At 40.0% G+C, this 144179-nt stretch overlaps 8 protein-coding genes and 2 long non-coding RNA genes across 13 annotated transcripts in view; 4 read left to right on the top strand and 6 right to left on the bottom strand.

The window, feature by feature from the left end:
- The window catches only part of LOC145940226 (uncharacterized), a 10903-nt gene extending 7413 nt beyond the window's left edge, over positions 1 to 3490 (bottom strand). The window contains exons 1-3 of the mRNA XM_083045140.1: positions 3010 to 3490; positions 1328 to 1800; positions 1 to 1161 (exon numbers count right to left, since the gene is read on the bottom strand). The exon at positions 1 to 1161 is cut by the window's left edge and continues 421 nt beyond it. Coding sequence (XP_082901266.1) covers positions 1 to 1161; positions 1328 to 1800; positions 3010 to 3490 — 2115 coding nt within the window. The remainder of the gene's footprint in view (positions 1162 to 1327; positions 1801 to 3009) is intronic.
- A 26340-nt stretch (positions 3491 to 29830) lies between these two features.
- On the top strand, positions 29831 to 30274 carry LOC145941151 (uncharacterized). The gene is made up of 3 exons (XR_014426137.1): positions 29831 to 29915; positions 29969 to 29984; positions 30075 to 30274. It is a non-coding gene; the product is annotated as an uncharacterized LOC145941151 (long non-coding RNA).
- Positions 30275 to 63514: 33240 nt separating this feature from the next.
- On the bottom strand, positions 63515 to 64345 carry LOC145940225 (uncharacterized). Its single transcript, XM_083045139.1, has one exon. The coding sequence runs from the start codon at positions 64343 to 64345 to the stop codon at positions 63515 to 63517; it is 831 nt and encodes a 276-aa protein (XP_082901265.1).
- A 129-nt stretch (positions 64346 to 64474) lies between these two features.
- On the bottom strand, positions 64475 to 66709 carry LOC145940224 (uncharacterized). Its single transcript, XM_083045138.1, has one exon. The coding sequence runs from the start codon at positions 66707 to 66709 to the stop codon at positions 64475 to 64477; it is 2235 nt and encodes a 744-aa protein (XP_082901264.1).
- Positions 66710 to 66752: 43 nt separating this feature from the next.
- LOC145940223 (uncharacterized) lies at positions 66753 to 68380 on the bottom strand. Its single transcript, XM_083045137.1, has 2 exons — positions 67863 to 68380; positions 66753 to 67728 (listed from the first exon to the last, which is right to left on the bottom strand). Exons 1-2 carry the CDS (start codon positions 68378 to 68380, stop codon positions 66753 to 66755), a joined length of 1494 nt encoding a protein of 497 aa, XP_082901263.1.
- A 3556-nt stretch (positions 68381 to 71936) lies between these two features.
- Positions 71937 to 76273, top strand: LOC145940971 (uncharacterized). Of its 4 annotated transcripts, XR_014426101.1 has the most exons (5): positions 71937 to 72046; positions 75020 to 75251; positions 75476 to 75703; positions 75773 to 76009; positions 76098 to 76136. XR_014426101.1 is itself a non-coding variant. In XM_083046677.1 (4 exons), exons 2-4 carry the CDS (start codon positions 75136 to 75138, stop codon positions 75862 to 75864), a joined length of 348 nt encoding a protein of 115 aa, XP_082902803.1. In that variant the 5' UTR covers positions 71937 to 72046; positions 75020 to 75135; the 3' UTR covers positions 75865 to 76273. The 4 variants fall into 4 exon arrangements, 3 of the variants coding, with proteins under 3 accessions (XP_082902803.1, XP_082902802.1, XP_082902800.1); XM_083046677.1 differs by having other exon boundaries at positions 75020 to 75163; positions 75773 to 76273; XM_083046676.1 differs by having other exon boundaries at positions 75020 to 75242; positions 75773 to 76272.
- Positions 76274 to 93310: 17037 nt separating this feature from the next.
- On the top strand, positions 93311 to 93835 carry LOC145940222 (uncharacterized). The gene has a single exon (XM_083045136.1). The coding sequence runs from the start codon at positions 93311 to 93313 to the stop codon at positions 93833 to 93835; it is 525 nt and encodes a 174-aa protein (XP_082901262.1).
- A 350-nt stretch (positions 93836 to 94185) lies between these two features.
- On the top strand, positions 94186 to 95451 carry LOC145940221 (uncharacterized). Its single transcript, XM_083045134.1, has one exon. It carries the CDS (start codon positions 94186 to 94188, stop codon positions 95449 to 95451), a length of 1266 nt encoding a protein of 421 aa, XP_082901260.1.
- Positions 95452 to 101594: 6143 nt separating this feature from the next.
- On the bottom strand, positions 101595 to 104492 carry LOC145940220 (uncharacterized). Its single transcript, XM_083045133.1, has one exon. The coding sequence runs from the start codon at positions 104490 to 104492 to the stop codon at positions 101595 to 101597; it is 2898 nt and encodes a 965-aa protein (XP_082901259.1).
- A 12870-nt stretch (positions 104493 to 117362) lies between these two features.
- LOC145941120 (uncharacterized) lies at positions 117363 to 117876 on the bottom strand. Its single transcript, XR_014426133.1, has 3 exons — positions 117767 to 117876; positions 117513 to 117656; positions 117363 to 117439 (listed from the first exon to the last, which is right to left on the bottom strand). It is a non-coding gene; the product is annotated as an uncharacterized LOC145941120 (long non-coding RNA).
- Between the last annotated feature and the right edge of the window lie 26303 nt (positions 117877 to 144179).

The following is a 144179-nucleotide window of genomic DNA, read 5'->3' as shown; positions in this document are numbered from 1 at the left end:
GTGATAGATGGGCCTATTTTGTTCGCATATATAGTGATTGTCTACGTTAATACATTTTTCTAAATTACTTTGCGTTATTGTTAGATAGTTTTGATTTTCGTTATCAATGGCTACTATCGGTTGGTTTATTTCTGCGAAGGTAAATAAATTCCCGTGGCTATAACTCGGTAGGGGGATAGCCTTCACTATGTTATATCTAGGATGCGAAATTAGTGGGAAGCGCAAAATAGTGTGTACGTAAGGGTTATTAAAATATGCGCTAACTGTTACGAATTTTTCAATCGTGAGCCAATTGTCTTCGGAGATTCCGAAGGGGAAGAATAGTCCTTGGGGCACTTGTGACGTGGCTTCCTTGAGACTTTCTATGATTTGATCTAACGGAATTAACCTCGGATGTATCCTTCCTGTTTTTACTGCCATTAAGTGTTCGATGACGTCTTCCGCGTCTCTCATCAAATCCGTTATTATGGCATTAACTATGGAGAAGTATTCGTGTATTTCTTCTCGTTGTATTTGATTTGCCATCTGTTTTTGGATTTTGGTGGTAAAATTGAGTAGTAGTTGTTCGTTGTATTGTGTTGTTTTTTCCAGATTATCGATGTGGGCAATTGTTGTGTTTAAAATTTTTACTTGATTTTTCATCGTGTGATGCAGTGTTTGCTCTTGATTTTGTAAGAGGAGTAGTTGTTCCTTGATGACTTTGTCGTCATTGGCATCCATGGTTCCGAAGAGTGTTTTTGCTAGTGTCCCGATCCCGTCGAGTAGTCCTCTTCGTTTGTTTGTCGGTGTCCCGTATATGGTGTTTACTCGTTTTAAGAGGTGTCTTAATTTATCATTCTCCGTTTCGATAATCGTTTTTTGGATTTGGCAACTTTCTTTATTTTGTATCTTGTGTAGGAGGTGTCCGTGATCAATATAATTTTGTAAATCGTGGAATCTTTTATTTAAGGTTCCTAGGTCTATATTAATTATTAACTTCCAGGTGGATTCTACTTGATGTAGATAACCGATTTTTTCGAAGTATATCCCTGGCTCTCGATTAAATTGTTCTACCTCGTATTCCTCTTCTAGGTCTTTTCTTGCGGTAGTAGGCTGCATCTTCCATGTCATTAGCGCTCTGGAATGGAAATAGATGTGCCGAAATTTTTCTTTCTTAATGTTCTATGAACGCTTTTAAACGGTTCGCATGTGTATTTATTATCTTTCGTCCTACTTTAATATTATAATTGACATCGGAGATTTTGTCGATGATTGTGTACGGTCCGGTCCATAATGCATCGAGTTTTTTGGATCGGCCCCTGCGGACGGTTTCGTTGTGTAATAGTACCTTTTCTCCTACCCTGAACGTGGTATTCTTCGATTTTTTGTCGTAGTTATCCTTTGCTTTCACCTTTTCATTTTTTAGGTGTTCCTTTGCGATTTGCTGGGCGGCGCGTAATTTTTCCTTCAATTCTTGCGCGTAGTCATCGTATGTATATGTCGGCTTCGGGGGTTGCGATAATGCCGTAGGCAGGGTCGCTTGATGCCCGTAAAGTAGTTCGAACGGCGTGAACCCCGTGGCTGTATGCGGTGTGGTGTTATATGCAAACATCGCGTATGATGTCCATTCATCCCAGTCTGTTTGTTCAGCATTAATGTAGTGGCGAAGGTATTCTGCTAAGGTACGGTGTGATCTTTCCAAGGCTCCGTTGCTTTCTGGATGGTATGCAGTTGTCTGAATTTTCTCAATTTTTAGTAATTTACAGACGTCCTTGAACATTTCGCTAAGGAAGTTTGTACCCTGGTCGGTTAAGACCTTTTCTGGGATACCATGTTCGAAGATAATTTTTGTTACGAATTCCCTTGCAATTGTTGCGGCTTCTTGGTTAGTTATCGGAATCGCTTTACTAAATTTCGTTAGATTATCTTGGAAGGTGAGTACATATTTATTTCCATTACCAAAGATCGTTAGGGGTCCTACGATGTCTAAAGCGCATTTTTCGAATGGTTTGCTTGTGGTATCTGTTATTACCAGCGGTGCTTTGTTTATTCGCGAAAGTTTATTTTTTTGGCAGAGTTCACATTTTGCTACATAGTTTTCTACGTCCTTAGTCAGTCCTTTCCAGTTGTGTAGTAACCGGATTCTGTTAATGGTGCGTTCGATCCCTTGATGTCCTCCTAGGGGTGCGTCGTGATACTCATATAGTATGTGGCGTTTCTCCTCTTCCGTGTATTTCCGCTCTGCTTTTGTGTCATTAATTTCTTCTTTATCGATTTTATTAATTTCTTCTTCATCGATTTTATTAATTTCACCTACGTGTCGGCTGAGTGCGTCGGCGTTTTTATTAGCTTTGCCTGCCTTGTGTACAATCTCGTAATCGTATTCTTCAAGTTTTAATCGCCAACGCATCAATCGCGATCCAGGATCCGTTACATTAAATAACCATACTAATGGTTTGTGATCGGTGATAATTTTGAATTTCGTACCATACAGATAAGGCCTGAAATGTTTTACTGCCCATACTATGGTTAGTAGTTCCTTTTCAGTAGTATTATAGTTATGTTCCGCCCGCGACAAAATTCTGCTTGCGTAAGCAATCGGGCGGTCTTGTCCTACCGGGCCTTGCGACAGTATGGCTCCGATGGCGTAATCTGAGGCATCCGTTGTTACGAGGAATTCCTGGTCGAATTCCGGATATTTTAGTATGGGTGCGGTAGTTAATTTATTTTTTAACGTGTCAAATGCGTTTTGCTGTTCGCTGTTCCACTCAAATTTTTCTTCCTTTTTTGTTAATTTTGTCAATGATTTAGCAATTTTTGAGAAATTTTCTATAAATTTTCTATAGTAACCTGCTAAACCTATGAACGCTTGTATTTCCTTAGCTTTGGTGGGAGTGGGGAATTTTTGTACGGCGTTTATTTTGGAAGGATCAGGCATGATCCCCTTTTCTGTAACGATGTGCCCTAAATATATTACTTCCTTTCTAAGGAACTCGCATTTGTCTGGTTGGAGTTTTAAGTTGTGTTTACGTAATCTGTACAGAACCTCGGCGAGTCGCATGTGGTGGTCCTCTAGGCTGTTACCGTATATAACTATATCGTCCAAGTATACGAGACATTTGATCCCTTGTAGTCCCGTCAGCACGGAGTTCATTAACCGTTGGAATGTAGCTGGCGCGTTCGTTAACCCGAATGGCATTCGATTGAACTCGTAATGTCCATACGGTGTGGAAAATGCAGTCTTGCATTTATCGGGCTCGGCCATGGGTATCTGATGGTAGCCCGACGCTAGATCCAAGGTGGTGAAGTACTTTGCATTTCCCAGTTGGTCTTGTATATCCGTTATGTTCGGTATTGGAAAAGAATCGCCTATGGTTAAATTATTAAGTTTCCGGAAATCTACAACTATGCGTAATTTTCGGTTTCCTTCCGCATCCGCTTTTTTGGGGACCACAAGTAAAGGCGCATTCCATTGGCTGTTACTAGGTCGGATTAGCTTGTCCTTCAACATGCCCTCTATTTGTTTATTTATTTCTTTTTTGTGTTTCTCCGGCAATCGGTATGGGCGTACATTTACGGGTGCACTGTCAGCTCGGAGCGCGATTTCGTGTGACGTAGTCGGAGTGCAAGTCAGCGCGTCTCCTTTAAGGTAAAACACGTCACCGAATTCCTCACAGATTTGAAGCAATGTTTTTTCTTCTTCTTGATTGAGATGTTGTAGTCGGAGTAAATTTTTTATTTGCTCTCTGCGGGAGAGTGTAGGCGCTTCCTGCGGCGGCGGGACATCCTCTCTTCGAGCCACCGTGTTCGTAATTTCCTCGACGTTTACCCATGGAGTTGACATTTTAATGTATTCTTCGGTTGTATTTATAACGCTAACCGGGCATGAAAATTCTTCTGGTTCTACGAGACAGTGTTCGATAAATACTCCGGGCAGCATTTCCTCGGCGCGCACCACGCCTACCTTATTCGAGTCGGTAGTGGCTCGGATGATTGTTTCGCTTCGCGGCTTCAGCATTAGCGCGGTACGGGCGTAATTTTAATATTGTCTCTGCTAGTTGTAGCTGTTTTTTGTCGTAATCACACGTTATCTTGTGCTTTTGCAAGAAATCTACTCCCAAGATTCCTTCGTAGTCGATGGGGAAATCGTCCTTCACGATGTAGATAGGATGCCGTATTTTTCGGTCCTTCAAGGTTATTGTGGCCTTGATTTTTCCTATGGTCTGGATCTGGTGTCCCGTCACTCCGGTCAATGCCATTTTCTCTTCGTAGATCATGGCTTCCCCTTTTAGATTTCTTAATTTAATTAAGGTCACGGTTGCGCCGGAGTCGAAGAGTAAATTTAACCTTCCCTTCTTTGCCTCTTGTATGGGCAGAGTCACTAGATCTAGACCTGTCGTAGTGGGTAGTTGTGTGATTACTTGCGCTATTTGATACTTGGCCGCGGGTCTCGGCCGTTTCGTGTTTTCCTCGTCTTCTTCATCCTCCGGTGTTGTATGTTTCTTTCGCTGTCCACTAGTGTTAGAATGGCCTTGGGCGCTCTTATTTCCGTTTGTCCTTGTCTGCGTATTTCCCGGGCGTCCGTGCAGACTCCAACATTACGACCGTGACCTGATTTTTTGCAGTAGGTGCAATGTTTCTCAACCGCGTTGATTTTCCCTTGTGGTTTTGGCAAGGAGAATCTGTTGGCGTATCTGCTCGTGCGGCAGTCTCGTCCGATGTGTCCGGTCTTCCCGGATTTGTGACACTGTATAGTTTTATTGATGTGTCCTGCGTGTGAAGCGGTCTGGTCGGTCCGGGGTCGTAGTGTCTGCTCTGTCGGGCCCTTCACTTTCTCTTCCGCGCTGGCTTGTGCGATGGCGTCTTGTAGCGTCGTGTGATGCTGTGCTCGTACCATCAGCTGGATGTTTTCCTGGAGACCTATCTGGAAGTTCTGCAGGGCTTGTTGTTGCAGAGTATCGAATATAATGCGCTTGCGCTCGCTGCCGAAAGCCTGCCCTTCGATCATGGATTCGTACAGTTCCATGGCTAAATTATCGACGCGTAGTCCGTATTCCCGGGCGCTTTCGCCGGGTTTTTGCTTCAGGGTGTTGAATTCCACCTGAAGATGGGTAGTGCTCCTCTTGCTTAGATAGCAGATTTCTAGTTCCCGTTTAAGTTGGGCGAAGTTGTTTATGTCGCGTGTTTCAAAGTCGAGCATAGCCTTCCCCTTTAACTTGGTGCAGAGTATCGCTTCTAATAGCGTCTTTTCGTCTACTGGGTTAATATTTTTTATAGCGTAGGAGCTGGCGCTTAGAAATTCTTTAAGTCTGGCTTGGGAGGTTCCGTCGAACTCAGGTATCATGTCTCGCGCTTCTTTCAGTCGTAAGAAACCATGCAGATGTGCGGTTTGCCTGCGCACATCGCTCACGGTTCGTCCATAGGAGAGGTCGGCATAGGGGTTTTCGTGTATTATTCGCGTTCTATTTAAGTCTTCCCGGTACGTAGGTCCCGCATCTGGTCGCGGAGGTGTCTCATTTCCTCTTGCATTTCTCGGAAGCTCTGCAAAACCTCGACTAATACCGCGTTGCTCGGATCTTCGCTAGGACGTCCCGCATCCTCGTAATGGGCGGCGGCGCCATGCCTAGTCTGCGTTCGCATACGCTCGATTTCTCTATCTATGTCGTCGGACGGGACCGAGGGGTGTGACATAGTGTTTCCGTCAGGTATCTCAAAAATACTACTATCGTACGACACGGGGGAGTAGTTTCGTCTTACCGAAACGCGATCAACCGTTGTTCGATCGATATTGCTCGGTCCTGCTTCGTTATTATTATGCGGCGAGGACTGGTTGTCCGTTCCGCCTTGGGTTTCGGGTTCGCGAGCTTCCGGTTCGCGCGGATTTACGCCTGGGTATTCGGATTCGAGATTCTTTCGGACGCTATCGCGAATATCGCGGGCCGCTTCTTCTACTTGCACGGGCGTTACGAAGCCAAATCTATTTGCTAATTTCGCTGGTGCGCTTAAAAAACGTGGTCGTTGAAACGTGACCTTCTTTTTTGCCGGTGCCGACATTCAGGCAATATTATTATACAATATGCTGACTTACAGTATAACGATGATACGCATTTTCCTTCGCTCGCTCGTCGTTTTCGCACGGTCGGCTGTTGGTCGGTTCCTTGTGCTGTCTCGTGGTTGGGTGGTCCTGTTCTGGTCCGCTACAGCTTCTCTCGGTACTCCTTTTTTGAGGTCCTCGAGCACTGACGATGTTGGCAGATCCTTACTTGGTAGATCTCTCTTGTTGTCAGGAATCTTGTATTGTCAGATATCCTTTATTGCTCAGTATCAGTATCCCACCGCTGCCACCATTTTGTTGTGCCTCTCAGGGTACAACGGGATTTGTAGGATACTTTGAGGGGTCCGTTCGTCTTAGGAGTTAGGACTCCGAGTGTCGAGGGTGGTGAAAAGAACACTTTGGTCACAAGAGAAGAGTTTATTCCAACTCACGTGTACAATTCTTTGGTATGTCGAATCGCAGCGCGTCCTCACAGTAGATTAGATGTAATTACTTGTCGTCCTCGGTTCGGAATACGGCCCCGAGGAGTTAATCAGGCGCGCTTATATTACCCGAAAGTAGGTTTTGTTTTTCGGTTAATGTGTCGCATGTATGCAATCGGTTTTGCATCGTCTGCGTTTTGCGATCTCGAATGTGTCGCGATGTCTTAACGCGTGTATGCAATCGGTTGCGTTTTTGATTTCGAGGCGCGCGCCATATCTTTTGAAATGCTGATTCTGCGTTCTCTTTTATGGGTTTTTAGGTCGTGGTTGGGTCATAGTGTTTACGGTTACAACACAGAGTTCAACTTAATATTGTTCGTATGTTCTTTTAATCTAGTGCGCAACTGTCTTTTTGTCTGTCCTATATAGGAAGCATCGCAATCTTTACAATTTATCTTATAAATAACGTTGGAGTTATTCGGACGCTCGTTTTTGTCTTTTTGTACTTTGACAAAACTATCCAATTTTTTTAAACTGAGATATCCTACTTTTACATCAGATTTTTTAATTGCTGACGCGACTAATTCGGAGATTGTCTCAATGTACGGAATAACAAAATATTTATTATTGTTTCCATCCTCCCCAGTATTAAGACAATCAGAATTGTTAGTTTCTGTTACATTCAACTTTTTCGCTATGAGTTTCTTTATTCTACGGTTGATTTCAGCAAAAATGAGATCGAGTGGATAACCGTTGGTTAGAAACGTGTTTATAACAAATTCTAAATTCTTTTTATGGAAAAGAGGATGTGACAACAGCATAGCTCTATCAACGAGATTATATATTGTTCCTATTTTGTGACAGTTTGGGATTAGAATGAAATGATAGAATTCTGCCGGAAAACGTTTTTTTATGGAACCAATCAATATACAATACCCAGCAAACACGAGTATATAACTGTTATATTGTCATAATAAAACGAAATGTAACACGCAATATAACACGAATGTACAAGGTTATATACACGTTAGTAGTAATTTCCTACTCATATGTATTACAGCTATATAACATTAATGTAACACGTAAATAACATGTTATATAATTTTCTTAAAAATTATATAATACTTACATAACATGTATAAAATTAGTTGTAATTTCCCATTAGTAGTGATAGTAGGCCGGTTCTAACACATGGGGCAATGAGGGGGGGTGAGGGGCGAGGGGAACCCAGGGCGCGGGGAATGACGTCACGCGGGGAGGGGGAGGCGTCCGCGAGGTTATGGTCCGCGAGGGGTCCGCGGGGAGGGGAGCGTCCGCGATTTTATTGTCCGGGAGGGGTCCGCGGGGAGGGGAGCGTCCGCGATTTTAGGTGACGGGTCCGCGAGGGGTCCGCGGGGAGGGGAAGGCGTCCGCGAAAGACCGCATGAAGCTTTGTTGGTGAGGGGTCTGCGGGGAGAGAGGAACGCGAAGGAGAGCGCGAGGCGCACGCGAGAGAGATGACGCAAGCGAGGCGTATATGCAAGAGCGAGAGAGATAGTGCGAGATGGTTAGGTAGCGAGATGATGCGGCGATTGAGAGCGCGAGGTGTTGCAGCGAGGCGTATATGCAAGATCGAGAGAGATAGCGCGAGATGACGAGAGGTAGCGAGATGACGCGAAGGAGAGCGCAAGAGCTGATGCAGCGAAGGAGAGCGCGAGGTGCACGCGAAAGAGATATCACAAGAGCGAGAGAGAGATGTTGCGAGACGATGCGGCGATGGAGAGCGCGAGAGCTGATGCAGCGAAGGAGAGCGCGAGAGGCGGACGCGAGAGAGAATTTTTTAAATATTTTTTTTTATATTTTTTTTAATTAATATTTTTAGGATGAGGAAGGGGAGAGGACCTATTCTAAAATAAATACATTTTTTTTAAATATTTAAAATAATTTTTATTATATAACTATGTGTGTGTGTGTGTGTGTGTATATATTTTACAAAATGTTTGTGTGTATGTGTGTGTGTGTGTGTGTGTGTGTGTGTGAATTTAAAATTTAAAATTTAAAATATAATAATATATAAAATATAAAATATAATATAAAATATAATATAAAATATAAAATATAATAATAAATAAATAAATGTGATCTGATGTTCTAGATGTCGGCCAATGGAGCCAAGCGCGAAAATTAATTTCTAATTTTTCGGAACAGTATCTCTTGGTTTGAGATCACTGAGTTCCATTTGATTAATTATCAATTAACCTCGTACTTACAATGGAAAAATAGGCGAGAAAAATATAGGTCCGAAAAGTCGCTGAAGCGGGAATTGAACCCGCGTCTTTCGCTTTCCGGGCGACTGCTCTTACCACTAAGCTATTCAGACCCTTTCGATCCTATATTTTTCATTTGCCTTCTAAATTAGATGTTTTTGTAAATAACGCCATGATTAGGCCCAGGCAAAATATAATATAAAATATAATATAAAATATAATATAATCATAAAATTTACTGCAGCGCGATGGTGGCTGCGAGAAGCGGCGGGGACTGCTGGGCGGGGACTCCTGCATAACAGAAAATGTTATTAAGAATTTATAATTAATAGATAATTTGATTTATATTTAATTTAATTTAATTTAATTTAATTTAATTTATAACTTACATGATAATCTCAGCTTTTTGGCGTCAGATTTATTGGACGCGTAAATATTAGTCCACCCAATGGAACCTCTTCCAAAAAACGCCAAGATGAAGATTGCGCTTTTTTGGAGAACAATATAGGGGATATGTCATAAAACACGAATGCTTGCAAGAACAGGCATTCAATGTTTTCTTTTCATGATCTCGTAAAAACTGATGCAACGATTTTGCATTAGGACTTCGTTGACCAATTTCACGATTTTTTAGCAACTTCACTACCGAAGTTACTGGCTCAACTTTATATCTTAATGCCTTTTCACGCTCCATTTCAACGTCTGATATATCATCAACGTTTGATATATCATCAATCACTATCATCTCACCATCATTTACCACATCATCATCATCCACCACATCTTCTCTATCCATCACAACTTCTCTAACCATTTTACATTCAAGACTATCAGAAACTTTATGATGGGACACATATTATAATGTTGCTCCCCTCTTGATTTTAATTCTACATCTCTCTTGTTCTAACTGGAGTATCATGTCTCAGCTAGCTCATCACTTTTTAAATCTCCAGAGAACGAAGAAATAGTTTTGTTAGCTATATCTTATTGGGAAAGAAATAATTAAACACACAGTTTAACAGTAAAATATTTTATTTGTTACAAACATCGTGAAGAATTTCATTTATAGCACAAGTTATCAATTCACAATCTATAAGTGATTCGCTATTAAACATATTACTATCACGTATCGCCTTTGCGGCATTGCTCACATCGCGGATATTATCACATTGTAAAATATTTACAAATTGTTTAAATTTTTCATTAACACTATGAGTATTCTCACACAGCCAGGAATACATATGATCAATACATTTGTCGAAATCGAATAAATGTAGTAACGTTGATGGTTTCATGTACAAAGAATTATCAGATGAAGTAATTTTTATAATTTTTGAATTATACATGTTAACCGCTTCGAGTGTCAGATCACTAATCCATAGCGGAGTTTCAGTTAGCTGCTCAACGTCTGCTCGTTTCCGCATTAGAGATTTCCATGTTTCAATGGGTAATATTATTTGATTGCTTCGATTATCACCGAGAGCCAATTCCACATAGGATATTATTCCGACGCTGATTCCTATTTCCAAATATTTGTATGATGTTGGGGTTAAGACGTATCTTCTTCCAAGTATACGAGCCGCACGATGAATGCTATAAAAATTTTATTGAAAATAATTATTTAACAACAAAAAAAAAGTTGTTTATTGAAAAATTCATTTAACAGATAATATTGAAACTTACTTGTCACATTTCTTCTTGTACAAAACATTGCTCTCTTGTACTGGAACGTAATAATTCATGCTGGCAGAGTACATTTTTAAAAGAACCTTTCACATAAGCGATTGATACAATACTAAATCATTATTACAAGTTTTTATTGATACAAAGCAATGGGGTGGGGATTATTGCTGACGCAAAATTATTTTCAACCAATCAAAGCGCCGATGCACGGCTGCTATGACATCATCCTCAATGAAATATTAAATGTAAAATAATACAACATATCCAAAATTTCAAGCGTCAATGTACGACTGCTATGACATCATCCTCAATGAAATATTAAATGTAAAATAATGCAACATATTCAAAATTTCAAACGTCAATGTACGACTGCTATGACATCATCCTCAACGAAATATTAAATGTAAAATAATGCAACATATCCAAAATTTCAAGCGCCGATGCATGGCTGCTATGACATCATCCTCAATGAAATATTAAATGTAAAATAATGCAACATATTCAAAATTTCAAGCGTCAATGTACGACTGCTATGACATCATCCTCAACGAAATATTAAATGTAAAATAATGCAACATGTTCAAAATTTCAAGCGTCAATGTACGACTGCTATGACATCATCCTCAACGAAATATTAAATGTAAAATAATGCAACATATCCAAAATTTCAAGCGTTAATGTACGACTGCTATGACATCATCCTCAATGAATTATTAAATGTAAAATAATGCAACATATCCAAAATTTCAAGCGCCGATGCATGGCTGCTATGACATCATCCTCAATGAAATATTAAATGTAAAATAATGCAACATATTCAAAATTTCAAGCGTCAATGTACGACTGCTATGACATCATCCTCAACGAAATATTAAATGTAAAATAATGCAACATGTTCAAAATTTCAAGCGTCAATGTACGACTGCTATGACATCATCCTCAACGAAATATTAAATGTAAAATAATGCAACATATCCAAAATTTCAAGCGTCAATGTACGAATGCTATGACATCATCCTCAATGAAATATTAAATGTAAAATAATGCAACATATTCAAAATTTCAAGCGCCGATGCGCGGCTGCTATGACATCATCCACAAATGAAATGTTAGAATTATTGTCAAGGTCAAAATGTGCAAAATGCAACATATTCAAAATTTTCAAGCGCCGATGCGCGGCTGCTATGACATCATCCTCAAATGAAATGTTAGAATTATTGTCAAGGTCAAAATGTGCAAAATGCAACATATTCAAAATTTTCAAGCGCCGATGCGCGGCTGCTATGACATCATCCTCAAATGAAATGTTAGAATTATTGTCAAGGTCAAAATGTGCAAAATGTAACATATTCAAATGCCAATGCACCGGCTGCTGTCATCCCCCAGGTGTTCAAAATGTGTAAAATTGCAATTTTCAAGCGCCGATGCACGGCTGCTACGACATCATCCTTAATGAAATATTAGAATTATTGTCAAGGTTAAATGTGCAACATACTCGAGTGCCAATGATCTCTACGATTAAATAAAAAGGATGGTAAAGAGGCATACCATGTTAGTATCATTGTCAGAGGTTCAGCAAGAGCATCTCAAAAATGGCACAATTGGAAGCAAGTTTGTTGGAGCAAGCCGCAAGGGTGAATTCGGTGGAAGAATATATTGTGTGGGAGCAGCAATGTGACGAATACATCGAATCACTGGAAGAACAAAGTAGAATAAAACGACCACGATTACCGATCGGAGTTCGACAATCGCTTGTCTCCCAAATCGCTCGTCTCGAAGGGTTGAAGAATTCGGTACGCAGACGTTTTGTACATGCAGGTGCCGGAAGCAGTTCGCGAGATATCGGACTCATATGGCGAGAGATTGATACGGCGTTCGAGAGTCGCATCTTGACTGGTGCGGTAATAAACTATAATCACATTGAACCTCGTCAATTTCTAGAGGAGGCCAAAGACATTGTGATCAGACACGTGCAAAAAGTGTTGCAAAAACACACTAGTGTGAAAGTGAACACTATATTTAATGGCGAGTTCGTGTCGGGTGATAAGCGTGCTAATAAAAGTATCAATATGAAAAACTTTGAAATCTTTCGCACCTCCGATTTACATGATTGGTACAAACGCCGCGTTATCGACCCCACACTAGCATCGCTAGAAGAGTTTCAAGAACGCGATAGTGGTTGGGCATTATCGCGAATAAACAATTTAACTGTAAATATAAACAAGTATAATCCAATGCGTGCGGGATGCCACATTAAATTACCGCGAAAAATAATGATGAAAAGAGCGGTGGTGAACGTGCAATCAAAAGACAATGCATGTTTCGCGTGGGCGGTGGTCGCTGCTCTGCATCCAGTTGCAAAATATAGTGAGAGAACGTCGTCATATCCGCATTATACGACAGTGCTGAATCTCCAAGACATTGAGTTTCCAGTGACTATGAATCAAATTAAAAAGTTTGAACTATCAAACAACATTTCGATAAATGTGTACAGCATCGAAGAAAAGAACATTGTATCGATACGTCTCAGTGAGCAGAAGAAAGACAGACACGTCAACTTGCTGTACGTGGAAGACAGCAACAGCGTTGGACATTTCACATGGATCAAGAATCTCTCCCGGCTCGTGAGCTCGCAATTGAGCAAAAAAGATCACAAGAAATATATCTGCGATCGGTACGTATATTTAATTAAAAACGCAATATATAAAATATATAAAAATGTAATATATATATATAAATTATATATGTATAAAAAAAAACTAATTATTTGTTTTACAGATGCTTACACTACTTCCATTCGGAAGACAAGTTGCAATCACATATGGTAGACTGCGGAAAGATGAATGACTGCGCTATCCGGTTACCGAGCGATAAGGACAAGTGGCTCGCGTTCAACAACTTTAATCGCAAAGAGCGACTTCCTTTTATCATATACGCAGATCTCGAATGTGTGCTAGCAAAGACGGAAGAAGAAAAAAACTTTCAACATCACCAAGTATTTAGTATAGCATATTATGTACATTGCTCATATGACGATTCATTATCCGAGTATTATTTTCGTCGTAGTGTAGATTGCGTTTCGTGGTTTTCCAAACAACTACAAAATTTAGCGATACGCGTAAAGAATATTTTAGCAACTAACGTCCCCATGGTAAATTTAACATCAGACGAGTGGGAAAAATTTCATAGCGCGACGCATTGTCATATATGTGAGAAACCATTCACGCAAGATGAGGATACACGCGTACGCGATCATTGCCATCTGACCGGGCGGTACCGAGGTCCAGCACACTCAAATTGCAACTTAAATTATAAAAACTCTTTTTGCATTCCAATAGTATTTCATAATTTATCCGGTTACGACTCACATTTCATAATTAAGGAAATAGCTACAGCGTTCGAAGGAGGAATCGAATTACTTCCAATAACTAAAGAAAAATATATATCATTTACAAAAAATGTTCAAATTGCAGAAGACAAATCCAGAAATATTAAATTACGTTTTATCGATTCATATAAATTTCTCAATACTAGTCTCGATAAATTGGCATCATTTCTAAGTAAAGATAAACTCAAAAATTTACAATTGAAATTTCAAAATTTATCCACCGAAAATTTCGAATTATTAACACGGAAAGGTGTCTTTCCATATGAATACATTGACTGTGTCGACAAGTTGCAAGATACGTGTTTACCGCCGCGCGAATCATTTTACAGTTCCTTGACCGGCGACACTGTATCCGAGAACGATTACGCGCACGCTGAAAACGTATGGGAGCGGTTCTCCATTCGAACGCTGGGCGAATATAGCGACTTATATTTAAAAACTGATGTCTTGTTATTAGCCGACATTTTTGAAAATTTCCGGGATAAATGTATCGAGAGTTATGGGCTCGACCCCGCATATTATTATACTCTCCCCGGGTATACGTGGGATGCCATGTTAAAGCATACACGTGTAAATTTCGAACTGCTCACAGACATTGACATGGTAATGTTTATCGAACGGGGTATACGCGGTGGTCTGAGTCAATGTTCAAACAGATATGCACACGCTAATAACAAGTATATGCAGTCGTACGATCCATGGAAACCATCTTCATATCTAATGTATTTCGATGTAAATAATTTGTATGGATGGGCAATGTGTCAACCGTTGCCATATGCTGATTTTCAATGGGTCGATGACATGTCTAGTTTCAATTTATCATCTATCGCGCTCGATTCGCCTACAGGCTACATCCTTGAAGTAGATTTAGAATATCCACAATGTCTTCACGATGCGCACACTGACCTACCGTTTTGCCCGACACGCGACAAGCCACCAGGCAAGCGGGAAGATAAGCTTCTCGCAACGCTATACAACAAGAAGCGATATGTGATACACTACCGCAACCTGCAGCAATGTACGCGTCACGGCCTTCGCGTTGCAAAAATACATCGCATATTACAATTCGCGCAATCTCCATGGCTTCGAAATTATATCGAACTTAATACGCAATTTAGAACACACGCGAAAAATGATTTTGAAAAAAATTTATATAAATTGATGAATAACGCAGTATTCGGCAAAACGATGGAAAATGTGCGTAATCGGGTTGATGTAAAACTTATCACACATTGGGAAGGAAGATACGGTGCAGAGGCAATGATTGCGAAACCAAATTTCCACAGTAGAAGCATCTTTTCAGAAAATCTAATCGCTGTAGAATTACGTAAACTCGAAGTAAAATTTTACAAACCAATCTATGTTGGCATGTGCATACTCGACATCTCCAAAACATGTTTATATGAATTTCATCACGAGTACATGTCACCGCTATATCGCGACAGATGCAGGGTAATGTATACAGACACAGACAGCCTAATATACCACATCGAATGTGAAGATGTGTATAAGAATATAAAGCGCGACGTAAGCAAATTTGATACGAGCGATTACGCTGCGGACAATGTGTATGGTATACCGCTCGTGAATAAAAAAGTGCCAGGTCTAATGAAAGATGAAAATAACGGTACGATAATGACCGAATTTGTAGGGCTTAGAGCAAAAATGTATGCATTACGAGTGGATGGTAAGAAAGATACCAAAAAAGTAAAAGGTGTCAAGAGTAACGTTGTCGCGAGAACGATAACGTTTGATGATTACACGCGGTGTTTGAATGAAGAGATTGAAATGGCACGTAGTCAGTCATGTATGAGATCGAAATTGCATGAAGTATACACCATTCGCGAGACGAAAATTGCTCTAAGTCCTCACGATGACAAGCGGTATATCATACCTGAAACCACTGATACATTACCATGGGGACATTATAAAATACCTTTGTAAATAATATTTGTTGTAAAATATGTATATTTTGTATATTTTGTATATGTATATTTTATATAAATATGTATATTATATGTATATTTGTATTTATAAAATTATTAGATAAATATATTGTAAAACAGCAATATTGTAAAATAGTGCAAATATTTTAAATAAATGTTTATAATAAATTATTTTTATGAATCCATGAGTTGTGAGATTTATCCAGTCCCAACCATTTCACATAAACATCATCGCCTTTTTTCCGCAAAACCTTTTCCACGAGATATACATCGGGATTTGCAACATGATGTAGCTCATACTCGTAGAATCCTCCGGCGACGGAATTTCCGCGCAAATCTTCAAGTATATATGTCGCAGGATTAGTTTTCTGCACTTTGATAATTTTAAATATTTCAGTAGTCCAATTTGGTGTAAAACCTTTTTCGAAGACGGTCTTGAATTTACTCACGCGTACCTGACAGCCTACTTTGAATCTTGCTGGAGCAGCAATTTTTATGTTACTGTATACCGTATTTAAAAGTTTTTCGGCAATCTCCGGAGTAACATCGATAGGTTTCATACCGATAGTGCGATGTTTTCGCGCATTGTACTCTGCAACGAGTCGGGACAGCGCGTCGATCCACTTGTAATTACCATTAAGTGTAAACATTTTCCACATATTGTTCTTTAAAGTACGATTAAATCGTTCCACTACTGAGGCTTTCATAACAGAATACGTCGAGTAATGATTGATGTTGTGTTTTTTTACGAGTTTTTGCACATTTTCATTGTAAAATTCTTTTCCTCTATCGGTTTGCATGTTTCTCGGACATCTCTTGCTATCTCGAATTATCTCAGCGATAGCGTCAGCTGTTTCGCGTCCGCTCTTATTCTTGAGCGGCAGGGCCCATGCATACTTGCTCAACACATCGATGACGGTGAGTATGTAATTGTATCCTTTGTTGACTCTTGCATAAGGACGCATCTCGACCACGTCAGCTTGCCACAGGTCGTCGTATCCATGTACTATGACACGTCTACGCGGAAAATTTCTTCTCGCTGGAGCGTGCAATTCCTCGACGAGTAGCTGCTTTTCAGAGGTGTTTGATCGAGGCATATTTGTAATAATGTGATATAATTTTCACGTACAGTTCTTTATGTATCTTTTGATGTAGTCTGCGTTACAGCCATTTTATCCAGCGTTAATAATAGCGCCTGCATATTCCTTTCAAGCCTGATTATTTTTTTCTCAATTTCTTTCTGTTGATCTCTCAAAAGCTTGACACTCGCTTCGACATATCGTTTGTTGGCTGCATCATTATCATCTTCTGGTTGCGCTACACGTCGTATCTTGCGCGACCTTGCGTCATAGCCGGAGGCTGTTAGACACAGAGTATTATCGCGCACGTAATTTCTTAGTAATCCATCCCATTGATAATATGAATTATTATTCGACGTTCCAAGTGATAATCCAAATTTATTAATCGACATTTCGATACCACTAATATTGACAGACTGACTCGTATCGTGGATGTATAACTTATTTTATAATAATACGAGCTTCGTAAAGTTCCTCGATAATCGATAATATTTCATTGCTGTGGGCGTTGTTGCCGGCTTGACGTGAAGCTTCGAGCAATCGCAGACGATCTACCAACTCGTTGGGATCATTCCAATGCACGTAATCAATCTTATTATTGTTTAAGATCATAGCATGCGGTATACCTTTTCCAGATTTTTTATCAGAGAATAATGGTGCGATTATATATTTATATTTGTATCCCTTGTTACCTAATACAGGCTGATTCACATTACCATTTCGTCTGTGAGCATTTGTTCTTATTAATATACTTTTATAGTTTTGCAAGTCATTCGCAGTATATATTTCATCGTCGGGAATTCTCTTGAAAACCAACTCGTAAAGACCTGCTGTTCCAACGTATTTTGACCCATCGATAATTATATTATCATTTTTATCCACATCGAAATTTTTATTACCGAGCGTCATTCCTTTGTCGATAAATTTAACACCGTATACGTAATCCATCTTGGAATTTTTATCTTGACTCAATATAGCTGCCACATATTTTTGAGCAAGTGGACCCAGGTGATTTCGCAATGAATTTTGACCATCTGATGTTTGTAATGAATGTTGAATTGATGTCACAAGCGATTGAGGTGAAGTCTCGAAAATTTCCTCGATAGATGTCTTATCATGCAATAATTGCCTTGGCTGTACATCTAGTATCGGAGTAGAAGTAGTTGCATCCAATAATTGTTGCATTCGCCTGCTTTTGATTCGCTTTGGAGTAGAAGTTATACCGCTCAATGATATATTTGATCGCTTTGTTTTAAGCTCTTTTTTCTCTCCGAGCATACTCAATGGTTCAATCTTTTCTTCACCAGACTCAACACCAACTGTATTTTCAACAAGCTGTTTCAGAGGTTCAGAGATTGGTTTAAAATGCCTCTCCAATGCATCGTCCTCCTCCATTTTACCAGTTTTCAAGAAACGATATTTTTTACGGATTGAATCGCTCGTTTTCGCAATCTCTAACACAATCTTTTCACGATCGTTATTCATAATGTTACAATTTAGACGTTGCTCAATCAATGCATCGAAAGCGACTAAGTGCTTTGTGGTATTGCAAATTCATTAAATCCTTTTGTGTATCGTCCATTAGTCAGCGGACTGTCTTTGTCAATCGCTGCAAATCCATATTTATGTTGCCAACATTTCTGACAAAATGCGCGAAAATTATTGTATGACATATCTGTATTTACGTGATCGTTGTACACATGTTTCAAGTTTGTCCCATCTTGTTTAAATAAAATTAATAAGTTTGCATTGTCACGTACAAGATGCTTGGGTATCTTGGCATACGTTTGACAAAGATAGAAACAGTCGACGCTCGAGTGTCGCCCCATTGCAAAGTACTCTCTTATCGTATCTTGCTTGTCACATGCCACGTCATCAAAGATAAAAATGGAATTCGGAAGCGCATCACTCGGTGGAATGACATCATTATTATTAGAGAATGTAAAATAACCAATTTCTTCTATCGGTGATAGCAAATTTTCCAAATATCGATATTTCGGTTGTTGAAGCGATTTCGAGTATACGTACACGTTCTCGAAGCAAACGCCGTGCGGGCTTTCAATCAAACTAATCAACGCGTTAGTTTTACCACAATTCGAAGGACCGCAAATGATTCCGCGTATAGTATTCGATAGTATGTTTCCATGTCTGCGTATTTCTTTATCCGACATCAACCGTGTTTTATCGTCGAAATTTGTAACTTTGATTATCGTCGATTGCTGAACGAACCGCATGTTTTCTCTCGAATGAATGAATGAGTCATGGAGAGCCTATTTATAGCTGTGCGGAACCATGAATCACTCAGTATTGAAAAAATGTTTGTTCTGCTAACAAATGCTTCCGATATTCACGGTTTTAGCGCCGAACAGCTGCAATTTGTACCAAAAGCATTTTTATTGCGATATGAAAATCACATCCACTACGTGTGGGACAAGCTTCCGGAACACATAAAGGCGGATCCAGAGATTCAGACCTGTCGTCGATGTTTCAAACATTACAATCGACCGTGGCAGCAAACGCACATCGACGGTCCAGCGCCGATGATAAAGGATTGCAGCGAATGTCAACGAAAATAGGTAGTGGTCTCTTTAATCGCGCGATAAACGCACTTCCGATCGAATTACATATCCCCGGCTATCAGTTTTGCGGTCCGGGGACTCATTTGGAAAAGCGATTGGCTAGAGGTGATCGAGGCATTAATCCATTGGATGCTGCGTGTCGCGAGCACGACATTGCATATTCGCAAAGCAACGCCCTCAGAGACCGACACGTTGCTGACAATATACTCGCTGCGAAAGCGCGAAAACGTATTACTGCAAGAGATTCGACTCTTGGTGAAAGAGCAGCCGCTACGACTGTTTGGGCAGCTATGAAAGCAAAGACAAAATTCGGTATGGGGATGAAGACGAAAAAATCTTTGAAAAAGAAGAAGAAACGAATACTGTCTGTGGCGAAGCGTGGTGGTATCTTGCCAATTTTACCATTGTTGGGAGTTCTCAGTTCGTTGGCCGGTGGAGCAGCGGGAGTCGCAAAGGCTGTGAATGATAGCAAGACTGCGCAACGTCAGCTTGAAGAAATGCAACGTCATAATCGCGCTATGGAAGGTCGTGGAGTTTATCTCGCTCCATACAAGCGTGGACAGGGATTCTCAACTAAGAAAAAAAAAAACGTCAAAAAAAAAACGCTAAAAATGCCTGTGGGTGTAACAACTAATGTACAATTAGAACAACTGGCAAGACGTATGCGTATACCATTCTTTAGAGGTGTTTTCATGCGCAATAATTTACCGATAAACGGTGTGCGACAAAATGAGAGCGGTATTGTAAATTTAATTGACGTTGATGGTTCCGGTACCCATTGGGTAGCATATGTAAAGAGGGGAAATCGATCAATATATTTCGATAGTTTTGGTAATCTACGACCACCCAAAGAATTGGTGCAATATTTAAATGTTACGAAAATAGAATACAATCACACATCCTATCAAAATTATAATCAGAATAATTGTGGACAATTGTGTTTACGATTTCTTCAAACGGTTGATATAAAACCTGTCAATCCATCATCACGATTCAGTTTGACAACATGTCGCTAACACTAACGTTGACTGGCAAAAGTAGCGTTCTCGCTGTAAGCTACTTTCCAGCTATAGATTTATCGAATGGTGATTATGAGCTCGGTTTAACAGATTTTGAAACTTATCATACGATTCCGAATGTAAATTCTAAGAATAATAAATTTTACTTTGATAACGATGACAAGGAAATTACAATACCCGAAGGATCATACGAAATACATGCTATAGATGAGTATCTGAGACGTGCAATTTCACAATATCCTTCCAATAAAGAGCAGAATGAAGATGCAATAGCGCTTCGCGCCAATCATAATACTCTAAAGAGCGAAATCAAATGCATCTATAGAATAAACTTTAATAAACCACACAATATAGGATCGTTGTTGGGATTCTCATCGAATCGTATATTGCAACCTCACAAATGGCATGATTCGGATTTACCTATAAATATTATTAGCGTGAATATTATCCGTATAGAATGTAGCGTCACCACTGGTGCGTACAGTAATGACAAGCGCGTACACACGATACATGAATTTTCACCGAGCGTGCCGCCAGGATATAAGATATCGGAAACGCCTGCACAGATCATTTATCTCCCGATCGTCGTACGGAGCATTACTGATCTAACGATACGCATTGTTGATCAAGAAGGACGATTGTTGGATTTTCGAGGAGAGGAAGTTACTGTAAGATTGCACGTACGGCGTCGACAAAATTAGCGTGTGATGCTCGTGCTAAATGATACGGAGCACGTGAGAGATAATAATTTTACGAGGGACATTACGAGGGACAATACTTTTGCGAGAGCAGCTGCGGCAGTGAGCGACAATAATCAGAGATCTCGTTACACTAAAAAGAAACTCAGCGCATTGAATCGCGAATTTTTAAAATCATTGGGATTCATCGTACGAAAAGATGATTGATATTTTGAATATTGGTGGTGAACCAGTCTTTGATGATCGTATCGTCAAGGTTGAGACACATACATACAATCCATATGCTAACACATCGCTTGGACATAGCGACGAGATACGGATACCTATACACCATCAGGATTTGTACACGTTGCCGTGCGAAAGCTTTTTGTATGTCGAGGGAAAGTTGATAACATCTAAAATAGATGCAAATGAAACGATGATATTAACAAATAATTGTGTTGCGTTCATGTTTGATGAAATTCGATATGAACTCAATGGTGTGGAGATTGATCGCAACAGAAACGTTGGAATAACTTCAACGATGAAAAATTATGTTTCTTTAACAACCGAGAGAAGTAAAATCTTGAAGAATGCTGGATGGGATATGACACATAATGTGTCATGTAATGAAATTTGTATGTTCAACTTTTGCGTGCCGCTCAACATGCTATTGGGATTTTGCGAAGATTACAAACGTGTTGTGATTAATGCTCGCCATGAATTAATTTTGATACGTTCGCGCAACGACAACAATTGTCTGTATGGACCTGCTGAAGCTGCTATTGAATTACTCAAGATACAATGGCGTATACCTCATGTACTATTGAATGAGGTTAATAAACTGTCCTTGCTACGAGCATTGGAAAGCGGGCAATTCTTAAACATGAGTTTTCGCGCTTGGGATCTATACGAATTTCCTCTGCTACATAGTACAACCAAGCATTCATGGACTGTGAAAACTGCTTCTCAGCTGGAAAAGCCGCGATATGTGATCTTTGCACTGCAGACTGGTAGAAAAAATATTATGACAAAAGATGTTACTGTATTCGATCATTGTAAATTAGCCAACGTAAAGCTGTATCTAAACTCTGAATCTTATCCCTATGATGATTTAAATTTAGATTTTGAAAAAAATAGATTCGCACTCTTGTTTGATATGTACTCTCGTTTTCGCAAATCTTATTACGGGTGTGATATTGAGAATGTACTAACTATCGCGAAATTTCTACATTGCGGTCCTCTCGCAGTTATTGATTGTTCGCGACAAAATGATTCTGTCAAAAATTCTACCGTGGACGTGAGAATAGAGTTTGAATGTAAGGAAGATGTACCGGCAAATACTACAGCATATTGTCTCATCTTGCATGATCGTGTTGTTGAATATTGTCCTTTGTCCAACGTAGTTCGTAAAATTACATAATCAGCAATTATCCCCTCCTCCGATGTAATATAAATGATTGAGATTTTTAACAATCTGCATCAGTCGTCCAACATTCTTGCAACAAAATGGTTGTACCGACGTTTGTGGATCTGCAAGGATTTATTCTCAATAAACGATTTATCGTGAAGGAAGCGGCGATTCTGAGAAGAGGATTCGTTGTTTCACATTATTTTTTCGCATGCCCCGTACCATGGGGTGTGCTCATAAAATCGGAGAGACGTCAAGCTTCATGGTTGACTCGAAATCATCATGGATTGCAATGGGAAGATGGAAGCGTTCCATACTGCATGGCTCAGCGTTTGATTACAACAGCTATCGCTGGTATGATACAAGAAGAAGAAGAGACATCCTCTCTTGTGTATGTAAAAAGCCATGAAAAGCGAGAATGGTTGACCAATATAATGGACGATGCGAGAAACGGTTTCATTATTGAGACCTTGGATGCAAACTATGAAGATATTCCTGCATTAAACAACTTAGATACTACCTATAGCTTACGTTGCGATAAACATGTAAAAAATTGTGCTTTAGAAAATGTATTTAAAATATTTAATTGGTGGTCAAATCATCACAATGATTCGCCACACCCTTTTTTTGAATAAATTAATATTGAAATAATATTATCTTTGTTCACTCATTTTCCTCATACGCATACAAGTATTATATGTCCACACGTGCTCGTATTAATTTCAGCATGTGACAGCATTCTTATGTTATAATTTTTTAAATATAGTCGATTGAGGTTTGAATGTGGTTGATTGATGTTCGATCGAGGTACGAACATGGTTCGAAAGTGGTTCGAAGGTGGTTGATCGATGTATGTACGTGGTTCGATTGATGTTCGATCGAGGTTGATTGATGTTTGATCGAGGTTCGAAGGTGGTTCGATCGAGGTTGATTGATGTTTGATCGAGGTTCGAAGGTGGTTCGATCGATGTTCGAACGTGGTTGATTGACGTTCAATCGATGTTCGAACGTGGTTGATCGAGGTACGAACGTGGTTCGAAAGTGGTTGATTGAGGTACGAAAGTGGTTCGAAAGTGGTTGATTGACGTTCGATCGATGTTCGAACGTGGTTGATCGAGGTACGAACGTGGTTGATTGACGTTCGATCGATGTTTGAACGTGGTTGATCGAGGTACGAACGTGGTTGATTGACGTTCGATCGATGTTTGAACATGGTTCGAAAGTGGTTCGAAGGTGGTTCGAACGTGGTTCTATTGACGTTCGAAGGTGGTTTCAATTTTAAATATTATTCATATGCTTATTCTCATCATGGAATCTTTGTCTCGGACCATCTGTTTTCTTATCTCATGTGCCGAGTAAGCGTTCAAGCTATTATGTCATACATCCCCTACTTTTCCTACCGAGAGCGGGTCTGTCTCCGCGATGTTCGTCATAAAGTTTTTAGCGTTTGACGCGTTAATATCGTAAAAGTTTTAAAATGAATTTTGAAGAAATAGTGCGCCATGACGATCGACCCAGGTGGGTCGATATGATATTTCGTGACGATCGACCCATGTATCATGACTTATGGTACGAGTCGGTGCGTGAGGTTGTGGCTGCGAGGTGGGTGCGGATAAGTCGGGAATATGATCGATACTATAACGATCTGCTGTGGGGTGACATAGAGGAAGAGGTCCCTGATGGCGAATGGGATGATGTGTGGTGCCTTCGCCAGTTGTTCGGGGAGGAACCTTATCCTCCCGAACATGTTCTGGAGCCATTATGGGCCTAGTAAGTATTTCTTTTCATTTAAAAATTATTAAAATAATAAATTGTTTAATAAAATAAATATATTTAATAAAAATTTCTGTTATGCAGGAGTTCTGCCCTGCCACCTCGCAACCACCGTCACCTCGCAGCCACCACCACCTCGCAGCCACCACCTCACGCACCGCCTCGTACCACAAGTGGTGATACATGGGTCGATCGTCATGGATCATATCGACCCATGTGGTTCGATCATCATGGCGCTGCTTTATATATTTTATGTATAAGTATATGTATAAGTATATGTATATAATATTTTAAATTTTTAAATTCACACACACACACACACATACACACACACAAACATTTTGTAAAATATACACACACACAGTTATAAATAAAAATTACTTTAAATATTTAAAAAAAAATGTATTTATTTTAGAATAAGTCCTCTCCCCTTCCTCCTATTAAAATCTTATTAATTAAAATTACTGTAAATATTATTAAAAAAAGTCTCTCTCGCGTCCGCCTCTCGCGCTCTCCTTCGCTGCATCAGCTCTCGCGCTCTCCATCGCCGCATCATTTCGCAACATCTCTCTCTCGCTCTTGTGATATCTCTCTCGCGTGCACCTCGCGCTCTCCTTCGCTGCATCAGCTCTCGCGCTCTCCTTCGCGTCATCTCGCTACCTCTCGTCATCTCGCGCTATCTCTCTCGCTCTTGCATATACGCCTCGCTGCAACACCTCGCGCTCTCAATCGCCGCATCATCTCGCTACCTAACCATTTCGCACTATCTCTCTCGCTCTTGCATATACGCCTCGCTTGCGTCATCTCTCTCGCGTGCGCCTCGCGCTCTCCTTCGCGTTCCTCTCTCCCCGCAGACCCCTCACCAACAAAGCTTCATGCGGTTTTTCGCGGACGCTCCCCTCCCCGCGGACCCCTCCCGGACCATAAAATCGCGGACGCTCCCCTCCCCGCGGACCCCTCGCGGACCCTAACCTCGCGGACGCCTCCCCCTCCCCGCGGACCCCTCGCGGACCCGGTACCAAAATCGCGGACGCTTCCCCCTCCCCGCGTGACGTCATTCCCCCTCCCAGCGTGACGTCATTCCCCCTCCCCGCGTGACGTCATTCCCCGCGCCCTGGGTTCCCCTCGCCCCTCACCCCCCCTCATTGCCCCATGGGTTAGAACCGGCCTACTATCACTACTCCCATTTATACAAAATTGCAGTGATATAACATAAATATAGCGCGGTATAAGTTATAAAATTGTTATATATATGTTATAATATGCAAATATGAAGGTTAGGCGCATGTATGTATATGCGTATATGACAAAAGTACTTACAATTAGTTCAATGTAATTAAATATAAAAATAATAAAATTTAAATAATTTATTTTATAAAATTCTTTTGATACTTTAAAAAAAATTGTTTTATAAAATTTTTATTTAAAATTAAAAATTTTATTTATATAAAAATAGTAAACTTTACAGCTTAAAAATTATAATATTATGATCGATTTTCTCTCATTCGGACATTTATTTGTTCAAAGTTTTCGATCAGTTCAATATCTGAATTCTCTATTAGGATATATCAGAAAAATTAAACTAACAAAAATTAATTATGACATCTTTTTAATCTTAATAGTAATTTTTTGTAAGCTTTATATAATTCTCAGGACTGAAATTTAAATACGAGATAGCTAGATCATCGCGCGTCGCATAGCGGTAAATGAAAGAACTAATGATTACTGAATATTGTTATTTTTGGAATATTGCTGTAACATTTCTCATAAAATATTACATATGTTATGTAATATTAAAGTAATGTTAATGTAGCATTTGTTATATAACGTGTAATATTTCAGTTATATTGCTGTTATACTGTTATAACCAGTAAATAACAAAGAAATATAACCGTTTTAAAACACAATTATATTGCAGTTACAAAAAAAATTTATATAACATAAATATTAATAATGTATAACTCATGTTATATTGCGTGTTACTTTTAGATTATATAATAGTTATATTCTGTGTTTGCTGGGTACAGTATTATCTATTATTTTGATGGATATATCTAAGAAACTTATGCAACGGTCAACCTCACGCTCTACAGTAAACTTCAATCTCTCGTGATATTCGTTTTGAATTTGTCGACTATTAGTGTAACATTATCCGCAGAAGTACAAAGTATAATATCGTCTACATAGCGACAATAAATTGGCAAATTAATATTAAGTGTGCCTAGGATTGATGACTCTAGATTCTAGATCTTTGACATTCTATAGAGAAATTATCTGTATCATATCTAAACATAGCGATATATAATATTATAACTGTTGATTGTTTGTTAGCATCACCTTTGACTTATTAACAAGCTATCGTCGTTAAGATTGACACCTGATTTACTCAAGATGCTAAGAACAAAATATCGGACTGATATTTCATCTAATTAATTGTTACGTCCGGCGGACTCCACGATTCTTTTCTTTCCCACGACCAAGGCGAAGTTTGTTGTTAGGTAAATAAAAAAGGAAGAAAAGAGATAATAATAATCTAAGCGGCACGTATATAATAAAACGAAAACGTGCCCAGCGAAACGGACAGCTGCAGATATCGTGAGCGACCGATAAATATTACAAAATCGGTAAATAAAAAAGACCAGGCGGAAAGGTGCCGAAAGCGGATTCTTGCCGACACCCTCGCGAATAATAAGTTAAAATCACATATCGGCAAAACACAAAGATGGCGAGAGCGGGCCGAAAGCGAGCCCACCTTTGAGGGGAAAACTAGAACAACGAATTGATAAAATTAAACGTGCCGAGCGAAGCGGCACCGCAGCGGAAACTCTCGCGAGAAACCGACAAACATTGTAAATCGGGAAAACACAACGACGGCGAGAACGCGCCGAAAGCAAATCCTTCCCTAGTAAGATTAGGGGAAAACAAATAATGAAAACGAAAGTGTGCAAAATAAGATAGCACACCTGCGGGTGTTCTCGCGAGAAAGCGGCGAAAAATATGAAGATTAAAAAGATGCCACACGCATCGCCTCTCAGCAAACAAGCTCTAAGTTGCACGTGAGGGCAATAAAGCGAGAACCCGCCGATAAAAGCGGCACTAACAATCGCCAAATATCGCGATATAGGAAAAACTAACAACAAACACCGCCGCCGATATCGAAATCTCGAGACATCCCCGTTTTTGGGAAAGCGAGCTCCGATTCGCAGACGCCTGCACTAAACTTTTGATTCGTCGATCCTTGCAACGCTCCCCATAGAAAGGGAAAGTAAAAATATTAAAAACGCGATTATGAATTTCTATTCGCAGGATTTTGTTAAAAGGCGGAACGGAGGGCGTGAATCAAAAACCGGGATATAAACGCGAACTTCTCTGCGGAGCGTCACTTATCGTTCTTCGTCGAACATCCACAGTTTTCCTTGCGTTTTCATCGCAACACTTAGTGCGCGAAAGAATTCTCAGTGCGAATTCTTAGTGTGAGATCAGCGTGAACACTCAGTGAGAAACTCTGTGAAATTCCGGCATAACATCAATCGGATATACCAGCCAGACCTAGAGGCCCACTGATCCTGAAGCAGGCCGATCTTGAACCGAACATTTTATCGATGCACGCCATAAGTAGTAAGTCCCCTTATATGCATATACAATCTCACTCTACTAAAAAGAGTTCTTGAATAAATTAATTTCTTTTATTCAAAGCTGTTACCTAATATTCGAAGAAGTTCGTATTAATTATTCCTGAACCCTTCCTTCCCCCGCTGAAGGCTTCCTGCATAATTGCAGCGCGAGCCCTGGTTTCACGGTTTCCTGCATAATTGCAGTGCAAGCCCTGGTTTCACGGTTTCCTGCGTAATTGCAGTGCGAGCCCTGGTTTCACGGTTTCCTGCATAATTGCAGTGCGAGCCCTGGTTCCACGGTTTCCTGTATAACTGCAGCGCAAGCCGCGACCTTCTCTTGTATCCGTCGGGTTTCCTGCATAACTGCAGTGAGAGCCCTCGCAAAGTTCCCTCACCCTGAACAAAATTGCAAAGGTGTAAATTTCTTCGGAATAAATATTAAAATTTTACTTCTTAAATAAATATTGAATTCAAGGACTCTTTCTCGAAGAACAGCTCTCATATATCGCTGTTGTTAGTGGAGACTACGCGCCATTCCCAACGGGTCATAAAGCGGTCCCGAAATCGTCGCAATCGTCGTCTAAGGCGAGAATTGGCTCGGGCTACGGCGGACTTATTTTCTACAACCGATGACCATAAATAACTCCGCGAAAAACTCGAAATATTAGCTAGAGAACACATTAACACTATTAATAGTTACACCAAAAAAAAATTTGTAATACACCTAACCGCGACCCACCTCATTACTCTCCGATTTCATCCCCCGAATACGCAGGAACCCCGCGAATTCCCTCTTCCTCTCCCTTCGAACCCACCGAACAGGAGCGAACTCCTCCCTTCCCTCTCGCTGATTCACCTGAATCACCTGCCGAATCTCAGCGGAACCTTTCTCCTCCACCTCCCCTCTCTCCCGCACGCCCCGATCCACCACGAGCTCCGTCCCCGGCTCCCTCCATTATTACCCTTGGGGATTCACCTCCCTCTTCCCCAACGCCCTCCGAAAACCGGGAACTACCGGAAGATTTTGAGACGATAGATCTCAGCGACGACGGTTCGGAAGAACTAGAATCGCACGCCGAGCTCACCTACGACCAATTCAGAGCTTGGTTAATTAATCAATTCCCGGGGATAAGGGAAGTCCCGGAAGGAACCTTTACAATCGGTCCGGGCCCAGTAGATCATGAGGCCCTGCGTCAACATTTAATCGACGCAAATCCTGAAGAGATTATCCCCTGGTATGTTCCTGAGCGTAGGTGTCCCTTGGCCGTCCCAGCGCAAGTCTTATTAAGATCCTATCTTCCCTCCACCATCCAGATTCGGGAACTCCCATGACACACACGCACACACGCGCACACATGTATACATTATTATTATTGGTTATTTAATTATTAAGGTGATGTTAGTATTGTAATAACCAATCGGACCATAATATATTTAGACAATAAACTCTCCCCCCTTCATGTCCCGATTGATGACCGCCGTACTCATGTAACACCCGCGAACCAGACACACCCACACACACCTATTTATAGATTAAATCCCGCGCCTGAGTTAAATATTACTTATGTATCCGTCTTTTTACCGTTTTTAATTATATGAATAAAACTTAGTTTTATTATGAACTCGCGTTTAATTAATTGATTAACCCGCTTTCATTTCCTCCGTCCAGAGATCGCACTAAGGTCCCATCCCGCGCAAAAGAGATTAAATTCTCTTGCCGAAAAGGGACCACCGAGCGAACGCCCTTTAAATAGCGTAAGAGCGACCCTCGCGGTCGTTGACCTATATGGGGCCTAAACACGTTCGTTCGGCTCGAACAAACGCACTACCTGGCGTTGTTCGACTTAAGTAGTTACGTCCTTCCTTTCGACTCTTCCTTCCTTGAGTCTGGACCACTGATCTCTATACTAACTGGATAGACTATATGATCTTCAGCGCCTCGGAATGTTCAATTAGGTACTAAACACTGCGTTCTGCTGGTAATAATGGTGAATAGTGAGAGTGATTTGACAGTTGGATATTTATCCTGTCTTATAACCAATAAGTAATAAATGTCTCGTTGTGAATATTGTAAAAAAACAAAAATTGAATGGAAAGAATTATCTTTTCATAGGTAAGTATTACAACATTTTTGAGATTAGCTTTATTTTTATTATTATAAATATTTATTTACATTTCTGAATTTTTTTTATATATATACTAGATTTCCTACAGATGAAAGAACAAAACTACAATGGGTAAGGAATATGGGTCGAACAAATTGGATGCCAAAGTATTATAGTTCATTATGTTCAGAACATTTCTCGAAAGAATGCATTGACTTTCGTGATAAATTACCAAGATTAAGGAAAGGTAGTATCCCGACCATTTTTGATCATGAAAAGGAGAATGTATCACCACCGTTACAAGAATTTACAGAGATAGAACATATCAACCATTTAAATAAACGTATGATTTTACACATATAGTATATATATTACTACTATTAATATATAAGCGATTAGAATTAGAACGCGCGCGTAAACTTAAATGGGAACCCTTATATAAATGCATATGAGACATTCTTTTACAAATCGAACGGATTTTGTAAAAAAAAAATTTAATTTTTGTAATTTAATTTTGTTATTTTGTTCGATTTGTAAAAGAATGTCATATAACAGAATATAAAAGAAAACTCTTAAATATAAACGAAGACTCGTATAACAATATCATTGAATTTCAGGGAGAAAATTTGTTGAAAATGAGGATATCTCACAAGAAACGAATGTCAGACCGTCATTAACAGATCACCTAACTAATACGCAGAAAGAAAATAAAGGTAGAATTTATTCAACAATTATTTAATTTGCTATTCTGTCCTGCATCTCATTGCTGTAGCAATAAATAAGGAGTTTGCGATTTGTAATCTATTCTCATTCCTAAATAAAGAACTAAATAAACTAAATAAATAAATTTCCTAATTAATTATATGAAAATTATGCTGCTATTTAATATTTATATTATTGTAATCCTAACAAACTCTACATTGACTAAACGTGAATAAATTTTTTTTCAGAAAACGAAACATCTATAAATATAGTGAATCACGATCATATGTATGTGGAATCTTTGAATACTATGAAAGAGAAACTCAATGCTGCTCTCCTAACAATCAAAAAATTGCGCACCAAAAACAAACTATTGAATGAAAAGGAAGAACGGGCTAAAAGAAAAATCAGTAATTTGAAGAATATCGTGCAAGAACTTCGGAAAACTCAGTATCTTCTTGATGATGGTTTGTATATTTTGAAAGAGTTTGAAGATATTCCTGCAGAACTTTTTAAACGCATGCATAAAAACGTAGCACAGAAAGCACTGACAAAAGCGAAATATCCACCACATTTAAGATGTTTTGCTCTTACTCTTCATTTTTATTCACCTGCGGCCTATAACTATGTCCGTAAAACGTTTCAACTGGCACTTCCTCATCCTAGTACTATTCGATCATGGTATAACACTATTGATGCTGAACCTGGTTTTTCTGAGGAGTGTTTTAACACCTTAAAATTAAAAAATGAAGAGTATATAAAACAGAACAAATGTCTTATTTGTGCATTGGTTATGGACGAAATGGGCATTAAAAAAGGATTTCAAAGAAGTCGAGATGGAAAAATGCGTGGATATGTTGACATTGGTGTTGGTACTGAGGGTACAAATGACTTGCCTGAGGCAAAAAACGCTTTGGTGATGTTGGTTGTGGCTTTGAATGACACTTGGAAGTTACCTATAGCTTTTTTTTAATTAATGGTTTGTCTGCGGAAACTAAAGCTAATTTGATAAATGATGCTCTTATACGACTGCATGAAGTTGGTGTGAAAATTACTTCATTAAGAAGTTAGACGGCCCTGCTGAACATTTTGCAACAGTTAAACGTTTAGGAGCAAGTATGGAGATGAAGGAGAACGCGAAACCACGTTTTCCTCATCCTGTTAAAAACCAACCTGAAATACACGTTATTATAGATCCATGTCACAATCTTAAAAATATACGAAATGCTTTAGCTGATTTATCAGTGATTCTTGATGGTGATAATAACAGGATTGAATGGAAATATATAAAAGCATTGGCATTACTTCAGCAAGAAGAAGGATTGCATTTAGGCAATAAATTGCGTACAATACATATTGATTATAAGAAAATGATAATGAAAGTATTTTTAGCTGCACAAACATTAAGTACTAGTGTTGCAGATACGATTGAGTTTTGCTGGAAGGTTTTGCATTTACCTGAATTCAAAGGCTGTAAAACAACAGTGCAATTTATTCGTTGTGTTGATTATGTTTTTGACTTTTTAAATGTACGCAATCCTTGGGGTAAGGGTTTTAAGAGTCCATTAAAATCAGAAAACGAATATATTTGGCGTCCAAAAGTTTTAAACGCAATCAATTACCTTAGTAGCTTGAAATTGTTAAATCATAAGCCAATTTATTCATGCCCAAGAAAAACGGGATTTATAGGATTCTATACAGCTGTTTTATCTTCAATTGCTATATTTGATCATTATATAAAACCGGTAAATGGATCATTGAAAATGTTATTAACATACAAATTAAGTCAAGATCATATCGAATTACTATTTGCTGCTATAAGAGCCAGAAGTGGCTGGTGCCCAAATCCAACTGTAGCACAGTTCATCTCCGCATATAAGAGACTATTAATTCGTCATGATGTAGAAGTTAGTACAGGTAATACAGGACTAATGGATAAAACAAAAATTTTGAATGTTTCTGTTTCTACAAAAAAAAAGGTAGCGACAATTGATAGATATGATCCAACTATATATAATGCCGTGGAAAATCTTAGAGTTAAGCAAAAATATGGTTTGGACAGTAATGAATGTAACTCTTCTCAAAACACCGTTGATGATTTAAAACAATTTTTACTTGGGCTGTTCCAAATTATCTTTCTGAGTTTGCCACACATACCATCGGATATATAGCAGGATACGTAGTGCGAAAATTGCCAAATACAGTCAAATGTGCTGAATGTATAGCAGGTTGTAAAGTATTGTCATCTGTTACGTGCAAAAATAACACCGTTAATTCTGAAAATGCTATAGCTCTTATTATTGCCAAAAATCGTGGTGGCTTAATAATGCCTTCAGAAAGCGTCATTATTATTTGTAAAGTTGCTGAGTTGATGTTCAGAAAAGCGTGTAATTGTAACATGGGCAAACCACCAATTGAAACAAATTTTCCAGCTGTACTGGCTAATACAGTTTACAAAAAACTGCTATTGTCAAAAAAAAAATATTTTCCAGAGCTCGAAGAACATTTTCATGATACGTTTATGTCAGATACTTGTATCAATCACATGTACATACTTATAAAACATATTCTGATGCATTATATTGAAATTCGTATGTAAGCTGCTACTAAAAATTTAGCACTTTCTATAACTGGTACAAATATTCGACATTTCTTAACGCGACAGATTGTATGGGCTCATCAATGATCGTTATTTATTTATTTATTTTTTTTTTACTATAAACTTTCACTGGAAATGTAACATTTTTTCTACTTAACACAAATATTTAAATGACCTATGACTATTATGTTTTTTTGCATGTACAAAATATGTTTTATTTATTCATAGTTTTTAAATGTGTTTAACTATGTGTATTTTTTGCATCTCATAAAATATATGTTTTGTTTATTTATAGTATTTAAGTATGTCTAACTGTGTTTTTTTGCATGTCATAAAATATGTTTTGATTTTGTTATTGCTTGTAAATATGTTGCTTCTATCATATGTCTATTACTACACATATGTTGTTATATAAAATACTAATACTAACAATAAAATACTAATATATCATCTAATAAAGTTGTTTATGTAATTCATATATGATTTATTTACACAGCATTCAACACATTATTTGCAAAGTTGTCGTCATGCAATACATATATAACTGGAGTTAGATAGACGACAAGTGCAGTATACGAAAAAGGAACAATGTTCAATTTTGCATCCGCGGACAAATAGCACAATGAATATTTCTCACTTCGTGAGAATTACCACTAATCTACTAAATTGTATTAATAAATAACTAAAATAAATATAACTCTTTTGTAGTTAATCTATATATACACATGAGGTAATTTCATACTTCGGAGACTATTTAATAATTAATTTTATTAATTTTATTCTAATTTAATTAGTATTATTCATTAATTTAATTAACTAATTAATTTAATTTAATATAAATTTGAGTTAATAAATTATTTGCTTGCTGCAAAATAATTGTTTATATGATTTTTATTTGAACTTGACTACAAATTAAAAATTCTCTGTTTTATTTCATTTTTTTTGTTTATGGATATTGAGAAAAGAGAGAGAGAGAGAGAGAGAGAGAGAGAGAGAGAGAGAGAGAGAGAGAGAGAGAGAGAGAGAGAGAGAGAGTGAGAGAGGAAGAGAAAGGGAATGCGTGTGCAATGAACTCCGGTTTACGGGTACCGAAAATAAGGGGGCAATAATTGCGCTTTTCTCGCTTTCGTATTTTGCGCGGCTCCGCGCGGCGCCGCCGGTGCGCCAATCGCCACCGCGCGCCGTAGCGCGCTTTCCCGCGCTCGAAATACCGTCGCTGTTAAAATCGTCGTTAAACACAAACAAACGATGATAACAAACGGTTTTGTCCTCCGACTCTCGAGAGGATTCCATATCGCCACGTAACGAAATCAAAAGTTCGTTGATTTCGTATCGGAACCTTCTCGAAGGTCGGCGGGATAAAGCCGTTTGCCCGTCGAACAATCACTCTCTTGTCTTGAGGCCTTCTGTGGATCGATAACGAGCGTTCTCTCAAAAAGTACTTTGTACCGCGCTTTTTCACGGGCAATACTCTTTTCTCGTTGTTGCACTTCTTGCAACTGCGCTCCGCGTCGGCGCGACCTTAGTTCGTCGCGCAAAACCTCTGTAAATTACATTCTGTAAATATAGTGCTGTTTATTTTGTGTAAAATCAAGTCTTCGATTTTTTTGTGTCGTCAGTCTGTGTGCATACCTGACTTTATCGTGTGCGCGCGTTACCGCTGTGACTACTCTTTAAAGATTCCGAACAATGGAATTGAAAATAATAATTTAATTTTCAGACCACTCGGTTAAATAACCCCTCTAATTTATCTTTATCGACAGCGCAGTGTCATGCCAGTATTTAGTACCTTATTGAACATTCCGAGGCGTTGAGTGAGCTTTCAATTCAGCGTGCTTTTATAGGATATAGTCTATCCAGATAGTATAGAGATCAGTGGTCTGGACGTAACATAATTAATTGACAAATATGTGAGTGATTATACACCTAATCTTGAATTTGTTTTTACAACTAAATATTTAATATCCACAGAAGATTTTTAACACACTACTAGGTTGCCAAACACATAACCTCGTGAATCTCTTATAAAATGATTGACATGCAAAGAAAATTTGACCATCACTTTCTCGCTTACCAACGAAGAAATTTGGTTTATCAGCTTTATTTAATTATCTTCAACATCACATATTTTGAATATATATGACATCATTTTATAAATTGAACGAATAACTGGCTTAATATATACATTTTGTCATAGCATCTCTTATTCCATCGGTTTAAAAAATACATTAATTTTCTAATTACCTTTACCCGTTTATTTGTATGCTCCGGTATTTTGATTTTCTATTTTCGTTATGTATTGAAAAAGACTGAGTACAGTCTGTTGTGCCGCCGTACGGCACTGGGGTTGCGCCGAGTGAAAAGGATGAAATCCTCGGGTCGCACAGGATGTCGTAGGAGCCAAGGATGTTTATACTTAGAAATATATACTTTTTATTTCAATTAAATAGAGTTTTCCATTTATTCTCGCTCTTCTCTCGATTTAGAGGTATTCTTACAGTAGTCGGTTGTTAGGCATTAACCGTTTCGTATTAACTCTGTTTAATGATTCGATCTTTTATTAGCGATTTCATTACTTCTGATTTAGATCTTAATTTGCGACTATCTTCGCGGGCTGACTCTCGATCTTTTATATTCTTTGTTTCTTGGATTTCTTTCGGGAGAGGCCCTTGGAAACAGGTCTCTGATTAGTTAGTAATATTCACGCGTTTTTGTTCTAACTGCAAGCGAAGCAGGTTGAAGTCGCAGGTCTTCGCTTGCATCTCGCGGTTTCCGGTGCTTCGCGCGTGTCTCGCTGCGTTAGCGTTTTCACGCGACGAGCGTTTGTCGAGAGCGCTCTTTTATAAGCAAAAATGTTTTACAGTATTCTATAAAGATATTCAGTAAATTCTAATTTCTAATAACTACTGGTTATAGTTCGGGCTATAACATTCCTCCCCCGAAAAAAAAAGAAAAACGGAGGTACGAAGTTTCTCGCTTACTTTCTTACATTATGTTAAGATTATTTCTAATGTGTGTTACGTACAATTATAATTCCCGGTTACAATGTAGTTTTATAATCGTTTCTTATTTCTAAAATCTAGTACTTTGGCTTCTTTTTAATATTGATCTTGGTATGTCAAAGTTATCGACTATCCTAACTGATGGTCTTCTTTTGTTTTTATTTCTTCGTCGTATTATTGTCCAAAATACTATAATGGTTATTATAATTAATATTATTATTATTCCGCTAGATGTCATTGGATAGATAAATTGTTTCGTTGCGTAGAAGTTTTGTTCGTTGTTTTGTAAGTCGTTATCTATATCTGTCAATTTGGCTTTGAGGTTTGTTAATTCTAAGCGATGTTGTGAGATTTTTTCTAGCGTGTCTTCGTTATGTCTTGTTATATTTCCGTCTCTTGGAATTGTTATATTGATGTTAGGTAGAAAGGTTTCTAGAACGGTTTCGTATGTTTTTTCTTCTGTTTCTATTGTTGTGTCCGTTGTTGTCAGTTTACAATTTCCGTTTAGCGTAATTTCGCCGGTATTTCTTATTATTTTATTTTCGAACTGACCGTCACATTGTATGGTTATCGTTTGTTCGGCGTCCGTCGAGTATAACCAAGTGTGCTCTTGGTGTAATGCTATCCATAACATGTAGGTTGAGACATAGTGTCTTACATTACATTTGCTCTGATAATGCTGTCGCTGCGTATACATTTGAATTTCACATGGTGCGTCTAAATCTACGCGGTGTACAGGTGAATTGCGTTTACATACATATTGTGTATTAATTTTATTACAATTTCGCAATTCGCTTTCCGTCATTGTCGCATATGTTAATTTTTCTTTATCTATAACAATTATTTGATTATCTATTTTGATATAATTGTATACATTATTATAGGATGGTGTGGGGAATTTTATTACTTTTACAATATCATAGGTCGGTTGCGCAATTAAAGGGAAACGCAAAATAGTATATATTGTTGTCGGATCACAGTACGCTGTTATCGCGGTGTTTTCTTCTATCGCTGACCAGTCGTCTGTGCGGACTTTAAAAGGAAAATATAATCCTTCAGGCAGTTGCGCTGCCGCTTCTTTTAAATGGATTACAATGTCATTAATTTAGGGTGTATTTCGCCTTTTCGTATATATGTTAAATATTCCATTATATTTTCTGCGTCCTTTACTAATTCGCTTATAATTGTATCTATGGCCCTGAAATGGTCACGTATTTCCTCTAAAGAAATAGATTCGGTTATGGTTTTTTGCAATATTTTTTCGTTATGTTCAATTATATTTTCTAATTTATCTAAATGCGCTACAGTAGCATTTATTAATTTTAATTGGTTTCTAATCGCGTGTTCTGTTACTTGTCGATTATTTTCTAATAATTCTAGCTGTTCGTTTATACGTTTTTCATCATTTGCGTCCATGGTCCCGAATAATGTTTTCGCTATAGAGCCTATTCCGTCTATTAGTCCTCGACGTTTGTTTATAGGTCTTTTGTATATAGTGTTGATTTGATTCATTATGTTATTAAAATATTTTAATTTTCGTTTCGCGATATTATTCGAATTGATACATATGGTCTTATAATAAGGGAGTCGCAAAATAGTTGAATCGCACATTGTTTCTGTTTGTTTTCGATAACTTTCTATTTGTTCCTGTCTGTAGTTTAGGGGTGCTAGGTCTAATTTTACTACTAATTTCCATGTTTTCTTGGAATAGTGTAGTTGACCAATTTGCTCAAAGTATATCCCTGGGCTATGCTTGAATTCCGTTATTTCATACGGTCGATTCTTCTCGCGTTGATTCGCGGATGCTGCAGCGTTGCAGATTAAGAGTGTGAGTGTCCTGTAATAATATATTAAGTGTTTATTTTATCTTTAATGGTATTGCTTTGGTTCGCAACTTTTATCAGGTGAGAAAGATGTTAGTTTCTGTCCACGTGCCTTCGATATTTCGCGCGGACACCGCAATTATTTATTTATGAGCTGGATGCGGGAGTGTCGGTCAGAGAGAGTAACGGCAGTCGTAATAAGTTTAACAAGCGAATTTATTGTAATGAAAACGACAAACCAGTCACTGGACGCGATTATCTGAATCGATATCGTTCGATACGCGACTTATAATAATTTTGCTTCATACACTCTTTATTCTTTCTCGAAAGAATTCTCGTCTCACACTGAGGGTAAAACTTTTGCTCTCGCCGCTATCACGCAAAATTGGGGGCGAGACAAAAGTCCCCTGATTGGTAGCAGCGATCGCGGGATCGATGCTTGCCAATCAGAAACGGCCACGAGGGATGCCAAAAACCTCGAAAAACGCTTGGCTGTTTGTGTCGAAGGTGACAAAAAACGCGAAATACCGGAGCTCGCGACGCAAACACCTTTCGTTCGGTTAAGCAAATATTTTATAATTTAACATTTAGGAACAAATAAGCCAGTCGTTCGAATCTTGGCGTTAAATGTTTTTTGACCTTTCTTTTCGCGATATTTCGGTAACGATCTTGACGGTAGATTTCTAAACAGTTTCATATGTGACTCTTGAGTCCTGGGGTGCTTCTGCATCTCATCGTTTAGTCTTATGACAGCTTTTGTGCCACAAGGTTTAAAAGAAAATTATAATGAGGTCCTCCGATCTGTATTTTAATTGCGTGGTTTGTGCCGACTTCACACCGTGGTGGGAGCCTCTATGCTCCGGGTGTCGGCGTGCGGTGCGTCGTGCACCTGTGGTGGGACCGGAGTTGCCGTCTACCCGCCTAGGACGGGCCCGTGCGGCTATCCGCCGGACCGCGGGCACCCCGTATTCTTTACGGGTGTCTTTTAATTTTTCCACGGGAGTTCGCACCGTGCAGGAGGTGGTACCTGTGCCTCCTGAGGAAGCATTTATGATTCCGGCCATCCGGACCCTTGAGACCCTTCAGCTGGGGCGGCCCCTCCCTTATGGTTTCGCTGGCCGTGACACCGACGAGGAAGATGATTAAGTAAGTATTAATTTTCTATAAATAACTTTAATTTATTCGTATGCATGCGCACTGCTTTTCTTCCCTTTTTAATTGTGTAGTTTACGTCAGATTTCTTTTCGGTTATTACGTACGGTCCTGCCCATAGTGCATCTAATTTTTTCGATCGTCCCCGTCGGAGCGTCTCGTCGTATACTAGTACTTTGTCGCCTATCTTAAATTTTGTTTCTTTCGCGGATTTATCGTAGTACCCTTTGGCTTTTATTTTTTCTTCTTTAATATTTTCATTCGCGAGTTGGTTTGACGCCCGTATTCTTTCTTTTAATTCTTGCGAGTAGTCGTCGTAACTATACGTTAGTTTAGGCGGTCTCGCTAGGGCTGTCGGTAGGTCCGCTTGATGTCCGTATACTAATTTGAAAGGTGTATACCCCGTAGCCGCGTGTGGGGTCGTGTTATACGTAAACATTGCGTAGGGAATCCACTCGTCCCAGTCTGTTTGGTCGGCATTTATATAGTGTCTTAAATATTCGGCTAACGTGCGATGTGAACGCTCTAATGCTCCGTTGCTTTCAGGGTGATAAGTTGTTGTCTGAATTTTATCGATTTTAAGTAATTTGCACGTATTCTTAAATATTTCACTTACAAAATTTGTTCCTTGGTCGGTTAGAATTTTTTCGGAAATTCCGTATTCGAAAATTATTTTCGTGGCGAATTCTTTCGCGATCGTGTTAGCTTCTTGGTTTGCGATCGGTATCGCTTTGCTAAATTTGGTTAAATTATCTTGGAAAGTTAGTAAATATTTATTTCCGTTATTAGTAATTGTTAACGGTCCGACTATATCTAACGCGCATTTCTCGAATGGTTTACTCGGCGTGTTCGTAATAATGAAGTGTGCTTTTACTTGTCGCGACAATTTATTTTTCTGGCAAGATTCGCATTTTGAGATATATTTTTCGACATCTGTTGTCAACCCTGGCCAGTTATGATTTAATCGAATTCTTTTTATTGTACGTTCGATTCCCTGATGTCCTCCTGTGGGCGCATCGTGATATTCGTAGAGTATTTGTTGCTTCTCCTCTTCGGTATATACTCTTGCGTTATCGGCGAGTTTTTCTTCTCCCTCGTCTTCCTCTTCTTCTACTTTGAAGATTTCTCTTTTTCTTCCTTCGGTGACATCTCGAGTTACGTATCGGCTTAGCGCGTCGGCGTTCGCGTTTGCTCGTCCGGCCTTGTGAATTATCTCGTAATCGTACTCTTCTAATTTTAATCTCCAGCGGATGAGTCTTGATCCGGGGTCCGTGACGTTGAATAACCAAATTAGAGGTTTATGGTCGGTTATTATTTTAAATTTTCCGTTTTAAATGTTCCATAGACATATGGTCGAAAATGTTTAACTGCCCATACGATTGCTAACAATTCTTTTTCGGTCGTATTGTAATTTTGCTCTGCGCGAGATAACATTCGGCTGGCGTAAGCGATAGGTCGGTCCTTGCCTACCGGTCCCTGTGACAGCACGGCTCCGATTGCGTAGTCGGAGGCATCGGTGGTCACGTTGAATTCTTCGATGAAATCCGGATATTTTAACACTGGCGCGGACATTAATTTTTCTTTTAGGTCGAACGCGATTTGTTGTTCGTTTCCCCATACAAAAACTTCCGTCTTTTTTGTTAGTTTTGTTAACGGTTTCGCGATTCGCGAGAAATCTTGAATGAATTTGCGATAGTAGCCCGCTAGTCCGATAAACGATTGTATGTCTTTTACTTTTTGTGGCGTCGGAAAATTTTTTACCGCGTCTAGTTTCGACGGATCGGGTAAAATGCCGTTCTCGGAAATAATATGCCCTAAGTATATTACTTCTTTACGTAAAAATTCGCACTTTTCCGGTTGCAATTTTAAATTATGTTTTCGTAATCTCTGTAGTACTTCCGCGAGTCTTCTGTTATGATCCTCCGTATATTACTGGATCCGTATATTACGATGTCGTCGAGATAAACGAGACATCTGAGCCCTTGTATCCCTGTTAGTACCGAATTTATTAATCGTTGGAAGATCGCAGGCGCGTTTTTTAATCCAAACGGCATTCGATTGAAAACACTCGTAGTGTCCATAGGGGGTTGAAAAGGCGGTGTTATTTTTATCGCGCTCGGCCATCGGCATCTGGTGATATCCTGATGCTAGATCAAGTGTCGTAAAATATTTGGCGTTCCCTAACTGGTCCAATATATCGGTAATATTAGGCAGGGGAAATGAGTCGCCTATAGTTAAATCGTTAACTTTCCGGAAGTCTACTACTACCCTGAGTCTTTGTTTTCCTGACGCATCGGCTTTTTTCGGCACTACTAATAATGGAGCATTCCATTGACTCGTACTTGTTCTAATAATTTGGTCTTTTAGCATTCCTTGCACTTGCTTATTTACTTCTGCTTTATGCTTCTCGGGAAGGCGGTATGGTCTTACGTTGACGGGCGAGGTGTCGGCGCGCGTGTTTATCTCGTGCTTTATCGTCGCGGTGCATGTCAGTGGTTCTTCATTTAAATGAAATATATCGCTATACTCTTCGCATATCCGTTGTACTGAGCGTTTTTCTTCGACGTTTAGATGATCCGTGCGTAATAATTGTCAGATTCGTTCGTCGCGCGTTGACGAGTTATGAGTGTCGCCCGTGTGTATCGTGTATACTTTGTGTGCATTATCTTCACATATGTCTTCTATGGTTACGAGCGGCGTACTAATCTCTACGGTCTCATCGGTCGTATTAATTATACTGACGGGGCACAGAAAATTTTTTGGTTCTACCAGGCATCGTCCAATATATATTCCCGGTGCTGTTTCTTCGGCCTTTATCACGCCTATCTTATTACGATTCGTTGCCGCTTGTATTATTGTTTCGCTACGCGGTTTTAGTTGAATTTTATTGTACGGTCGTAATTTTAATATGGCGTTTCCTATTTGAATCTCCTGTTTTTTGTAATCGCACGCGACTTGTTGCTTTTGTAGAAAATCGATTCCTATGATCCCTTCGTATTCCATTGAGAAGTCGTCCTTTACGACATAAATCGCGTGTTTGATTTTTCGGCTGCCTAAAACGATAGTCGCGTAGAATTTTCCTATTGTTCGCGCTTTATGCCCGGTTATGCCGGTCAAAGTAATTTTGTCGTTGTATATCTCGGTTTCACTTTTCAGATGTTTAACTTTTATTAGAGAGACAAGTAGTAATACTATGAGAGTTCTAACTCAGGGGCAATGAGGGGGAGTGAGGGGCGAGGGGAACCCATGGCGCGGGGGAATGACGTCACACGGGGAGGGGGAATGACGTCACGCGGGGAGGGGGAATGACGTCACGCGGGGAGGGGGAGGCGTCCGCGGGGAGGGGGAAGCGTCCGCGATTTTGGTACCGGGTCCGCGAGGGGTCCGCGGGGAGGGGGGAGCGTCCGCGATTTTGGAGCCGGGTCCGCGAGGGGTCCGCGGGGAGGGGGAAGCGTCCGCGATTTTGGTGCCTGGTCCGCGAGGGGTCCGCGGGGAGGGGGAGGCGTCCGCGAGGTTAGGGTCCGCGAGGGGTCCGCGGGAGGGGAGCGTCCGCGATTTAGGTGACGGGTCTGCGAGGGGTCCGCGGGGAGGGGGAGGCGTCCGCGAAAGAACGCATGAAGCTTTGTTGGTGAGGGGTCTGCGGGGAGAGGGGAATCCGCAAAAGACCGCATGAAACTTTTTGGGTAAGGGGTCCGCGGGGAGAGAGGAACGCGAAGGAGAGCGCGAGGCGAACGTGAGAGAGAGATGTCGCGAGAGAGACGTTCGCGAAAGAGAGATAGCGGTAGCGAGATGATGCGGCGATGGAGAGCGCGAGGTGGTGCAGCGAGGCGTATATGCAAGAGCGAGAGAGATAGCGCGAGATGACGAGCGGTAGCGAGATGACGCGAAGGAGAGCGCGAAAGCTGATGCAGCGAAGGAGAGCGCGAGGTGCACGCGAGAGAGATATCACAAGAGCGAGAGAGAGATGTTGTGAGACGATGCGGCGATGGAGAGCGCGAGAGCTGATGCAGCGAACGAGAGCGCGAGAGAGACTTTTTTTAAATAATATTTACAGTAATTTTAATTAATAAGATTTTAATAGGAGGAAGGGGAGAGGACTTATTCTAAAATAAGTACATTTTTTTTTATATTTAAAGTAATTTTTATTTATAACTGTGTGTGTGTGTGTGTGTTTTACAAAATGTTTGTGTGTATGTGTATGTGTGTGTGTGTGTGTGAATTTAAAAATTTAAAATATTATATACATATACTTATACATATACTTATACATAAAATATATAAAGCAGCGCCATGACGATCGACCCATGTATCAACACTTGTGGTACGAGGCGGTGCGTGAGGTGGTGGCTGCGAGGTGGTGGTGGCTGCGAGGTGACGGTGGTTGCGAGGCGGCAGGGCAGAACTCCTGCATAATAGAAATTTTTATTAAATATATTTATTTATTAAACAATTTATTATTTTAATAATTTTTAAATGAAAAGAAATACTTACATGTATTGCACACTGGACACATATTCCGTGTGAACATTTGGTCCAGCGGGCTATTGCATTCGCTGCACCATCTCCCCAAAAGTTGTTCAAATCTCCCTGTCCTGTGAATGCGGACGACGCCAATCTCCACATACAGATCTCGCAATCTTATGAAACACCTTGTACACAACATGATTCCATCCCATGGACAATAATAAATATGTATCGCACACATTCTAGTACTATCATCCATGGCGATGATGTCAGCTGTGCACAAGCTGTTCACTCTTGTATCGCGAGTAACGTCGTCGCACTCACTATCATAATCGGAATCGGTTGCGGGCTCAATTTCAACGTCCGAGCCCATTTCAACGTCTGATATATCATCAACGTCTGATATATTATCAATCACCATCATCTCATCATCATTCACCACATCATCATCATCCACCACATCTTCTCTATCTAGCACAACTTCTCTACCCATTTTACATTCAAGACTATCTGAAACTTTATGATGGGACACATATTATAATGTTGCTCCCCTCTTGATTTTAATTCTACATCTCTCTTGTTCTAACTGGAGTATCATGTCTCAGCTAGCTCATCACTTTTTAAATCTCCAGAGAACGAAGAAATAGTTTTGTTAGCTATATCTTATTGGAAAAGAAATAATTAAACACACAGTTTAACAGTAAAATATTTTATTTGTTACAAACATCGTGAAGAATTTCATTTATAGCACAAGTTATCAATTCACAATCTATAAGTGATTCGCTATTAAACATATTACTATCACGTATCGCCTTTGCGGCATTGCTCACATCGCGGATATTATCACATTGTAAAATATTTACAAATTGTTTAAATTTTTCATTAACACTATGAGTATTCTCACACAGCCAGGAATACATATGATCAATACATTTGTTGAAATCGAATAAATGTAGTAACGTTGATGGTTTCATGTACAAAGAATTATCAGATGAAGTAATTTTTATAATTTTTGAATTATACATGTTAACCACTTCGAGTGTTAGATCACTAATCCATAGCGGAGTTTCAGTTAGCTGCTCAACGTCTGCTCGTTTCCGCATTAGAGATTTCCATGTTTCAATGGGTAATATTATTTGATTGCCTCGATTATCACCGAGAGCCAATTCCACATAGGATATTATTCCGACGCTGATTCCTATTTCCAAATATTTGTATGATGTTGGGGTTAAGACGTATCTTCTTCCAAGTATACGAGCCGCACGATGAATGCTATAAAAATTTATTGAAAATAATTATTTAACAACAAAAAAAAAGTTGTTTATTGAAAAATTCATTTAACAGATAATATTGAAACTTACTTGTCACATTTCTTCTTGTACAAAACATTGCTCTCTTGTACTGGAACGTAATAATTCATGCTGGCAGAGTACATTTTTAAAAGAACCTTTCACATAAGTGATTGATACAATACTAAATCATTATTACAAGTTTTTATTGATACAAAGCAATGGGGTGGGGATTATTGCTGACACAAAATTATTTTCAACCAATCAAAGCGCCGATGCACGGCTGCTATGACATCATCCTCAATAAAATATTAAATGTAAAATAATGCAACATATCCAAAATTTCAAGTGTCAATGCACGGCTGCTATGACATCATCCTCAATAAAATATTAAATGTAAAATAATGCAACATATCCAAAATTTCAAGCGTCAATGCACGGCTGCTATGACATCATCCTCAATAAAATATTAAATGTAAAATAATGCAACATATCCAAAATTTCAAGCGTCAATGTACGACTGCTATGACATCATCCTCAATAAAATATTAAATGTAAAATAATGCAACATATCCAAAATTTCAAGCGTCAATGTACTACTGCTATGACATCATCCTCAATAAAATATTAAATGTAAAATAATGCAACATATCCAAAATTTCAAGCGTCAATGTACGACTGCTATGACATCATCCTCAATGAAATATTAAATGTAAAATAATGCAACATATTCAAAATTTCAAGCGTCAATGTACGACTGCTATGACATCATCCTCAACGAAATATTAAATGTAAAATAATGCAACATATTCAAAATTTCAAGTGTCAATGTACGACTGCTATGACATCATCCACAAATGAAATGTTAGAATTATTGTCAAGGTCAAAATGTGCAAAATGCAACATATTCAAAATTTTCAAGCGCCGATACGCGACTGCTATGACATCATCCTCAAATGAAATGTTAGAATTATTGTCAAGGTCAAAATGTGCAAAATGTAACATATTCAAATGTCAATGCACCGGCTGCTGTCATCCCCCAGGTGTTCAAAACGTGTAAAATTATAATTTTCAAGCGCCGATGCACGGCTGCTATAACATCGTACTTAATGAAATATTAGAATTATTGTCAAGGTTAAATGTGCAACATACTCAAGTGCCAATGATCTCTACGGTTAAATAAAAAGGATGGTAAAGAGGCATACCATGTTAGTATCATTGTCAGAGGTTCAGCAAGAGCATCTCAAAAATGGCACAATTGGAAGCAAGTTTGATGGAGCAAGCCGCAAGGGTGAATTCGGTGGAAGAATATATTGTGTGGGAGCAGCAATGTGACGAATACATCGAATTACTGGAAGAACAAAGTAGAATAAAACGACCACGATTACCGATCGGAGGTCGACAATCGCTTGTCTCCCAAATCGCTCGTCTCGAAGGGTTGAAGAATTCGGTACGCAGACGTTTTGTACATGCAGGTGCCGGAAGCAGTTCGCGAGACATCGGACTCATATGGCGAGAGATTGATACGGCGTTCGAGAGCCGCATCTTGACTGGTGCGGTGATAAACAGCAACCACATCGAACCTCGTCAATTTCTAGAGGATGCCAAAGACATTGTGATCGAACACGTGCAAAAAGTGTTGCAAAAACACACTAGTGTAAAAGTGAACACTATATTTAATGGTGAGTTTGTGTCAGGCGATAAGCGCGCTAATAAAAGTGTCAACACTAAAAACTTTGAAATCTTTCGCACCTCCGATTTACATGATTGGTACAAACGCCGCATTATCGAGCCCACACTAGCATCGCTAGAAGAATTTCAAGAACGTGATAGTGGTTGGGCATTATCGCGAATAAACAATTTAACTGTAAATATAAACAAGTATAATCCAATGCGTGCGGGATGTCACATTAAATTACCGCGAGAAATAATGATGAAGAGAGCAGTGATTAACGTGCAATCAAAAGATAATGCATGTTTTGCGTGGGCGGTGGTCGCAGCTCTATACCCCGCAGAAAGAAATGTGGAACGGGAATCTTCATATCCACATTATACGACAGTACTCAATCTCCAAGACATTGAGTTTCCAGTGACTGTGAATCAAATTAAAAAGTTTGAACTATCAAACAACATTTCGATAAATGTGAACAGCATCGAAGAAAAGAACATTGTCTCGATACGTCTCAGTGAGCAGAAGAAAGACAGACACGTCAACTTGTTGTACGTGGAAGACAGCAACAGCGTTGGACATTTCACATGGATCAAGAATCTCTCCCGTCTCGTGAGCTCGCAATTGGGCAAACATAATGGTCAAAAATATATCTGCGATCGGTACGTATATTTAATTAAAAACGCAATATATAAAATATATAAAAATGTAATATATATATATATATATATATATATATATAAATTATATATGTGGAAAAAAAAAAACTAATTATTTGTTTTACAGATGCTTACACTACTTCCATTCGGAAGACAAGTTGCAGTCACATATGGTAGACTGCGGAAAGATGAATGACTGCGCTATCCGGTTACCGAGCGATAAGGACAAGTGGCTCGCGTTCAACAACTTTAATCGCAAAGAGCGACTTCCTTTTATCGTATACGCAGATCTCGAATGTGTGCTAGCAAAGACGGAAGAAGAAAAAAACTTTCAACATCACCAAGTATTTAGTATAGCATATTATGTACATTGCTCATATAACGATTCATTATCCGAGTATTATTTTCGTCGTAGTGTAGATTGCGTTTCGTGGTTTTCCAAACAACTACAAAATTTAGCGATACGCGTAAAGAATATTTTAGCAACTAACGTTCCCATGGTAAATTTAACATCAGACGAGTGGGAAAAATTTCATAGCGCGACACATTGTCATATATGTGAGAAACCATTCACGCAAGATGACGATACACGCGTACGCGATCATTGCCATCTGACCGGGCGGTACCGAGGTCCAGCACACTCAAATTGCAACTTAAATTATAAAAACTCTTTTTGCATTCCAATAGTATTTCATAATTTATCCGGTTACGACTCACATTTCATAATTAAGGAAATAGCTACAGCGTTCGAAGGAGGAATCGAATTACTTCCAATAACTAAAGAAAAATATATATCATTTACAAAAAATGTTCAAATTGCAGAAGACAAATCCAGAAATATTAAATTACGTTTTATCGATTCATATAAATTTCTCAATACTAGTCTCGATAAATTGGCATCATTTCTAAGTAAAGATAAACTCAAAAATTTACAATTGAAATTTCAAAATTTATCCACCGAAAATTTCGAATTATTAACACGGAAAGGTGTCTTTCCATATGAATACATTGACTGTGTCGACAAGTTGCAAGATACGTGTTTACCGCCGCGCGAATCATTTTACAGTTCTTTGACCGGCGACACTGTATCCGAGAACGATTACACGCACGCTGAAAACGTATGGGAGCGGTTCTCCATTCGAACGCTGGGCGAATATAGCGACTTATATTTAAAAACTGATGTCTTGTTATTAGCCGACATTTTTGAAAATTTCCGCGACACTTGCATCGAGAGTTATGGGCTCGACCCTGCGTATTATTATACTCTCCCCGGGTATACGTGGGATGCGATGCTAAAACATACAAATATTACGTTTGAATTGCTTACCGATATCGACATGGTAATGTTTATAGAACGGGGTATACGCGGTGGTCTGAGTCAATGTTCAAACAGATATGCACACGCTAATAACAAGTATATGCAGTCGTACGATCCATTGAAACCATCTTCATATCTAATGTATTTCGATGTAAATAATTTGTATGGATGGGCAATGTGTCAACCGTTGCCATATGCTGATTTTCAATGGGTCGATGACATGTCTAGTTTCAATTTATCATCTATCGCGCTCGATTCGCATACAGGTTACATCCTTGAAGTAGATTTAGAATATCCACAATGTCTTCACGATGCGCACACTGACCTACCGTTTTGCCCGACACGCGACAAACCACCAGGCAAGCGGGAAGATAAGCTTCTCGCAACGCTATACAACAAGAAGCGATATGTGATACACTACCGCAACCTGCAGCAATGTACGCGTCACGGCCTTCGCGTTGCAAAAATACATCGCATATTACAATTCGCGCAATCTCCATGGCTTCGAAATTATATCGAACTTAATACGCAATTTAGAACACAAGCGAAAAATGATTTTGAAAAAAATTTATATAAATTGATGAATAACGCAGTATTCGGCAAAACGATGGAAAATGTGCGTAATCGGGTTGATGTAAAACTTATTACACATTGGGAAGGAAGATACGGTGCAGAGGCAATGATTGCGAAACCAAATTTCCACAGTAGAAGCATCTTTTCAGAAAATCTAATCGCTGTAGAATTACGTAAACTCGAAGTAAAATTTTACAAACCAATCTATGTTGGCATGTGCATACTCGACATCTCCAAAACATGTTTATACGAATTTCATCACGAGTACATGTCACCGCTATATCGCGACAGATGCAGGGTAATGTACACAGACACAGACAGCCTAATATACCACATCGAATGTGAAGATGTGTATAAGAATATAAAGCGCGACGTAAGCAAATTTGATACGAGCGATTACGCTGCTGACAATGTGTATGGTATACCGCTCGTGAATAAAAAAGTGCCAGGTCTAATGAAAGATGAAAATAACGGTACGATAATGACCGAATTTGTAGGGCTTAGAGCAAAAATGTATGCATTACGAGTGGATGGTAAGAAAGATACCAAAAAAGTAAAAGGTGTCAAGAGTAACGTTGTCGCGAGAACGATAACGTTTGATGATTACACGCGGTGTTTGAATGAAGAGATTGAAATGGCACGTAGTCAGTCATGTATAAGATCGAAATTGCATGAAGTATACACCATTCGCGAGACGAAAATTGCTCTAAGTCCTCACGATGACAAGCGGTATATCATACCTGAAACCACTGATACATTACCATGGGGACATTATAAAATACCTTTGTAAATAATATTTGTTGTAAAATATGTATATTTTGTATATTTTGTATATGTATATTTTATATAAATATGTATATTATATGTATATTTGTATTTATAAAATTATTAGATAAATATATTGTAAAATAGTGTGCAAATATTTTAAATAAATGTTTATAATAAATTATTTTTATGAATCCATGAGTTGTGAGATTTATCCAGTCCCAACCATTTCACATAAACATCATCGCCTTTTTTCCGCAAAACCTTTTCCACGAGATATACATCGGGATTTGCAACATGATGTAGCTCATACTCGTAGAATCCTCCGGCGACGGAATTTCCGCGCAAATCTTCAAGTATATATGTCACAGGATTAGTTTTCTGCACTTTGATAATTTTAAATATTTCAGTAGTCCAATTTGGTGTAAAACCTTTTTCGAAGACGGTCTTGAATTTACTCACGCGTACCTGACAGCCTACTTTGAATCTTGCTGGAGCAGCAATTTTTATGTTACTGTATACCGTATTTAAAAGTTTTTCAGCAATCTCCGGAGTAACATCGATAGGTTTCATACCGATAGTGCGATGTTTTCGCGCATTGTACTCTGCAACGAGTCGGGATAGCGCGTCAATCCACTTGTAATTACCATTAAGTGTAAACATTTTCCACATATTGTTCTTTAAAGTACGATTAAATCGTTCCACTACTGAGGCTTTCATAACAGAATACGTCGAGTAATGATTGATGTTGTGTTTTTTTACGAGTTTCTGTACATTTGCATTGTAAAATTCTTTTCCTCTATCGGTTTGCATGTTTCTCGGACATCTCTTGCTATCTCGAATTATCTCAGCGATAGCGTCAGCTGTTTCGCGTCCGCTCTTATTCTTGAGCGGCAGGGCCCATGCATACTTGCTCAACACATCGATGACGGTGAGTATGTAATTGTATCCTTTGTTGACTCTTGCATAAGGACGCATCTCGACCACGTCAGCTTGCCACAGGTCGTCGTATCCATGTACTATGACACGTCTACGCGGAAAATTTCTTCTCGCTGGAGCGTGCAATTCCTCCACGAGTAGCTGCTTTTCAGAGGTGTTTGATCGAGGCATATTTATAATAATGTGATATAATTTTCACGTACAGTTCTTTATGTATCTTTTGATGTAGTCTGCGTTACAGCCATTTTATCCAGCGTTAATAATAGCGCCTGCATATTCCTTTCAAGCCTGATTATTTTTTTCTCAATTTCTTTCTGTTGATCTCTCAAAAGCTTGACACTCGCTTCGACATATCGTTTGTTGGCTGCATCATTATCATCTTCTGGTTGCGCTACACGTCGTATCTTGCACGACCTTGCGTCATAGCCGGAGGTTGTTAGACACAGAGTATTATCGCGCACGTAATTTCTTAGTAATCCATCCCATTGATAATATGAATTATTATTCGACGTTCCAAGTGATAATCCAAATTTATTAATCGACATTTCGATACCACTAATATTGACAGACTGACTCGTATCGTGGATGTATAACTTATTTTATAATAATACGAGCTTCGTAAAGTTCCTCGATAATCGATAATATTTCATTGCTGTGGGCGTTGTTGCCGGCTTGACGTGAAGCTTCGAGCAATCGCAAACGATCTACCAACTCGTTGGGATCATTCCAATGCACGTAATCAATCTTATTATTGTTTAAGATCATAGCATGTGGTATACCTTTTCCAGATTTTTTATCAGAGAATAATGGTGCGATTATATATTTATATTTGTATCCCTTGTTACCTAATACAGGCTGATTCACATTACCATTTCGTCTGTGAGCATTTGTTCTTATTAATATACTTTTATAGTTTTGCAAGTCATTCGCAGTATATATTTCATCGTCGGGAATTCTCTTGAAAACCAACTCGTAAAGACCTGCTGTTCCAACGTATTTTGACCCATCGATAATTATATTATCATTTTTATCCACATCGAAATTTTTATTACCGAGCGTCATTCCTTTGTCGATAAATTTAACACCGTATACGTAATCCATCTTGGAATTTTTATCTTGACTCAATATAGCTGCCACATATTTTTGAGCAAGTGGACCAAGGTGATTTCGCAATGAATTTTGACCATCGGATGTTTGTAATGAATGTTGAATTGATGTCACAAGCGATTGAGGTGAAGTCTCGAAAATTTCCTCGATAGATGTCTTATCATGCAATAATTGCCTTGGCTGTACATCTAGTATCGGAGTAGAAGTAGTTGCATCCAATAATTGTTGCATTCGCCTGCTTTTGATTCGCTTTGGAGTAGAAGTTATACCGCTCAATGATATATTTGATCGCTTTGTTTTAAGCTCTTTTTTCTCTCCGAGCATACTCAATGTTTCAATCTTTTCTTCACCAGACTCAACACCAACTGTATTTTCAACAAGCTGTTTCAGAGGTTCAGAGATTGGTTTAAAATGCCTCTCCAATGCATCGTCCTCCTCCATTTTACCAGTTTTCAAGAAACGATATTTTTTACGGATTGAATCGCTCGTTTTCGCAATCTCTAACACAATCTTTTCACGATCGTTATTCATAATGTTACAATTTAGACGTTGCTCAATCAAGGCATCGAAAGCGACTAAGTGTTTTGTGGTATTGCAAATTCATTAAATCCTTTTCTGTATCGTCCATTAGTCAGCGGACTGTCCTTGTCAATCGCTGCAAATCCATATTTATGTTGCCAACATTTCTGACAAAATGTGCGAAAATTATTGTATGACATATCTGTATTTACGTGATCGTTGTACACATGTTTCAAGTTTGTCCCATCTTGTTTAAATAAAATTAACAAGTTTGCATTGTCACGTACAAGATGCTTGGGTATCTTGGCATACGTTTGACAAAGATAGAAACAGTCGACGCTCGAGTGTCGCCCCATTGCAAAGTACTCTCTTATCGTATCTTGCTTGTCACATGCCACATCATCAAAGATAAAAATGGAATTCGGAAGCGCATCACTCGGTGGAATGACATCACTATTATTAGAGAATGTAAAATAACCAATTTCTTCTATCGGTGATAACAAATTTTCCAAATATCGATATTTTGGTTGTTGTAGCGATTTCGAGTATACGTACACGTTCTCGAAGCAAACGCCGTGCGGGCTTTCAATCAAACTAATCAACGCGTTAGTTTTACCACAATTCGAAGGACCGCAAATGATTCCGCGTATAGTATTCGGTAGTATGTTTCCATGTCTGCGTATTTCTTTATCCGACATCAACCGTGTTTTATCGTCGAAATTTGTAACTTTGATTATCGTCGATTGCTGAACGAACCGCATGTTTTCTCTCGAATGAATGAATGAGTCATGGAGAGCCTATTTATAGCTGTGCGGAACCATGAATCACTCAGTATTGAAAAAATGTTTGTTCTGCTAACAAGTGCTTCCGATATTCACGGTTTAAGCGCCGAACAGCTGCAATTTGTACCAAAAGCATTTTTATTGCGATATGAAAATCACATCCACTACGTGTGGGACAAGCTTCCGGAACACATAAAGGCGGATCCAGAGATTCAGACCTGTCGTCGATGTTTCAAACATTACAATCGACCGTGGCAGCAAACGCACATCGACGGTCCAGCGCCGATGATAAAGGATTGCAGCGAATGTCAACGAAAATAGGTAGTGGTCTCTTTAATCGCGCGATAAACGCACTTCCGATCGAATTACATATCCCCGGCTATCAGTTTTGCGGTCCGGGGACTCATTTAGAAAAGCGATTGGCTAGAGGTGATCGAGGCATTAATCCATTGGATGCTGCGTGTCGCGAGCACGATATTGCATATTCTCAAAGCAACGCCCTCAGAGACCGACACGTTGCTGATAATATACTCGCTGCGAAAGCGCGAAAACGTATTACTGCGAGAGATTCGACTCTTGGTGAAAGAGCAGCCGCTACGACTGTTTGGGCAGCTATGAAAGCAAAGACAAAATTCGGTATGGGGATGAAGACGAAAAAATCTTTGAAAAAGAAGAAGAAACGAATACTGTCTGTGGCGAAGCGTGGTGGTATCTTGCCAATTTTACCATTGTTGGGTGTTCTCGGTTCGTTGGCCGGTGGAGCAGCGGGAGTCGCAAAGGCTGTGAATGATAGCAAGGCTGCGCAACGTTAGCTTGAAGAAATGCAACGTCATAATCGCGCTATGGAAGGTCGTGGAGTTTATCTCGCTCCATACAAGCGTGGACAGGGATTCTCAACTATGAAAAAAAAAAAACGTCAAAAAAAAAACGCTAAAAATGCCTGTGGGTGTAACAACTAATGTACAATTAGAACAATTGGCAAGACGTATGCGTATACCATTCTTTAGAGGTGTTTTCATGCGCAATAATTTACCAATAAACGGTGTGCAACAAAATGAGAGCGGTATTGTAAATTTGGATGACGTTGATGGTTCCGGTACCCATTGGGTAGCATATGTAAAGAGGGGAAATCGATCAATATATTTCGATAGTTTTGGTAATCTACGACCACCCAAAGAGTTGGTGCAATATTTAAATGTTACGAAAATAGAATACAATCACACATCCTATCAAAATTATAATCAGAATAATTGTGGACAATTGTGTTTACGATTTCTTCAAACGGTTGATATAAAACCTGTCAATCCATCATCACGATTCAGTTTGACAACATGTCGCTAACACTAACGTTGACTGGCAAAAGTAGCGTTCTCGCTGTAAGCTACTTTCCAGCTATAGATTTATCGAATGGTGATTATGAGCTCGGTTTAACAGATTTTGAAACTTATCATACGATTCCGAATGTAAATTCTAAGAATAATAAATTTTACTTTGATAACGATGACAAGGAAATTACAATACCCGAAGGATCATACGAAATACATGCTATAGATGAGTATCTGAGACGTGCAATTTCACAATATCCTTCCAATAAAGAGCAGAATGAAGATGTAATAGCGCTTCGCGCCAATCATAATACTCTAAAGAGCGAAATCAAATGCATCTATAGAATAAACTTTAATAAACCCCACAATATAGGATCGTTGTTGGGATTCTCATCGAATCGTATATTGCAACCTCACAAATGGTATGATTCGGATTTACCTATAAATATTATTAGCGTGAATATTATCCGTATAGAATGTAGCGTCACCACTGGTGCGTACAGTAATGACAAGCGCGTACACACGATACATGAATTTTCACCGAGCGTGCCGCCAGGATATAAGATATCGGAAACGCCTGCACAGATCATTTATCTCCCGATCGTCGTACGGAGCATTACTGATCTAACGATACGCATTGTTGATCAAGAAGGACGATTGTTGGATTTTCGAGGAGAGGAAGTTACTGTAAGATTGCACGTACGGCGTCGACAAAATTAGCGTGTGATGCTCGTGCTAAATGATACTGAGCACGTGAGAGATAATAATTTTACGAGGGACATTACGAGGGACAATACTTTTGCGAGAGCAACTGCGGCAGTGAGCGACAATAATCAGAGATCTCGTTACACTAAAAAGAAACTCAGCGCATTGAATCGCGAATTTTTAAAATCATTGGGATTCATCGTACGAAAAGATGATTGATATTTTGAATATTGGTGGTGAACCAGTCTTTGATGATCGTATCGTCAAGGTTGAGACACATACATACAATCCATATGCTAACACATCGCTTGGACATAGCGACGAGATACGGATACCTATACACCACCAGGATTTGTACACGTTGCCGTGCGAAAGCTTTTTGTATGTCGAGGGAAAGTTGATAACATCTAAAATAGATGCAAATGAAACGATGATATTAACAAATAATTGTGTTGCGTTCATGTTTGATGAAATTCGATATGAACTCAATGGTGTGGAGATTGATCGCAACAGAAACGTTGGAATAACTTCAACGATGAAAAATTATGTTTCTTTAACAACCGAGAGAAGTAAAATCTTGAAGAATGCTGGATGGGATATGACACATAATGGGTCATGTAATGAAATTTGTATGTTCAACTTTTGCGTGCCGCTCAACATGCTATTGGGATTTTGCGAAGATTACAAACGTGTTGTGATTAATGCTCGCCATGAATTAATTTTGATACGTTCGCGCAACGACAACAATTGTCTGTATGGACCTGCTGAAGCTGCTATTGAATTACTCAAGATACAATGGCGTATGCCTCATGTACTATTGAATGAGGTTAATAAACTGTCCTTGCTACGAGCATTGGAAAGCGGGCAATTCTTAAACATGAGTTTTCGCGCTTGGGATCTATACGAATTTCCTCTGCTACATAGTACAACCAAGCATTCATGGACTGTGAAAACTGCTTCTCAGCTGGAAAAGCCGCGATATGTGATCTTTGCACTGCAGACTGGTAGAAAAAATATTATGACAAAAGATGTTACTGTATTCGATCATTGTAAATTAGCCAACGTAAAGCTGTATCTAAACTCTGAATCTTATCCCTATGATGATTTAAATTTAGATTTTGAAAAAAATAGATTCGCCCTCTTGTTTGATATGTACTCTCGTTTTCGCAAATCTTATTACGGGTGTGATATTGAGAATGTACTAACTATCGCGAAATTTCTACATTGCGGTCCTCTCGCAGTTATTGATTGTTCGCGACAAAATGATTCTGTCAAAAATTCTACCGTGGACGTGAGAATAGAGTTTGAATGTAAGGAAGATGTACCGGCAAATACTACAGCATATTGTCTCATCTTGCATGATCGTGTTGTCGAATATTGTCCTTTGTCCAACGTAGTTCATAAAATTACATAATCAGCAATTATCCCCTCCTCCGATGTAATATAAATGATTGAGATTTTTAACAATCTGCATCAGTCGTCCAACATTCTTGCAACAAAATGGTTGTACCGACGTTTGTGGATCTGCAAGGATTTATTCTCAATAAACGATTTATCGTGAAGGAAGCGGCGATTCTGAGAAGAGGATTCGTTGTTTCACATTATTTTTTCGCATGCCCCGTACCATGGGGTGTGCTCATAAAATCGGAGAGACGTCAAGCTTCATGGTTGACTCGAAATCATCATGGATTGCAATGGGAAGATGGAAGCGTTCCATACTGCATGGCTCAGCGTTTGATTACAACAGCTATCGCTGGTATGATACAAGAAGAAGAAGAGATATCCTCTCTTGTGTACGTAAAAGGCCATGAAAAGCGAGAATGGTTGACCAATATAATGGATGATGCGAGAAACGGTTTCATTATTGAGACCTTGGATGCAAACTATGAAGATATTCCTGCATTAAACAACTTAGATACTACCTATAGCCTACGTTGTGATAAACATGTAAAAAATTGTGCTTTAGAAAATGTATTTAAAATATTTAATTGGTGGTCAAATCATCACAATGATTCGCCACACCCTTTTTTTGAATAAATTAATATTGAAATAATATTATCTTTGTTCGCTCATTTTCCTCATACGCATACAAGTATTATATGTCCACACGTGCTCGTATTAATTTCAGCATGTGACAGCATTCTTATGTTATAATTTTTAAATATAGTCGATTGAGGTTCGAACGTGGTTAATTGACGTTCAATCGATGTTCGAACGTGGTTGATCGAGGTTTGAAGGTGGTTCGATCGATGTTCGAACGTGGTTGATTGACGTTCAATCGATGTTCGAACGTGGTTGATCGAGGTACGAACGTGGTTCGATTGATGTTCGATCGAGGTTGATTGATGTTTGATCGAGGTTCGAAGGTGGTTCGATCGAGGTTGATTGATGTTTGATCGAGGTTGATTGATGTTTGATCGAGGTTCGAAGGTGGTTCGATCGAGGTTGATTGATGTTTGATCGAGGTTCGAAGGTGGTTCGATCGAGGTTGATTGATGTTTGATCGAGGTTCGAAGGTGGTTCGATCGATGTTCGAATGTGGTTGATTGACGTTCAATCGATGTTCGAACGTGGTTGATCGAGGTACCAACGTGGTTCGATTGATGTTCGATCGAGGTTGATTGATGTTTGATCGAGGTTCGAAGGTGGTTTCAATTTTAAATATTATTCATATGTTTATTCTCATCATGGAATCTTTGTCTCGGACCATCTGTTTTCTTATCTCATGTGCCGAGTAAGCGTTCAAGCTATTATGTCATACATCCCCTACTCGTTTTAACGTGAGCTGGTCTGTCTCCGCGATGTTCGTCATAAAGTTTTTAGCGTTTGACACGTTAGTATCTTAAAAAGTTTAAAATGAATTTTGAAGAAATAGTGCGCCATGACGATCGACCCAGGTGGGTCGATATGATATTTCGTGACGATCGACCCATGTATCATGACTTATGGTATGAGTCGGTGCGTGAGGTTTTGGCTGCGAGGTGGGTGCGGATAAGTCGGGAGTATGATCGATACTATAACGATCTGCTGTGGGGTGACATAGAGGAAGAGGTCCCTGATGGCGAATGGGATGATGTGTGGTGCCTTCGCCAGTTGTTCGGGGAGGAACCTTATCCTCCCGAACATGTTCTGGAGCCATTATGGGCCTAGTAAGTATTTCTTTTCATTTAAAAATTATTAAAATAATAAATTGTTTAATAAAATAGATATATTTAATAAAAATTTCTATTATGCAGGAGTTCTGCCCTGCCGCCTCGCAACCACCATCACCTCGCAGCCACCACCACCTCGCAGCCACCACCTCACGCACCGCCTCGTACCACAAGTGGTGATACATGGGTCGATCGTTATGGGATATCATATCGACCTATGTGGTTCGATCATCATGGTGCTGCTTTATATATTTTATGTATAAGTATATGTATAAGTATATGTATATAATATTTTAAATTTTTAAATTCACACACACACACACATACACATACACACAAACATTTTGTAAAACACACACACACACACACACAGTTATAAATAAAAATTACTTTAAATATAAAAAAAAATGTACTTATTTTAGAATAAGTCCTCTCCCCTTCCTCCTATTAAAATCTTATTAATTAAAATTACTGTAAATATTATTTAAAAAAAGTCTCTCTCGCGCTCTCGTTCGCTGCATCAGCTCTCGCGCTCTCCATCGCCGCATCGTCTCACAACATCTCTCTCTCGCTCTTGTGATATCTCTCTCGCGTGCACCTCGCGCTCTCCTTCGCTGCATCAGCTTTCGCGCTCTCCTTCGCGTCATCTCGCTACCGCTCGTCATCTCGCGCTATCTCTCTCGCTCTTGCATATACGCCTCGCTGCAACACCTCGCGCTCTCCATCGCCGCATCATCTCGCTACCGCTATCTCTCTTTCGCGAACGTCTCTCTCGCGACATCTCTCTCTCACGTTCGCCTCGCGCTCTCCTTCGCGTTCCTCTCTCCCCGCGGACCCCTTACCCAAAAAGTTTCATGCGGTCTTTTGCGGATTCCCCTCTCCCCGCAGACCCCTCACCAACAAAGCTTCATGCGTTCTTTCGCGGACGCCTCCCCCTCCCCGCGGACCCCTCGCAGACCATAACCTCGCGGACGCCTCCCCCTCCCCGCGGACCCCTCGCGGACCCGGCACCAAAATCGCGGACGCTTCCCCCTCCCCGCGGACGCCTCCCCCTCCCCGCGGACCCCTCGCGGACCCGGTACCAAAATCGCGGACGCTTCCCCCTCCCCGCGGACACCTCCCCCTCCCCGCGGACCCCTCGCGGACCCGGTACCAAAATCGCGGACGCTTCCCCCTCCCCGCGGACGCTTCCCCCTCCCCGCGGACGCCGCCCCCTCCCCGCGTGACGTCATTCCCCCTCCCCGCGTGACGTCATTCCCCCTCCCCGTGTGACGTCATTCCCCCTCCCCGCGTGACGTCATTCCCCCTCCCCGTGTGACGTCATTCCCCCGCGCCCTGGGTTCCCCTCGCCCCTCACTCCCCCTCATTGCCCCTGAGTTAGAACTCTCATAGTATTACTACTGAGACAGTAGCTCCAGAATCGTAGAGCATGTTAATCTTGCCGTTCTTTACTTCGCGTATAGGTAGAGTTATTAAATTCAGGCTCGCTGCTCCACGAGACGTCTGTCGCACGTGAATCACCTGATATTCTATCGCGCGTGTCTTTTTATTCTTTTCTTCTTGCCGTTCTTCCTCGTCACTGCTATACTCGGATTCGGTATCTCTTTTTCGCGATTGCGGTTTCTTACGGTTTTCAATTTTATTAATGCTTCGCGATTTTTTATTATCGGTTCCCTTATCGCGGTCCGGTGTATTTGTTTTCGGCCTTCCATTTAGAGTCCAACACTCGTCGCGATTATGTCCGCGTTTTTTGCAATAATTGCAGAATTTCTCTACGGTATTTGCGCGAGGGGGCTTGTCCGGTCTTGGGAACGCGTATTTACTGCTGTGGCAATCGCGTCCGTAATGTCCCGTTTTTCCGCATTTATAACATTGCGTGATTTTATGTTGACCTTGTCGCGGTTGTTGCCCGGTTTTACCTTGCATTTGTCGTTCGCGATGTGTTAGATCCTATTAGCTTTTCTTCTGCGATTGCGCCCGTTATTGCTTCTTGGAGTGTTGTGTATCGTTGTGATCGCACGAGTATTTTCAATTCGTTACGTAACCCGAATTGGAAATTGAGTAAAGCTTGGCTTTGTATGGTTTCTAAAATAGCACGCTTATATGTGCTCGAACGTTTTTCTCCCTCAATCATTGAGCTATATAGTTTCCTGGCAAGTTTGTCGACGCGTTGTCCGAAACTCTGTGCCGGTTCGTTAAAGTTTTGCTTGAGCGAATTGAACTCGATTTGTAAATGCGCTGTACTCCGCTTACTTTGATAAGAATTTTCTAGTTGGTCTTTCAATTCTTCGAACGTTTGAATGTCTCGTGTCTCGAAATCTTGCATGGCTTTTCCCCGTAATTTGGTAAATAATATTCCTTGGATTAACGCTTCCTCGTCATCGGGGTGAATATTTTTAATTGCGTACGTACAGGAGTTTAAAAATTCTTGTAATCGGGTTCGCGTTGTGCCGTCGAACTCCGGTATCATTATTCGCACTTCCTTTAGTGACATGTACCGTTGTGAGGCATTCCGCCGATTTCGTAAGTCACGTTCGGTTCGTCCGTAAGCCATACGAGGCTCGTGCTCTTCGTCCGAATCTCGATCATAAGCGCGTTCGCGGGATCTAATCTGCCTATTGTAGCGCCTATCCGCTCCCTGTTCGCGTGTGTGTTCGCGTAGATTCCGTCGATCTCCTGCGTCTCGATTGCGAGGGTAGTCGGTGATCACGTTGATTATTTCGGTCTCGCTCGGGAGTGAGTTCGCGTAAATCTTGCCGACTGTCGCATCTCTCTTTCGCATCTTGATTACGGGTGTTCACGGAGATGTCGTCGATTATCGCGGTGCCTATTTACATCCCGTTTGCGTGCGCGTTCGCGGGAGCTTTGACGACTGTCGTCTGATCTCTCTCCGCGTGACCTCGAATCGTGCATTTTATTTATTTCTGTCCGCATTTCAATTCGTAGGTCTCGTAGGCCTTGTAATACGTCGCGCATCAAAGGGTTTTCCTCTTTCGCGTAGTTATCGACTGGTGTCCTATGTTCGGCGGGTGTCCTGTGTACGTCGACTTCTACGCGATGTACGTTTCCACGCTCTATAGTTTCGCGTAGGCGACCAATTTCGCGGTTTACAGCATCCACGGATACGTCCGCTGCACCATTTGGTGGAGTGTGCATTACCGACATGTTGTCTTCGTTAGAGTCAAAATCGCTACTATCGTACGTAGTTGACCATCCGCTTTTCTGCGACGCGTTGCTAGTGATTTGGCTTGCGCGTATTTTAATTTCCTCTTTATTTTCGTTATTACCGTCTGTTCGCGCCTTTATTATGTTTTCGTCAAAGCTATCGAAGGGGAACTCGCGTTTAACAATGACGTTCGCGAGTAATTCGACTTCGCTTTCGCTTGAATATTCGTTCTCTAATTTTCTACGAACTCGCTCGAGTCTTTCTACAGTTAATGGTAACGCTTGGATCGCTCGTTTGGCGGAGTCGCTATGTAGCCAAGATTTGTTCGCTATCGGTTTCGGGGGTGTCTTGTTCCCTTCCGACATTCACGCAGAAATATTATAAGGATCGGACTTACAGTATTACGGCTCGCATCTTTACGCTCTATATCGCTCAGTACGGCTTGGCTGCTGTTGATGCAACTCGATCGCTCCTGGGCTGATAACGGCTGGCGGCTTGGTGCTCGTGCTTGATACGGCAGGTCGTCGCTTGGTGATGACGCATTGTCCGTGAGATTGTCGCAGGTCGGCGTTGTCCTTGGGACGTTAACGATCCTACTCGTTTCTCAGCTGCTTGCTTATCGTTCTTCGTACTGCTTGCGTTGTCCGTCCTTCTCTCTCACTGTACTGTGGCTCAGTGATGCAAGATTTCACGCGCGACAGCCACTTCGCGACAGCCATCTTGCAGTGGAGGGGGTAGGTCGGCAGCGCAGAGCGCACCGAAAAGATAAGAACCCTTGTCCTTCGAACATATGTAGAAGAGGACAGGTATATATCTTTTGTCCTTTATTTTCTTTTGATAGAATAGAGCTACGAATTTCGAGCGAATCTGGAATACTGGCGATAGCGAGTAGGCGATGCGACCCAATATGCAAAAAGAAAATATAAAATATAAAAAATATATTTAATATTATAAAATAATATTAATAAAATTAATATATTTTAAACATAAATTAAGTAAATTATATTTAAAATTTTAATTAAAAATAATTATTAATTAGTAATAATTATAATTAATAATTATAAGTATTGTTCTCGCCTCTCCGATTTCAAAGTCTGCTCGGTTGGAGGTTCGGATGCGGTTTTCTTTCGCGGGTATCGCGTATCCCTGCACCACAGGGGGTTCAGACCCTCGATTTTGCACTCGAGGTTTAGCGCACTCGCGTATCACACACACACTCTCTCTCTCTCTTCTCACTCACTCGTACTTTCTTTAATGTCGCTCTTAAACTCGAATTCGATCGCGTTCTCTAACGAGACTGAATTCGGCCGTAAAGCAAATTCGGCAGGTCCCGTCCCTCGCCCTAAGTCTTTGATTACTCAGGGGCAAGGGGACCCGCGGAATTCACAAGAAAAAGCTGTTGTTCCGCGAAGCCTTCGGGGCTTCGAAATTCAGGCAAGTAACCGCGGCGGTTACGGACCCGGTCCGCAGCCCAACATCCCGCCCGCCTCGTCCATGAGACGAAACAGAGGGAAGTGAACTGCGCCGCCCGCCGTACGCCGCGGTTGTATGGTCTGGTGGCGGCATCCGCGCGTTCCTAGGGTGCTCGCAACCCCGGAAGCGGACATATCTTAGTGATGGACCGCGTGAGACGGGAAGAGGCTGTCTCCACCGTCACGACGCGGACCAATCCGTCGCTTCCAGGGTGCACCTCGCGAATCCTCCCAAGAGGCCACTTCGCTAGCGGCAGTAGCTCATCCTTGATGAGGACCAGGGTTCCGGGTTCGAGGTTGGCCGCCCGGTCTCTCCAGTTGCCCAGTTGCTGTAGGTGCAGCAGGTACTCCTTGGACTACCGGGACCAGAAATGGTCTCGCATGGTGGTTATCAGCTGCCCTCGAAGTCGGGAAGGTCCAACGCCGTCTGAGTTGCTAGGGGGCTCAGGCACGTTGATTGGCGCCTCCCCCAGTAGAAGGTGCCCTGGTGTGAGCGCGGTGAGATCTGCCGGATCAACGCTCATCGGGTGAAGGGGCCTCGAGTTGAGGCAGGCCTCCACCTGGCACAATAGTGTCGAAAGCTCCTCGTACGTCAGGAAGTGGTCTCCTAGGACCCTTCGGAGGTGGTATTTCGTCGACTTGACCCCGGCCTCCCACAGACCGCCGAAGTGCGGGGCCGAGGGGGGAATGAACGACCACTCCGTTCCGTCGGATGCCAGCTGTTTCTGGCATTCCTGGTAAAAGTCTACTGCTGAGTCGAACATCTCGCGGAGCTCCCGGTCGGCCCCCCGGAAGTTGGTCCCATTGTCGCTGGCCAGTCGGGTGCAGCGACCGCGTCTAGCGACAAAGCGCCGGAAGGCAGCAAGGAACGAAGCCGACGAGAGGTCCGAGACTGCTTCCAGGTGCACCGCCCTTGTGGCCATGCATACGAAGAGGCAGATGTAGCCCTTGGTGGTTCTGATCCCTCGCCCTTTCGAGGCCCGAAGTTGGATCGGCCCGGCATAGTCCACACCGGTGGACCAAAAGGGTCTCGCTTCTCGCACGCGATCGGCTGGCAGCTGTCCCATTTGCTGCTGGGCAGTCACGTCTCGGAAGCGCGCACATTTCACGCAACCGTGAATCACGGCTCGAATCAGCGTGTTGGCGTGGACGATCCAATATCGCCGGGCAAGCACACTGCGAGTCATCTGCGGACCGCAGTGTGCTTGCCCGGCGTGAAGGGTCCGATGGTGAGCGTCGCGGACGAGCAGCAGCGAGAGATGGTTCGTTTTGGCCAGAACGATCGGGTGTTTTTCTTCAAAGGCCAGCGGCGAGTGCTAAAGACGACCGCCGACTCGGATTAGCCCCTCAGGGCCCAGGATAGGCCTTAGTGCCCGGAGTGGTGACCGGCGGGGCAGGGAATCGCCGCGTGTGAGGGCCTCAATCTCGTTCGCGTAGTCCTGTTGCTGGGCTATCCGTAGCCACCGTAGACGGCAGCTTCCTAACTCGGCGGCGGAGAGGTGCGGGGTCCTCGTCTCCGGTCCGTCCCGCAGGAATCTGAGGCAATAGGCTGAGACTCGAATCAACCTGTAAAGGGAAGAGAACCGTGCGAGTAGCTCGTTCCCCGAATCCGGGCGATCCTCCGTGACCGCAAAGGTGCGCCGCTCCTCGTGTTCCTCCTGGTCGGCGGGCGCCTCTGTTGGCCAGGAATCGTCAGAATCCTCCAGCCATGGCGGGCCTCTCCACCAGAGACGAAGTTCCGCCAGCTCGGACGGCGTGATTCCCCGGGTAGCTAAGTCCGCGGGGTTCTCTCTCGTGGGAACGTGACGCCACCGCTCAGCAGGCACCAGCTCCTGAATGGCAGCCACCCGGTTTGCGACAAATGGCTTCCAGCGTGATGGGTGGTTGCGCAGCCACGCTAGTACGACCTTTGCATCGCACCAGGCATGGAGGTCACCATCAGCGACATCGAGGCCAGTCGCTATCCTCTTCAGTAGGTGTGCGGCTAGCAGGGCGCCGCACAGCTCCAGTCTGGGTATAGAGACTGGCTTGGTTGGGGCCACCTTGGTCTTTGCGACAAGGAGACTCGCCTGCCAGGTGTTGGATAGTCCGCGTCTCCTCACGTAGACCACCGCAGCGTACGCTCTCTCCGACGCGTCCGAGAACCCATGGAGTTCCAAGCGGTTGGAGACGCCTGTCCAGCGGGGAATTCTCACGTAGTCCAGGTCCAGCAACGAAAATGTAAACCTGAGCCAGCGCTCGTACAAAGGTGGTGGTAACTTATGATCCCATTCTAAGCCGGCCATCCAGAGGTCCTGAAGAAAAACTTTGGCTGCGACGAGCACCGGGGCCGTCCAGCCCGCCGGGTCGAAGAGCTTCGCCATGTCCGACAGAACCGAGCGCTTGGTGAGATCCTTGGTGGACGTCAGCCTTGGAACCGCCCGGAGCCGCAGCGAGTCTTCCGCGGGGGCCCAGATGACGCCTAGGGTACTTACGCCCTCGGTCGCCGTGAAGAGCCGCTCCGCCTGGTCCCCGTCCGGGCATAGCTGTGAGTGTGAGCTCGCCCATTTGCTGAGGCGGAAGTCTCCCGCCTCGAGAAGGTCCATTGCCTGCTTCCGGACCTGTAGAGCCTCCTCCATTGTACCCGCCCCTGCGAGTATGTCGTCGACATAGGTATTGGCGCGGATGACTGCCGCCCCATGCGGATGTCGATGACCTTCGTCCTGTGCTAGCTGCAGTAGGGTCCTTATTGCGAGGTACGGCGCCGATGCCGTACCGTACGTAACGGTGGTGAGCCGGAAGTCGCGTACTTCGTGTTCCGGATCCGCCCGCCATAATATCCTCTGAAGGTTGGCGTCGTCCGGATGCACGCGGATCTGCCTGAACATCTTTACGATGTCCGTCGTGAAGGCAAATCGGAAGAGGCGCCACCGGGAGAGCACCAACCAAAGGTCCGCTTGTAGCTTCGGTCCGGGAAGCAATACGTCGTTTAAGGAGACGCCCGTCGAAGTCCGAAACGAGGCGTTAAAGACGACCCTGATTTTGCCGTCCGGGTCCGTGCTCTTGACTACTGCGTGATGAGGCATGTAGTACGCTTCCCTGACGCATTGCTCCTGCGTGGGCACTGGCTCCATGTGCCCTAGCGAGAGGTACGAGGTGAGAAATTCCTCGTACTTCCGTTTGAGCGCCGTGTCTCGCTCCAGTCGGCGCTCCGTGCTAATAAGCATCTGCAAAGCACCGCGGCGGGAGGCTCCAATTCCCGCCGACGGTGTCTCCTTCCGAGGAAGGCGTACTAGGTACCTCCCATTCGGATCACGGCGATGAGTCTCCGCGAACAGCCGTTCGCAACGCTCCTCGTCTGAGGTCAGCCTCCTCTCATCCGGCAGATCCTCCAGCTCCCAGAACCGGCGAAGGTCTTCTTGAAGATCGGGCAGGGCCAACACGTGGTTAGAGGCCACACTGTTTGATGCTGAAACGTCCGAGAGTGCCCCCATGAGCACCCAGCCGAAGATTGTTGAGTGGGCAACTGGTTCACCGGGCAATCCGCGCTGAACCCCTCCTTCAAGCAGCATGCCGTAGACGTCCGCCCCAAGCACCGCGTCCACCGTAGCAGGTCTATCGAAGTCCGGGTCCGCGAGCTCGAGATTCCGTAGATGAGACGCCCCGCGGAATCTGTTTACCTGGCGTGAGCGCAGTGAGCTTGGCTAGGACCAGAGCTCTGGGCACCGCAATCCGCAGCGACGGTGATCGCGCCGTGCCGACCAGTATGGAGACAGTGTGTGTCACTCTACCTGTGGTGACGCCCTGCAATCCCGATACCGTGATGTTGACCCGGCGTCGAGGTATCCTGAGGTGTTGCGCCACTCGCTCGGACACGAAGGACGCCTCCGAACCTGAGTCCAGTAATGCTCGGACTGTAATTGTTCGGCCCGAGTCACCGATCAGTGTAACCATCGCGGTCGCCAGGAGCACCATGGCGGACGTAGAGATTGATAGCGCAGCTACTTTGGTGGTTTCCTCTGAGAGTGCAGGCATCTCCTCGGAAGAGGGTGTCTCGGACGAGACCGGAGAGGACTTCGACGTCGAGGTGCCCTCGGAGATCGCGCGATGCAGTAGCGAATGGTGTTTCTCGCGGCATTGGCGGCAACGATTTGTCGACGGGCAGGTCGAAACCACGTGGCCCTGTCCAAGGCAATTGAAGCACGCCTTCTTATTCCGGACGTGTTCACGGCGTTGTTCGGCAGAGAGGTCCTTAAACTTCGCGCACGTGCGCAAGGCATGCCGCTCACGGCACAACGGGCACAGGGGTCCGTTGTTGTGGGCGTCAGTAGACGTCGCGTGTGAGAGGAGTTCGCCGTTGTTACCGCCCCGCTTCGATTTAGACGAAGAGGGGACCGTCGCTGTGGTTCGCGGGTTGGCGGCATCCAGAGCACGACCTCGGGTGAGGAGAAAGTCCTTTAGCTCGTCGAAAGTCGGGAACTCCTGACTTGAAGACTGCGAAGACTCCCACAGGAGCCGAGTGGCCGAGTCGAGTTTCTCGACCAGGATGTGGACGAACCATCGTCCCAATACTTCACCGGACGACCCAGCGCTTTAAACGACCGCGAGGCCTGGTTGACTACGCTGATCAGGCGGTTGATTTCGGCCGCAGAAGATTTCGAGACCGGAGCCGCCGAGAGCAGCACTCTCATGTGAGTTGCCAAGAGCACACGGCGATTGTCGTACCTGGTCGTAAGCTCCTCCCATGCGAGCGTGTACCCCTCGGTCGACATTTCCATATTGGCGACGACGGCCGTAGCCTCTCCCGTGAGACTGGCCTTCAAATATTGCAGCTTTTGGATAGGGGCAAGACCCGTAACGTCGTGAACCAAGGACTTGAAGAGGTCACGGAAACCCTCCCAAGCTAGCTGATCTCCGCGGAACTTCGGCAGTTGTATTTGTTTGAGGACGGAGCTTGCCTCTCCATCCCTTGATTCCGTGTCCTTCAACGAAGTGAGGAAACTCGAGATGCGCGATTTTGCTGCCACATAGCCGTCCTCGGTCAGGGTGAAGACGTCGTTCTTCATATAATCGGCCTTGTCTATATCCTCGAAGCCCAAAAGGTTCTCGTGAACCTCCCAGAAACGTGCCCAATACGATTCGAGAAGCTGGAGGCGGGCCGTGAGGAAGGACCTTGTTAATTTGTCCTTGCCACTTTTGGTGACGTTTTCCCAAAATCTCTCGATCAGGCCGGCGGTGTACATCTGTTTCTTGATTGCAAGGTCTATCGCGAAGAACGTTAGGAAGGACCACACGCTCCGTTATCCCCTTGCGGAGCAGTCAGCAGATCAGACTTGTAGGCGCGGTGGACAAGAAGCGCGCGGGTCGACGAGTTTTCACGCCGCTGGACGAGACGTGCGCGGAGCGAAGAGGACTCGCGCTTGTAGGCGAGACGCGCGCGGCGCGGCGTGGGCTCGCGCCTATGGGCGAGACGTGCGCGACGCGGCGAGGGCTCGCGCTTGTAGGCGAGACGCGCGCGGCGCGGTGAAGGCTCGCGCCAATGGGCGAGACGTGCGCGACGCGGCGAGGGCTCGCGCTTGTAGGCGAGACGCGCGCGGCGCGGTGAAGGCTCGCGCCGATGGGCGAGACGTGCGCGACGCGGCGAGGGCTCGCGCTTGTAGGCGAGACGCGCGCGACGCGGCGTGGGCTCGTGCCTATGGGCGAGACGTGCGCGACGCGGCGAGGGCTCGCGCTTGTAGGCGAGATGCGCGCGGCGCGGTGAAGGCTCGCGCCGATGGGCGAGACCTGCACTTCACCCTGTAAAGGTGATCACGCGCGCACTGCACTTTATAGTTGCTGTCACGATGCGGGGTGTGATACCTGTCGGCCACTTACCCTAGACAGAGTCTACGAATCCGGCTCGAAGGACCAAAAATGTTCTCGCCTCTCCGATCTCAAAGTCTGCTCGGTTGGAGGTTCGGATGCGGTTTTCTTTCGCGGGTATCGCGTATCCCTGCACCACAGGGGGTTCAGACCCTCGATTTTGCACTCGAGGTTTAGCGCACTCGCGTATCACACACACACTCTCTCTCTCTCTTCTCACTCACTCGTACTTTCTTTAATGTCGCTCTTAAACCCGAATTCGATCGCGTTCTCTAACGAGACTGAATTCGGCCGCAAAGCAAATTCGGCAGGTCCCGTCCCTCGCCCTAAGTCTTTGATTACTCAGGGGCAAGGGGGCCCGCGGAATTCACAAGAAAAAGCTATTGTTCCGCGAAGCCTTCGGGGCTTCGAAATTCAGGCAAGTAACCGCGGCGGTTACGGGCCGGTCCGCAGCCCAACAAGTATATTTTATATATAAAAATCCACTCTTGGCCAATATATACGCCTTTCTATTAAAAAAGATTTTTTATCTTTAAAGAAATAATTGTAATAAAATAATATTTTAATTTATAAATATTGTTTAAAATTTTATTCTTTTTATTCCCTATTTATTTTGTACTAATGTACGACATACATATTGTTACTCAACGGAAACCGCGAGAAGGTGGTGGTTTCTTCCGTCAAAATATTTAAAATATTGTCAAAGGATCAATATTGAAAATAATCGACCAAAAATTTAAAATATTGTATATTGGGAAATGTATTTCAATCATTATATTCGGCTTCCCAACGAGCCGTGTTTACCTTTTTTGCGCGTGTTGATCGTTTTACCGCGCGTCTCGTCTTGTCAAGCAGCTCTCCAATAAGCTGTTTGACACAATAACAATCTAGCGACAGGTTTTTGACATTTATGTCTTCGAAATTCGTCGAGTCAGCTGTAGACCGTTTTACTATAAACATCTCTCGTTTTCGAGCAATTAGCTCTTGATCAGTACATATATTTCGCTTTAACAAATAATATAAAGTAACGAAAAATGTGTGTTGAATTGACGAAGCCCCGAAAAGCTCGTAAGCGAAGTTTTGCAGAAGCTTGGCTTACAGACGACCGATACAAATCTTGAGTATGTAAAGTATCATCTGATAGTAGTCTTTATTATTGCAGTATATGCAATAAAACTTTTTCGTGCAATTCAACATACATCCCAGTAAACATTTAATATCCTATGTATATACATTGAATATACATAATGTGAAAAAAATATACTGTACATATTGGATACATACACAGAATATACATAAATGTACGTATATTTATGGATATACATAAGATGTCGTATGAATAAACATAACGCGTATATTCAATCGAGATCACAGCGTAAATATACATAAAATATATCTTATGTACATTCTAGGTATATACATCAAATGTATATACATACGATGCACGCTGATGTAGATACATTTATGGATATACATAAGATATCGTATGAATAAACATAACATGTATATTCAATCGAGATCACAGCGTAAATATACATAAAATATATCTTATGTACATTCTAGGTATATACATCAAATGTATATACATACGATGCACGCTGATGTAGATATATTTATGGATATACATAAGATGTCGTATGAATAAACATAACGTGTATATTCAATCGAGATCACAGCGTAAATATACATAAAATATATCTTATGTACATTCTAGGTATATACATCAAATGTATATACATACGATGCACGCTGATGTAGATACATTTATGGATATACATAAGATATCGTATGAATAAACATAACATGTATATTCAATCGAGATCACAGCGTAAATATACATAAAATATATCTTATGTACATTCTAGGTATATACATCAAATGTATATACATACGATGCACGCTGATGTAGATATATTTATGGATATACATAAGATGTCGTATGAATAAACATAACGCGTATATTCAATCGAGATCACAGCGTAAATATACATAAAATATATCTTATGTACATTCTAGGTATATACATCAAATGTATATACATACGATGCACGCTGATATAGATACATTTATGGATATACATAAGATATCGTATGAATAAACATAATATGTATATTCAATCGAGGTCACAGCAAATTACATACAAAATATATTCCAGGAATATACATTTAATATGTGTATTCACACATACACGCACACGCACACGCAGACGCATGCACACACACACACATATATACTCATATATTACAATATATACAGGATAAGTCACTTAAAATATTATCATTTTGATTTATATTAATATTATTATTTGTAAAGGAAAATGGATTAAAGTAAAGTTCCATAGTTTTAAAGGAGACATAAATTGGGTCACAAATGAAATTTCTTTAGTTGGAGGCGTTTCAGCGATTAGATCATTATTTTTATTTTTTAAATAAAAGTACTCTAATTTTTTTATATCAATTCTTCGCAATATTTGATGTAAAGCTATAAAGATTAGATAACAAAAAATTGAATAGTTTTACGAGATATTTTATAATTTAATTTGACGCAATTTTACATAAACTATATGAAATATTCGTAAAATATTTATTTTTTAATTATCTTACTTCAATACTTTAATGTATAATAAGAGAAATCAATTGGTATAAAAAAACAAGTGCTTTTAAGATAAAATATGTTGTTGCTCGTTGCAAATTTAATAGTATTTATCAATTACTTTATCAGTATTTATGAATGTATTTATTTTATTAATTTATTAATTTTTTTAATATGTTTAGGTAATTAGAAAAATTTAGAAAAATTAATTTAGAAAACAAGGATCTATATGGTACCTGTTTCCACTAAATACTTCACTGATGCCACATTTATCGCGCATGCGCGAAATTTCGGCCCATCTCGCCCATATCTACATACATGTATGTACATGCCTTTATGATCCGAGTGCTAAGTACGTGCCACGTGTTAACTAGAACTGTGCCAAAGAAGAAAAATCGATTAAGTGATTAGAGTTCGTCAAGTTCAATTCTTGATTGAACATCTGCTGTAAAATAGTAAGTAGTGTATTTTTTTACGAAAACTATTAGTTATTTCTTTCTCTTCTTTTTATCTTAGAATTGTTAATCAAATATATAACCTATAAATATACACGTGAAAATGAGTAAGATATTCTCAAATATTTTTTTATCGTGTTATATGGTTATATGTTAGATTGAATTATATATAAAATCAAGTATTTCCTTCTTTTATTTAATCATGTAATTGAAATTAATAAAATCTCTCAGAAATGTGTGCACTGCGAAGGAATATGTATAACAGTTTAGTAATAATTACAAAATGACAATGCTTTGCACAATTTCAATAAATTTACTAACAAAATTTACCTACTATTTTCTATTGGTTAATTTCTATGTTGTGTTCATTGATCACTTTGCAATGATTGCATCGTGAACACGTAGATATATATAGAATGTCAAATTCAATCAATGCAAATTTATATATATATATATATATATATATAATTAATTTTACTTTTATTTTATTAGAAATTTATAATAAAATTATTGACGACTGCTTGTTATCGAGCGATTTTTACTTACTTATATTCTTATCTTTTGATGAGACTGAATTATTACAATTACCATATATTAATTTTTTACAGAATCATCTGGAACTTTTGGTGTTATTTACATTTGCAAGTAAATTACACATGTTATGACAAATAAACTTACAAATATATAAATTAATTATGAATAATGTTAATAAAAAAAGTAAATTTTCTAGACAACTTCGAAACAGATTAAATCAATCTTTAACTATACTCAATAGTCTCAACCTTGATACTTTAGAAAAGACAACTAATTACTCACAACCTGATACACTGAATATTTCTAAAAGTAACTCAAGTTGCAATCCTGATACTTATTTTGATCATACTTCTTAGAATGATAACAGTAACAATGACATTGATGTGCTTATTAATTCAAGAAATTTGAATTGTGGTGAAAATGTTCAGAGTGTCGACGTATCAAATACTAATCATGCTATTATAATTGAAAATAAAGAAAATGTTTTTTGCTCAAAATTACAAAAATGGGCCATTGACGAAAACGTAACTCACTCAACCCTTAATAGTTTATTGAACATTTTACGAGCAGAACCTGGGTATAATTATTTGCCCAAAGATGCGAGAACACTTTTAAAAACGCCAAATAATACACATGCAAAAAAACTCGGATCAGGGTTATACTATTATTTTGGAATAAATGAAACCTTAAAAAACCTATGTGATAAACAAAATATAATTAAGCTTAATCAAGAAATTTTACTAGCAGTGAATATTGACGGCCTGCCTATATCTAAAAGTACGAATAGTTCTTTTTGGCCAATATTATGTACTGTCAAATCAGTTAATGAAATTAAAAATAAGGTTTTTATGGTAGCTTTGTACTGTGGTAATGTAAAGCCCAATGCAAATGAGTTTTTAACTGACTTTGTAAACGAATGTATAGAATTATCAAAAAATGGAATATATATAAATTCTATAAGATGTCATTTCAAATTGTCAATGTTGATTTGCGATACACCTGCAAAATCATATATTTTAGCTATTAAAGGACATTCGGGTTATTTTTCATGCACCAAATGTGATATAGAAGGAGACATGGCTAATAGAGTACTGTGTTTTGTTGATACTGAAAATCTTCATAAAAGATCAGATTTTTCATTTCGAAATAAAGTTCAACCTGAACATCACATTGGCATTAGTATTTTATTAAAGATTCCGAATTTTAATATTATTGAGAATGTTCCTATAGACTATATGCATTGTCTCTTACTTGGCGGTACGAAAAGTTTTTTTTGTAATAAAATGTACGGATGGATTTATGGTAGACCTCCTTATAAATTACGTGCTCGTGACTTAGTAAAATTTCTGAACGTCTTTTAAGATTGAGGAGTCATTCCGTGTGAATTTTCTCGAAAAACTCGCCCTATTACTGAATGCAAAAGATATAAAGCAACTGAATTCCGATTACTTTTGCTTTATACTGGCCCAATAATCTTAAAAGATATTATATATTCTAAGATGTATAATAATTTTATTGTACTCAGTTTGGCTAGTTCAATATTAATCAGTCAATATTATTCTTGCTATGAAAATTATATTTCATATGCTCATGATCTATTCAAACATTTTATCATAAATTCGCAAAAACTATATGGACCAGAGTTTATTTCACATAATATTCATAACTTTTTGCATTTGAGTGATTGTGTTAGATTATTTGGTTCGCTCGATAATTTTAGCGCTTTCATATTTGAAAATTATATGCAATATTTGAAAAGCAAAATTCGAAAATCTTCTCACGCGTTAGAACAAGTAGTACGTCGAATTGCCGAAGAAAAGAATGTTAGAGACTCTGTTATAGAATCAATTAATACTTCTAGAAAATACTTTATAGAACACAATAAAGGCCCCTTAGTTGAGGGTTGTACTTCACCTCAATAGAAAAAATATGAAACTACCAACTATTGCATACATGTTGCAAGGGAAGCTGATAGGTTTATTGAACTTAAGGATAAAACTATCGTTGAAGTAAAAAATTTTTGTTACTATAAAAACTCTGAAATATTGTTAGGGCACGAGTATAAAAGATATGAAGACTTTTATTCCAAACCATGTTCGTCAGCTCTTTTTGATATACAGTATATTCGAAAAGTCGACAGTTCACTCAAAATGTGGCCTATTACGCACATCAATAAAAAATTAGTAGTCCTTATCCACAATAATCAATATGTCTCATTTCCAATGCTGCATCTATAAATCAAAATATCAGGATTGATTTAATCTGAATTAAGTGATTTAAACATCAATTTAAATCATGGTTTTAATAAACTGCATTTTTTTTAAATCATTGGTTTTAATAAATTATTGTTAGTAAACATATTCGTATACATATATATTTATTAGTATATATATTCGTTGTTTAATAACTTTATCTTATAAAGTTATTTTTTTATTAAAGTATAAATTATAAACGGACTAACATCACTTGCAAATGGGTTGGTACGTCGTCAAATTTGAAGATGATAATACGGTTGAAGCAGTACCAAAAACTTGGTACTCAAAAGATACAAAGGAATGCAACTGGCCTCCATCACATTGGAATGTAACTAAAATCAATGATTTTATAAAGTTTAAGAAGGCACCAGAATATAATTGGAACTATCATAAAGCTATTATTTTAGGTAGCTACGGTAAGATGTGTTTTTTTATATTTTTTATATTTTTTATTATATTTTTTATATTTTTTATACAAATATAACTAAATGAGTATTCTTTTTACTGAAATTTAAATTAATATATGAAAAATTAATAAACTATTTTATAACTAGTTAAACAATTTATAAATAGAGACAGCGATTTTGTAATATTGTTATACATTATGCACAGTCATAAAAATTTTCAATGTTGTTTTCAGATGAACTATCTGTTGCTCTGCGAAAAGCGAATAAGGCCAAATATACGTCTGATCTTTCATCACAAAATGATGAATTTAAGAAACGGCGACATAGTAAACGAGAAAAGAAAAAAACAGAAGAGAAAAACAAATCGACGAGACATTTGGCCAATAGTGAATCTTCTGATTTGTCACGGTCAGAATCAGATACTAATATTTATCCCTGTCCAAGCGGCCTTATAACAAATGGTAAATATTTGTTTTTTCTTAATAATAAAATAGTATTTTTTATTATAATTAATTTTACTATTCTTCTAGATAAAAACTTAGTACAAAATTTGCCAACCGAGACTGCAACTACATCAACAACTGAAATCCAAAGAATAGATCCAGGTAAATTAACACTTTAAAAGTACATTTTGTATTAATTACGGAAAGTCATGCTTTAGGCAAACGCTGCAAACGTATTCGAGCACAAAAGTCATTTTACGCTCGAAGCATAAAAAACAGTAATTTTTTCAACTGTGATCGAAAATATAGACTTTTGCAGAAAAAGTAATGAAAATATTCGCTTTTGTCTATTTTCTGCGTGAAGTCAGCCATGCTAGATCGTTTCCAAGACATTTTTATTTTTGATTTTTAGAATTTCATTGTAGTAACCGTATATATGTATATAATAAGGTAATAAACAATTAACACTTAAGTAGTTATTTTTGGTCACACAAATGGTAATGATTTTTTATTATTCAATTAGTTTAAAAATAATTTGTTTGACGTTTCAACGTTATAATATGTCATTATTAAGAGTTAACAATAAAAAACGAATAATCTTAATTGTGAAAATCTCATATATGTCACAACTATTATAGAGAGATAAAATTTCTCTAATTCTCCATTTACTTTCAGTTTGGCGAGTGGCAATGACTTTTCTACTCGTTCAGCGAATTTAATTTTTTGTTAACTATTGATAGCTATGAAAGCCAATTTTCGATGTTGAGTGTGTAACGGTCGCTTTTCGCGAGCTCGGAATAACTCGGTCGGGATCAGGGCTCGTAAAAAGGGTGAGACAACGAACGTAACGGTTATCGGTAACAAATGTAATTTATTAATTTAGGTGTCTGTATGTACAAGTGTTCGTGTGTGTGCGTGTGTGGGTGTGTAACGCCGGTCGTTAAAGCCCGTGTATTATGCGGGTCTTTAAATCGCTTCGGAGTGTTTACGTCGCCCGCTAGACGCGGGGTCGGTGCGGCGCGCGGGGCGCTCGGTGTTGTCGCGGCGCGAGTCGGCGCGAGTAGAAAAACGCGTCAGCTGAGAGCGGCCGCTCTCTTCGATATATCGATATTCGATATATTGAATAATTAAATGTGGCGCTCAGCGCCTGCTGCCCTGCCCGGCCGGTGTTCGCCGGGCGCAGCCTTCCGACGGATGGACGATCGGGAACGACGCGGGGGCGTCGTTACAAGTGTAGAAAAATATATCTGCTATTTCCGTAGCTATAATAATTAAAAATATTACTAATTCAATTTGTAAATTTTAGACTTTCAGAAGCACGTATTGAAAGAAATGAACGCTATGCACTTGAAATTGAATGATATAATGGAAAGTATGGCCCTTTTATTAAAAAATAAAAAAATTCAAGATGAGCCAACGATAACCGTCAATGACATTCCACATGTCGTCCATTTGTTTCCAGTAAATGAACAAACATTAGCTGAATTAGAACAGTGGCTTAATGCTGATGCCCAAAATAAACAAAAATTGGTATAGCCTTAAATAATTAAAAAATTGAATGCGTGTACATAGTGATAATTGATAATTAATACTATTGTAACGATTATTTAAATTATTTTAGATTATGGAATTAAATCGTGTCGGGGGCTTAAATGTTAAAGATGTCACGAGAAGAATCATGTATAGAGTTTTCACAAATGAAGTTGGAATGCTATATTCCTGGGAAGGAGCTAAAAAAAGAAGTGCTTTAAAAATCTAGCGACAGCTTCAGTCATTTTAGGTATTTCTTTTTTGTTTTTTTATGCATACGCATCCTATCTCAGAAAAGTTTGTCTCGAATATGGTTGAATATATCCTGAAGGATATGACTCATAATAATTATATATTTTTTAATTTGTGTTAAATTTGTTTGTATGTTATATTTTGATTCTGCACTATTTTGTATTATATTAGGTGCTGTTCGATATTGCAAAAGTACAGCCGATTCAACTGAAGCAGAAGTTTTAGCTTCATCAAAGCTTGGCTGGTTAGGTGCAAAGATCGTATCCGCAATGTTACTAAAGACGTGAACAATGAAGCAATCGAAGAGAACGACGAACAAACGATAAACGAAACCAATGCATAAATTTAAACAAAGAAGTATTTATTATTTTTAAATTTACGTTTGTTACGATATTTAAAGTTAAATTTTTTTATTTTAATTTTTATTTTAATTCTTATTTAATTTTTATTTGGTTTTTATTATGTACACTATCGCTTATAATTTCACCATATTTCTCATAATGCAAATTTTATTTCTCAATTTAAAGATTCAATGGTTTGATAAATTATAAAATATATCTCATTATGCTTGTTTAAGGGCCGATTTTTCCAACTTCTTGGTAAGTTTTTACCTGACTGGTAGCATATTTTCGTCTCTTTTCAGATAAGTTCTAAAAAAAGAGATAAAGATATGCTACTTGTCGGGTAAAACTTACCAAGAGTTGAAACAACCGGCCCTAAGACTGTAACAAAACGTTACAAATATTAAGATTTTTTTAATATATAATAACTTAAAACCTTTGAGCAGAGACATATATACTTACGAGCGGTGTGTACAAATTTAAACGTCGAAAGTTAAAACATTAAGTACATTTTTACTTTAATAAATAAAGCTTAATTAGTAGTATTTATATTTATCAACATATATGTGATACTAAGATATTGTTTATACAAGGTCATTTAAAGATCGCCCACTAACCAAGTACATAGTGTTTTACTTATTAATGTTATTCCTCATCAAAAAATAAGTAAAAAAATCCTGAATAATTTTTTTTATAAAAGAGTAATTATTGCATAAAGTACATCCAAACAGTGTCGAGCTTTAGCCTGACACATATCAATGAATGAATCTGAGTGAGTGCACATGAGCACACATTACCAGGTACGCGGCTTACTGACATGCGTCAGGCTGAAGCTTGGCGCTGTTTAGTCGCATTTTACGCAATAATTATTATTTTATTAAGTATTATAGAAAAAAATTATTCACACAGGATCTTTTAACTTATTTTTTTGATAAGGAATAACGCTATGTACTTAGTGAGCCATCTTTAAATAATACCCTGTATATATTTTTCAAAGGTATACAAAATATATACCTGAAATCTGTCAAATATGCAATTTTATTTTTAAAAAATAAGAGATTTAATTTTGATATTATAAATGAATCAAAAATGTTTTTTTATTACTTATTAATTTTATTACATGCACATATACATATACAGGATAATTCAAAATAAATGCGACAAACTCTGAGGAACGATAGGTTTTGCAGAAAAGATCATGTTTTGTCAAGCAAATCATGTTCTATGACACGTCATTTAAATGTTACGCGACCGCGCAGGTCTTAGATGACATTTATTACAATTACAAAATAAATTTATCTACGTAGGTATATTGGTTATGTTGCTGATTTTATTTTGTAATTGTAATAAATCATCTAAAACCTCGCGGTTGCATAGCACCTACACGACGCGTCAGATAACATGGGTTGCTTGATAAAAATGATCCTTTCTGCGAGACCTATCGTTCCTTAGTTTATCGCATTTGTTCTGAATCACCCTGTATATATACGTCTTTGCGAATTAATTTTTCTTTTGTATGAAACACTTTCATTACTCTATATATTAGTTTTCAAAATATAATTTGAATTTATATTATCTGAACTATATTACTGTAAAATTTTAAAAGTTATATAAAGTATTCAAATATATAATTTACAAAATAAATATTTTACAAAATGAAACTAACATATCTTTATTAGAACACTACTTTTATTCATCACATTAATGAAAATCTATGTGCAGAGTACATTAAAGGAATATACATGCATATACATACCGTGTACATACTTTGCACATTTATATTAGATACATGCATTGTACATTGTTATATACATGTATATATATAGTACATACATGCATTGCACGTTATCAGTATAGATACATGTTCATATCACGTAGGTGCAAGGAATGTTCTTCATATATACATATATGTACATTCTATGTACATAAATTACACATTCTCGGAATATACATTCATGTAAATACTGCGAACGTGCACTGCACATTCTTGAAATATATCGCATGTACATGCCACGAATGTGTAATGTACATCTTCGGAATATACTCCATGTACGAGTACATACCATAAATGCGTATTGCATCTTCTTGGAATATACCCTATGTATATACCACGAATGTACATTGCATATCTTTAGAATATACCTATGTATGTATTATGGACATTCTGTGTACATACATGTGGTAATTATTTCACATACATAGGATATGCGTTATATATACTTTTCACATTCTTTGTATATACATAGATTATGAAATATCCATATATGTATATATATAGGACATAGGATATTGAATGTTTACTGGGATATTAAGACATGCTGACTCCGCGTATCATCAAAATAATATTAAAAAGAATACATTATCATCTGATAATAATAGTAATGATAATGTTGAGATACCAATAAAAAAATCGCGTAAATCAATATTTAAAAAAGAATGGTTAGATATTGAAGAATTTAAACTTTGGTTGCGTGAAGTGCCACATGACGAAAGTTTATTTTTTTGTTTGATTTGCGATAAATCTATCGCTGGTAGTTTATTGCAAATCCATCGTCATGCAGAATCCAAAACAAATATAAATATATATAAAAAATATCTAGAAAAAAATCAATCACGCCACAGTGTGGCTTCTGCTTATTTCCGTCAGCTGCTTTTCTAACTGGCGTGCCTGCTTCCACACGTTATGTATGTGTGTATATTGCCGGTCTTAATTTTTAATATACTGCTTTCTATGTTGATTATTTCGACGTGCCTGATTTTTCTAATACTTTTGTATTGTTTTCAGGTCTTCAGGTTCCTGCTGGTTCTGGCGGTCCATCGGCGCGATCCCACCGCTGCCACCAAAATGTTGTGCCGCCGTACGGCACTGGGGTTGCGCCGAGTGAAAAGGATGAGAATCCTCGGGTCGCACAGGATGTCGTAGGAGCCAAGGATGTGTATACTTAGAAATATATACTTTTTATTTCAATTAAATAGAGTTTTCCATTTATTCTCGCCCTTCTCTCGATTTAGAGGTATTCTTACAATAGTCGGTTGTTAGGTATTAACCGTTTCATATTAACTCTGTTTAATGATTCGATCTTTTATTAGCGATTTCGTTATTTCTGATTTAGATCTTAATTTGCGACTAGCTTCGCGGGCTGACTCTCGGTCTTTTATATTCTTTGTTTCTTGGATTTCTTTCGGGAGAGGCCCTTGGAAACAGGTCTCTGATTGGTTAGTAATATTCACGCGTTTTTGTTCTAACTGCAAGCGAAGCAGGTTGAAGTCGCAGGTCTTCGCTTGCATCTCGCGGTTTCCGGTGCTTCGCGCGTGTCTCGCTGCGTTAGCGTTTTCACGCGACGAGCGTTTGTCGAGAGCGCTCTTTTATAAGCAAAAATGTTTTACAGTATTCTATAAAGATATTCAGTAAATTCTAATTTCTAATAACTACTGGTTATAGTTCGGGCTATAACAAGTCGAAACGTTTACCTTTCAAACAGTATGATATAATAAATTTATCTAACACACAAATAATGTTTTTGCTCGTTTAGTTGGCCCACTTTTCCTTATTATATGCAACAATATTCCTGTATATTAAAAACTTAAACTAGTGTACAAAAATATGATAAAATAAAACTTACAATATACAAATTTTAATATTATATACAATATAACGATATCGAGTTACGAAGCCGTATGAAAACATACTTATTTCGTAGAATAAAAAATTAAGTTGAAGTTAAAGAATAATCTCATATTGCTGGTTTGCATGTTTGTGACATTTAATTGGCGAACTATTTTTTTCACATAAATTACTTATAATAGGTACCTTTAAACATAATTTAGGTAAATTATCTATTGGCGAAGAAAACGTCCACCGCGGCAAGGGTGGCGCTACTGAAATAAAACAAATATGGCCGCCGCGAATATACAACAGCAACAGTTTAAGTATATTAAATCATAAAAAAATGAAGAAAAAGATGTCATTGCGGCTAAACACACTCTGTGATTACACAAAAGCTACGCCTTCATCAAGGAATATGATCGAAAGCCAGAATGTTATAAATTCCGGATTATTATGTGCGGTGTAACTATGAAAAGTCAAGAAAAAATAGATTTATATTCCTTATGTCTACAAACAAGTGTCTTGACATCAGAATCATTTTTTTCAGAGTAAATAGCAGATAAATAACTTTTAATTAATGTTAGATGTACATTCGCGGCGGCCATTAATGATAGTTCACGCGACCACCACTAGTGTCGCATAAAATTTTTAAACCCCCAATAAACATATTTTATATATAACTTGCTATTTGCTGTCTTTTATGTCTGTGTGTGCTTAAAAAAAACATATTTTACAAACATATTATGCAATATATTATGCTTATATTATAATCTATCTATTCACGTAGTAATCATGTTTTATTATTAGTGGAACAAATAATTTTGAATAATAATAAATGTATTAAAGTAAAGTGTGTTATAAAATGAGCTAATGTAAAAGCATTATTTTTACAATATTTCTTAATCAATATTATATCGACAAATTACTGCTACATGCTATGACTTTGCTTATGCATAAATAATTATAGAAATTACGATCACAATTTATATGTATATATATATATATATATATATATATATATATATATATACTTGTACATGTCTAACAATACTCACCGAGTGCAGAATCGTGTCTTCTATTTTATTTTTTAGAGTTACGATAATTTCGAGACAAATCATAAAATTTGGTCTATCGTTCACCGCATTCCAGCAATTTAGCATCAAATTGTATAATTCCTCTAGACAGTGACAGGGTTTCGATAATTTGTTTCCCGCACACACATGTTCTATTATTTTATCATCTATGATTTCAAAATAAGGCCGTTGACTCAATGATATAATTTCCCACATTAATAACCCGAATGCCCAAACATTGTTTTGTGATGTAAATATTCCTTCCCTCAAAGATTCCGTTGCCATCCAACGAACAGGAACCGGCTTTCCTCTATCCTAAAACACAATTTTACGGCAATTAAGGCTTCTGCCGACAAAAACTTCGTTTATTTTTGCAAGAAACATGCAGATAAAATTAAAAGTTATCTGTCTTTTTCTATACACATATACAAAAAAAAAGTTTTACATTATATTTTTGTTAATTTATACATCTATTTTTGTATACATTCTAATCATATCTGAATGATGTATAATATCACTACAATGCAAAAATAAAAAATAATTATCTTTTAAAAATAATTGTATTGCATTTACCATGCGGTAATAATCGTTGATGTAAATATTTCTAGCTAGTCCGAAGTCGCCGATTTTCACAATACGGTTTTCGCGATTTCTCGCGAATATTAAGCAATTTCGACACGCGAGATCTCTATGTATAAAGTGCTGTTCTTCTAAATAGTGACAACCTCGAGCAACATCTTCGCACATGGCGAGCAAATCTTGTAGACGCAAAGCGTGCGGATCTTTCGGTTGCAATGTTCGACTCTCTCTCAAATATTTTAGTAAGTCACCAGCTTCCATTAATTCCAATACGAGCCATGGTGAATCTTTGTCAAAACAGATACCCAACAATTTTAGCACATGTTTGTGATCAAACTGTCTCATAAGCTTGGCCTCTTCCAAAAATTCCTTTTGCTCTTGCAAGGAAGCAGTTTTTCGTAGCCTCTTAATGGCGACAAGCATTGTTTCCGAGTCAACTAAATTTTTCACAGTTCCTTGATATACCTGTGATATATTTCATAATCAACAATTATGTAATATTTTTTAAATAATCGATAAAATGCATCTAAAAATGTTTATATTATTTAAAATTTTATGAAAAATTTTGATTTGTGCAATTACTTTTATTAAAAACATACCACAACATTTCCTAATTAAAATTATTTATTAAAGAAAATTCTTCGAAAAATCTTCGAGGATATATTTAAAAAATAAGAAATTAGATTTACCTCTCCAAAATTGCCGCTGCCTTGAAGCTTTTCTAGAGAAATTACCCTTCTTTCGATTATGATCTGTGCAAATTCGTTTATATCTATTAACAGTTTAAGGTCGTACAGAATTGGGTTCAGAATTCACGGAAGGTGTTTTGCTTGCAGTTGCTAATTGATCCATATTGATTATTGGAAATAGATATATTTGTTCATTTTCTTCGCGTTGTTGGTATGCTGTTAAATGAAAAAGCGTATAGTATTATGCATTGCGAAATTTGAATCATTTTCAACAAATAAATTAACTTCTCAGAAATTTTCTATATACATAGCAACGAGGCTTAATATTAATGGCAGGTAATTGTATAGATATGATGGGTATTGCACAGTTGATATTTCAATAGATTCTGCTAACAGAAGAGTACAATTTAAATTATTTGTTTTATTGTAGGGCATATATTTACTTAAAACTTTAATATTTAATTTTTAATTTAAAATATTTTTTGAAACATTTTTAAAGTAAATACACTCGTCAACAAAATTAACGCATATGTATTTTAAGTCAAAATTTCGCATAATTTCAAATAAGCATAACTCCGCTAAAAATGATCGTATTTGAAAAATTTTTTTTTCACTGTCAAGCTTAAAGTCTCTACTTTAAAAATCATTCGTCAGATTTTTAATTTATCCTCCCCCCCTGTACGTCACTGCTTGAAAAGTAAAGGCCATTGCACGTACAAAAATTTTAGTCGTAAGCAAATCGTCCAATCATAGAGAAGAATTATCATAACGTAATAAGAATGCTTGACTGTGATTGGACGATTTGCTTACAGCCTTACTATTACGACTAAAATTTTTGTACGTGCAATGGCTTTAAGGACGTGTTTTGTCTCTAAAAAATTGCGTACTTAGACGCAGTCCACGGGGTGGAATAAATTTTTTTCGCAAATCTTATCATAACTATTGTAAAATGTGGACTTTTTACTACAAATTTTTAAAAAAAGCAAAGTTTGTACGATTTTTTTTCGCGGAGTTATTACATATGAAAGTTACCCATACATTTTTTCCATTTAATGACTCCAAATCCTCTCTGCTGTGTGTATGTGTGCGTGCGTGCGTGTGTGTGCGTGCGTGCGTGTGTATGCGTGCGTGTGTATGGTTAGGAGAGGGAAATGTAGGAATGTTCTCATACAAAAGTGTGTGTTCCTGCCTCGTCTTCAGATTACTTCTCCTATACGTTCACGCATATTAATGCATGCTCTAATTCAGAGCTGTCCACGTTTTGCACTTTTCGGCCGATTTCCGAGGCTCACCGCCTAGCGGCCCCCACTTACGCTCGAGACCTTAGCAACGCGTGGCCCGATAACCGTAGTTGCTAAGGTCTCGAGCGTAAGTGGGGGCCGCTAGGCGGTGAGCCTCGGAAATCGGCCGAAAAGTGCAAAACGTGGACAGCTCTGCTCTAATTGTTGTTTGATGAATTTGAGCCCAAATTTACACGCACGCACGCACGCGTGGACGCATACACACACATACACACACACACTATGCGCCAAATTCAACCAGCAACCTTGTGGTGCGTGTCGGGTAATACTAATGTTGGCGGTAAATGGAAAACATGTATGGGTAACTTTCATATGTAATAACTCCGCGAAAAAATCGTACGAACTTTGCTTTTTTTTTAAATTTGTAGTAAAAAGTTTACATTTTACGATAGTTACGATAAGATTTGCGAGAAAAATTTATTCCACCCCGTGGAATGCGTCAAAAGTAGAGACTTCAAGCTTGACAGTGAAACAAAAATTTTTCAAATACGATCATTTTTAGCGGAGTTATGCTTATTTGAAATTATGCGAAATTTTGATTTAAAATACATATGCGTTAATTTTGTTGACGAGTGTATATGATATAATGCCTTTTCACACACATTTGCTTACCCAGCGTTTCGAAAGCAAATCCTTCATCAGGAGGCCATATGAAGTCTTCGTCCATGTATTTGGGATATCTCAGGATCAAATGAAATTTGTATAGAGTTCGCGGCCGTAAATTTTCTATATAATATGTTATTATATTATTACTTACTACAGTGTCATTTGCGATTTGCCACTCATGCATCGCATCATTTTTATATTCCAATATAGAACGGAATTCAATGTGGATTTTCGGATTAACGCTAGGAATCTATGAGATAATCATACTGTTTGTACTGATTCCGTTCAATGTTAAATTATTCAGTTCCGACATGTAGACTGTTTCAGTTAAACTGTCAGCCGTGAATTCCCGGCCAATATATCCGAATAGAGACACACGTACGTATATTTGGTATTTCTGTTTTGGCTGCAGCGATCGGGTTACTGTGAAAAACTTTCCATCTGTCGTACGTTCGAGCTTATCAACAACAAGTTTTTTTGTTAATTTAAGAAACGACATTTGTATCTTTTGCGTGCTATTTGGAAATTGCTTCCAATGCACCTCGTAAGTCATTGCTACGCAATTTAATTTCTTCGGTGGTATCCACCAATGGACTATCGCCAAAGTAGGTGTTAGAACTTCCTCCCCGTGGGTCCACCTTGACGTGGTGGGGAGGCTCACCCCAGTGCGAGAGGATAGTCTCTGGGGTTGACGGATGGTGTGGTGGTATGCCCGGAGATATTTCGAACATCCGGAATTCCGGACCCACCGTCCGGGCCGCTTCCCCGCGGGCCACTCAGACGTATTCCGAGCTCGGGCCGTGAGGGCGCGGCGGTGTTTTACATCCATGGGTGCTGGTCGGAGGGCTCGCCCTCGTCCCAGCGTCCCATGGACGGCCTCCGGAGCCGCTCGGACGTAATCCGAGGTCGGGGTCTGGAGGCGGGAGTTTAGCGTTTCCGGGTGCTGGTCGGAGGGCCTGGCCCTCGTCTCAGCGTCCCGGGGACGGCCACCCTCGGACCACTCAAAAGTAATCCGAGGTCTGGGGCTCGGCGACGAGAGAGTTACTGTCGGGTGGACGCGACCGCTTCCGTTCCAAAGCGTCCACCCGACGGCAGGCATGCCCTTTCGCTGGGACGTGATTACCCGGCGGAGGGCGGCTGGTCGCCACGGCGGGCAAGGCGGGACCGGGGAGCGGCGACCCTGTCTCAACCGTCCGTGGGGCCCCCCGGGTGGCGCCACCCGTCGCGGTGCCCTTATAGTCGGAGGTAAGGGACCCCTGAAAATCCACGTGGGGCGTCAAAACCCCCGTGGGTGAGTAAAGCCGGGATCACGAAGAACTTGACATGAAGTAACGCGACGTGAAGGGACGGGACGTAAAGTGACGTGAAGCGAACTTGACATGAAGAGAAGTTACGTGTATTACGATGACCGTGAAGGGAAGCGAAGGAACGGCCTGTGGTGCCGAAAAGATTGTGTATTGTTTGTATACAAATGTGCACATACACAAATACATATGATTAAAATACATATTATTAATATGCCACTCACAAGTAGACAGTATCAGATTTTCTGTGTCCTTTTTGCTGGATATTTTTATTTACGGTTGAAACAAAGACGAAGAAGAACACGAACGATTGGTGTTAGAAATATCTTCCGACGAAGATTGCAACTCGGAGTTGGACATAATCTTCTCGAGGAATTGCGATTTGGGGATGCTGAGTTCTTCTTTACATACACGAGAATGAACACTGAAAGGTGGCTAGCGTCATTTCGATAAGTTCTACTGATGAGAGAAGACACACTCTCAAATTGTAATTTTCCCTCAGGTTTGAATATCTCCTTGGGTTAGTTGGCCCTCTTTTAAAGAAGAGAGATATATACACCGCACTCACTCCAGCCCAGAGGCTTTCTATGGCGTTGAGATTCCTTGCAGCTGGAGACAGCCAGGATTCGTTAAGTTTTGCGTACAGGTGCGCCCAAAGTACTGTTTCAGTAATACTTGCTGAAACAACAAGAGCTCTTGTTTCAGTATTGAAACCAATATACGTAAGAGCCCCATCAAGTGAGGAGGAATGGCGACAAATAGCAGGTTGCTTTTGGCAAGACTGGCAATTCCCCCACTGTATTGGAGCAATTGATGGGAAACATGTTCAAATTCAGGCCCCTCAGGCATCTCATAGTGTTTTCTTTAATTATAAAAAAATGTTTAGTATTGTTTTGTTGGGTGTATGTGATGCCCAGTACAACTTTACCATTGTTGACATTAGTACTGAAGGATCGCAGAGTGATGGGGGACTTTTTAACAGTTCTGAGTTCGGCAAACGCTTACAAGAAGGATCGCTCCATGTTCCCAATTCAAATTACTTGCCAGGCACAGATGTTGAGATGAAATATTTTCTAGTGGGAGATGCCGCATTCCCTTTAAAGCCTTACTTAATGAACCCTTATAGTGGACGAAATATTTTACATCAATGCTCAGTTTTTAACTACAGGCTGAGTAGAGCAAGAAGAGTAATTGAAAATGCATTTGGCATTTTAGCAGCTAGATGGAGAATCTTCCGTCGCCCTATCACTGCCTCTGTGGAAAATGTGGAGAAAATTGTTGAATGCGCTATCTGCCTGCATAACTTTATAAAAAAAACAGGTGATAGAAGATTGTATTTAGAATACTGCCCACCCCAATTTGTTGATTTCGAACTACCCACTGGTGAGCTTATAGAAGGAGGATGGCATAATATTGTGGCTGGAGAAAATGGTGCTATCATTGCTGGTCCACAGATGGGCGCAAGAAATGCTGCTTTACAAGTATTAAAACAGAGAGATGTTTTGAAAGATTTTGTTAATGGACCTGCAGCTTTGCCATATCAAGATAATGTTGTTCGAGTGCGCCAAGGTCTCATACGAATCAATAATTGATAAATCAATTAAAACTGTATCATCGATCATCGTAGATATATTTTTCTGAAATTGCAGATAAATTCATTTTAATTTAATTTATTCAATTGTGATCAATTTAATTTAATTTAATATTATGTTATTAAGTTGTTTTTTTCTCTTATTAAGAAAGAGAGAAAGTAAAAGATTTTATTTTTAATTGGAAATTTCAACTCGAATTTTCATGTATTCGTTCATCGATATAAATATATAAAAATATAATGGTTTTATAGATCATTCGAAAAGGCGATCAAATTGATCAAGTTGCTTATTAATTATTAATCATTTATTAATTGTCTTTCCTTCCATAAAATAGTTTTTATTGTAGTTAGTTCCTTTAATAAAAATCAGTACTTAGAACAACATGTCACTTAATAATTAATTATAAAAATATAATAATAAATATAATTAATAATATTTAATATTTACTTTTATAATATTTTTAATAATTAATAATTTTTATAATTAATTTAATTTTTTATAATTTTTTATAATATAATATTATAATAAGTAATAATTTAATTTTATTAATAATAATTTTTTAAATAATAATGATTTCATTAATAATAATTTAATTATAATATTATAATAATATATATAATATTATAATTCATATAATGCCTCTTCACAATCTTGAATAAGATTCCTGAATTTCCTCCGAAACTGGAGTCTCAGTTGCAGATTTGGGAGGCTTTTCAGGGCCAGTTCTATATTCTTCCCAATAAGACTATCAGGATCATTGGGCGCAACAGTTTGCGGAACTGGAGCTGATGTAATTGATTTGTTCAAGTTTGACAATGTCTCCTTGAACATTTCAGCAGTTTTATCAATCTTCTGCTTCTTGCAACGGCTTGTCGGCCCTAAATATGGCAATGATGTTGCAGCGGACAATGATGAACCAGGGGTGGTAGGCATGGGGCAAGTAGTAATGACAGTATGCGGTACTTGCTCCTTATCAGGGTTGTCAATATTTTGTTCCGAAAGAAGAGAATCGATGACAGGTGAAATGGTGGACAAAACATGCGTTTCATCTTCTTCTGCAGAAACGGAAGATAGAGTGGGCGAAGGAGAAGGTGATTGAATTATTATTGGGGATAATGTCCGTAAGGGTGGTAAATTATCCACTGATCTAGAAAGTAGAATGTACAGCTGAAAACTAAACAAAAGCCCACATAGTTCAAAAGCACACAAAAAATTTACTTTTTTTTCCGAAGATGCGGCACAAGGAAACTGATGGCACTAATGTACAACCATTTTGGTCTCCCAGAAGCCCCTGATCCACTCCTACTCTCCATCTCCTCAAGCCGGCTCTCCTTGCACAATCTTTCACGAAGGGTGTTCCACCTTGCTGTACAATCATTCACAGTACCTGAAAACGGCCCAGATGTAGGTAGCAACGTCACAGTGTGGTACAAACATAGTTTCAAAACTCGAAATATAAAATATACTTAAATATAACCTACCGCCTACAACTTCTGCTACCATTTTCCACGCTGCTTCCTTGATAGCAGGATTTTTAAAACCCGCGTGAGATTTATCATAAATTTCCGGTCGCAACCTCACAGCCTCACTCAAAACGCTGTCGTCCATTGCTTTTCGATTAATTAAACAGCACGCAGTAAAATCGCACACGGGGACATCAAAACAAAAACGCACTTTCACATAACGGCAAACTCTCTGATTTGACGACTGACTTCACGACTTGACGTAAAGCCTTGAAAGAAAAAATTGACAAGCTTGACCGTTTCGTCGTCTCGTTCAGTCCCGTTGCTTCACGTCACATCACGTCAAGTTCATCATAAATAGTGCCATTTGCTGCCATATGTCAAGCTTTCAAGTTCACTTCACTCCCATTCTTTCACGTCGCGTTACTTCACGTCAAGTTCATCGTAATCCCGGCTTAAGGGGCTGGAGTCTGGCCAGGGTGCGCGTATTCCCCCGACCGAGACATATGTCGATCCCCCGGGGGAACTCGGGGCCCGGCCAGTGGGATGTGGCCGGTCATGTTTAGGGACACCCCCTGGTCGGTGAGGGTACACCCGGTCGACAGAGCCTCAACGGGGAGTGGGAACAATTACAATGCAGACTTCTACCAAACACAACAAACACAACAAGGAGAACGGAAAGGAGGAGGGCGAGATGAAAGTAGATATTACCACCACTGCGCCGGTGAGGGAGCCGGGAAGTGAAGAAGAGGACCGAGCATCGATCGCATGCTCGCGTTCACTACGAAGTCAAACCGGGAAGGTGGCTGTGGTCAGCGTAAAGAAACTGGATCACAGGATTAAAGTCCAGATCCCGGGGCATGAGAAATCAGTCAAGCCCGTAAACACGGCTGTTCCGGGACCTTCCAGAGCTCCCGCGAAGGAGACTTACAGCGACACGGAGTCGACTGACTCTACGACGAGTGAGGTCCTCAACCTGACGAAAAAGAGGAAGAAAGGAAGACTCCCAACCACCATTGAATATCAGGTTAAGCAAGAACGGGAGGAGAAGAAGAAACGGCAAGAAGAAGCTGACGAGAAGGACATACCGGACCCCAAGGCTTCGTTGGAGAAGTCCAGAGCTATTCAAAAAATGATGGAGCAGGCGCGGGCACTTGTGGAGGACCTCAAGGAGTCCCCCACAGTGGACATATCTGCGGAAAGCCTAAAGCATACCAAAACGCTTATGAAGGCTGTGGTGATATCTGGAAACCTTAAAGGGATAGTTTGGAAAGAGATTAAGGACGCAGCGTGCTATCTCCAAGCAGCGACTAGAGTGACGAATGATCGCACTTAAGCCAGAGGAAAGGCAGATAACGAGAAAGAAATGGCAGCTCTGAGAAAACAGATTTGGGCTCTCAAGCATGAGAACACCCGTTTGTTCGCAGAGGCAAAGAAAGCCAGACTGCGACTCAGAGTATGAGGAAAGAAAGAGGAGACATCAAAGTCTTCGCAATGAGGCTGAAGATAGATCCTTGGCGGTGAAACCGAGGGAGGAACGAGATAAGGATCCACTCCCGATAGTGGAGCAAGGACTCTCTATGGATATGGAGGTAGAACCTCTCTATGAGAGAGTTCCCCCATTGAAGGAGCCAAGCACATCCAAAGGAGAGACCGCTCGATTGATGAGACCACCAATTAAGGGGGCCTCGAAGGTGCTAAGTCATTATCCTCCGGAAATGCGTACAGAAGAGGAGAGGAAAACGTTCGATGCTCTATCTGGGAAGATAGACCATCTATTACAGCAGAGAGAGAGTTTCATGCAGAGCCTAAAGAACCATGCGCGGAAATCATACCCTGCTGCGACGGTGTCCACATCGTCCACCCCAAAACCGGCCTCGGCTCGTCAGAACGAGTCGAAAGGTTCCCGGCCACCCGCAGAAGCGGAACGACAGGGAGCAAAGCCGGCAGGAGAGGATAGTGGACAAAAGAAGAATAAGAAGAAAAAAAGGGCAAGGAGAAGAAGGAGAACGGCAAAATCCCTCCAACAGTCAAGCCCAGGGATCACGGCGAAGTCCCAGAGAAGGGAAAACGACCGCCTGCACCCAAGTCCGAAGAAAGCGCAACCCGGCTCCACCCCCCCCCCCAGGGGCCAGCTGCTCAGGAAACTTTCTGGGCGATGGTGGTGGAGCGGAAGGAGAAAAGGAAGACGGCTAAAGAGGGACAACAACAAGTCCCAAATTCGGACAAGGGAGGAAAGGGTCCAAAAGTTTCTCCTCCTCTTGAAAATAAGAGAAGCAAAGAGACAAGCAACGACTTGAAGGTGAGAGTCTGGAAGGCCCCGAATACGGCGGCCATAACCCTGACTTGCCCAGAGGACAAGTACAGCGAGATTATTGGGGTCGCTCGTCAGCGGATTAACTTAAAGGATCTCAAGATGGAAAACCTCAAGGCGCATAAGGGTGTCACCGGCGCCATGGTTTACAAAGTCTCAGGCGAAGACAGAGTGGCGAAACCTGATGCCTTTGCAAATAAGTTGGTGGAGATTGTTGGGAATGTGGAAGGGGTGAAGATATCAAGACTTGTGAAAACGGCGGAGCTACGACTTCGTGGCATTGATGACCCGACTACGGAAGCGGAAATCAAGGAGGGAATGACAAAGGCTGGAAACTGCGATCCGTTGCAAGTGACTGTGGGACCCATTAGGAGCTCTGCAAGAGCGATGGGCACAGTTTGGCTTCGTTGTCCGGTCAAGGCGACCATACAGATCGCCGAGGCGGGAAAAGTTAAGCTGGGGTGGATTTTGGCAAAGGTCGAACCCTTGAAGAACCGCCCTCTCCAGTGCTTTAGATGCCTGGAGAAGGGCCACACCCAGACGCAATGTCGTAGCGAAATTAGCAGACGCGAGGTCTGTTACAATTGCGGCGACATAGGTCACAATGTGAGGGAATGCAAGGCCCCACCCAAGTGCGTGATATGCGCAGAACAGGGAGGGCCAGCGGATCATCGGCTGGGCAGTGCCAAGTGCAGTCCCCAGAAGAAGAAGAGAGGAAAAGGGGCAGCGGATAAAACGGCCCAAGAAGAGGAGAGGAAGAATAAGGACGGCAAATCAAAGGATACTGATAAGCTCCCTACGTCGGGAGCCAAAAAGGACCTAGTGGAAGAGCCTCTCCCACAAAGGGAAGAAAGGCGCGTTACTTCGGCGACTAGCAAAGTAGGGACCTCGAAAGAGGTTAGTGCTGAGACAACGGAACAGGTGCCAGAAGCAATGGAAGTGGTTACGGAGGAGACCGATGAATAAACATATGCATGGTAGTTGGTCTCATGCAAGCCAATCTCAACCACGCCCGCGCTGCACAGGATCTGTTTATGCAGACCTTAATGGAGAGCGGGTGTGGAGTTGGGATGGCGGCCGAGCCTTACAATGTACCGTCAAATCACCCATATTGGGCGGCGGATGAAGCGGGCACGGTCGCCATTACCTGGAGGCAGGAGAGAAACTCCCCTCCCTGCATTAAGGTGGGAGCGGGCAGGTGTTTTGTGGCGGTTGAGTGGGGGCCCGTCTACGTAATGGGCTGCTACATCTCTCTCAGGCTAGACTCTGCACAGTTTGTGTTGGTGATGGACGGGGTAGCGGATTACGTAAATACCTTGCTGCCTCGTCCGGTGTTGGTGGTCGGGGACTTCAACGCGTGTTCGACGCGCTCGTGTTCCCGACGGACAGACGAGCCAGACGTAAGTTCACAAGACTTAGGCGGCCCGACGACGACAAGGCGACAGCAGAGGCGCTGGAGGAGTACCGCGTTGCGAGGAACTCCCTCAGCGCCGCCATAAGAAAATCGAAGGCCAGGGCTTGGGACGAGCAATTGCTCGCCATAAACGAAGACCCTTGGGGGCGCCCGTACAAAATGGTGATGAATAAACTAAAGTACTGGGCGCCCCCCGTGACGGAGACCCTCGATCCCCAAGTTCTCGAGGGAGAGTTGAATAGACTCTTCCCTATTGCCCCGGGGGTTCTCCAAGAACGGAGGACTCCCATTGAGTGAAACAAGGACTTGGAGGTGACGGGGCCAGAAATATCCCGGATAATCAAACGCCTGAGGAAAAGGGGAAATAAAGCCCCAGGTTCCGACGACGTACCCGGAAGAATTTGGGTCTTGGCCGACGAATATCTGTCCGGATTTATGCGGAAGATATTTGATAATTGCCTGAGAAACGGGGAGTTCCCCTCGGTCTGGGAAAAGGCAAATATTGTCCTTATTCCCAAAGGAGGGCGGATAGCGGGGGCTTCCCCCGCGTACAGGCCGATATGTCTTCTGGATGAGGTGGGGAAGCTACTCGAGAGAGTAATAGCTACCTGCCTAGTTCGGCACCTATCCCTGACAGGGTCGGATTTCCTCGACCAATACGGATTCCGTGGGGGCAGATCGACGGTTGATGCCATCAACCGAGTAAGGGCTCTCACGGATGAGAGAATGCAGGAGGGCGGGGTGGCAATTGCGATTTCACTAGACATAGTGAACGCTTTCAACACCCTGCCCTGGAATAAGGTGGGGGACGCGATGAGACACCATCGCGTCCCAGGCTACCTCGTGGAGATAATTAAAAGTTACTTCGGGGAAAGGAAGCTGGAGTACAAAGACAAGTTCGGCCAGATATGCGGGAGGGAGATGTACTGCGGGGTCCCACAGGGGTCCGTCTTGGGCCCCTTACTATGGGACCTCGCTCATCTTGGACGAGAAGTGGACCTTCTGCGATCATTTCGATCGTCTGGCTCCAAAGGTAGAAGGGGTGGCGGCGGCTTTGAGTCGCCTCCTACCAAACATAGGCGGGCCGGACGGTCGAGTTCGCAGGCTGTATGCGAACATCGTCAACTCGGTGGCCCTCTACGGAACGCCGGTTTGGGCAGAGGCCGCGCTAACCACTCGATCCATCAAGGGCCGGCTGCGACGCATCAGCGTCGCATTGCCATTAGGGTGGTGCGCGGCTACAGGACAGTGTCGCATGCAGCGGCCTCGGTGCTGGCCGGGCTTCCGCCGATGGAACTCACCGCTCAAATGTACGCTGAGACACAGCGTACGCGGGAGTTTCAGAGGCGGGGCTTAGCCGTTACGGCCGGGATTCGGGGCATCGTGAAGGTCCAAGCACGGCAACGACTCTTGGAGAGGTGGGGAGAATACCTCGACGGGATACCTCACACCAACTCGGGACAGAGAGTTGTCGAGGCCGTGCTACCCCGATTAGAAGAGTGGGTGGATCAAAAGCACGGCGCGGTGTCGTTCCACGTAACGCAGATACTCACCGGGCACGGATGCTTCGGTATCTGCACAAAATCGGAAAGGAGGAAACAACGCAATGCCGCCACTGCGAGAGCGATCGGGACTCAGCGCAGCACACGCTGGAACACTGTCCGGCGTGGGCCGAAGAGCGCCGTGTCTTTTCCGACGTAGTCGGAGGTGATTTGTCGCTCTCGACCGTCACTGGTGGGATGGTTGGGAGCGACGAAGCCTGGAGGGCGGTCGTCTCCTTCTGTGGCAGAGTGATGCTGCAGAAGGAGACGGCCGAGAGAGAGCGGGAGAGACGGGGGAGGCGGGAAAGACAAGCGCTTACTCCCGAAGCCCGAGAGGAGAGGGATGACCCTACCTGGTCGCTTGGGCGAGAAAGGCCTCGCCGAGGCGGAAACCAGGGGAGGGTCAGGCCTCGCCCCGCTGCTTCCCACACATAAGAGAGGCAGGCTTCCCCCCTCTTACATGGAGGGGGAAGATAGGGATGGGGGTCCGAGCGGGTGACTCGAACCTTCATCCCACTTTCGGAGGGGATAAATAATCCCCTCCCGAGAGGGCGCGGCGTGGAGGTGTGGCCCCTCTGCGCCGCAGCAACAAGGGAGGCCTCCTCTCCCTATAAAGGGAGAAGGAGTAGGGGTCGCAGTCTGTATACGGACAGTGACCCCACGAGTAAGGACAGGTAAAGGCCCTCCAGAAGTAATGCAATTGCTCGTTCCTGGAGGGCCTCCAAAACCGCTCGAGATGGCCACCGTAGTGGTTTTAGTGAATCAGGGACCATAAGTCCCTAAAACCCACATTATCCTATATTCCGTCCCCGCGGGCATAGGGTATCTTCTTGGAGATTTCCCCTGCGCCAAAAATAAAAGAAAAGGTGTTAGAATTTGAACCGTGACATCTTCCGGAGCGTTAAACTTGCCCGATAAAACTGTCGCATTGCAATCCGAACGAAATTGCATTTCCATCGATAATTTATCGATGTAAAAATTGCTGAGTGCCAGCTTTAACATATACTTTGTAAACGGCATTAAATTCTTGATTTCGTAACGCCGTTCATACGTCACCACGTTAAATTGCTCGAACTTTTTACTGTCATTGTACAAACATGTTAAGTAACTCACGGAGATATTATATATTGTGGTGCTTAAGTAGTACTTTTCGCATCCATCATTTAGAATCGGTTCCGGAAGGAATAACTCGAGACTGTTCATTCTTAAAATTATTTTTTGAACTTGATAATCTATTTTCATATTAGGTGTCAGACATTTCGTCGGAGGATATAATTGTGAAGGTTTATCAATAGCTGTTATTTAAAGGATATTATTGATACCTTTCATACTTATTTTTTTAACACTTTCAGTTGCGTTTTCTTTGCTGTCGAGTAGAATATACTTTTTTTTAAAATATTGATATTATTATGGGAACTAGTATACAAATAAATATTTTCATTATCAATTTCTAAAATTCTCTTATTGGAATAATCTTTAGTGCTTAAAATCAATTTGCATCTACAACCTTTAATATCTGTTGCGATTAAGGATCTTTCAATTATCCAATATATTAGTGGCTTGTCAACATTCGTTGTGTCAATCTGCACGTTAACTGATTGTCCTAGTTCGTATTGACAGAAGCATTTATTGTCTTCCATAATAGATTTTACGTTCTTCCCATCGAGATCTGCTTGCATTGCTGGGCACGCCAAGTTTTTGTTCGTTATTTTAATCCTTTCAATGCCAGGTCTAAATCGTTTTGATTATGCAGATGATAACATCATTCTTAAAAATACAATAGTAATTCTGTGATAAATTTTATATTTTAGATCAGATAATAATCTGCAAAATTAATACACATTTATATTTGGCTGAGTAGTTTTTTTTAATATTTAAAATAATAAGACAAATTCTTTTTTTATAAAACAAATTTTTATATATTTGGCGCAATTTTTTGATATCATTTTTTTTAGAAATATTATGTTTTTTACAATAATTTAAAAACATTGTTTTTGTATAACACTTTTCACATGACACGTGAACTTGGCGCGCTTTTTTTACCTTTTTTTAAAAAAAGGTTTTTTTTTGGTACACTTTTCGGGAACCGAAACACGAATGCCAGGATTGGCCCGGTGTTTTCGGGTAGAGAGATTTCTAGCGCAAAAGATCTGTATTTATACGCTCTTGCTCTCTCGCGTTCTCGCAATTCCGAGCTACGAACTTCCGACACGAAGAGCATCGACAGAAGAACATCAACGTTTCAAGTTCGCAATAAACTTAAATATACAATAGAATCTTCTACATATAATTATCCTATCCTTTCCCGACAATCTGACTCAAGGAGACATCACAAACGACTATCCTGTCTGGCGGACCGGCCATCGCCTCTCCGCCCACAATTATAAATAATATATTACTCGTTTTTTTTAACTTTTAATTGTTTTTCTACTTAAAAGGGATACACAGTGACAAAAGCCTTATGGGAAAAACAGTGATCAAGTTAGGTATCATTCGATTCAAAACAATAGACATGTTAGGTATCATTTGATTCAGTTTCATGAGCAGAATTCAAATAAATATTATTCAAATAAAAAATAAATTTTGACCCTTCCGATTTCTGACTTTTGACTCATTTTGAACAGCAATGATATATACCGTTGAATTTGTCTCATTGAGTACTTTTCAAAAATATGTATATACATTTTCCCAAAAAACTTTTGTCACTTTGTGAGTATCTCTTGTTAGATGTTTTGAGACATAAAAAAAAGTATGTGGGTGAATATTACTGTCTTAGAATAATAGAACTTTCAAATATATTATACGCATTATTTTGCATTATGTTTAATCGAATAAAATATTTCTATAATAATTATTCATTCATCTTTAGTTTGATAATTTGTTTAAAAACAATTTTGATCGAGATTACACGAGAAAGAGTCTTAAAAGGCAACATTCAAAAACAAATTCTCGTAACTTATGCACATGCACAAGCAAGCATACACAAGAACCAGACTTACTACGAATCCACTAATTACTAAGAATCCGTCGAGAGACAGAAAAACTCGTCGATTCGATAATTCTAGTTCAATTAAAGAAAATACATTAATTATTCATTTATCAGCAGTTGTGCGATTACGTGGCAGCTTTACGGGCGTGACTACAAAAAAAAACTGGCGGGAGGCTGTTTTTGATTTAGATTCAGTAATTTATTTGAGAGGCTCAAGGCTATGGTACAGAAAGAATCGCAGGGTTTTTCTATATTTGCAGCCGTGTAACTGCGAAGGAAAAATACGTTAACTAGAGCCGTATTTTTCTCTCCAGAAAGCCGACGCGGGGAATATTCCTTTCGTGTTAAGAACTGTCGATCGACTGTTTCTGATCGCCGATTATTCGGTACATGCGACCGACCTTCGAGAAGGTTCGCTTACACGAGGGCAATAATTTGGCTTGAGACAATAGCTCTCTTTCCGCTTGCCAAAATATCGAAGGGCACAATCACATGTTGTGTTTACGCCGGCCGTTCGTTCGAATAGAACCGATCGGGAGCGTTCGGTTCTCGCGATCCGAACGCGCGAGATATTAGCGCGAAGCGCTGTTTCGTGCGCGCAAGCGTGGCCTCGGTCGCGAGATTTACCGCGCGAGACCGCGCGTCGACGCGCTGACTTTTAATCAGGCGGATCTTTTTATTTATCCGCTGGCGGGTACAATGGTTTTCTAACATTTCCCGCCCGCCTCGTCAGGAGGACGAAAGTGCAGTGGTCGCTCGGGGATTTATCGTGACACGAGAGCATGTAGGTATGCAATCTGATTACTCTTTCTCCTTATATATAATTGGCAGATAGGTCATTATGTACAATATATTCATCTAATGTGGTTATAGATTGCGTTTATTCTATCGCCAAAGATGCCGCGGTGACAACCTTGAGTGGGGTGGGCATGCACTGGGACGCTAATAGTGTAAGCGCTAATTACATGAGTAGTCGGATCGTTTGGCCACGCGAGTCCTTAACGACACCGTAAGTTACTATACTAGTGGGCTATAATTAACATAATAATGTACACCCGGTGACTAAATTCGGTTTTTTTTACTCAGGCAGTTCATGGTCGGCGGTGCTAGTGGTCGGTAGGGGCACGACTTTGACGGCTGGTCGAGTAAGTTCGCCGTTCGGAGTCCTTACGTCTACCACGCGGATCTGACCGTCCTCGCCAGGGTGCAAGCGGACAATGCGGGCCAGGGGCCAGCGGCAAGGGGGAGTGGCCTCGTTTTTTAGCAGGCACAGCTCTCCCTCTCTTAGATTTTTCGTTGCGGTCCACCACTTCGGTCGGGGCGTGAGTCTCTGCAAGTACTCCTGGGACCAGCGTTGCCATAGGTGGTCACGCATTTGCTGGAGCAGATGCCAGCGGTTAAGGCGGTTAGCGGGTACATCTGTTAACGACGGCTCCGGTAGGGCGTTCAGCAGGCCCCCGATCAGAAAATGACCAGGAGTCAGCGCGCCAAGGTCATCCGGGTCGTTGCTCAGAGCCTGAAGCGGCCGCGAGTTCAGACAGGCTTCTACTTCGGAGAGAAAAGTGCTCATCTCCTCGAAGGTGAGCCGGATTTCACCGATTACGCGCCGCAGGTGGTGCTTGAGGGCTTTCACAGCTGCCTCCCACAGCCCTCCGAAATGCGGCGTGGCGGGGAGGTTGAATTGCCATTTGATCCCATCATCGGCGAGCCAGCCGATGATCCTGTTGACCTCACGGCCCGCGGCTTCGAAGAGTGCTCGCAGGTGGGTGTCTGCTCCCACAAAGGTGATCCCACGATCGCTATAGACGACCTTGCACACTCCACGTTGGGAAACGAAGCGGCGGAAGGCCGCCAGGAATGCGTCCGCTGTGTAGTCGCTTACGACTTCTAGATGGACCGCGCGGGAACTGAAACAGACAAACACCGCGAGAAAGGCCTTATAGGCCTTGTGTCCTCTGCTCTTAGAGGTCCGGAGCCAGATCGGACCGGCGTAGTCCACGCCAGTGTGCTGGAACGGTCGGCAGGACGTGACACGCTCTCTTGGCAGGATTCCCATTAGCGGTTGCGGGGAAGCCGCCCGCCATCGGATGCACGGTAGGCACCGGTGGATGAAGCGGCGCACCCGCTGCCGGCCTCGTGGTATCCAGAACTTTTGCCGGATTGCTGCTATTGTCGTCTGGGTCCCTCCATGGAGCGTTCATCGGTGATTGGCCTCGATCACGAGGTAAGTCAAGTGTGATGCTGTGGGCAAAATGACGGGAAACTTTGCGTCGTAACTACACAGCGCGTGCTTAATACGTCCTCCTACTCGCAGTATTCCAGAGTCGTCCAGGACCGGCGTGAGTTTATGGAGTGGGCGCTTAAGTACCGGTCGTCCCGCGCGGGCGTCCTCAAGTTCCTGGCGGAAAAACGTAGATTGCACCACGCGCGTCCACCGCTCGAGTGCGGCATCCAGCTCCGCCAATTCCAGGCGCGCTGGCTGCTCGGGTGAAGCCTCCAGACGGTTGTCGGCGATGCAGCGGGCGCGCCAGCGCATTATCCAGGCCGTGACCCGCAGTAGGCAACGCAAGGACGAAAATCGGAGGAGTTCACTTACTTCGTGAAGGTCGACTGTGGTGAGGCATCGCGGAGGCCGCTGCTCCGGAATGTTCTCTCGATTCAGTGTCGTCGGGTCCGCGGGCCATGATGGTGCGTTTCGCTCTAGGAAGCTCGGCCCTCGCCACCACAGAGGGTGCTCCAGCAGTTCCCTCGGTGAGACTCCCCGAGAGGCACAGTCCGCCGGATTCTCGCGCCCCGGGACGTGGTGCCATTGTGCATCCGGGCAAGACCGCTGGATCTCAGCTACGCGGTTCACGACAAACGTGGACCACCTTGCGGGATGACCGCGAATCCAGGCGAGTGTCACTGCAGAGTCCGTCCAGAGATGCATAGCAGGGTTGTCCAGTTCCAACGTGACTACAGCGTGCTGAGCAAGTTATGTTACTAAAGCTGCTGCGCAGAGCTCTAGACGCGGTAGAGAGATACGTTTTAGCGGGGCGACCTTGGTTTTCGCCATCACGATTGTGACTTGCGTGCGCTCGTCGACTTCAATCTTGAAGTAAACGACGGTGGCGTAGGCCCGCTCGGAGGCGTCGGCGAATCCATGTAGCTCCATAGTGTTTGAAGAATTGTCGCCGTGAAACCAGCGAGGCACGCGAATTCTCTCTAGGGGGAGCTCTTCTTCTAGCCTAGTCCAAGCAGCGGCTTCCTCAGCGGCCAAGGGTGCGTCCCACTCTAATTTCTGCAGCCAGGTGGTCTGGATGAGGAGTTTCGCCCTAACTATGACCGGGGCTAGCCAGCTCAGCGGATCGAACAGTCGGGCTGTCTCTGCGAGCATCGAGCGTTTGATGAGCGCCCCCCCCCGATCGTTCCACCGTGGGTGCAAATTCGTCCGTCGAGGGGTTCCAGCGTAACCCGAGCACCGAATGTTCGGCTGAAGGTAGTAAGGTTGCGGCACATGATCGCAGTTGGTGTTCGGCAGGCAGGCCTTCCAAGATTTCTTCATTGTTCGCTGCCCACTTTTTCAGCGGAAACCCGCCCGCCGTGCACAGCGACGTTATCTGCTCCCGGAGACGACGACTCGAGTTCAGGTCGCGAGCACCGGTAAGTACGTCGTCCATGTATACGTCTCGCCTTAAGACTACCGCTCCGAGGGGGAATCGCTCCTCTTTATCCTTTGCCAACTGTTGGAGGACGCGAATCGCCAAGTAAGGGGCGCAAGACAACCCGTAAGTCACTGTATTCAGTTGATATTCTGATGCCTCCTCTTCCTTCCATAGGATCCGCTGCAAGTCCCTATCCGCCGGATTCTGGCGATACATCTTTTCAACGTCAGCCACGAAGACATATTGATGCCGTCGCCAACGCAACAGAACGTCCGCGAGGTTCAGAAGAAGATTGGGCCCGGAGTGCAGGACGTTGTTCAGCGAGACGCCTGCCGCGGTACAAGAGGATCCGTTGAAGACGACGCGAATCCTTGCCTCGCCACCTGATCCTCGCAACACTCCGTGGTGCGGCAAGTAACATACACCAGTCCCGTCCTCGCAGGGCTGCCTGGTGACGGGTGACATATGTCCGAGATTGAGGTACTCGGTCATGAAGGCACGGTACTTATCGCGGAGATCGATGTCATGCTCGAACCGACGGGTCATAACGGCTAGCATTCGCGCCGCGGCTCGGCGCGTCGGCATGAGATCAGGCAGCTCTGAGCGGACTGGCAGGCGGACTTGATAGCGACCATCAGCCAGGCGCTGGTGTGTCCGGGCGAAGTGATCCTCGCACTGTTGCTCGTCGGCGGAGAGCGCTATGACGGTTTGAGGTGGTTCTTCACACTCCCAAAATCGGCGTACCGCAGCGGATAAATCGTCCACGGTGGAGCACTGGAGAGAAGAAACAACGGATGATGAGTGCGCCGCACCCATCGCCCCCAGCAGGATCCAACCAAGACGCGTCTGCTGGGCAATCGGCTCCAAGGGCCCTCCCCGACGGAGCTCCGGCATCGCGATGCTCGCGTACGCGTCGGCGCCGAGCAGGAGCTCTACCGGATCCAGGCTCATGAACTCTGGATCCGCGAGGTCGAGGCTTTCGATGTGCGGCCACGAGCGCGCTTCCCCGTTCACTACCCCGCTAGAAGCGGAGAGGCGCGGCAATACTAGTGACGACACTGAGAGGTTAAATAGTCCGGAACGCGTGGCGACCGTGGTAGTAACTCGGCCTCGCGCGAAGCCCGACTGGATGCCGCCCACCCCGAATATCGCGACGGAAACAGGAGTGCGCGGAAGACGTAACCTTTGTGCCAAGGATTCGGGGATTAGCGACGTTTCTGATCCCGGGTCAATCAACACTCGAACTACGTGCCGGGCGCCGACGCGATCCGGCACCAGGACGCGAGCTGTTGCGAGCAAGACGGGCACGCATTGTGCGGGTGTTCGCTTTGCCACATGTAGTGCCGATGTTGAACTTGGCCCGGCGGTGGCCAATGCCATGGCCGCGAAGGCCTCGTGCAATGTAGTATGGTGTCGACCCGAACACTTACTGCAATATTTCGCGGACGAGCACTCACCGACTCGGTGTTTGCCCAGGCAATTCCAGCAACGCTGGTGAGTAGCAATCGCCTCACGTCGCTCATGTGCTGACTTGTTCTTATACTGCTCGCACAGAGCAATATAATGTTCCTTCTTACAGAGCGGGCAACTGCGGTTTGACTCCGTTCCGCGACCCTTGGTGTGGTTGGATCGAGTAGTGTGGTTGCTCTTGTCAGCGGACTTCCCAGATGACTCGCCGGCGGCAGCGCTGAGTACCTCCTGTGTCATGAGCTGCTCCTGCAGAAACTCACGAATGTACGCCGGCGGCTCCGACGACTTGCCGAGAGAATTCTCCCACTCACGACGTGTTTTACTATCGAGAAGTTCCACCACGAGATGTACGAAGAGGTCTGTCCCATTTGAAATCGATCGTCCGATGCCTTCTAGAGCGCCGACGGTCGAAACTATGCTGTGAAAAATGCGCCGGAGATCCATGACGGAGTCTGACTTCATCCTTGGCAGCGACGAAAAAGCCGACAGGTAGGCTCTTACTAGTAGTCTCTTATTTTCGAAATGGTCGCTCAAGGTGGCCCAGGCGCGATCAAAATTATCCTCGGTAGTAGGTAGATTCTTTATTAACTGCTCGGCGTCTCCCTTTACGCTTGTCTTCAGGTAATGCATCTTCTCCACTCGCGTAAGGGAGACTTCGCCAACTACGATGGAGCGGAATAGATCCCGGAAGGCTGGCCAATCCTCGAATTTCCCGGAAAATTGAGGCAATTGGATCCAAGGCAGTACGTTGCGAGATGAGGAATGCTCCGCACGCGCCGGCTTCGCGTCTACGGCGACGCTGGGCACCGCCAGAGATTGCTCAAGCTCCAGAAGTTTTGCGCGCTGTTGGATGTACGCCGTTTCGACAAGACTTACAAGGTCCGACGTAAGGTACTCGTGACCTTGCAGTTGCGCTCCGAACTCGGTTTGAAGGCGCTCATGATTCCTCTCAAATTTTTCCCACTTGCTTTCCAGGACCGTTAACGCTGATCGCACGAGAGCGACGGACAGCTTCGAGGCCCCGATCTTCCGCAGGTTCTCGCACGAGCGGGCGATGCGCCCGTGTAGCTCTCGTTGAGAGGCGATTAATCCTTCCATTATCACTTTTCAGTTCACTCAACGTCACTGGCCTCACGAATTCACCGGCACCACCACGATCGCGACTGCCGGCTACGAAGGAAACGTAGTTGAATCCGGCTCGAAGGACCAGAAATGTGCGATTACGTGGCAGCTTTACGGGCGTGACTACAAAAAAAACTGGCGGGAGGCTGTTTTTGATTTAGATTCAGTAATTTATTTGAGAGGCTCAAGGCTATGGTACAGAAAGAATCGCAGGGTTTTTCTATATTTGCAGCCGTGTAACTGCGAAGGAAAAATACGTTAACTACAGCCGTATTTTTCTCTCCAGAAAGCCGACGCGGGGAATATTCCTTTCGTGTTAAGAACTGTCGACCGACTGTTTCTGATCGCCGATTATTCGGTACATGCGACCGACCTTCGAGAAGGTTCGCTTACACGAGGGCAATAATTTGGCTTGAGATAATAGCTCTCTTTCCGCTTGCCAAAATATCGAAGAGCACAATCACATGTTGTGTTTACGCCGGCCGTTCGTTCGAATAGAAGCGATCGGGAGCGTTCGGTTCTCGCGATCCGAACGCGCGAGATATTAGCGCGAAGCGCTGTTTCGTGCGCGCAAGCGTGGCCTCGGTCGCGAGATTTACCGCGCGAGACCGCGCGTCGACACGCTGACTTTTAATCAGGTGGACCTTTTTATTTATCCGCTGGCGGGTACAATGGTTTTCTAACAGCAGTTTTATACAATTTAATGATAAAAAATCATTATAATCATAAAAATAATCAAGAAAAATCTTTTTATCGGCTCTCAGTATTTAATAACTAAAATGTGATTCTTAAAATCGGCCACAGAGCCAAGCCCGAAAATTAATTCTAATTTTTCGGCACGGTATCTCGAATTGAGATTACAACGTTCCATCAAATTAATAATCCTCGACTTATTACAACGGGAACATAGGCGAGAAAAATATTGGTCCGAAAAGTCGCTCAATTCCCGCTTCAGCGACTTTTCTGAATAGCTTAGTGGTAAGAGCAGTTGCCCGGCAAGCGAAAGACGCGGGTTCAATTCCCGCTTCAGCGACTTTCGGACCAATATTTTTCTCGCCTATGTTCCCGTTGTAATAAGTCGAGGATTATTAATTTGATGGAACGTTGTAATCTCAATTCGAGATACCGTGCCGAAAAATTAGAATTAATTTTCGGGCTTGGCTCTGTGGCCGATTTTAAGAATCACATTTTAGTTATAAAAATAATCATAAGAAGAAAAATGTGTTATTATTATTTATCCAGAAAGTAATATTCAAAGATTTATCTTACGAGCTTTAGCTCGTAATTTACACACACACACACACACACACATATATGTACACAAACTCGACGTATTATAATACAATACTGTAAAGGGACATGACGTAGACTTCATTTTATTCCAATCTACATCATTGAGCATACAACATTGATAGCTGTTGGTCAGTAGCATTTGGTCACTAGTCAAGAATCGCGTGAGAACCGATCGAATACAAATATTAACTAGAGAAGAAAATCATGTTAAGAACTTTAAAAATACGATATATTTGATTAAATGTGTTAGTACTAATGAGAACAGTCATCGTAGTGATGAAGGATATAAAGTATGAAGATATAAAGCCTAAAGTTTCGGTGAGTCTACAAAAATCTAAACTTCGTGTTGATAAGAGATTTTACATGAAGAAATTTGTTATATATTTTGTAAGTGAGATATTACATGTGTAATTAAAACTGTACAGTACGTAGTGAAAGCGTTTGATACTATAAAAAATATATATAAAATTTGTTTAATTTGGCGTCACACAATTTAAAATTAATATTATATAGCATAAAATCAAACTTAATTAAAATAAAATTAATAATAAAATTAAATTTAATAAAAACGGTATACATTAAAACTTTTAAACGTAACATGTGTTAATATAATTTTGTTGTAATTAAAAATAAAATATTTTTTTATTTTTTCAAATATTTATATTTATTACTTTTTGTATTAAACTTACAATAAATTATTTTTTATTAAATCAATATAAAAAAAGAGTTAAAATACATTTGAGTTAAAAAGTGTTGCACAACAAAACGACTGTTATATAGTAAAAGCTCAGTCTAATGCACTTCAGTACAATTAATTGTGGGTGGACTTCCGAATACGACCCACGCCCGATTGCTATGAATTTTTGTAGAAACATTGTAAATGATGTCAAATGAATGTCCTTAAGTGGATTTTCACCGATACAAACATTTAATGCTAAAAATATTAAAATAATGTTCTGTATAAATTATTGTCTATTTACGATTTACGAATTACGAAAGACAATATGGCTGATCATTTGTGTGAGTTTCTGTGGAGGCGAGATGTAAAAAAACATAAATTAGATCCATTTAAAAAATTAATTGAAGACATTAAAGATGTATATTCTGGCTAAAAAAAGAATAATATAAATTGTTTCTTGTTGACGTTTTCGTTCTGATATTCTATTTTTGTATTTCTTAGGATTCTTTATATATGTATATTGTATATCTTAGGACGCTTTATATATATTTGGTATTAAATGTGTTATGTTATTTGAATATATCTTTCTTGATTGTCTATTGGAATTCACTGTGTTTAGGCATACCAGGTGTCCCATTTTAAAGGACCCACTCAAATATCTCATTGTCAGAAACACTGCGTTAAATCGAAAAATGTTTCCTACAAAAGTTGTAGTGTTTCGAGGGGGACATAACATAGTAATATTCATTTGACCTTGGGCGGCATCTCCAAGGTCAAGTGAAGGTGAGAATTTGAAGGTGAGAAGGTGAATTTTGAAGAAAATAAAAAAATGCTTCAGATAAAAGTTGTTCAAATTAATTAGTAGAAAAAGATGTTATAATAAAAAATATGGGTTTCCATTTAAAAAATTTATTCTTACCTTCACTTGACCTTGGAGACGTCGCCCAAGGTCATATGAATATTACTATGTTATGTCCCCCTCGAAACCCTACAACTTTTGTAGGAAACATTTTTTGATTTAACGCAGTGTTTCTGAGATATTTGAGTGGGTCCTTTAAAATGGGACACCCGGTATACTTTACAACGTGAAGCGAGGTCCACCCTGGCTACCGGCGGGAGGGTGCGGGAGGGAGGCCGAAGGCCCCTTGCACCCCCCCCCCGTGTGTGTGTGTGTGTGTGTGTGTGTGTGTGTGTGTGTGTGTGTGTGTGTGTACCCATGTGAAAAGGCCCTATTCTATATAATTACCGACAATAATTTATATAGAGTTATTTTAATATTTTTAGCATTAAATGTTTGTATCGGTGAAAATCCGCTTAAGAACAATCATTTGACATCATTTAGTGTTTCTACAAAAATTTATGGCAATCGGGCGTGGGTCGTATTCGGAAGTTTATCCTTAATTGTTCTCAAACTATACGTATGTTGAATACACGTATGTTGATTACACAATAATGCGACTGTCAATAAAGGTTAGATTGATGTAAGTGAAGCAAAACAATCATCAGTTTTAGCTAGATCATTTATTTTAACGAGATCCCCTTCTAACAAAACTGAAAGTTGTTTTGAAACATAAAAAATAGATATCTATTTCGTATTTTCTAATTTTCCCATTCGCTTTCTTTGTTTTTATTACTTTAACGACTTTTAATTCATCACATATCTGCGAAATAAGTTTCTAACTAATCGCACATGTATTTTCATCAAGCATTTCTCTCGATGAATAAACTTACAATATATACTTATCAACAGGATACTCCTTCTTCTTTCAAGTTCATCAATATTAGCGATTACGTGTCATCAAACAACGAATTTGTCCAAAATTATTCTGACAGCATGACTGTGAGAAATGAAGTACGGTAAGAATTAATTTCCAAACATATTTACATTCCCAGAATCCACTAATTACAATAGTTGTAGGAAATTATATAAATAAAATCGAATTACAAAAAGATTTTTACAGAATGATTTATCTTTACACAAATTCAAAAAAATTATATCCAAAGAAACATCTCTCAACAAAGAAAAATATACATATAAATATAAATTCTATTCGAGAAGACAGAGAAAGAGAGGGAGGAATGCAAGCATTGTATTCAAAACAGTTTAAGATAAATATCTCTCAACAGAAAAGAATATATAAATATAAATTCTAGTCGAGAAGATAAAGAAAGAAAGGGAGGAATGCAAGCATTGTATTCGAAACAGTTTATAAAGATAAATATCACCAATATCATTATTTAATCATTATTTTGCTAGCTAGTTGTTTTTAAGTAATCACAAATTTTATATATTTCTAAATTCTTAATCAATGACAGAAAATTTTGAGAAATTAGTGTACGCTCTGTAATCGTAAAAAGATTTCTACTCATTATAAAATATTTGTGTTTTATTTGAGTTCTAACAAGTAAAAGCCAGACGCGAATGATGGTGCGTCAGTTTCAAGAAAGAATTAATTTTTCTTGAATTAGCTGTGCGCAGGGTATCAATCTTTCTTGGTACGATAGCAATAAGAAATTAAATAAGTCATTCTTTCGTATTAACTGACGCTCTACCATTCGCAGTTTGGTTCTTACTAGTCTGTTGAAATTCTAATATTACATATTTTCACATTGAGAGTCTTACTGAAGTCTTAGTCTGAATATTTGTTCTTTTTTTAAGTATTTTATAAAAAAATATTTATTTTTTATCGGGAATAGTAATTATGTTTTCAAGTTTTAAAAACCCAAATACACTATTTTATATTATTTGATTATTATGAAAATCAATACTGACTACGTTAATTTTCAAAGTTTGTAATTTATGGTTATTTTTATTTAGAAATATCTGTCATCAGAACTTATTTATCATATACTCTATTTGTTGTCAACAATTTAAAAATTTATTTTATTTTATCTTTTCTCAATTATTGAAATCAGACTTCTAATATATAATTATATTTGTATATGTCAATATGTATAATTTTAAAATTTGTAGAAAGATCAAGAGACACGGTAGTGTCTCGCGCCTAGTTTGGGCGAAGCCGACTCTCAGAAGCGAGGCACCGTGTATCTTTACGCGAATCGGACAGTTCGAGAGAGTTATAGATTCGGATGCTCAATAACGGCTGAAGCGATCGAGTTTTTACTAGGTTTAATCGATAGATTGAGGTCGAATTATATAATGAAAGTGTCTTTATTTTTGCTCTACGTGCTTTGTAAGCGGAAATATAATAATGCAAAGTCTAAATATGAAAAATTTCGTTTAAGAAACGTCCACGTCATCATCGTTCACGCATACATAGTGGTATCTATCGTGCTACACGCATTATTAATCACACGTATACAACACATGCATACACGTATATCACACGTAAACAACACATGCAATAGATGCATGTAGTGGTAATCTTGTACTGTTCTCACGTTTCACAACAGACGGCGTTAGTGGCGCTTCGCGATATTAGCAGCGTGCGGGGTTATGTATTAGATCTTTTGACATATGATAGGTTAAGTGTGCGGTTATCCAGGATCATAATTGATTGATAGAAGAAGAAGAAGAGATTTATAAGAATCAAGTAATTATTTCATATTTTTTATAACAATATTAACAATTATATTCTTATTCATATTTTTTATAACAATATTAACAATTATATTCTTATGAAAAAATAATAGGATGGTTACGTAACAAGAAAATAGTTATTATTATATTATTATGAAAAGAATATAGTATATCACATATAAGTAGTATTGCATATCACATGTATGTAGTATATTGCATATCACATGTATCGTTACCATTTTATTTTACTATTTCTTTCATAATAATAACTACTTTCATGCTACGCTACCATCCTACTATTTCTTTTATAAGTACATAATTATTGATGTAAAATAAGAAAGCGAATAAAAGCTAATAATAATAAATAATGTAAAGATAATAGTGCTATAAATGATGAGCTATAATAAAGAATTTATATACATTTTTATAGCACATAGCATTCATAACATTATTATCTTTACATTATTTATTATTATTAGCTTTTATTTGCTTCCTTATTTTACATCAATAATTATATACTTATGAAAGAAATAATAAGATGGTAGCGTAGCATGAAAGTTGTTATTATTATGAAAGAAATAGTAAAATGGTAACGATACATGTGATATGCAATATACTACATACATGTGCTATGCAAAATACTACTTATATGTGAGATGTACTATATTTCTTTCATAATAATTACTTTCTTGTTACGCTGCCATCCTACTATTTCTTTCATAAGTATATAATTGTTAATATAAAATAAAGAAACAGTATATTTTGTATGTATGTACGTACTCTAATGATTTAAATATGTTTTACATTACAGGTACAGAATGAGGACATTGTAATCTTTTGAAATAGTACTAGAGTTGCTCAAAAAGTAATGCCCTATATTATTTTTTCAGAAAATTTATTCAACAATTTATACACAATATACATGGTAATCTCAATCAACTTCTATTTCTTTATGCCAGTACGATACATTATATGTATTTACTTGCTTTTACTGTACCAACTTTTGTCCTTTCCACGTAACCATGTTTTCACATTTGAATCACGCCCTCTTCATCTTCCAAACCGTATTTCACGAAGTGCATTTAATTAAGTGGTTCAAAAAGTTAAATATTGGAAGCTATCGCTAAACTGTGTTAAACATATAATTTAAAGATCTCTGCGAAACAAGATTGGGAAGATGTTGAGGGGATGATTGAAGCTGTGATGACATGGTTACGTAGAAAAAACAAGAGTTGATACAGTAAAGGCATACATATACTTGTATCGTGCTGGTATAAGGTTATAGAAGTTGATTGAGATTATATTAAAAAATAGTATATATTTAAAAAGAAGAAATATCCATGTATGTTTAAAAACATTTCAAACCTGTTTAATAAATAGTTTCTGAAAAAAATGGCATTATTTGAGCAACCCTAGTAAATCTAAATCATATACAAAAATGAATGATATCCCTATAAAAACTTACCTTTAGAAAAAAGGTAAAAAGAGGCGCCTAGTATTAAAAAAACTAGGCACTGCTAAATTAAACAATATGCTAAAGTTAATTTTGAAATTTAGCAGTGCCTAGTTTTTTTAATTAAAATTTTTTTATTTTTTTTTATTTGTATTAATTTTAATAATTTTTATACTATTCTACATGGGTTTGCAACTTGAATTTTTCACTGGTTCATTATACGACTCTATAGGTTTGCAACTTAAATTTTCCACTGGTACAAAAGTTTCTATTTTTACTTGGCGCGCAATTTTTTTTATATCATTATTTTTGTAGTACGATTCTACATGGGTTTGCAATGGATAATTTTTCATATGATTCTACATGGGTTTGCAATAGGTAATTTTTTATACTACAATTCTACATGGGTTTGCAATGGGTAATTTTTCACTACTGGCGTGCCCATACTAGGCGCCTCTTTTTACCTTTTTTTTAAAGGTAAGTTTTTATAGGGATTTACTTATAGACACACGTATACATACTTATATTCTATCTTTGTATATAAATATGTATGATTATAATTATATCTTTAATATCTTACAATATCTTCAGAAGGCACTCCGAACGAACCAACATTTCCTAGGGCATTCGTAGAATTTGGCAACAGACTAATCGAAAAAGACATTTTTGTGACATTCAGGTAGAGTCTAAAAATTTTTAACTTGTATTTTTTAATTCTTTTAATTTTAACAATATACACACATACACGCACACAAATACACACGTACACGTACGCACGCACGCACTTATAATAAAAAATGTGTGTGTGTGTGTGTGTGTATGTGTCAAGTTTATATTGTATATATAGAGGGACTCTCGGGTTTTAACCGACAAATTGCGGCAGCATATTCTATAAGTGGAAATAAGAAAATAAATGTTATATAAAGTTTGAATAGAAATGCTTTATTACAAAGTTATAAACAAATATTGAAACAGAACATGAAATGCAACAACGGATTTTCCATTGCACAGAACATTAATATAAAACGATTTAATAATGCATTTTAAAATGTCGTCCCCACCCCCCTCTGCACGACACAATATAAGCTTAACATCGATGTAGTACTGGAACTATTGTAGTACAAAGAACCCCGCTAATCCTATGTAAATTTAGATTAAATCAGCTGGTTTTCTTCTATGTTCTAGCTTATAATCTGCTGAACAAAAGATGTAATGGCCTCAAAGTTAAATAATGGATAGTTACTGAATATAGCGAATAGCAAAATCCGAGTTTTTCGTGTTTGACTGGTTGTAAATCAATATTTACTATCCATTATTTATCTTTGAGCCTATAATATTTTTGTTTAGCAAGTCAAAAGCTACAATATATGAGAAAACTAGCTAATTTTATCAAGATTTTATCAATTTTTATATAGGATCAGAGAGAATTTGCAGATTTTGAACCTAAATTTAAACCTAAACTTTGTAATAATGCATTTCTAGTCAAACTTTATATAACATTTTTTTCTTATTTTTATTTGTAGAATATGCTCCCGCAATTTGTTTGTTATAATCCGGGACACCCTGTATATGAGTCATTCCACGTCAACCGGATCATCCCTCTGCCCAGAACAAATTGCGACTTAAAATTTTTTTCGGTAGTGCAAAATTTACTTAAAAATATAATCTTTCGAATGTCGTGTGCTAAAAATTGAGATATATAATGACGGATCAAAAGTTTGGTTAAAAAAAAAAAAAAAAGTTTTAAGTTATTTTCAAATTTTACCACTTTCTAAGGGTTGGATCCACCATTTTGGTTCGGTCATTTTAAATTTCTCGATTTGAGCAAAGAATTCATAATCAGCGATCTCGAAAACCCTGTACTCGTTTTTGAATGAATTAGGTCAATTTTGCTGTTTTGCATCCATATGGATTAATCTATATATATATATACAGGGTGTAACTAAACAAACGTATACGAAGCACACCATCAGATGCAGGACAACAAACTAAATCAAAAAGTCCTGAGCCATTTTTTTATCTGAGCTTTATTTTTTACGCTATAAATTGTTAAAGTTTGCCAATCAGCGCGTGGCTACAACGGAAGGCAGCGTAGGCGCCGCCTACTGGGTAGGGAGCGCGGGATCGGAGAGTAGCGAGACAAAGTGGGGCGAAGCGAATGTAGCATGTCTCTGCTCTTTTTTGTACGTTTTGCGTAGCTCTTAAGGGGATCCTAGTCGGATGGTCGAACTCCGATAGGTTAGCACCACACATATCCAAACATATACACGTATACACATATACACACGATAGGTTAGCACCACACATATCCAACATATGCACGTATGCACACATATGCGTGAAAATGTTTTTAATATATAACTTTTTTATTAGACTTGCAATCTCACTTTTTATTGTTTACTAATATTTCTTCATGTTAACCCTATCGCGTATACTATATTTTATGCACAGATAAACTGCAGAACTATTTTTATTAAATAAGTATTGTTACGAGCTGACATGAAAGAAGCCGATAACAAAACTGTAATTTTTGATTTTTATATGATTTATATATGGAATTATAGCTAACGCGGTCCGTTTTTATAAGTACTTCAATCGTGGAAAAGGATTTATTGATCTGTATAGTCAATAAAAAGATATCCCAAAATAATAAAGTTGGTTCTGCCGTACCGACAGAACTAACTTTAGGATCCGACTAGGATCCCCTTAAGGGGATGCTGGAGTGACGGCCGAATTCTGACGAGTTAGCGCCCTCATCTAAGCGGAATTAAAATTGTCGGTAATTACCGACAATTTTAATTTCGCTATTATCGACAATAATATATATGTATAATAGATTTACATGCATGTTATAAAAAGTATTTCGAATTGTGTTCAACATATATTAAAATCAAAAAACATTTTATATTTTTACTGTTCTATCGTTACGCACGCGTTTAATTTATCCAAGCGTATCAATGACAGTAAAACATATACATGTATAAATGTGTGTCTTATCTTTATCACATAGTTTGAACACAATTTAAATATTGTTTATATATATATTGCTTATATATTGACATGCAATTCTTATATATATATATATATATATATATATATATATATATATATATAGGAAGAATAGAGATGTAAGAATATGTACCGGGTGTTTAAAATAAGTGTTACCAATTTTTATCTCTAAAAATATTTGTAGAAAAAAATGTTTCAAATAAAAGTTTTAGTATCTCAAGGGGGGCATAGTTGATGTCATAGAAATGTTTGTAAAAGGCAATTTTCAAGCTTATTTTGGTCAATTTGATTATTTTATATAGAATTATTCTAAGCGTTTATGTAAATAGATTTTTTGTAATATTGTACGTGCCGGCACCAGGATACATGCCCGGACCCGCAGGATACGCTCCTGCACCGGGATATATGCCCGGTGCAGGATACGTGCCGGCACCGAGATATGTGCCCGGCGCTCCCGCACCAGGATACATGCCCGGGCCTGTAGCATACATACCTGCACCGGGATATATGCCCGGTGCAAGATACGCGCCCGCGCCCGCGCCACCATACATGTATAAATAGGTACACTGAAAAAAAAGATTATTTAATTCAACTAATATTTAGTTGAATACGTTCAAATAAATCATTTATTTGCTTTGAAAAGGATTTTCTTATATCAAATAAATATTTGTCATATCAAATCAATATTATTTACTTTCAAATAAATGATTTATTTGAACGTATTCAACTAAATATTAGTTGAATTAAATAATCTTTTTTTTCAGTGTATATGTAATGGGGTGTCCACTTTCTCGTTGCTCTCGCAGAATGAATCTCGCAAATAAACATACTCTTCAAATATCTAAAAGGGTATGTGTCTATTTGCAAGAATCACTCTCGAAGAGATATTCTCGACAGTAATTTGCAGGAGAATACGCATCTTATAATATGTATTATATATATATATATATATATATATATATATATATTTATATATATATGTCAATCGTATACTTTGACGACGATTTTTCGCAACCATCGGCTATTTCGACGACTTTTGGCTGTTTTGACGACGGTCGTCAAAATTTTTACCGATAAATCGTATACTTTGGCGACGTCGTCAAACTAACACGAAACAGAGAATCGATTAATTTGACGACACTATATTTATTTTTTGGCGATTTTGACGACAGTAAAAAAATTTGTCAAAGAATTGAAAATATAATATTCGACATATGATAAAATGATTTCTTTTTCATTAAAAATAACTTAACTTAAACTGACTTAAAATGACTCTTATTTTGACGAGATTAAACAAACACTCTTTTGTTTCGTATCTTAAGAAAAACACAATTATTTGATATAATTTAGAGGAAGCAAATAGTCGGGTTGAGTATATAATAATACTTAACGAAATTACAGATTCGAGTAGAGGAAGGGCAAATAAGAGCTAGGCGCAGAAATAAAACGCAAAGATTTTGTTAAATAAAAACAAAATTCTTTATTCTTTTTTATTCTTTGTTACAAATTCTGAATGTTTCAGTTCTTCTTTGGGACCATCTTCAGCTTACACCTTCAGATTACTAACACGCCAACATTATTAATCTCACTCGCCTCGACACACTCAGCGAGTTTCCCTCCCATTAAAACGGAAAATCAATTTTATGTCATGTGAACATGACGAACATTATTTGCCCTTCCTCTACTCGAATCTGTGTTTGGTATTAAAGCCTTTCTTCTTATTTTAACGAAATTAATCAGAGTCGAAAGTCGGAAAGAAAAGATTCTTGAAATATTAACGGTTTTATATTATTGACGTGTTAGAAGAATGAGAAGATTGAAAAACCATTTGTATTGCTACTTAGTGAATATGTCAGGAAAGACAGTGCTTTATCATGTCATACCTAAATAGCATATTGTATTATATATATGTAGTATATTTATATTATATGTATTATATGTATACAACATTGCTGTATCACAAGATAAAAACCTTATAATACTTTGTTTTTAATCAATTAATCAATTACAATTAAATTGGACTGTGTATTTAAACATATAACTTTCTAAAGAAATGAATCTGTATCGCTAACAATAAGATAATATCTGTATCGCTAAGATATTATATTTGTAATAATTACTTACGGATTCATATATATAATATGTACCGTCTCACATAATGCATATCTCGTATGAATATATGAATGATTATATCTTTATAATTGCATATTGATGTTTTTCGTATGGCATGCTGCCTGTAAATAATTAAGAATTGTACTGTATTCTTTCTCAATTAAAATCTCATGTATGTCGGACCATCGTGAAATTTTAAGTATGAAAAAGTACAGTACGATTCTCAATTATTTACAGGCAGCATACCATACGAAAAACGTCAATCTGCAATTATAAAGATATAATTATTATGATACCATATTTCAAGATGTGTTATGTGAGACGATATATATAAATCCTTAAGTATAAGTATTACAAATATAATTATCATAGCAATACAGATTTATTTCTCTAGAAAGTTATATATTTAAATACAGAAACCAATATAAATGTAAATTTGATAAATTGATTAAAAATAGAATAATATTTTTATCTAGTGATACAAATATATATACATAGGATACATATAATATATATAATATAACATGCTGCCTTTAAGTATGACATGTTAAGCACTAATTTTCCTGACGTATTCACTAACTGAATAGCAGTACAAGTGGTTTTTCAATCTTCTAACACGTCAACAATATAACATAGTTAATATTTCAAGAGCATCTGCAAATGAATTAATGAGCGTTGATCATCCCATTACATAACACAAGATTCTATTAGCGGAGACTATAATATTAAGCTCTCGCTTAACAGATTCTCATGGTTTGTAATGGATTCCTCCTTGACATTCGGTGAAACTTGGAGCGGTGGTTTGCACATTATCATTCACCAATTGTTATCTTCTGCTAAAATAAAAATAAATATAATTATATATTAATAGGCAGCATGATGAAAATATCTTTTGTACTGCATTCTTACCCGTGTAATTGTTATTATATAATTCAGGCTTCCTTCAAGTTTCATAAACAGTAAGAAACACACAATGTTTGAAAACATTTAATACTGTACTTTCACAGTGGTTATCCCAGAACTGCTATTGCAGAGACACCATCCACATTATTTCTAGCAAAGATTCCACCGTCAATAAAAAAAAATTGATTAACTAAAAATTATTAGGCTTATGTTATATACTTTTGTATTATAAACTATGAAAATATAACACAAGTACTCACTTCTAATTATAATATGTCATAATTACATACATCCACTTATCTCACGTCGATAAAACACTCGAGTTCTTTCATGTTAGCAATAATCGTATTGTAAAAAGGGCAAAATTCCGTAAACTTACAAATATTTAATATTAAAAGCACAAAATATGATATTAAAACAGGGGGACACAAGAGGTTAGAATATCTGTCATATGTGCAATATGTGATGTAGAAAAATGCTCTATTAGAATATTTTATTTAAATAAATTATTTAATGTATTATTTAAATAAAAATACATAATTTTTTTATTTAAATAAAAATATTCTAATAGAGCGTTTTTCTACAATGCCTACTCCAGATGTGACAGACATTCTAACCTCGCGTCTGTCTCTGTTTTGATATCATATTATGTGTTTTTCAAAGTGTTTTAAACATTTGTAAGTTTACGGGATTTTGCTCTTTTCCCGATATGATTTTTGCTAACATGAAAGAATTAGAGTATTTTATTGACGTGAGAGAAGTAGATGTATGGAATGACACATTATAATTAGGGAGTACTTTTGTTATATTTCATAGTTTATAATACAAGAGAATATATAAAATCAGCCTAATAATTTTTTAGTTAATATTTTTTTTTACTGACAGTACAATTTTTGTTAGAAATAATGGATGGTGTCTCTAGCTGAAATAGCAGTTCTACGATAACTATTGTGCAACTACAATATGAAATGTTTTCAAGCATTGTGTGTTTCTTACTGTTTATAAAACTTGAAGAAAGCTTGAATTATTATGACAATTACACGGGTAAGAACAAAGCATATCTTCATCATGCTGCTTATTAATACATTACATTTATTTTCATTTTAGCAGAAGACAAGTACTCTGCGTTGATACCACTGCTTCCACAGATCCAAGTTGCACCGAATGTCAAGGAGAAATTCATTACAAACCATGAAAATCTGTTAAGCGAGATATTACAGTATCCGCTAATAGAATCTTGTGATTTATAATGGAATGATCAACGCCCATTCATTCATTTGCAGAGATTCTTGAAATATTAATGATTTTATATTGCTGACGTTTTAGAAGATTTGAAGACAACTTGTACTGCTATTCAGTGAATACATCAGGAAATGTGATGCTTAACATATTATACTTAAAAAGAGTATATTGTATTATATATATTACATGTATCTTATGTACATATAAAAATCTGTTAATACTTTATTTTTAATCATTTATAAAATTTACGTGTATATTGGACAGTGTATTTGTACATATAACTTTCTGGAAAAATAAATCTGTATATGTGCACATAATGCATATCTTGAAATATGGTGTTAAAATAATTAAATCTTTATAATTGCATATCTATGTTTCTCATATTGTATACTGCCTGTAAACAATTAAGAATTGTACTTTACTCTTTCGCAAATAAAATTTCACGTAAGTCGGGGCATCGTGAGATTTTAAGTGCGAAAGAGTACACTAAAATTCTTAATTGTTTACAGGCATCACACCATACACGAGAAACATCGACATGCAATTATAAAGATTTAATTATTCTAACACCACATTTCAAGATATGCATTAAGTGAGACGATACATACATACATGTAAATTCTTAAGTATAATTATTACAAATATAATTATCATAGCGATACAGATTTATTTCTCCAGAAAGTTATATGTACAAATACACTGTCCAATATACACGTAAATTTTATAAATGATTAAAAATAAAGTATTAACAGATTTTTATATGTACACAAGATAAATGTAATATATATAATACAATATGCTGCCCTTAAGTATGATATGTTAAACACTACCTTTCCTGACATGTTCACTGAATAGCAGTACAAGTTGTCTTCAAATCTTCTAACGTCAACAATATAAAATCATTAATATTTAACAAATCTCTGCAAAATGAATGAATGGGTTGATCACTCCATTATAAATCACAAGATTCTATTAGCGGAGACTGTAATATTTGCTCTCGCTTAAAAGATTCTCGTGCTTTGTAATGGATTCTATCTTGACACTTGGTGCATCTTGAATCTGTGGTTTGCTGATTATTATAAATCTATCAGTCTTCTGCTAAAATAAAAATACATATGATACAATATTAATAAGCAGTGTGAGGAGAAGATATTCTTTGTATGTACTGAAATCTTACCCGTACAACTGTCATAATAACTCAGGCTTCTTTTAGATTCATCGACCAATAAGATAACAAAATGAAAATATTTCATAATGTAATTACACTGTATTATCCCAGCATTTGTATGTGTTGCACAACATGCATTATTCCTACCAAAAATTCCACTGTAAATACAAAAAAATTGATTAATTAAAAAATTATTAAACTTATGTAACATAATCTTTGTTATTATTGATAAACTATGAAAATATAACAGTAATACTCACTTTTAATTAAATGTGTCTTACACATACATTCACTTGTCTCACGTTGCTAAAATACTCGCGTATGTTAGCAAAGATTGCTTATCCAATGTCATATCGTAAAAAGGAGCAATATCCCGTAAACTTCCAAATGCTTGATACTAAAAATACAAAATATGATGTTAAAACACGGACGAGCGCGAGATTAGGATATCTATCATATATGGAGTAGGCAGAAGAACGCTATGTTAGAGAATAATATTTCTACTATTTAAATAATAAATTATTGTTTAAGTAAAAATAAAGAAAATAATAAATTATTATTTAAATAAAAATATTCTAACAGAATGTTCTTCCACAATGCCTACTCCAGATATGACATGACAGATATCCTAACCTCGCGTTCGTTCCTTATTTTAAGAACATATTTTGTAGGTGCGTTCTAATATTTACTACCAGTGCTGGAAGTTCTATAGTTTACGTCACGTATACTATAGATTTTCAGCACTGGCAGTGAATTTTGGAACACATTCTGTGTTTTTAGTATTAAACATTTGTAAGTTCACGGGATTTTGTCCTTTTTACGACATACATATTTTGAACTGTGGTTTCAAAATAATTATATTTTTATAATTGCATATTGATGTTTTTCGTTTTTATGCTATGCTGCCTGTAAATAATTAAGAATTGTACTGTGTACTCTTTCGCAATTAAAATCTCACGTATGTCGGAGCATCGTGAGATAAGTTCGAAAGAGTACGCGAACAGTCCTTTTACTTGAAAAGATACAATACAATTATTAATTGTTTACAGACAGCATAGCACACGAAAATCAAAAAATCAAAAATACATATAACTATATATAAATATTATATAAATATGTACTTTCCGATTCACGCATGATGCACATGAAGTGACAGAATATCTATAGTTTACGTCACGTATGTATATTATAATTTTCTGTCGCTTCACACGCATTAAGGTGCCTTTTCATGCTGACGCTCGACGCTCATTTTTAGCGTCAAAAGACGTCACGTGACCAAAAATAAAGATACCAATTCGTCAATTTTGGTCACGTGACGTCTTTTGCCGCTAAAAATGAGCGTCGAGCGTCAGCATGAAAAGGCACCTTTATTAAATTCTTTAGTATAATTATTACAAATATAATTATCATAGCGATACAGATACACATTTCCACAGAAAGTTATATGTATAAACACACTGTCCAATATAAATGTATATTTAATAAATAATTAAAAATAAAGAAGTAACAGATTTTCACATGTACATAAGATACATGTAATATATATAATGCAATATGCTACCTTTAAGTATGATATGTTAAGAACTATCTGACATATTCACTGAATAGCAGTACAAGTCGTCTTCAAACCTTCTAATCGTCAACAATATAAAATCATCAATATTTCATAAATCTCTGCAAATGAATGAATGGGCGTTAATCATTCCATTATAAATCACAAGATTCTATTAGCGGAGACTTCAATATTAGCTCTCGCTTAAAAGATTCTCGTGCTTTGTAATGGATTTCCTCTTGACACATGGTGCATCTTGGATCTATGGTTTGCAAATTCTTATTCTTCTATCACTGTCTTCTACTAAAATAAAAATAAACATGATACATTATTGATAAGAAGCATGATGAGAAGACATCTTTTGTGTGAACTGCATCTTACCCGTATAATTATCATCATAATAATTCAGGATTCGTTTAGGTTTCACACACAAAAATAAAATTAGTTGAAAATTATCCCAGTTCTTGTATGAGTGTTGCACAGCATGCATTATTTCTAGCGAAGATTCCACTGCAAATAGATAAAAATTGATTAATTAAAAAATTATTAACCTTGTGTAACAAAATCTTTATTATTATTTATAAACCATGAAAATATAACAATAATACTCACTCTTAATTAAATGAGTCTTACACATTCTCTTGTCTCACGTTGTTAAAATACTCGCGTATTTTAGCAAAAATTGTTTAGCTATCGTCATATCATAAGAAGGAGCAATAATATCCCGTAAACTTTCAAATGCTTGATACTATAAATACAAAATATCATGTTAAAACAGGGACGAACGCGAGGTTAGGATATCTGTCATATCTGGAGTAGGCATTGTAGAAGAACGCTATGTAAGAATATTTTTATTTAAATAATTTATTATTTGCTTTATTTTTATATAAATAATAATTCAATATTTAAATAATAGAAATATTGTAACAGAGCGTTCATCTAGAATGCTTACTTCAGATATGACAGATATCCTAACCTCGCGTTCGTTTTTGTTTTAACATCATATTTTGTGTGTTCTTAGTATCAAACTTTTAGAAGTTTACGGAATATTGCCCTTTCTTACGATATGACGTTGGATAAGCAATCTTTGCTAATATACTCGAGTATTTTAGCAACGCGAGACAAGTGGATGTATGTGTAAGATACATTTAATTAAAAGTGAGTATTGTTGATGTTATGTTTTCATAGTTTATAGGTAATAATAAAGGGTATTTTTAACATAAGTTTAATAATTTTTTAATTAATCAACTTTTTCCTTTTTACAGAATTTTTGCTAGAAATAATGCATGCTGTGCAACATACATACTAAGTGCTGGGATCATATGGTGTAATTATATTATGGAATATTTTCATTTTGTTATTTTATTGTTCGTTGAATCTAAAAGAAGCCTGAGTTATTATGACAGTTGTATGGGTATCCTTATTGTACGGGTAAGTTTTCAGTACATACAAAGAATATCTTGTCCTCACGTTGCTTATTAATATTGTATATTTATTTTTATTTTAGCAGAAGACAGTGATACATTTATAATAATCAGCAAACCACAGATTCAAGATGCACCAAGTGTCAAGAAAGAATCCATTACAAAGAACGAGAATCTTTTAAGCGAGAGCTAATATTACAGCCTCCGCTAAAAGTATCTTATTATTTATAATGGAATGATCAACGCCCATTCATCCACATTTGCAGATTCTTGAAATATTAATGATTTTATATTGCTGACGTGCTAGAAGATTTGAGGACGACTTGTACTGTTATTCAGTGAATACATAAGGAAAGGTAACGTTTAACATATCGTACTTAAAGGCAGCACATTGTATTATACAGGGTGTCCCATAATTCGCGAACCACCCGTCAGTTGCAGGTAGAGTAGGTTAAACTGAGTAAAAAAGTCCTCTACCATTTTGCAATTTTCTCAATAATTAATGAGAAATAAATTAAAGAAAATCAGCCAATTCGAACGATGATAAGCCTGCAGCGAGAAGAGACAGCCCACTCGGGGGTCCAGAGTTAGCGCTACTCGTATATAGTTACTGTCTTTTGTAAAGCGCTCCTCCCCGCTTCATCGCGCGCCGAGCAACCGTGTAACATTATACTGTTTCTTTTCGCCGCATGCTTAGTAACGATATGAAACTGGGCTGTCTTTTCTCGCCGTCGTCACACGAATTGGCTGATCTTCTTTAATTTATTTCTCATTAATTATTGCGAAAATCGCAAAATGGTAGAGGACTTTTCTATTCAGTTCAACATGCTCTACCTGCAACTGACGGGTGGTTCGCGAATTATGGGACACCCTGTATATATTACATGTCTCTCTCTCTCTCTCTCTCTCTCTCTCTCTCTCTCTCTCTCTCTCTCTCTCTCTCTCTCTCTCTCTCTCTCTCTCTCTCTCTCTCTCTCTCTCTCTCTCTCTCTCTCTCTCCTCTCTCTCTCTCCTCTCATATAATATATATATATATATATATATATATATATATAATATATAAATGCTTATCTTTTTATATTTTTTTTTAGCAAGAAGTGAAGGATACATCTCGAGACGAAAGACGACGGCGACGGTGACAGCGCCGTCACCGTCTCCGTCACCAACGTGCACGGTGACGGCCCCGTTATCAGCAAACACGAGGAAGGCGACGGCGCCGTTACCAGCGGACACGAGGATGGCGACGGCGCCGCTGCCAGAGGACACGAGGATGGCGACGGCGCCGCTGCCAGAGGACACGAGAATGGCGATGGCGCCGCTGCCAGCGGACACGAGGATGGCGACGGCGCCGCTGCTAGCGGACAATATAAAGAAGGTTAGTTTTATTAATTTTTTCGATAATATATATATTTTTTTTCAATTAGTAGTGATATAATGAGAGTTCTAACTACGGGGCAATGAGGGGGGTGAGGGGGGGGGGAACCCAGGGCGCGGGGGAATGACGTCACGCGAGGAGGGGGAATGACGTCACGCGGGAGGCATCCGCGATGTACCGCGAGGGGTCCGCGGGGAGGGGGAAGCATCCGCGATTTTGGTACCGGGTCCGCGAGGGGTCCGCGGGGAGGGGGAAGCGTCCGCGATTTTGGTACCGGGTCCGCGAGGGGTCCGCGGGGAGGGGGAGCGTCCGCGATTTTAGGGTCCGCGAGGGGTCCGCGGGGAGAGAGGAATCCGCGAAAGACCGCATGAAGCTTTTTGGGTAAGGGGTCCGCGCGGAGAGAGGAACGCGAAGGAGAGCGCGAGGCGCACGCGAGAGAGATGACGCAAGCGAGGCGTATATGCAAGAGCGAGAGAGATAGTGCGAGATGGCTAGGTAGCGAGATGACGCGAAGGAGAGTGCGAGGCGCACGCGAGAGAGATGACGCAAGAGCGAGAGAGATAGCGCGAGATGATGAGAGGTAGCGAGATGACGCGAAGGAGAGCGCGAGAGCTGATGCAGCGAAGGAGAACGCAAAGAGAGAGGCGTTCGTAAGAGAGAATTTTTTAAATATTTTTTTATAATATTTTCTTTTTAATTAATATTTTTAGGATGAGGAAGGGGAGAGGACCTATTCTAAAATAAACTATATATTTTTAATATTTAAAATAATTTTTATTATATAACTATGTGTGTTTGCAATCATACAATTTTGTGTGTGTGTAAATTAAAAAATTAAAAAAATTTAAAATATAAAATATATAAAATATAAAATATAATATAAAATAAGATATAAAATATAATATAAAATGTAAAAAAGTATATAAAATTTACTGCAGCGCGATGGTGGCTGCGAGGTGGCGGTGGCTATGAGGCGGCAGGGCGGAACTCCTACATAACAGAAATTTTTATTAAATATATTTGTAGGCGGTTGATGGAAATCCTCCGAATAATTATATATGTCAGGAAAGGTCGGGATTGTCAACGTATTAATTAAATATCTTTACGATATTGATATATGTTTATTGCGTGTTCGGTATCGGATATATGTAGTAGCCTCGTTAACGGCAAAAGATGTGTCGCTTCCTTTAGATCGCTGATTTCTTCGTATAGTATCTCTGCTGTATTCTCGGAGCTTGGAAAAAGAGAGCGTTCCCCGAAAATCAACGCGTTTTATACGTAAGGTCCTTAAACCTTCCCCACCCCGAACCGACGGGCCAATTAGAATTATTTAATAGAATCGGGATAGAGGTGGATATCTCGTTACTTCTCCTGAGGAAGACAATATCCTCAAGGAGATACAGCTCTCAAAATAAACGGACGCAAAAATAAATAATACGGGGACACACAGAGATACAAAGTCGAATAACATAATACTGCCGGTTAAAGACTCGATCTATCTCTCGCGAGAATTATATAAAATGCCTACAGCTCGGCCATTCTGACTTTTTGACCGTCCCGGTCAAATAAGCGCTTTATTTACAGAGTTCCATGCTAGTCAAAATATAAGATTATAAATACAAATAATTATTAGACACGTATATACGGACGCATCTGATCCGGCGCGAATATTCCTGTGTAGGGCCGCTGAGTCAGCTGAAACCCGTCAACGTCGGTGACAACAAAACGATCGTAGTCTAAGACTTTTTTAACAACATACGGGCCCTTATACTTTGGTATCAATTTTTTATTTATGCCGGCCGCGGTTTCCACATTGCGTATTTCCACATAATCGCCGACGCTGTATCTTCGAGCAGCTTTCCTTCTTAAATTGTATCGCTCGGCGCCTTTCCGCTGCGCTTCGTCTATTTTTTCGCACGCTTTTTCTCGGAGCAGATCAAAATTTCGCTCCGCGTCGCTATCCTTCTCTATCATTTCTCGAAGAGAATCGTTCATATCACCCCGCTGCTCTCGATCGAATAACAAGCGGGCTGGAGTTTCGCCGGTCGTTCGACAAACAGTATTGTTTAAGGAAAACTCCACCCGTTCTAACGCACGGTCCCATTTAAATGGCGTTTCGCTTAATTTTGCCAGCATTGGGGTGATTACTCTATTATATCGCTCGACCTGTCCGTTCGCTCGCGGTGTACTAACGGCCGTCAACACATGTTCGATAGTTTCGTTTTTTAAATATTCCTCGAATACCTCGGACGTGAAGCAAGTCCCCCTGTCAGAGATCAAACGTTTCGGTTTACTATACGAACGAAAGTATCCGCCAAGGTGCCTCACTACCTCCTCCGTCTTCGTGGTTTTGCAAGGGTAAAGTCTTAAAAACTTAGTGAATGCGTCCACTATCACAAATAAATATCGGTAGCCCTGTCCGGTCTTTTCTAACGGGCCCATATGATCGATATGCACGGTTGCAAATGGCAAATTTTCTTTCGGTAGACTCCCTTCCGCCTTCCCACTAGACGGAGAGAATTCAATGCATTTTAGACAATTATCTATGTACTCTCGTACCTTTTCTCGCATTCGAGGAAACCAATAAACCTTCGCGACACTCTCGATTACTTTATCGATCCCTACATGACCGAGATCATCGTGACACGTCCGAATTACGTTCGATTCCATAGTACGCGGCACATAAAAAAGCAATTTTTTATTTCGGTCTTTACGGTACACCAAACCGTCTCGCAACTCAAAGTACTTCACATCACCTTTCTCGAGTTTTTTTTGTATCTCCCGGATCTCGGCATCGCGATCCTGGCAGACGGATAATGTTCTTTCAAACGTACTGCCCTCGAGCACAAGTACACTGTGGCAACGACTAAGCGCGTCAACATGACTCATTCGCTTTCCCGGACGGTGAATGATCTCATAATTATAATTCTGCAGGAATAAAGCCCAGCGCGATATCCGAGGATTTACGTCTTTTTTATTAAGAGTCAATCGGAAACTGTCGCAATCCGTAATAATTCTAAATTTTCGTCCCGCAAGATATATGTGAAATCTTTTTAGAGCGTATACAGCCGCAAGACATTCCAGCTCGAAGCTGTGATATTTCGATTCGGCGGGTGTGGTTCGTTGGCTCCAAAACGAAATTGGACGCCATGAATTATCGCTTTGTTTCTGCAGTAAAATACCGCCGAATCCGCTCGCACTCGCATCGCAGTGCAGCTCGGTTTCCGCCTGCGGCAAATAAATCGCGAGAACCGGCTTACTGGATAGATGACGCTTGAGCGTCTCGAACGCCGCGTTTTCCAGAGCCTCAAATTTAAATCTCGCGTCCTTTCTTATCAAATCATACAGAGGTTTCGCTAACAAAGAGAAATTAGGGATAAACCGACGAAAATAACTAGCCAACCCAACAAACCTGTGTACGTCCTTGGCGTTACGCGGCACCGGATACTCAATAACGGAAGTAATGTTTTCGTCGCTCGGCCGAATACCGCACCGGCTCACGCAATAACCTAAATATTTGATTTCTGTTTGGGCAAAGTGACACTTATCGAGCTTGAACTTTAATTGATTCTTACTCGCCGCCTCAAAAACTCTCGACAATATCTCGATATGCTCGTCTGTATCTTTTGTCGCGATCAGTAGGTCGTCAAGGTAAATCAATATTTTGTTCTCGCGGATCAGCGACTCGAAAACCGTATGCACGAAACGCTGAAAGACGCGCGGAGCGTTAGCCAAACCGAAGGGCATCCGTAAATACTCGAACTGCCCCAGCGGTGTCACGAACGAAGTATACTTCACGGATGATTCGTGCATTTTCACGTGATGAAACCCGTCTTTTAAATCTAAAATGGAAAAGTACACCTTGCCCTGCAGGCGATCAATATTATCGTCGATCAGCTCGGTCGGAAAATTATCGCGTACGGTGATTTTATTTAAGTCGCGATAATCCACGCACAACCGGCAACTACCGTCTTTTTTTCTCACAAGAACAATCGGACTCGCGTACGAGGAGCTACTCGGGCGAATTATCGATCTTTTCAGTAAATCGTCCAGAATCTCGCGCAATATTTCTTTATCCGCAAAAGATAGTCTACGCGGTCGCGAGCTTATGGGTTGCTCATGCTTAAGCGCAATAATCATCTCAAACTCATTTGATGCATTTTCCTCTCTTTGCATCTTTTCTAGATAACGCGATTTGTATGCTTCGCGAATTCGCGCCGACACATCCCCGCCGACCGCCGGACTGATCTTTATTTCGTCGCGCGCACGAACAAAACCATCGTCGCAGTCGATATGCATTAGCGAGTCAATCGCACGCGTTTCCTCGGCGCCTGTTATTTTAATTGTTTCACCGAAGGTGACGTGCAGCTGCGGACAACTCAAAAAATCTCTCCCGAGGAGAACATCGAATGCCATCGTGTCGTTGGGTACTACGTAAAATTTTAATTCGACCTGCACGCCGCCAACCTCTAATCGCCCGAAAAATACGCCACTGACCTTCAGCCGCGAGCCGTTGATCCCGCAAAACGGGCGCTCGGTTTTCTCGTCGCAATTTGACTCGCACGGAATCACGTCGCTGCGCACCAAACTAATAGGCGATCCCGAATCGATCATCGCGTCAACCACGTACACACAACTATCGCTCTCGGGTGTGATTTTTACGCGCACCATGTAAGGCTTAGGTAGATCGACCGGATTAACGACATGTGTCGTAGCGGCACGCGCAACGTTTTTATTAGGCGCTTCCGACGCCGAAACTTGGCTACGCTTGGAGCATTCCCTCGCCATATGCTCCGTCGAACCGCACACGTAACACGCTCTTTTCGCCGTCGCCCGCTTGCACTGCGCCGCGATGTGCCCCGCCTCATGGCACCGGTAGCACTTTTTCACCCCGCCGGCCGTCGGTGTCTCCGTCTTCCTGCCGCCGGCGTTCCTCGATCCGTCCTTCCTCGTCTTAGGCTCGTTCGCTCTCCCTCCTTCAGGCTGAATTTTCTCGAATGCCCTCAATAAATCGATCCCCGCTCGGCAATTTAACATGCGGGCCTGGTTTCGCAGTTGTTGATCCGTTACTTCCTCGATTATATAATCCAAGATCTCGTCCTCGGCGATAGGCACTCGGTTGGCCAGAATCATTTTATCGTGGTAATAGTCACAAAATGATTCGCCTCCTCTCCACAACCGGGACTCGAATTCCCGTCTCATGGCCAATTTGCCTGGCCGCAGATCAAACATTCGCTCCATCTCGCTGAGCAATTCTTCCACGCCCAGCACAAGGTACTCGGCCCTCGAGTAAAACCATGACAGCGCGCGTCCTTTTAATCGCGAGCTGACCAGTATCCGTGTTGAATTTTCATCCAAGCTGTATGTGTGCCGCAATAGCTGTAGTTGCTGCCTCCATCGCCAAAAGGTATTGTCGGCTCCGTCAAATTCTGGCAGTAGCTCTCGGATGTTTCTGACACCACCCGAAGCTAACGTAACGCTGCCCTCCGTTGCTGCGCTTCTCGTCGCGGGAGAGTTCCTCAGGATTTCCAACTCTCGCCGCATTAACAGTTGCTCTCTCTCCCAGCACTCCTTCTCTCGTCTCAGCAGCTCCAATTCCTGCCTCATTCCGCCAAGGCGCTCCTCCATGACAGGGGCCGTCGATCTCCTGTCCCCCAGCACCCGTGCCTCACCGCTCGCCGCCGGCGCCTCGACCTCGCCGTCCTCCTCCGTCGGCTGACGCACGCCCCCGGGACCCGGATCGGCTCGTTGCTGGGCACCCCTCCGCGCCGTCTCTAGCTCGCCCCATACGTTCGGATTATACTCGTCTAATCGTTTTATTAATTCGATTTTAGTTCCGCTCGTGGGTAGTCCCCGTTGGCGGAGAGCCTCCTTCAACACGACCACGGTCATATCGTTTCCCGATTCCATTTCGAGCGTCTATCCGAAACCGAAAATCAAACGACACACCGCCGCACACGCACCGACGCGCTTACGCGAAAACTAATGTCCGCACAAAATCTTTTGAAGCGCGGAAGTTCTCGATACCCGACGGGAATCAATATATATATATATATATATATATATATCACGCACTCCGCGTTCCCGACGCCTCGCTCCGAAACAATAACGACTTACCTCGCTATGCCTCCCGATAATAGGAGCTGTGACCTTCGGATCCCACTTCTGATAACTGTAGGCGGTTGATGGAAATCCTCCGAATAATTATATATGTCAGGAAAGGTCGGGATTGTCAACGTATTAATTAAATATCTTTACGATATTGATATATGTTTATTGCGTGTTCGGTATCGGATATATGTAGTAGCCTCGTTAACGGCAAAAGATGTGTCGCTTCCTTTAGATCGCTGATTTCTTCGTATAGTATCTCTGCTGTATACTCGGAGCTTGGAAAAAGAGAGCGTTCCCCGAAAATCAACGCGTTTTATACGTAAGGTCCTTAAACCTTCCCCACCCCGAACCGACGGGCCAATTAGAATTATTTAATAGAATCGGGATAGAGGTGGATATCTCGTTACTTCTCCTGAGGAAGACAATATCCTCAAGGAGATACAACTCTCAAAATAAACGGACGCAAAAATAAATAATACGGGGACACACAGAGATACAAAGTCGAATAACATAATACTGCCGGTTAAAGACTCGATCTATCTCTCGCGAGAATTATATAAAATGCCTACATATTATTATTTATTTTATTAATCAATTTATTATTTTAATAATTTTTAAATATTAATTTAGTTATTATAAATTAATTTAGTTATTATAAAATTAATGAGACTTACATGGATTGCACACTAGACACATGTTTCTTGTAAAAATTTGGTCCATCGGAGCCTGACAACCGGTACACCACTGTCCCAAAAGCTGCTAGTATTGTGCCGTTTGGTGAGTGCGCACGACGTAAATTTCAATGAAAAGATCTTGCACTCGCACAAAACACCTTGTGCACAACTTAGCACCACCCCATGGACGATAATACAGACGTATCGCGCACATTCTCGTCGTATCATCCATGGCGATGATGTCCGCTGTGTACAAGTTTTGCACTCTTCTTTCGCGAGTAACACCATCGCACTCACTGTCATAGTCCGAATCGTTTGCGGGCTCAATTTCAACGTCCGAGCCCATTTCGTCGTCTGATATAGCATCAACGTCTGATCCAACTTCAACCACTATCAACTCATCATCACTATCATCAATAATTATAACCTCGTGCTCCATTATTAACAGTCTGAAACTTTATGATGGATGTACGAACACCACGAGGTTAAAAAGACGTTAAAAAGAGTAGGGGATGTATGACATAATAGCTTGAACGCTTACTCGGCACATGAGATAAGAAAACAGATGGTCCGAGACAAAGATTCCATGATGAGAATAAGCATATGAATAATATTTAAAATTGAAACCACCTTCGAACGTCAATAGAACCACGTTCGAACCACCTTCGAACCACTTTCGAACCATGTTCAAACATCGATCGAACGTTAATCAATCACGTTCGTACCTCGATCAACCACGTTCGAACATCGATTGAACGTCAATCAACCACCTTCGAACCACTTTCAAACCACGTTCGAACATCGATCGAACATCAATCAACCACCTTCAAACCACTTTCGAACCACCTTCGAACCTCGATCAAACATCAATCAACCACCTTCGAACCACCTTCGAATCTCGATCGAACATCAATCAACCACCTTCGAACCTCGATCGAACGTCAATCAACCACCTTCGAACTTCGATCGAACATCAATCAACCACATTCAAACCTCAATCGACTACATTTAAAAAATTATAACATAAGAATGCTGTCGCATACTGAAATTAATACGAGCACGTGCGGACATATAATTCTTGTATGCGTATGAGGAAAATGAGAGAACAAAGAGAATATTATTTTAATATTAATTTATTCAAAAAAAAGGGTGTGGCGAATCATTGCGATGATTTGACCACCAATTAAATATTTTAAATACATTTTCTAAAGCGCAATTTTTTACATGTTTATCGCAACGTAGGCTATAGGTAGTATCTAAGTTGTTTAAGGTAGGAATATCTTCATATTCTGCATCCAAGGTCTCAATAATGAAACCGTTTCTCGCATCGTCCATTATATCGATCAACCATTCTCGCTTTTCATGGCCTTTTACGTACACAAGAGAGGATGACTCTTCTTCTTCTTGTATCATACCAGCGATAGCTGTTGTAATCAAACGCTGAGCCATGCTGTATGGAACGTTTCCATCTACCCATTGCAATCCATGATGATTTCGAGTCAACCATGAGGCTTGACGTCTCTCCGATTTTATGAGCACACCCCATGGTACGGGGCATGCGAAAAAATAATGTGAAACAATGAATCCTCTTCTCAGGATCGCCGCTTCCTTCACAATAAACTGTTTATTGAAAATAAATCCTTGTAGATCCACAAACGTCGGTACATCCATATTGTTGCAAGAATGTTGGACGACTGATGTCGATTGTTAAAAATCTCAATCTTTTATATCGAGGATAAATGCTGATTAAGTAATTTTACGAACTATATTGTTCAACGGACAATATTCGATAACACGATCATGCAAAATGAGACAATAGGCGGTAGTATTTGCCGGTACATCTTCCTTACATTCAAATTCTATTCTCACGTCCACGGTAGAATTTTTGACAGATTCATTTTGTCGCGAACAATCAATAACTGCGAGAGGACCGCAATGTAGATATTTTGCGATAGTTAGTACATTCTCAATATCACACCCGTAATAAGATTTGCGAAAACGAGAGTACATATCATACAGAATCGACCATCTGTTTTTATCAAAATCTAAATTTAAATCATCGTAGGGATAAGATTCCGAGTTTAGATATAGCTTAACGTTGGCTAATTTACAATGATCGAATGTAGTAACATCTTTTGTCATAACATTCTTTTTACCAGTCTGCAGTGCAAAGATCACATATCGCGGCTTTTCCAGTTGAGAGGCGGTTTTCACAATCCATGAATGCTTGGTTGTACTATGTAACAGCGGAAATTCGTACAGATCCCAAGAGCGAAAACTCATGTTTAAGAATCGCCCGCTTTCCAATGTTCGTAACAAGGATAGTTTATTGATTTCGTTCAATATTACATGCGGCATACGCCATTGTATCTTGATCAATTCAATATCAGCTTCAGCAGGTCCATACAGACAATTGTTGTCGTTGCGAACGTATCAAAATTAATTCATGGCGAGCATTAATCACAACTCGCTTGTAATCTTCGCAAAATCCCAACAGCATGTTGAGCGGTACGCAAAAGTTAAACATGCAACTATCACCACATGATCCATTATGTGTCATATCCCACCCGGCATTCTTCAAGATTTTACTTTTCTCGGTAGTTAAAGAGACATAATTTTTCAACGTAGAAGTTATTCCAACGGTTCTGTTGCGATCAATCTCCACACCATCGAGTTCATATCGAATTTCATCAAACATGAACGCAACGCAGTTATTTGCCAATACCAGCGTTTCATTTGCATCTATTTTAGATATCGTCAACTTTCCCTCAACATACAGAAAGCTTTCGCACGGTAACGTGTACAAATCCTGGTGGTGTATAGGTATCCGTATCTCATCGTTATGTCCAAGCGATGAGTTGGCGTATGGATTGTACGTATGTGTCTCAACCTTGACGATACGATCATCAAAGACTGGTTCACCACCAATATTCAAAATATCAATCATCTTTTCGTACGATGAATCCCAATGATTTTAAAAATTCGCGATTCAATGCGCTGAGTTTCTTTTTAGTGTAACGAGATCTCTGATTATTGTCCCTCACTGCCGCAGCTGCTCTCGCAAAAGTATTGTCCCTCGTAAAATTATTGTCTCTCACGTGCTCCGTATCATTTAGCACGAGCATCACACGCTAATTTTGTCGATGCCGTACGTGCAATCTTACAGTAACTTCCTCTCCTCGAAAATCCAGCAATCGTCCTTCTTGATCAACAATGCGTATCGTTAGATCAGTAATGCTCCGTACGACGATCGGGAGATAAATGATCTGTGCAGGCGTTTCCGATATCTTATATCCTGGCGGCACGCTCGGTGAAAATTCATGTATCGTGTGTACGCGCTTGTCATTACTGTACGCACCAGTGGTGACGCTACATTCTATACGTTTAATATTCACGCTAATAATATTTATAGGTAAATCCGAATCATGCCATTTGTGAGGTTGCAATATACGATTCGACGAGAATCCCAACAGCGATCCAATGCTGTCTGGTTTACTAAAATTTATTCTATAGATGCATTTGATTTCGCTCTTTAGAGTATTATGATTGGCGCGAAGCGCTATTGCATCTTCATGCTGCTCTTTATTGGAAGGATATTGTGAAATTGCACGTCTCAGATACTCATCTATAGCTTGTATTTCATATGATCCTTCGGGTATCGTAATTTCCTTGTCATCGTTATCAAAGTAAAATTTATTATTCTTAGAATTTACATTCGGTATCGTATGATAAGTTTCAAAATCTGTTAAACCGAGCTCATAATCACCATTCGATAAACCTATAGCTGGAAAGTAGCTTACAGCGAGAACGCTACTTTTGCCAGTCAACGTTAGTGTTAGCGACATGTTGTCAAACTGAATCGTGATGATGGATTGACAGGCTTTATATCAGTCGTTTGAAGAAATCGTAAACACAATTGTCCACAATTATTCTGATTATAATTTTGATAGGATGTGTTATTGTATTCTATTTTCGCAACATTTAAATATTGCACCAATTCTTTGGGTGGTTGAAGATTGCCAAAACTATCGAAATATATTGCTCGATTTCCTCTCTTTACATATGCTACCCAATGGGTACCGGAACCATCAACGTCATCCAAATTTACAATACCGCTTTCATTTTGTCGTATACCGCTTATCGGTAAATTATTGCGCATGAAAACACCTCTAAAGAATGGTATACGCATACGTCTTGCCAGTTGTTGCAATTGTACATTAGTTGTTACACCCACAGGCATTTTTAGCGTTTTTTTTGACGTTTTTTTTCTTAGTTGAGAATCCCTGTCCACGCTTGTATGGAGCGAGATAAACTCCACGACCTTCCATAGCGCGATTATGACGTTGCATTTCTTCAAGCTGACGTTGCGCAGCCTTGCTATCATTCACAGCCTTTGCGACTCCCGCTGCTCCACCGGCCAACGAACCGAGAACTCCCAACAATGGTAAAATTGGCAAGATACCACCACGCTTCGCCACAGGCAGTATTCGTTTCTTCTTCTTTTTCAAAGATTTTTTCGTCTTCATCCCCATACCGAATTTTGTCTTTGCTTTCATAGCTGCCCAAACAGTCGTAGCGGCTGCTCTTTCACCAAGAGTCGAATCTCTCGCAGTAATACGTTTTCGCGCTTTCGCAGCGAGTATATTGTCAGCAACGTGTCGTTCTCTGAGGGCGTTGCTTTGAGAATATGCAATGTCATGCTCGCGACACGCAGCATCCAATGGATTAATGCCTCGATCACCTCTAGCCAATCGCTTTTCCAAATGAGTCCCCGGACCGCAAAACTGATAGCCGGGGATATGTAATTCGATCGGAAGTGCGTTTATCGCGCGATTAAAGAGACCACTACCTATTTTCGTTGACATTCGCTGCAATCCTTTATCATCGGCGCTCGACCGTCGATGTGCGTTCGCTGCCACGGTCGATTGTAATGTTCGAAACAGCGGCGACAGGCCTGAATCTCTGGATCCGCCTTTATGTGTTCCGGAAGCTTGTCCCACACGTAGTGTATGTGATTTTCGTATCGCAATAAAAATGCTTTTGGCACAAATTGCAGCTGTTCGGCGCTTAAACCGTGAATATCGGAAGCACTTGTTAGCAGAAGAAACATTTTTTCGCTACTGAGCGATTCATGGTTCCGCGCAGCTATAAATAGGCTCTCCATGACTCATTCATTCATTCGAGAGAAAACATGCGGTTCGTTCAGCAATCGACGATAATCAAAGTTACAAATTTCGATGATAAAACACGGTTAATGTTGGATAAAGAAATACGCAGACATGGAAACATGCTACCAAATACTATACGCGGTATCATCTGCGGCCCCTCTTATTGCGGTAAAACTAACGCGTTGATTAGTTTGATAGAAAGCCCGCACGGCGTTTGCTTCGAGAACATGTACGTTTACTCGAAATCGCTTCAACAACCGAAATATCGATATTTGGAAAATTTGCTATCAACGATAGAAGAAATTGGTTATTTTACATTCTCTAATAATAGCGATGTCATTCCACCGAGTGAGGCGCTTCCGAATTCCATTTTTATCTTTGATGACGTGGCATGCGACAAGCAAGATATGATAAGAGAGTACTTTGCAATGGGACGACACTCGAGCGTCGACTGTTTCTATCTTTGTCAAACGTATGCCAAGATACCCAAGCATCTTATACGTGACAATGCATATTTATTAATTTTATTTAAACAAGATGGGACAAACTTGAAACATGTGTATAACGATCACGTAAATACAGATATGTCTTACGATAATTTTCGCGCTTTTTGCCAGAAATGTTAGCAACATAAATATGGATTCGCAGCGATTGACAAGGACAGTCCGCTGACTAATGGACGATATAGAAAAGGATTTAATGAATTTGCAATACCGCAAAGCAATTACTCGCTTTCGACACATTGATCGAGCAACGTCTAAATTACAACATGATGAATAACGATCGTGAAAAGATTGTGAAAGAGATTTCGAAAACGAGCGATTCAATCCGCAAAAAATATCGTTTCTTGAAAACTGGTAAAATGGAGGAGGACGATGCATTGGAGAGGCATTTTAAACCAATCTCTGAACCTCTGAAACAGCTTGTTGAAAACACAGTCGGTGTTGAGTCTGGTGAAGAAAAGATTGAACCATCGAGTATGCTCGGAGAGAAAAAAGAGTTTAAAACAAAGCGATCAAATATATCATTGAGCGGTATAACTTCTACTCCAAAGCGAATCAAAAGCAGGCGAATGCAACAATTATTGGATGCAACTACTTCTACTCCGATACAAGATGTACAACCAAGACAATTATTCCATGATAAGACATCTATAGAGGAAATTTTCGAGACTTCACCTGAATCGCTTGTGACATCGATTCAACATTCATTACAAACATCTGAGGGTCAAAATTCATTGCGAAATCACCTGGGTCCATTTGCTCAAAAATATGTGGCAGCTATATTGAGTCAAGATAAAAATTCCAAGATGGATTACGTATACGGTGTTAAATTTATCGACAAAGGAATGATGCTCGGTAATAAAAATTTCGATGTGGATAAAAATGATAATATAATTATCGATGGATCAAAATACGTTGGAACAGCAGGTCTTTACGAGCTGGTTTTCAAGAGAATTCCCGACGATGAAATATATACTGCAAATGACTTGCAAAACTACAAAAGTATATTAATAAGAACAAATGCGCACAGACGAAATGGTAATGTGAATCATCCAGTATTAGGTAACAAGGGATACAAATATAAATATATAATCGCACCATTATTCTCTGATAAAAAATCTGGAAAAGGTATACCGCGTGCTATGACCTTAAACAATAATAAGATTGATTACGTGCATTGGAATGATCCCAACGAGTTGGTAGATCGTCTGCGATTGCTCGAAGCTTCACGTCAAGCCGGCAACAACGCCTACGACAATGAAATATTGTCGATTATCGAGGAACTTTACGAAGCTGGCATTATTATAAAATAAGTTATACATCCACGATACGAGTCAGTCTGTCAATATTAGTGGTATCGAAATGTCGATTAATAAATTTGGATTATCACTTGGAACGTCGAATAATAATTCATATTATCAATGGAATGGATTACTAAGAAATTACGTGCGCGATAACACTCTGTGTCTAACAGCCTCCGGCTATGACGCAAGGTCGCGCAAGATACGACGTGTAGCGCAACCGGAAGATGATAATGATGCAGCCAACAAACGATATGTCGAAGCGAGTGTCAAGGTTTTGAAAGATCAACAGAAAGAAATTGAGAAAAAAATAATAAGGCTTGAAAGGAATATGCAGGCGCTATTATGAACACTGGATAAAATGGCTGTAACGCAGACTACATCAAAACATACATAAAGAACTGTACGTGAAAATTATATCACATTATTACAAATATGCCTCGATCAAACACCTCTGAAAAGCAGCTACTCGTGGAGGAATTGCACGCTCCAGCGAGAAGAAATTTTCCGCGTAGACGCGTCATAGTACGTGGATACGACGACCTGTGGCAAGCTGACGTGGTCGAGATGCAAGAGTCAACAAAGGATACAATTACATACTCACCGTCATCGATGTGTTGAGCAAGTATGCATGGGCCATGCCGCTCAAGAATAAGAGCGGACGCGAAACAGCTGACGCTATCGCCGAGATAATTCGAGATGGCAAGAGATGTTCGAGAAACATACAAACAGATCGAGGAAAAGAATTTTACAATGCAAATGTGCAGAAACTCGTAAAAAAACACAACATCAATCATTACTCGACGTATTCTGTTATGAAAGCCTCAGTGGTGGAACGATTTAATCGTACTTTAAAGAACAATATGTGGAAAATGTTTACACTTAATGGCAATTACAAGTGGATCGACGCGCTGTCGTGACTCGTTGCAGAGTACAATGCGCGAAAACATCGCACTATCGGCATGAAACCTATTGATGTTACTCCGGAGATTGCTGAAAAACTTTTAAATACGATATACAGTAACGTAAAAATTGCTGCTCCGGCAAGATTCAAAGTAGGCTGTCAGGTACGCGTGAGTAAATTCAAGACCATCTTCGAAAAAGGTTTTACACCAAATTGGACTACCGAAATATTTAAAATTATCAAAGTGCAGAAAACTAATCCTGCGACATATATACTTGAAGATTCGCGCGGAAATTCCGTCGCCGGAGGATTCTACGAGTACGAGTTACATCATGTTGCAAATCCCGATGTATATCTCGTGGAAAAGATTTTGCGGAAAAAAGGCGATGATGTTTATGTGAAATGGTTGGGACTGGATAAATCTCACAACTCATGGATTCATAAAAATAATGTATTATAAACATTTATTTAAAATATCTGTACACTGTTTATTTTAAAATATATTTATCTAATAATTTTATAAATACAAATATACATATATAATATACATATTTATACAAAAAAAAAAAATATATATATATATATGTATATATTACAACAAATATTATTTACAAAGATATTTTATAATGTTCCCATGGTAATGTATCAGTGGTTTCAGGTATGATATACCGCTTGTCATCGTGAGGACTTAGAGCAATTTTTGTCTCGCGAATGGTGTATACTTCATGCAATTTCGATCTTATACACGACTGACTACGTGTCATTACAATCTCTTCATTCAAACACCGCGTATAATCATCAAACGTTATCGTTCTCGCGACAACGTTACTCTTGACTCCTTTTACTTTTTTCGTATCTTTCTTGCCATCCACTCGCAAGGCATACATTTTTGCTCTAAGCCCTACAAATTCGGTCATAATCACACCGTTATTTTCATCTTTCATTAGACCAGGTACTTTTTTATTCACGAGCGGTATACCATACACATTGTCCGCAGCGTAATCGCTCGTATCAAATTTGCTTACGTCGCGCTTTATATTCTTATACACATCTTCACATTCGATGTGGTATATTAGGCTGTCTGTGTCGGTGTACATTACCCTGCATCTGTCGCGATATAGCGGTGACATGTACTCGTGATGAAATTCGTATAAACATGTTTTGGAGATGTCGAGTATGCACATGCCGACATAGATTGGTTTGTAAAATTTTACTTCGAGTTTACGTAATTCTACAGCGATTAGATTTTCTGAAAAGATGCTTCTACTGTGGAAATTTGGTTTCGCAATCATTGCCTCTGCACCGTATCTTCCTTCCCAATGTGTGATAAGTTTTACATCAACCCGATTATGCACATTTTCCATCGTTTTGCCGAATACTGCATTATTCATCAATTTATATAAATTTTTTTCAAAATCATTTTTCGCGTGTGTTCTAAATTGCGTATTAAGTTCGATATAATTTCGAAGCCATGGAGATTGCGCGAATTGTAATATGCGATGTATTTTTGCAATGCGAAGGCCGTGACGCGTACATTGCTGCAGGTTGCGGTAGTGTATCACATATCGCTTCTTGTTGTATAGCGTTGCGAGAAGCTTATCTTCCCGCTTGCCTGGCGGTTTGTCGCGTGTCGGGCAAAACGGTAGGTCAGTGTGCGTGTCGTGAAGATGTCGCGGATATTCTAAATCTACCTCGAGGATGTAGCCTGTGGGTGAATCGAGCGTGATAGATGATGTGTCGAAATTAGATACATCGTCGACCCATTGAAAATCAGCATAAGGCAATGGTTGACACATTGCCCATCCGTATAAATTATTTACATCGAAATACATAAGGTACGACGATGGTTTCGATGAGTCGTACGATTGGATGTACTTGTTATTTGCATGGGCGTATCTGTTGGAACATTGACTCAGACCACCGCGTATACCCCGTTCGATAAACATTACCATATCAATGTCTGTGAACAGTTCGAAATTTACACGTGTATGCTTTAACATGGCGTCCCACGTATACCCGGGGAGAGTATAATAATACGCGAGGTCGAGCCCATAACTCTCGATACATTTATCCCGGAAATTTTCAAAAATGTCGGCTAATAACAAGACATCAGTTTTTAAATATAAGTCGCTATATTCACCCAGCGTTCGAATGGAGAATCGCTCCCATACGTTTTCGGCGTGCGCGTAATCGTTCTCGGATACAGTGTCGCCGGTCAAGGAACTGTAAAATGATTCGCGCGGCGGTAAACACGTATCTTGCAACTTGTCGACACAGTCAATGTATTCATATGGAAAGACACCTTTCCGTGTTAATAATTCGAAATTTTCGGTGGATAAATTTTGAAATTTCAATTGTAAATTTTTGAGTTTATCTTTACTTAGAAATGATGCCAATTTATCGAGACTAGTATTGAGAAATTTATATGAATCGATAAAACGTAATTTAATATTTCTGGATTTGTCTTCTGCAATTTGAACATTTTTTGTAAATGATATATATTTTTCTTTAGTTATTGGAAGTAATTTGATTCCCCCTTCGAACGCTGTAGCTATTTCCTTAATTATGAAATGTGAGTCGTAACCGGATAAATTATGAAATACTATTGGAATGTAAAAAGAGTTTTTATAATTTAAGTTGCAATTTGAGTGTGCTGGACCTCGGTACCGCCCGGTCAGATGGCAATGATCGCGTACGCGTGTATCATCATCTTGCATGAATGGTTTCTCACATATATGACAATGCGTTGCACTATGAAATTTTTCCCACTCGTCTGATGTTAAATTTATCATGGGGACGTTAGTTGCTAAAATATTCTTTACGCGTATCGCTAAATTTTGTAGTTGTTCGGAAAACCACGAAACGCAATCTACACTACGACGAAAATAATACTCGGATAATGAATCGTCATATGAGCAATGTACATAATATGCTATACTAAATACTTGGTGATGTTGAAAGTTTTTTTCTTCTTCCGTCTTTGCTAGCACACATTCGAGATCTGCGTATACGATAAAAGGAAGTCGCTCTTTGCGATTAAAGTTGTTGAACGCGAGCCACTTGTCCTTATCGCTCGGTAACCGGATAGCGCAGTCATTCATCTTTCCGCAGTCTACTGTATGTGACTGCAACTTGTCTTCCGAATGGAAGTAGTGTAAGCATCTGTAAAACAAATAATTAGTTTTTTTTCCACATATATAATTTATATATATATTACATTTTTATATATTTTATATATTGCGTTTTTAATTAAATATACGTACCGATCGCAGATATATTTTTGACCATTATGTTTGCTCAATTGCGAGCTCACGAGCCGGGAGAGACTCTTGATCCATGTGAAATGTCCAACACTGTTGCTGTCTTCCACGTACAGCAAGTTGACGTGTCTGTCTTTCTTCTGCTCACTGAGACGTATCGAGACAATGTTCTTTTCTTCGATGCTGTACACATTTATCGAAATGTTGTTTGATAGTTCAAACTTTTTAATTTGATTCACAGTCACTGGAAACTCAATGTCTTGGAGATTCAGCACTGTCGTATAATGCGGATATGAAGATTCTAGTTGCACATTTCTATCGGCGGGGTACAGAGCAGCGACCACCGCCCACGCGAAACATGCATTGTCTTTTGATTGCACGTTCACCACCGCTCTTTTCATCATTATTTCTCGCGGTAATTTAATGTGGCATCCCGCACGCATTGGATTATACTTGTTTATATTTACAGTTAAATTGTTTATTCGCGATAATGCCCAACCACTATCGCGTTCTTGAAACTCTTCTAGCGATGCTAGTGTGGGGTCGATAACGCGGCGTTTGTACCAATCATGTAAATCGGAGGTGCTAAAGATTTCAAAGTTTTTCGTATTGATACTTTTATTAGCACGCTTATCACCCGACACGAACTCGCCATTAAATATAGTGTTCACTTTCACACTAGTGTGTTTTTGCAACACTTTTTGCACGTGTCTGATCACAATGTCTTTGGCCTCCTCTAGAAATTGACGAGGTTCAATGTGATTATAGTTTATTACCGCACCAGTCAAGATGCGGCTCTCGAACGCCGTATCAATCTCTCGCCATTTGAGTCCGATGTCTCGCGAACTGCTTCCGGCACCTGCATGTACAAAACGTCTGCGTACCGAATTCTTCAACCCTTCGAGACGCGCGATTTGGGAGACAAGCGATTGTCGAACTCCGATCGGTAATCGTGGTCGTTTTATTCGACTTTGTTCTTCCAGTGATTCGATGTATTCGTCACATTGCTGCTACCACACAATGTATTCCTCCACCGAATTCACCCTTGCTGATTGCTCCATCAAACTTGCTTCCAATTGTGCCATATTTGAGATGCTCTTGCTGAACCTCTGACAAAGATACTGACAGAGTATGCCTCCTTACCAGCATTTTTATTTGATCACTGACACTTGAAAAACTCGAGTATGTTGCATTTTGCACATTTAACCTTGACAATAATTCTAATATTTCATTAAGGATGATGTCATAGCAGCCGTGCATCGGCGCTTGAAAATTGCAATTTTGCACATTTTGAACACCTGGGGGATGACAGCAGCCGGTGCATTGGTGCTTAAAATTTGAATATGTTGCATTTTGCACATTTTGACCTTGACAATAATTCTAACATTTCATTTGAGGATGATGTCATAGCAGCCGCGCATCGGCGCTTGAAAATTTTGAATATGTTGCATTTTGCACATTTTGACCTTGACAATAATTCTAACATTTCATTTGAGGATGATGTCATAGCAGCCGCGCATCGGCGCTTGAAAATTTTGAATATGTTGCATTTTGAACACCTGGGGGATGACAGCAGCCGGTGCATTGGTGCTTAAAATTTTGAATATGTTGCATTTTGCACATTTTGACCTTGACAATAATTCTAACATTTCATTTGAGGATGATGTCATAGCAGCCGCGCATCGGCGCTTGAAAATTTTGAACATGTTGCATTTTGAACACCTGGGACTGATGTCATAGCAGCAGCTGTGCATCAACGCTTTGATTGGTTGAAAATAATATCGGATCAGCAATAATCCCCACCCCATCACAATGGATATTATGGATAAAATTTAAAAATAATTTAGTATTACATTGATCACTCGATTGAAAAGGTTCTTTTAAAATGTACTCCGCCAGCATGAATTATTACGTTCCAGTACAAGAGAGCAATGTTTTGTACAAGAAGAAATGTGACAAGTAAGTTTCAATATTATCTGTTAAATGAATTT

Source organism: Prenolepis imparis, unplaced genomic scaffold, assembly GCF_030444845.1.
Source record: "Prenolepis imparis isolate NDT839.2.m4 unplaced genomic scaffold, iyPreImpa1.0 SCAF_9, whole genome shotgun sequence".
NCBI lineage: Eukaryota > Metazoa > Arthropoda > Insecta > Hymenoptera > Formicidae > Prenolepis > Prenolepis imparis.
Note: the sequence above shows the minus strand (reverse complement) of the source record. Positions and strands in the feature narration are given on the sequence as shown.

Bases quoted from the DNA above. Each gene is read 5' to 3' on its own strand.
- LOC145940220 (XM_083045133.1), bottom strand. From the start codon at position 104,492: ATGGAAGGATTAATCGCCTCTCAACGAGAGCTACACGGGCGCATCGCC.
- LOC145940223 (XM_083045137.1), bottom strand. From the start codon at position 68,380: ATGTACACCGCCGGCCTGATCGAGAGATTTTGGGAAAACGTCACCAAA. The intron at 67,729-67,862 runs GTACGACAATCG...GGTCGTTTAAAG, and splicing joins TGGGAGGAGCTTACGACCAG to CGCTGGGTCGTCCGGTGAAG.
- LOC145940225 (XM_083045139.1), bottom strand. From the start codon at position 64,345: ATGACTCGCAGTGTGCTTGCCCGGCGATATTGGATCGTCCACGCCAAC.
- LOC145940221 (XM_083045134.1), top strand. From the start codon at position 94,186: ATGCGGAAGATATTTGATAATTGCCTGAGAAACGGGGAGTTCCCCTCG.
- LOC145940224 (XM_083045138.1), bottom strand. From the start codon at position 66,709: ATGCTGCTTGAAGGAGGGGTTCAGCGCGGATTGCCCGGTGAACCAGTT.
- LOC145940222 (XM_083045136.1), top strand. From the start codon at position 93,311: ATGGTAGTTGGTCTCATGCAAGCCAATCTCAACCACGCCCGCGCTGCA.
- LOC145940971 (XM_083046674.1), top strand. From the start codon at position 75,053: ATGGGTTGGTACGTCGTCAAATTTGAAGATGATAATACGGTTGAAGCA. The intron at 75,252-75,475 runs GTAAGATGTGTT...TGTTGTTTTCAG, and splicing joins TATTATTTTAGGTAGCTACG to ATGAACTATCTGTTGCTCTG. The intron at 75,704-75,772 runs GTAAATATTTGT...CTATTCTTCTAG, and splicing joins AAGCGGCCTTATAACAAATG to ATAAAAACTTAGTACAAAAT.